We start from the raw sequence: 126,962 nt of genomic DNA, 5'->3' as shown, positions 1-126,962 counted from the left end.
TGCAGTGGCGCGATCTCGGCTCACTGCAAGCTCCGCCTCCCAGGTTCAGGCCATTCTCCTGCCTCAGCCTCCGAGTAGCTGGGACTACAGGCGCCCGCCACCACGCCCGGCTAGTTTTTTGTATTTTTAGTAGAGACGGGGTTTCACCATGTTAGCCAGGATGGTCTCGATCTCCTGACCTCGTGATCCGCCCGCCTCGGCCTCCCAAAGTGCTGGGATTACAGGCTTGAGCCACCGCGCCCGGCCTTTTTTTTTTTTTTTTTTTTTTTTTTTGAGACGGAGTCTCTCAATGTCACCCAGGCTGGAGTGCAGTGGCGCGATCTCGGCTCGCCGCAACCTCCACCTCCTGGGTTCAAGCAATTCTCCTGCCTCAGCCTCCCAAGTAGCTGGGACTACAGGCGCCTGCCACCATGTACACCTAATTTTTTTTTTTCTTTGAGATGGAGTCTTGCTCTGTCACCCAGGCTGGAGTGCAGGGGCGGGATCTCGGCTCACTGCAAGCTCCGCCTCCTGGTTCACGCCATTCTCCTGCCTCAGCCTCCCCAGTAGCTGAGATTACAGGCGCCTGCCACCACACCCGACTAATTTTTTACACTTTTAGTACAGACGGGGTTTCACCGTGTTAGCCAGGATAGTCTTGATCTCCTGACCTCATGATCTGCCCGTCTCAGCCTCCCAAAGTGCTGGGATTACAAGAGTGAACCACCACACCCAGCCTTATAGTATTATATTTTCTTAACTAATAAAATGGGATTATACTCATGAAACATCAATGCTGTTCCTCAGTCAGCATCCTGTATTTGGGAAAGGACCAATTTCTTAGTTCCCTTGGGGTGAAATTCGGGGTTAGGCACATGACAGGCACAATCTCCTCCACAGGGTATTTAAATCCTGAACCAATACTCACAGGGACAGAGGCAGTTGGAGCTGAATCCTAAGTCATTCAGTGGCAGCAGACTGAACAGAAGGTCTGTGAACTTCTGCAGCTGAGATCCCCAAATGAGATCAAAACCTGTTTTCCCATTGTTTTCAGCTTCTAGAAGCTACCAGTATCCTTCTTATATGCATTGTTTTCTTATTTAAGCTAGACAGAATATATATCTGTTGTATGAAGTGAAAGAACCCTGATAGTGTTATAATACCACTACTACTAAAAACATCAGCTAATAATCATGTATTTACTATTCTGAGATTTTTTCTTATCTTATATAATCCTCACAATGATCCTACAAGGTAAATACTACTATGTATTAACCCATTTCAGAACTGAAAAACTGAAGTCCAGGCAGATTAAGCAATGTGCTGCTACTCACAGCTACCGGTTATAGAGCCAGAATTTGAACTCAGGCTGATAGATCCAATAATTTAGTCCTAAATTATAAAACCTTCTATCAAGCTGCTTTATTACCTGATTTCTTCACAATCATCTCCTACATTGGAATATTTAGGTTGTTTCATGCTTTTTATTATCATAAGTGAGGCCATAAAACATGTCACTATCCTTTTAGTTTAATTTGAGGGCATGCCTTAATTTACACATAGATTAAATTTCTGGCATGGATTTGGCAGGTCAAAGGATATGTGATTTTTTTTCAGTCTTCATTCTTGATTATGTATTGCAGAATGAGGGCATTTGTTTTCAAAGCTTGTTAAGAAATAAAAAAGGAAACAAAGTTGGCTTTTTTGTGTGAAGCACTGTTTCTGCCTTCAGGCATTCATGTGTGTTTACGTGCTTAGAATGGAGACAATCTGCTCAGCTAAAGAAGAAAGAAGATCCTGTTTTAAATGTTAATTGATGTAGGATAATAGGATTTCCCAATCAATAACAAATACACTTCAAGCCTAAGGCTTAAGGATTTCTTGAGTTCAGCCTTTTATTACGTCATATTTCCTAAGGCAATCCTAAACTCCATTCACTCCAGTCATAGTTAGTGGTTGTTTTGTTTTGTTTAAAAAAAAAAAAAAAAGGTAAATTATAATCAAGGATAGTTCTCAAACTTTTGAAATTTTTGCTCTGTATTGGGTACTTCAAGATTCAGAGCTTACATTATTTGAGATACCAGTTAAGTTGACAAAATGATGAAATTATTAGTGTGTTTCTTTTGTGAGATCAAGACTATTTCTATTTTCTGAAGGTTATTCCAATGTGATGACTTCTTGGGAAGATCACATTATCTACTTTTATGCTCTGTAAATATTGAAATACTCTCTGAGTACAAAGTAAAATTTCAGACGACCTAACACCATGCTAACCTTGGAGGCAACACCATTTCTTGTAAGCAGGAAGCTCTAGAGAAATGATGGCATAAGAAGTCACCCACTTATAATGGTCAGGTGGAAAGAGCAAGTACCTTAGCAAGAATGTTCTGCCCAGTGTTATGTCCTTGCTGTCATGGACAGCAAAATGGCCTTGTTGACATTTTGGGGGAGACTGTATAACTGAAGGCAGAAAAGAAAGAATATTCTAAGATTCGGCCGGGCGCAGTGGCTCACGCCTGTAATCCCAGCACTTTGGGAGGCCGAGGCGGGCAGATCACAAGGTCAGGAGATCCAGACCATCCTGGCTAACTCGGTGAAACGCCATCTCTACTCAAAATACAAAAAATTAGCCGGGGTGGCGGCGGGCGCCTGTAGTCCCAGCTACTCGGGAGGCTGAGGCATGAGAATGGCGTGAACCCGGGAGGCGGAGCTTGCAGTGAGCCGAGATCGCGCCACTGCACTCCAGCCTGGGCGACAGAGCGAGACTCCGTCTCAAAAAAAATAATAATATTCTAAGATTCTTCATGGACTGAAATTTTAGTATCTAGGAAAAACTAATTCCTCAACTTTTATCTACTCAAACAACATAGGATTTTTAAAAAATATTTTAATCATAAAACTAGTATCAGGACACAGAACAACATACTAGCACAGTCCTTTTGAGTAACTGCAGCAGGGCCTACTGTGCCATCACTGACAATGATTATTTTGCAGGGTCAGATAAGAAAGTTGAAAGGGAAACCACCAGTAAACATTCACTAAACACAGTAAAGAGCAACCCAGTGAAGAAAGAGCTATGAGATACACAAAACTAAGGAACATGAAGATAAAATGAAGCACCCCAGAAAGTTCAGGGCAACAGAAATAACAAACATGATAATTATTATCATTAAACCCATTGGTTGAGGTTTCAACCCTGAGGTCAAAGACCCTCAGGCCCCAACCCCCAAAATGAATCAGGACATGTTACACATTATTCATGCTAACTAGCTCGATTGTCATGTTTCATCTTACTTGGCAATCCCCCAGTCCAACTCAGCTCTTGAAAGGAAGAAGGGACAAAGTCACTGCACACAGTGCAGCGTTTGTCTCTCACAAGAAGCCCTTCCCAGCAAACTCATGAGACTAGAGAGGCTCTTGTTGTTGGTCTCATACAGAGGTACATAGCATTCAAATTTGGTGAGCCCACAGAATTCAGTAAGTTAAGAGTCTCAGGCTACAATGAACTCGTTATACTTTCCTTGAAGATTTAGGAACTCACCTAGGGCATGGCTACAACTCCGACAGGATTCCGTCAAACTGACAATTATTTGCTGCAGATCGGCTCTGGGGGGAGTGGGTGACGGGTTAGGGTTTTTCCAGCCATTACATTTGCAAGACTCCTCGGCCTAAAAAAGGAATAAAGAAACAGATAAAATTATGTAACAGGCAGCCGTGGACTGATGGTTTTACATGAGAACAATGTACACTAGTTATATGACAGCTACCCCCTCACCCCTGACTTTGTCGTCTTCCATATAGACAAGAGAAAAATAGAAAAGCCGCAGATCAAGCAGGTGTCTATCTTTGTGCATGGGTAGTTTTTTTTTTTCTTTTTATTATACTTGGTCAGCTTTGGTACGATAGTGCAGCTTCAGGTGATCTTGAAAATCAAATACTATCCTATACTCCAGCTGCTTAACTTCATTTTATTCTTTAATTTAATGTGTACCTGAAAGCTCCTGGCAATGCTGGAAAATTTTTATCCCAGAAGGGTGGGAGTCAGGGGGGAGGGGAGTCCACTTTTGTCACAATTCATTTTTATTAATAGAAAATAAACACTTATTCCAGTTTAAAAAAAAAAAAGAAAAGCCAAAGGTGGTATTTGATTTGGGTGCTTTGCTTTTTGTTTTCTTTTGTTTTCTGCTGGCTGGAATCTGCATGCTACAGCTCATGCAGCTGACCCACACACTTTGCTCCCATTACCCCCAATGGGTGTCCATGAAGTGGTCAGTTCCAAGAAAGTCCATCTCAAAGATGGACTTTCCAAATCCACAAGCCAGACTCCTGATGTCCCACAAACACAGCTAAGGTCTAGGCTAAGGTTGAGCCTTGCAGGCTCTAAGGCACCAGCTGCATCTCTGCCCCATGGACCAGAAGGGAAACCCACAGGACTGAAGAAGTTAGCAATCTTAGGAAGATGAGACGGGGGCACACCCAGCTGACGACACACTTGCAGGCTCCTCCAAGACTTCTGTGAGCTCCCAGCTTTAGAACTGAAGAGGGCTTCATCATGTAGTCCTGGGTTTCTACTTATACATATATTTCCAGGTTTCCTGTACTAGAACACCATCATTTTAGCAACACTTGATACAAAGCTTCCTTAACTTTGTCCACATACTCTTCACACCTCTCTATGTTTGTAGACAAGAGTGAACACGATGTGGCCTTCTGTAAGTGATTTGATCCATGAAATGGAAGGCAAGCAGGAAAAATTATCAGTTATTCTACCTGGTACCACACTGTGTGCTTCGGCAGGTCTCAAGGTATGAAAGGCTAGCATGCTCGCAATGAATGACCCCAGCCACTTATAAAAATAATTATTCTGCCCCTTCTCTACTACTCTCAGCACTCCACTCTCACCATTTATTTACTGCTTCAAGTCAGCTATGGCTGGGAAACCAGAAAGTACACTGTTAGAATAACATGTAACACAGATGAAGTCACTCTAGGGTAGAGCCATCTGCATATACTATCCAGTATGGAAGCGTCTGGGCACATGTGGCTACTGAGCACTGGAAATCCAGCTAGTTCAAATCAAAGTGCACTGTAGTTGTAAAATATACAGATTTAGAAGGTTAGTGCAAAATATAAAATATACCATTAACAATTTTTACATTATATATTGAAATTATATGTTTAAATGTATTATTTTGGATATATGGGTTAAAGAAAAGGTATTATTAATATTGACTTCTTTTTACTTTTATAATATAGTTATCCAAACTTTTTGGGTTTTTTTTTTTTTTTTTTTTTTTTTTTGAGACAGAGCCTCTCTGTGTTGCCCAAGCTGGAGCGCAGTGGTGCATTCTTGTCTCACTGCAACCTCCACCTCTCAGGTTCGAGTGATTCTTGTGCCTCAGCCTCCTGAGTAGCTGGGATTACTGGCATGCACCACCACACCCAGCTAAGTTTTGTGTTTTTAGTGGAGACAGGGTTTCACCATGTTGCCAAGGCTGGTCTCGAACTCCTGACCTCAGGTGATCCACCCACCTCAGCCTCCCAAAGTGCCGGTATTACAGGCGTGTGCCACCATGCCCAGCAGCATAAGTGTAATTTGAAGAAAATGTTAGAGGCTGCTGCTTTGACCTCATACATAAAATTCTCCAAGATAGAGATCATTTCCAAGCTGTGTATAACAGTATAAGAAAAGAGAATAGTCGGCCGGGCGCGGTGGCTCAAGCCTGTAATCCCAGCACTTTGGAAGGCCAAGACGGGCGGATCACAAGGTCAGGAGATCAAGACCATCCTGGCTAAGACGGTGAAACCCCGTCTCTACTAAAAAATACAAAAAACTAGCCGGGCGAGGTGGCGGGCGCCTGTAATCCCAGCTACTCGGGAGGCTGAGGCAGGAGAATGGCCTAAACCCGGGAGGCAGAGCTTGCAGTGAGCTGAGATCCGGCCACTGCACCCCAGCCTGGGCGACAGAGCGAGACTCTGTCTCAAAAAAAAAAAAAAAAGAAAAGAGAATAAACCATTGGCAAGGTAAGAAGGGTCACAGTAGAAGAAAACTCTGCTTTTGAATGAGTCTTCTTCAGTGGGCCATGTGAATCTGGAACACCTAACCTGATTGCTTTTCCCATTTTGTATTAATGAGGATGGAGAAAGCAGGGCCAGGAGAAGCACCTACATCAGCATCCCCATAGCTACATCCCCCAGTGAGTAGCTCAAGTGACCCTCTTTTGTCTAGGCATCAGGCAGGCCCAACTTTTACCCCCAGCGTTCTCTGTTGCCAGGCTGAACCTGGCCTTGAAATTCTCTGCAATGAGCCATCCACCTCTTCAGAGGCTGCAAAGGTCTCAGAGGCCATGTTCTTGAGGGAAATTGTCATGAGAATTTACAATGAAGACAGTAAATAGCAGAATATGGCAAGCCAAAATACACAGCTTTGGTATAAGGGTTATTAAAATGCAGATACAAGAAAAGCTTGGCCGGGCGCAGTGGCTCACACCTGTAATCCCAGCACTTTGAGAGGCCGAGGCGGGTGGATCGTGAGGTCAGGAGTTCAAGACCAGCCTGGCCAGTCTTGAATGGTGAAACCCCGTCTCTACTAAAAATACAAAAATTAGCAGGGCATGGTAGCAGGTGCCTGTAATCCTAACTACTCGGGAGGCCGAAGCAGGAGAATCACTTGAACCCAGGCAGCAGAGGTTACAGTGAGCTGAGATTACTGTACTCCAGCCTGAGCGAGAGTGAGACTCTGTCTCAAAAAAAAAAAGAAAAAGAAAAGCTCTCTGCCCTCCCGTATATCCCCAAAAGCAGGACATAAATTCTTAAAGGTATCCCTTCTTCCCTCTCTACCAAGAAGGACAGAAGTTGATCATGGAGATAACTCTAGACCTTTATCAGCCCAAAGGTACCAGGGGAATCTACATAACAAACTTGCTAAAACGAGCCCTAATCTACCATTGGTTTCCGCACATACTTGCCTTCCCACAATCTGCTGTCCCTAGCAGCTCAAGGTCCTTTTCCTTTGTCTTCTCACTTCTCTAAAAATGTACTAGTCTGCTGAGATAGCCCATAAGCCCAAGTTCTAACCACCTCTTTGAGGTACTCTTCACTGGGTGCTCCCATGTTCATGCACAATGAATATGTCAATAAACTTGCTTTTGTTTTTCTCTTGTTAATGTATTTTATTAGTCTGACTGACAGGGCCCCAACCGATGCACCTAAAATGGTAAAGGGAAAACAGCTTTCTTCCCCTACAAAAGTATCACTAAGATTTCGTAGGGTCAGAGGAAACCACCCTTATTGCGGACCAACCTCTCTTAGTTGCTGCATAACTACTTCCAGGAACTCCCTAAGCCTCCAGCTTTTCTGAATAGCCTGGTCTGATCCACAGCCCTTTCCCAAAGGATCTTCAGTTTGAGAAAAAAAAAAATGACTAAACAGCCCCCACAAAGCAATTAAGGATGGCAGGCCAAACCTAGAAGCAAAAAACAGTAATAACCAAAAACACCTTGAGTTTGGAGAACTGCATTTCGAGCCCAAGAGTCATGCACATTGACTCATTCTTTCAACAATATTTATTGAGGCCTACTACACGCCAGGTACTATTGACTATGAAACAAAGATTCTGCTCTCCTGGAGATTTCATTAGGGGTGGCCGGGGATGGGGAAAACAAGATTAACACATAAGTAAATTATAGCATATACTGGAGAATGTGATGGTGCTATGGAAAGAAAGATAAAAGGACGAGTACAGGGAACTTAGCAGAGGGTGGGATAAAAGGTATAATTTTAACTAGGACTTTTTGAGATGACCTTAGAGCAAAGACTTGAAAAAAGGAGGGAGTTGGTCATTAGGTATCTGGTATAAGGGAAACACAGCTAGTGCAAAGCCAAGAGAGTGCCTGGCTTGCTCAACAGAAAGCAAAGGCCAATGTGGCTACAGCACAGTGGGTAAAAGACATGTTGAAATTAAACCAGACAGGGTCGAGCACAGTGGCTCACACCTGTAATCCCAGCACTTTGGGAGGCCGAGGCAGGTGGATCACCTGAGGTCAGGAGTTCGAGACCAGCCTGGCCAACATGGTGAAATCCCATCTCCACTAAAAATACAAAAATTACTTGGCATGGTGGTGCACACCTGTAATCCCAGCTACTCAGATGGCTGAGGCAGCAGAATCACTTGAACCCGGGAGGCAGAGGTTGCAGTGAGCCAAGATCATGCCACTGCACTCCAGTGTAGGTGACAGAGTAAGACCCTGCCTCAAAAAAAAAAAAAAGAAAAAGAAAAGAAAAGAAATGAAATTAAGCCAGACAGGACAGGCACAGGTAATCCTAGAACTTTGGGAGGCTAAGGCAGGCAGATCACCTGAGGTCAGGAGTTCGAGACAGGCCTGGCCAACATGGCAAGACCCCCGTCTCTATTAAAAATACAAAAATTAGCCAGGTATGGTGGTGAATGCCTGTAATCCCAGCTACTTGAGAGGCTGAGGCAGGAGAATCGCTTGAACCCGGGAGGCAGAGGTTGCAGAGAACCAAGATCGCGCCACTGCACTCCAGCCTGGGTGACAGAGTGAGACCCTGTCTCAGAGTTTTTTTAAAAATTAAAAAATAAATAAAAGAATTCAAGGATCTAAAACTTTTCTTCCTATGAGCTTGCTTATAAAACTCTGCCTTGCCCTGAGATTCATGCTAACAAGTAACAAGTTTTAAATTCTTGGAGAAGACAATACAGAGTTTTAGAGATGTAGATCTTAACTTCATTGTTGCAACAGACTAAGTTCGGTCAGCCCAGAAAAAAAGTTTATTTATGCCCCTTCTTGTCTTAACATGACAGAGAATAATGGCTGTGTTCACTGGGGGCTCATAAATGGGTGAGTCACAAATCTCATGGCAGGGAGATTTGTAATAATAAGGTCTTATATTCCCCCTACTCAATTAAAAAAAAAAAAAGTTACATCCTAAATATTAACTGCACATGTTGAAACCACTTGTGATAGAGTGCTTAATGAGTTCTACCCCACAATAAACACTGATGCTTAAAAATGTAACTGAATAAAGATCTTTTCTTTCAAAATTGGCTTTTTTTTACCTCCTCCACTGAGTCTTGCGATCCCAGTACAAAGTAGATTTTTATTTCTTTTGTTCATAATGACTGAGACTTTCGAAACAAATTAAAATTCCCTGAAAACTAAGAAGAATGAAGAGAGGGAGACAACATGGGGCGAAACACTGAGAAGTATAAAAGTTTTGTCAGCCCTGCAGCACTCCAACTGTGCTGTCCAAGATGTGGCAGCCAGCCACAAGTGAATACGGAGTCTTTAAAAATTGGCAATAAAAATTGAGATGTGTTATGCGTGTTTGAAAATATACCCTGAATTTCAAAGACTTAGTATTAAAAAAAGAATGTTAAAATATCACATTAAGAACTATTTTATATTGATTACGTATTGTAATAATATTTTGAAATATTCAGTTAAAGTAAACAATAGAATTAATGAAATTTAATTTTTGGCTTTTCTGATTTTTTTTTTTTTTAATCTGGTGCAGTGGGTTGAACAGTGTGTCCCCTAAAGTTCTTGTCCCAGCCAGGTGCAGTGGCTCATGCCTGTAATCCCAGCACTTTGGGATGCCGAGGCTGAGGATCACATGAGGTCAGGAGTTCGAGACCAGCCTGGCCAACATGGTAAAACCCTGTCTCTATTAAAAACACAAAAATTAGCCAGGCATGGTGGCACGCACTTGTAATCCCAGCTATTCAGGAAGCTGAGGCAGGATAATTGCTTGAACCCAGGAGGCCAAAGTTGCAGTAAGCTGAGATGGCACCACTGCACTCCAGCCTAGGTGACAGAGCGAGACTGTCTCAAAAAATAATCATAATAGTAAATAAAGTTCATGTTCCCCTGGAACCTCAGAATGGGATCATATTTGGAAATAGGTTCATTGCAGATGTGATCAGTTAAGGATATGCAGATGAAATTATCCTGACCCCTAAAACCAATGACTGGTGTTTTCCTAAGAGAAAGAAGGAGATTTGGAGACAGACACAGACCAACAGCAAAGAAGGCTAAGTGAAAACAGAAGCAGAGGCTGGATCTCACTATAAGAGAGACCAGGGTCTCACTATAGGCCAAAGAATGCCAAGGACTGCCAAGCACCACCACATGCTAGGAAGAGGCAAGGAAGGATTCTTCCCTACAGCCTTCAAAAGGAGTGTGGCCCAGATGACATCTTGATCTCAGACTTCTAGCCTCCAAAACAGTGAATAAAAAAAAACAAAACTCTATTTGTTGTTTTAAGCCACATATTTTGTGGTTGTTATGACAGGCCTAAGAAACTAATACACAGGACTACTAGAAAATGTTAAATAATATATGTGGCTCCCATATTTCTATTGGATATTAGTGCACTGGACTATAAAGGAACTCTACCCCCAAGCCCCAGGTCTTCACTATGGACCCTAACAGTTGAAGCATAGAATAGTCTCAGCATCCCTAAGTGGTCCTAACTCATTAAAGTTATACCCTATTGATATATCCAAGAATCCCTTGCGTTTTCCTTACCTGTTTCAGTATTTTTTGTAGGATATGAAAACTGGTTCTTGCACGTGTGCATGCTCCATGGGACACCTAACAACCTAAGTGTACAAAATTTTTAATACATATGGGACTCGTTGATTTGCTAAAAAGGACATACTATGTCCTTTAAAAAACAGTCAATGCTCTTATCCTTGACTGCCAGCAAAGCATTTTCTGCCAAGTTTTCTGAGCTACTGCTACCATGCCCTCCACTTTGGCCTTCGTCTCCCCATTGAATGTTCAGGCCTGGCCACTGTTCTTTGAGATAAGAGGTCTCCTTTCAAAACACCTTTCCCATGTCTCTCCTTAATTAGGCATGACAGCTGCTGTCTAAGGGAACTCCCAAGGGAGTTGGCCTTGCAGCTTTAACGAAGTATCAGCTGAAGGACAACCTTTTGGGGAGTGCACTGCCAAGCCAATTACTGTAGCAGCTAGCAACCTGGGCACAGGGAGGGGAAAGCTAACCAGATGACTTCATCTCCCCCAAGAGCAAGTCTCTGCAGACATTGCAGAACCAAGAAGGAAGAAAAGGCCACTGCACTACTTTCAACAGGACTGGGATAATGTTTTCATCCCAATAGGATCCAGGGTTAGAGGTCAAAAGCATGCAACCGATTTTGTCATAGTAGGCAGAAACCAGGATGGATGATGAGAAAGAAGATAAACAGGATAAACAAGTGGTCACAACCCAGATCACAGACAGACAGGGGTGGGGAGCTCACACTTCACTCTGTGTTAATGAGTGAGATGGGTGTGAGGATATTTGAGTGACATCCAGAGGAACAGGAGAAAGACAGCCAGCTGTCTAGTAGGATTCTGTCATGCTTAAAATATTGGAAAGTCACATTTGTTGGAAAACTTAAATTAGTGTCAAAGATGTCCCACAGCAAGAACACGCTGATGGAAAATTTATTCAGTATAACTGTGAATCCAACATTTATTTAGCTCCCAAAATTAAAAATCTACATGTATTCTTATCTCACCTGACATAAGGAAAGTATGAATTATTGCCATTATTAAAAGAGAAAGCTGAGGCTCTAGGTGATAAGAGACTTGCCTGGGGTTACTCATTCTACCCTGCAGGAGCACAAAGTGTGTCCGGGCAGGTAACTGGCACTGTGGTTGTGAGTGAGGAAGGCCTCGCTCTTATTCACTACCTCTCTGCTCCATGTTGAACAAAGGCATAATGTTTAAATGTCAAAGATCAAAACCGTAACTTTACAGCCAATAAGATATCTCTAACCAAATATAGATAGGAGGAGTAAATTCTGGTGTTCTATCGCACAGCAGAGTGACTAGTTTACAATAAGATATTGCATATTACAAAATAGCTACAAGAGAGGATTTTGAATGTTCTCATCACAAAGAAATGACAAGTGATTGAGATGATGAACATGCTAATCACACTGATTTGGCCATTACACAATATATACATGTTTCAAAACACCACACTATGCCCCCATCAATATGTATAATTATTAGGTGTCAATTAAACACAAAATAAATTATTTTTTCAAATGGAGCAGACTAACAAATTATCAGGGATATGAAAAATTGGAATCCTCATACAGTGTTTGTGGGATGTAACAAGGTACAGTCACTTTGGAAAACAGTTTGCTAGCTTCTTATACACTAATGGAACAGAATAGATAGCCCAGAAATAAACCCTCACAGATAATGGTCAAATGATTTTGACAAGTGTGCCAAGACCATTCAATAGAGAAAGGACAGTCTTTTCAACAAATGGGGCTGGAAAAACTAGATATCTGCGTGCACAAGAATGAAGTTGGAGCCTTAGCTAGTAACACACACACAAATGAACTCAAAATAGATGAAAGACTTCAACATAAAACTTAAAACTATGAATCTTGACCAGGCGCGGTAGTTCACTCCTGTAGTCCCAGCACTTTTGGGGGCCGAGACAGTTGGATCACGAGGTCAGGAGTTGGAGACCAGCCTGGCCAACATGGTGAAATCCTGTCTCTACTAAAAATACAAAAATTAGCCAGGCATGCTGCTGCACGTCTGTAATCCCAGCTACTTGGGAGGCTGAGGCAGGAGAATTGCTTGAACCCGGGAGGCAGAGGTTGCAGTGAGCTGAGATTGCGCCACTACACTCCAGCCTGGGCGACAGAGCAACCATCTCAAAAAAAAAAAAAGAAGGGCCTACTCAGAAGCTGCTGTGAGGTAAGATTGCACCACTGCATTCCAGCCTGGGCAACAGGGCGAGATCCCCGTCTCAAAAGAAAAAAAAAAAAAAGAATATCTTAAAAGAAAATACAGAAAAAAACTTCATGATACTAGATTAGGCAAAGGTGTCTTGGATATAACATCAAAAGCACAGGCGGCCAGGTGTGGTGGCTCACGTGTATAATACCAGCACTTTGGGAAGGTCAGGAGTTCAAGACCAGCCTGGGCAACAAACAAGACTCCATCTCTATAAGAATTTTAAAAATTAGCTGGATGTAGTGGTGCATGCTGTAGTCACAGTCACTCAGGACGCTGAGGCGGGCAGATCCCTTAAGCCTAGGAGTTCGAGGCAGCAACAGGCCATGATTGTGCCACTGCACTCCAGCCTGGGCAACAGGGCAAGATCCTGTTTCAAATAACAAAAACACAGGGAACAAAAGAAAAACAGATAAACTGGAATTAGTAAAAACTTTAAATTTCTGTGCACCAAAAGACATACACAACAGAGTGAAGAGGCAACCCAGAGAATGTGAGAAAATATTTGCAAACCATATATTTGATAAGGGGTTAATATTCAGAATATATAAAGAATGCCTACAACTCAACAATAACAACAAAATTTTTAAATGGGCAAAGGACTTGAGCAGACACTTCTCCAAAGAAGTGTCTCTCTCAAGTTTCATTCAAGTTGTGGCACGTGAATGAAACTTGAAACTTGAAAGAAGAAATATAAATGGTCAATAAACACATGAAAAGATGTTCAACATCATTAATAATTACAAAAATGGGCCAGGCACGGTGGCTCACACCTGTAATCCCAATACTTTGAGAGGCTGAGGCGGGTGGATCACCTGAGGTCAGGAGTTCAAGACCAGTCTGGCCAACAAGGTGAAACCCCATCTCTACTAAAAATACAAAATTTGGCTGGGCGTGGCAGTGCATGCCTGTAATCCCAGCTACTCGGGAAGCTGAGGCAGAAGAATCACTTGAACCCGGGAGGCAGACGTTACAGTGAGCTGAGATCATACCACTGCACTCCAGCCTGGGCGACTAAGCAAAACTACATCTAATATATATATATATATAATATTTCATATATATATATATGAAAATGCAAATTAAAACTACAATGAAATACCACCTCACTCCCATTAGCATGGCTACTACAAAAAACAGAAAACAGTGTTAGAGAGGATGTAGAGAAACTGAAAAACCTTGAATGTTCCTGCTGAAAATGTAAAATGGTACGGCTGCTATGGAAAACCGTATGACAGTTCCTCAAAATATTAGAAATGGAATTACCATATGATGCAGCAATTCCGCTTCTGGGTATATACCCAAAAGAATTGAAAGTAGGAAGTCAAAGAAATATTTGGACACCCATGTTCCAGCATCATTATTAAGCACAATAGCAAAAAGGTGCAAGCAACCCCAGCACCCCTTGAGAGATGAATAAATAAGTAAAACGTAGTATATACATTCAAAGGGCTATTACATAACCTTAAAAAGAAAAGCAACTCTGACACGTGCCACAACTTGAATGAAACTTGAGGATGTTATGCTAAGTAAAATAGTCACAAGATGACAAATACTGTATGATTCCACTTAGATAAGGTGTCTATGGTAGCCAAATTCATAGAGATAGGAATGGTGGTTGCCGAGGGGTTGGAGGAAGGAAGAGGGAGTTACTGTTTAATGAACACAGAGTTTCAGTTTTGCAAGCTGAAAAGTGTTCTGTGGATGGATGGTAATGATGATTGCACAATCATGTGAATGTCTTAATACCAATGAACTAGACACTTAAAAATAGTTCAGATGGTAAACTTTGTATCATGTATATTTTACCACAGTTTTGTTGTTGTTTTTGTTGTTTTGAGACAGGGTCTCACTCTGTTGCCCAGGAGTGCGGTGGCATGATCACAGCTTATTACAACCTCAACCTCCTGGGTTCAAGCAATCCTCCAACCTCAGCCTACTGAGTAGACAGGACCACAGACATGTACCACTACAACTGGATAACTTTTTAATTTTATTTTTAATTTTTATTTTTCAGTAGAGACAGGGTCTTCCTATGTGACTCATGCTGGTCTCAAACTCCTGGGCTCAAGTGATCTTCCCACCTCACCTCAGCCTCCCAAAGTACTAAGATTACAGGCATGAGCCACCATGCCCAGCATTACCACAGGGGTTTTATTTATTTATTTATTTATTTATTTATTTATTTTGAGACAGAGTTTCTCTCTTGTTGCCCAGGCTGGAGTGCAATGGCATGATCTCGGCTCACTGCAACCTCCACCTCCTAGGTTTAAGTGATTCTCCTGCCTCAGCCTCCCCAGTAGCTGGGATTACAGGCACGTACCACCACGCCCAGCTAATTTTGTATTTTTAGTAGAGACAGGGTTTCTCCCTGTTGGTCAGGTTGGTCTCAAACTCCCGACCTCAGGTGATCTGCCTGCCTCGGCCTCCCAAAGTACTGAGATTACAGGTGTGAGCCACTGTGCCTGGCCCACAGTTTTTTAAAGAAACAACAATTTTTTCAAAAAGTTAAACATAAATTTACCACATGACCCAGCAAATCCACTCCCAAGTATCTACCCAAGAGAAACAGAAATATATCCATACTAAGACTTGTATGCAGATGCCTCAGCAACATTATTCATGATAGCCAAAAGGCAGAAATAATCTAAATGCCCATCGACTAGTTAACACATAAGCAAAACGTGTTCTAGCCATGTAACAGATTATTACTTGCAATGAAAAATAAAGAAGTGCAGACATATGCTACAACATGGACGTATCTCAAACACAATACACTCAGCATAAGAATCCAGTCATGAAAGGCCACATACTGTATACTTCCATTTACATGACTATCCAGAAAAGGCAAATTTATAGAGACAGAAAGATTAGTGGCCATCTGGGGTTGAGGGTAGGAACAGGGTTAACTGTAAATGGACCCAAGGATCTTTTGGAGGTGATGGAAACCTTCTAAAAGGTAGATTGTGGTGATGATTGCACAACTTGTCAATTTCTTAAAAATCATTGAATTGTACACTTAAAACTAGAGAATATCATGGTACCTAAATTATAACTCAACAAAGTTGTATTTTAAAAGGCAAGAACTGATAGTAACTATCACTTCAAAGATAGGTGTTCTGAAAAGTTTCCCCAAAGTGCATCGCAGAATTGGGGCTTATTTTCTCCTCACAAATTAAGGAAGCTTTAGTAAGACAGATACACTTACAACTTAAAACAAAATTGTTTTAATAGGACCAGCACATGGGGGTCTTCTCTGTCCAAACCCAGTCCTTTTCAGATCTAAAAAAGCAAAAGAAGCTACACTCTTTATATGGTCCTTCCTTCACTGTCAGAATCTGACTTGGCAAAAGATAAATAGCAAAGGACAAGACAAGTGAGTCATTAAGTAGGGTGCCCTGTTTTTGAAATTAATGGAGAGTTTGAAACAATTAAAACTTGCTAATAATAAAGACTGGTGTTGCTGGTATTCATTTTTGGATTCTCTACTTCAGCAAGTAAGTCCAACTTTCTGGTCTTTTCACAAATTCATTAGAGCCAAACTGAAATCGAAATGAATCTTTGGGCTGGGTGGGTGTGGTGGCTCAGGCTTGTAATGCCAACCCTTTGAGAGGCCGGGGTGGGAGAATCACTTGAGGTCAAGAGTTGGAGACCGGCCTGGGAAACACAGCCAGGCCCCATCTCTACAAAAAATAAAAATAAAAATTACCCAGGCATGGTGGCTCACACTTGTAATCCCAGCTATTTAGAAGGCTAAGGCAGAAGAATCACTTGTGCCCAGGAGTTAGAGGCTACAGTGAGCTACAATCCTGCCACTGTACTCCAGCCAGGGTGACAAAGCAGGATCCTGTCTCTAAATTAATTAATTAATTAAAGTGAATTTCTACATAGTTATTCTAGTTCCCTTCTTAAAACTACCATACAGGCTGGATGCGGTGGCTCATGCCTGTAATCCCAGCACTTCGGGAGGCCGAGGCAGGCGGATTTCTTGAGGTCAGGAGTTCGAGACCAGCCTGGTCAACATGGTGAAACCCCATCTCTACTAAAAAATACAAAAAATTACCCAGGCATGGTGGGGCGTACTTGTAATTCCAGCTACTCGGGAAGCTGAGGAACAGAACTGCTTGAACCTGGGAGGTGGAGGTTGCAGTGAGCAGAGATTGTGCCACTGCACTCTAGCCTGGGCAACAGAGCAAGACTCCATCTCAAAAAAAAAAATGAAAAACAAAACTGCCATGTAACATGTAAGACACAGCCTAAGGGTGGGGAAAGGAGACTAAGAGTTTCTGGAAATTGTTATTAAAAGGGAATAAGGAGTGAGACAGACAATGGGGGAGGATTGTGGTGACAGGATTTAAAATCTCAATTTCATTTGCTACCATTGCTAACTGTTTGAGTTTTCCACTTAACTGTGTACATGTATTTGAAAAAGATATTTCTGTTTGGTTTGGTTTGGTTGGGTTTTTTTTGGAGACACAGTCTCTGTCACCCAGGCTGGAGTAGAGTAGCATGATGAGCTCAGCTCCTTGCAACCTCCACCTCCCAGGTTCAAGCAATTCTCCTGCCTCAGCCTCCCGAATAGCTGGGGCTAACTGACACACGCCACCACGCCTGGCTAATTTTTGTATTTTTAGTAGAGAAGGGGTTTCACCATGTTGGCCAGGCTGGTCTCAAACTCCTGACCTCAAGTGATCCACCCACCTCAGCCTCCCAAAGTGCTGGGATTACAAGTGTGAGCCACACACCCAGCAAGACATTTTAATTATATTTTTAAAAAACAACACCTGGGGTCCACTGTAAGCAGCTGGGATCGCCAAAAGTTTTCTCTTTGGAAATGAGCAGTTTGAATTATGCTGATGTAATTTGGAGTACTGCTTCTCAAACTCCAATCTGCTCAGGAATCACCTGGAGATCTCGTCAAAATGAAGATTAAGGCCGGGCACGGTGGCTCAAGCCTGTAATCCCAGCACTTTGGGAGGCTGAGACGGGCGGATCACGAGGTCAGGAGATCGAGACCATCCTGGCTGACACGGTGAAACTCCGTCTCTACTAAAAATACAAAAAAAAAAAAAAAAACTAGCCAGGCGAGGTGGCAGGCGCCTGTAGTCCCAGCTACTCGGGAGGCTGAGGCAGGAGAATGGCGTGAACCCGGGAGGCGGAGCTTGCAGTGAGCTGAGATCCGGCCACTGCACTCCAGCCTGGGCGACAAGGCGAGACTCCATCTCAAAAAAAAAAAAAAAAGGAGAAGATTAAGATTCAGTGGGTGTCGGGTGGAACCTGAGATTCTACATTTCTAAAAGTTCCTGGGTGAACTCCACTCTTTGAGTAGCAAAGATTTGAAGAGATAAGGATGGTTTGACTTCAGAAACACCTTTCTCTTCTCCCTGAACTAACTTTAGCTTTTCATATACAGATTAAATGGTTCAGTAATCCTCCCTGGGACATAAGCCCTTTTTCTTCCTCCACTGTGAGACAATCCTTCCAGTTCACACAGTTGCACATGGAAGGCCAGCAGAAGATTCCATAATGCTATGACTTCAAGCTGGGATTTTTTAACTATGGGAACTTTAAGAATCTGACACAAGTGAAAAGAGGAAAGTGTACCAGGTAGGGGTCGGGGTTCCCTCAGGAGAACAAAATTGCCTGGAACTGAGATAGAAATAGAATTGTAAGGGAGAAAAGATAACTAGTTAAGTAATTCACTATCAGAAGCATCTCCAAAAACTGTTTTTTTTTAGACAGAGTCTCGCTCTGTTGCCCAGGCTGCGGTGCAGTGGTGCAATCTTGACCCACTGCAATGTCTGCCTCCCAGGTTCAATCAGTTCTCCTGCCTCAGCCTCCCGAGTAGCTGGGATTACAAGTACCTGCCAACACGCCCAGCTAATTTTTGTATTTTTAGTAGAGACAGGGTTTCACCATGTTGGCCAGGCTGGTCTTGAACTCCTGACCTCAGGTGATCTGCCTGCCTCGGCCTCCCAAAGTGCTGAGATCAGAGACGTGAGCCACCGCACCTGGCTGAATACCTTAATTTAGAGTGCCATTTTGGTCTGTAAAGCCACAGGGAATCAAAAAAACAAATATTGAAGAGTGGTCAAGGCTACAGAAGGAGAGTGGAAAGCATATCATGAGGAAATGACCCAAGACAAAACAACCCAGGTATAAATAAACACCTCATTCAAATTCTCATCTATGCTCTCCATGGTTCCTCCAAAATCAAATCAACAGAAAATCTTCATGACATCCCTGTCTGGAAGAAATCCTTGTGTTTATGCTGGAGTTGAATAAGAAACTGCCCTCCCTTTGTTAAATATTATAATTAGGCCCCGCTGACAGAAAGGTCTGGAACCCCCTTGGCTGGCTCTCTGAAGATGCTGGAATGGCTCCAGTGGCTACCAAATAGCCTAGGGGTTGGCCAGACCCTTCATTACATCTGAGTGACCTCTCCAGGAGCAAACCTAAGCATGCATCACCCCTGGAAGGGCCTCAGGAGGTCCTGAGTGACACTGGGGCCTAGAAACTAGTACCCTGGAATGCTAAATCCAAGACAATTTCTTTCCATTTAATACACACACACAGAATTTATCAGAAATTATCTGTCAAAATGCCAGAGGAGTCAACTTAGACCTCGACACAGTGGAAAGATCTGTCAAACTGCTTGGCTAACATTGAGCAGTTCAGACAACCAGCTGACTAACAGAATTTTTCACTCTTCCGCCTGTTGTTTTGGCACCAAATCAACCAGGATGAGCAAAATAAATAGTGCCTTATATGTTGTTTCCTTGGATAGCTCACGTTCTCATGGTATCAGTCATTATCTGAGATGACGACTCTCACATCCACATAACCAGCCCAACCTGTAAAGCAGAACTTCCAGCCCTCATTTCTAACTGCCTACATCCAGCATTTCTGCCCAGTAAGTTTTATAAAAAGGCTTGCCCTCCATCCCAATTCTCCCTTTTCAACTACCCTATTCCCTTTGTATTCCCTTTGTTGGCACTGTCCTTCTCCCAGCTCCTAAAGTTAAACTGCACTCAATGCCCTCATCCAGGCCAACTGATTCTTCTTTCAAACTGTCAGATCTATACCTTGTCCATTCTCATTGCCAGGGCCCCAGTTCAGGCCCTTATCAGCCAACTAAAAGAAATACTTCTTCCCCTCTTCCAATACATTCCCACTCCCAACCTTCCTCCTAATACCAGTTCACATCACTCTACTCTAAAATACCACTTAAGAACGTCAAGCATTTGTGTTTGCTACTTTCCAAGGCAATTGCAGCCCAAATCATGTCATGTTCCCCTCCCAACAACCCTGTAGGACAAGTAATTCAATGCTTAGAGAAGGGGTGTGGCTTGCCTGAGTTCACCCAGCTGGCAAAGGACAAGGAGCCAACACCAAAACCTAGAACTCCTCTGTGGCATTCTAAAATACCTTGTGCCTCCTCCTTCTTAAAGGGCAAGGACACTATTACCAAATGGATTCAGTTCAAAATTTTCTACCTGAAATTCAAGACTTTCTATCAACTCATTTCTTCCTAACCTAGCAGACCCTATTTCCCAGTTTCTCTTTGCCCATATTTCTCTTTTCCTCCAAGTTATTTAGCATTGTTTTGATTGTAATAGTAACTGACATCTATGCGGCATTCTGAATGTTCCAGATGCTATACCAAGTTGCTAAATACATTATTTCATTTTATCATCAAAACAGCATTTTTCTATTAACAGACATATCTAATGTATCTCCTCCAACAAAGAACTCTTTATTCTTACCCAAACCTGCTTCTCCTATGGTATTCTCTATCTTGGTAAATGGAACTACATCCATTCAGTTGTTCAGGCCAAAAACCTAGACATTATCCTTCATTTCTGTCTTTTCATCACCCCCTCCCCCATAACAAATTAGGTCCTGTTGCCTCTACCCTCACAATATAGCCCAAACTAATTCTCACCGCTCCATTCCTACTACCCTAGCCCAAGACACCATCTACTCATACCTAGACTACGATAACTTCCAACTGGCCTTCTTTATCCACCGTTTCTCTCATATACTTTATTATTCTCAGAGCAGCCAGAGGGGTCACTTCAAACCGGAAATCTAATTTGAATTCACTGGAAACAGCCCAGATGTCCCTAACAAGTCAACAGATAAACCAACTAGTATGTCCATACATCAGAATACTCCTCAGTAATAAACAGAAATTAACTATCAATGCATCCAACAACATGGATTAATCTCAAAAATATACTGAGTGAAAGAACAGTATGTACTATGTGGTAACATTTATATGAAAAATAGCTAAATTAACTTAAAGTGACACAAATCAGATCAGTGGTTCCTTCCGCGGGAGAGAGATTTGAACAGCAAGGGGCAGGCGGAAATTTTCTAGGGAGATGAAAAGTTCTGTGTCTTGATACATATTTGTTGAAACTTATCAGAATTAAAGATCTTGACATCACTGTGTAAAAATTCTATGTTGGCAATCTGGACCCCATTTATCCCTTCCACCTAATCTCCTACACTCATGCCCCCCACCCCACCCACCTCCATCTAGCCACACAGGTCTCCTGACAGGCCTCACACACACCAAGCCACTTCTGGCCCCAGAGTCTTTGCACGGCACCCTCTTCCTCACTTCTTGACATGCAGGCCTCAGTCCGTGTCCCTTCTGCAGAAGGACTTTCCTGGGCATGTATCTAGAGGAATTCCCCAGGCACTCTCATTTAATTCTCTGTTTTCATTCTCTGCGAGGCACTTACTACTTTCTGTTATTTTCTGGCTTATTGTCTGCTTCTGCTACCAGAAAGCAAGCTCTGCAAGAATAAGGACCCATCTGTCACTGTATCACCAGCATCTAAATCAACACCTGGCACATTAAATAACAATTTGTTGAGTGAACGGAAAAAGTTGACATATATCACTGTCTCCATATTACAGCTGCGAAATCTGAGGCTTGTAAAGCATAAGTAACCTCCCTATGGTCACACATCAGGGTTCAAACCCAGGCAGTCTGGTGCCCAGGTCCATGTTCTAAACTAGTCTCATGTCTGGCTCACATCAGTTTTGCTTCCCTGCTCGGTTTTATGCTATTCCCTCCACCTGGGCTGGGCCTCTCTCCCACCCTTTCACCTGCCCCTAGCTCATGATGGTTTCTCCCTGCATTGACTTCATGCTTGATTATTCATTTTAATTCTTCTTTCACTCCTTATCTGTCTCCTCAACAAGAAAAGGGCTCCTTGTGGCTTTTGCTTCCTTTTGCACATGTAGCAGAGAAGTGGCCACAGGCCCCTAACCGGGGCTCACAGATGTGTTCCTTCAGAGGTGGGATGAGTCAGGTAGTCCTGTGAGTATGTGCAAATCCTGAGTTACATGACTCACTTCGTTATTTCAAAGTATGCTGACCTTGGCGTCTTTGGCATTCTGCCATCTAGTTTCAACACCAGCTTGTCAGAGCTGATGCAAATTGGCACTGCCACCATCAATCACTATGATATTACTCAGGTCTCATCCTCGTACTTCTGGAACCTCCTGCATACCGCACAAACCTCGCAAAAGGCTGCACAAGCCAAGAGTATGCAATGCATGGGGACTGATAGGATGGCACGGAATTTAATGGAAGCAACCCCATACAACCCCATACACTGACAAGATTGCCCTAAGCCTCCTCCTGAGATTAAGTGATGTATTGTTCCAAGTGGATCATTAGAGACATTATTCACACTTTTTTTCCAAAATAAATGCATCCATCTCCTTCACACCTGTAATACCAGCACTTTGGAAGGCCAAAGTGGGTGGATCACGAGGTCAGGAATTCAAGACCAACCTGGCCAAGATGGTAAAACCCCGTCTCTACTAAAGATACAAAAATTAGCCAGGCATGGTGGCGGGCCCCTGTAATCCCAGCTACTCAGGAGGCTGAGGCAGAAAATGGCTTGAACCCGGGAGGCAGAGGTCGCAGTGAGCCAAGATCGCACCACTGCACTCCAGCCTGGGCGACAGAGTGAGACTCCATCTCAAAAAAAACAAAAAACAAAAACAAAAACAAGCCTAAAGCCAGGCACAATGGCTCATGCCTGTAATCCCAGCACTTTGGGAGGCCGAGGCGGGTGGATCACTTGAGGTTAGGAGTTTGAGACCAGCCTGGCCAACACAGCGAGACCCCATCTCTATTAAAAATACAAAAATTAGCTAGGTGTGGTGGTACATGCCTGTAATCTCAGCTACTCAGAAGACTGAGGCAGGAGAATCACTTGAATCTGGAGGTGGAAGTTACAGTGAGCTGAGATCATGCCACTGCACTCCAGCCTGAGCTACAGAGTGAGACTCCGTCTCAAAAAATAAAATAAAATAAAATAAAAAGAAATAAATAATAAGCCTAAACAGTAAAAGAACAAATAAAGAAAGTCTACTGTAGACTTTAAAGTGGGCCACAAAGTAGCAAAAAATATAAATAGTAGTTTAAAGAATGCCTTCATATACAATTGATTTTTTTTAAGTTTACTAATACCGTACAGACTTCTAGACTATATGTTAAAACTTTGTCTCACTTCGTAGCTTTTAACTCACTGATCTCATAACACTCATGATACCTTTGTGAGTTTTTTCATTTTGTCATGTTTTTTTGAGACAGGGTCTCACTCCGTCACTCAGGCTAGAGTGCAGCGTCACACTCATGGCTCACCACAGCCTCGACCTCCTGGACTCAAGTGATCCTCCTGCCTCAGCCTCCCGAATAGCTAAGACTATAGACACGTGCCACCACACCCAGCTAATTTTTGTATTTTTATAGAGATGGGGTCTCATTATGTTGCCCAGGCTGGTCTCAAACCCTTGAGCTCAAGCAATCTGCCCACCTTGGCCACCCAAAAGTAGGATCCCACACCTGTAATAGGCGTGAGCCACCATTCCTGGCCTTGAGAATTTAACTGTAACTTGCAGAAGAGGAAACAGTGGTTGGAGAGGATTAAAATATAGGTGATTCCTCTTTGCTTGATTTGTAGGAGACGTTCACGCCATCAGATAAGTGTTGCTTGTCATCAAGTCTGCCATGAACCAAGGGGAACCACACTTAACTATAAGTAGGTGTTGTTCCAACCCCAGCTGGAGGCTGCCCTGCTGCAGACCACAAAGCTAGCTACTAAACCTCCCTGCACCTTAGTTTCCTCATCTTTCTTTTTTGAAGACAGGGTCTAGCTCTTGTCACCCAGGCTGGAGTGCAGTGGTGCAATCTCAGCTCATCACAACCTCCACCTCCCGGGTTCAAGCAATTCTCCTGCCTCAGCCTCCCAAATAGCTGGGATTACAGGCACCTACCACCGCACCTGGCTAATTTTCATGGTTTTTTTTAGTAGAGATGGGGGTCTTACTATGTTGGCCAGCCTGGTCTCAAACTCCCGACCTCAGGTGATCCAACTGCCTCGGCCTCCCAAAGTGCTGGGATTACAGGCATGAGCCACTGTGCCCAGGCTTTTTTTCTTTTTTTTTTAAGAGACAGGGTCTCTCTCCATAGCCCAGGCTGTATCACCCCCTCAGCCTCCTAAAGTGCTGGGATTACAGGCATGAGCCGCCATGCCTGGCCATCTCTACAACACAGTTTCCTTTCCACCGATCTCACAAAGCCTGTGAATATCAAATTATCAACATATTCAACAAATATTTATCAAGTGCCTACTATGTGCAAGGTATGATCCACCTGGGATATGAATTTAATGGAAAATTTAATGGAATTTAATCCCCATACAACTTGTCACCCCTCATGGGCTGAGGCCTTACGGGCTCCATGAACCCAAATCTCTGCTTCATGGAGCTTCTATTGTCATAAGGCAAACAGACAAGAAACCATTTTTTAAAATACAATTTCCAAGTATTAGTAAGTGCAGTAAAGGAAAACAAAACAAGATAAGATTATGGAGTGATAGATGGGGTGCTGCTAGTTTAGACCGGAGAGTCACGAAGGCTTCTCTGAGAAGCTGGCATTTAAGAACAGACTGGAATAAGGCTTTGAGGACAAGATAAAGAGATACATGGGAGAGAAAAGTGTGCAAAGCGGCAGGTAACCACATGCACAATTAGATGTTAGAGATGAATGTGATTCAAAATTATAAAGGACTCGATTCCATTTCAATTATAACTAGGTGATAAATTATCTTAAGAAGTTTGAACAGGAGGTACCTGAGCAGAAATCTTCCAGAGCAGCCCATGGAATTTAATGTTAAATGAATAAATAAATGGCAATAGAGGTAACACCCCACGTGTCCAAACACACAGTCTTTAAGTAAATTCCCATTTGGTTAAATATATCAATTACGGAAAAGACTAATTTATAAGTGGATGGTTCGAATGAAGCCATTAAATAACAAGCTCATCACATATTCAATCCTACTTTTCAGGGACAGTTGTTATGAAAAATCTTTGTGGAGCTGTAGAGTAATCTTTGCTTCTCACTGCCGTTCCTGGGGAGAGGGTGGCATTTAATGGCCTCAGCAGGTAGTTCTAAAGAACACGGGAACATCTCTATCAACTAAGCCCATATAACAAAGGTGGCACTGCCCACTGGAGCTTTATGCACTGGGCTCTGGTCAACCTTTTAGGAAAGCTGCCATCACTCTCAACATGTATGGTTCTGCATGGCTCACCAACTACAATGTATAACAACTCTAGTCATCTTCCAGAACCAGGGACAGGTGGCAACAGGATTTCACATGAATATTTACCAGTAAGGACTCACCAATACAGACTCCAGGGGAGAAGGAGCCGTGCAGGCTAGACATACCACCAGCAGTGACATCATCAGCCCACATGCACCCATCTCCTCATCATTCTGCCTCTCTTCCTTTCCGTATTCTTTATCTATATCTACGTGGCCAAGTACCCCTCCTTGATTTTTTTTTTTTTTTTTTTTTGAGACAGAGTATCGCTCTGTCACCCAGGCTACAGTACCGTGGTGTGATCTTGGCTGACTGCAACCTCTGCCTCCTGGGTTCAAGTCATTCTCGTGCCTCAGCCTCCAAAGAAGTTGGGACTATAGGTGTGTGCCACCATGCCCAGCTAATTTTTGTATTTTAGTAAACAAGGTTTTGTCATGTTGGCCAGGCTGGTCTTGATCTTCTGGCCTCAAGTGATCTGCCCACCTCAGCCTCTCAAAGTGCTGGGATTATAAGTGTGAGCCACCATGCCCGGCCACCTCCTTGATTTCTTATCCACATTCCTGCCATTCCGGGTTCTTCTGAATTTGACTATCAAATTCCCATCCTTTCTTTCAAAAGCCTAGTTAAAGATTCATCCCATGAGGTTGTCCATGTCCAATGACTTCCATCCTGAAAATTGCTGGCAATGTTTTAATTTTTTAATTTAAAAACATGTGTCTTTACAAACTACTGCTATACACAACAATACAGATGCATCTGACATACATAATGTTGAGTGAAAGAACCCAGACACAAATAATTCATACCATATGATTCAATTTATGGAAAGTTTAAGAACAGACAAAACTAATCACCGGTAATAGAAGTCAGAATAAGGATTACCAGGAGTGGGGAGGAGGCACAAGAAAACCCCCTGAGATGCTGGAAATGTCCTACAGTTTCATCTAGGTGGCAGTTGCATAGATGTATACATATGTAAAAATTAATTGCACTGTAAACATGATTTGAGCCCTTTATGCATAATGCAACTGAAAGATTTTTTTTAATGACTCCTTTTTATCATGCTGAGATACTGTTGCGTGAACAGTCTTATATAAACTGGTTAGGGGACTTCTAATTTTTTTTTTTTTTTTTTGAGACAGGGTCTCACTCCATTGCCCAGGCTAGAGTGCAGTGGTGTGATCTCAGCTCACTGCAACCTCTGCCTCCCGGGCTCAAGCCGTCCTCCCACATCAGCCTTCTGAGTAGCTGGGACTACAGGCGCAAGCTACCATGCCCTGCTAATATTTGTATTTTTAGTAGAGACCAGGTCTCACCGTATTGCCCAGGCTGGTCTCGAACTCCTGAGCTCAAGTGATCTGCCTGCCTCAGCCTCCTGAAATGCTAGGATTACAAGGGGGAGCCACAGTGCCCAGCTGGACTTCTAAACTTTCAAGACAGTCAATTTCTTAACTTTCTGACACATTTGGCACCTTCTATAGCCTGAGTAGGTATCTCTTTCATCTTCCTTCAACAGGGAATTCTACTGGGCCAGCACAGTGACCAGTCTTGATTGTCACCTTTAAAACAATCAAGAGCATGTATATGTCTGTCCTGGGCCAGTAATAAAGAATACTTATTTTGTTTACTTTATGGCCTGCACAGGTTCAATGGACTAGAACATACCTCTCAAATAGAGTACAATAAATTTCAAATGATAGTAGAATGTCTAAAACAAATGTAATCCTCTTCGGAAACCATTTGGAAGAAAAGCGACTCCCTCCACCCCAGGCAAAAGTTTTGGAAGAGGAGGCAAAATGGTGCATAGGAAAGAGGATCTACTTGGTCGGGCGTTTTCCTGAGTAACCACTGTAGCTTGAAGAAGTCACTTAACCTCTTTGGGTCTCAGTTCCCTGCTAGTAAAATGACCTCCCTTACCTTCCACTTACCCCGGGTAGAAGAATCAAATGACGTGAGACATAACACTTTGGCAAACACACAAACTGCTAATACCAATGGAACGTTTTTTACAAATAAAATTAAATAGACATTTGTGGAATGCCTAGGTTCCAAGAACTTTCATATATGCTGAAGTATTTAATCTTCACAATAAGTCAATGAGGTGGCACCTGGACTCCTACTTCACCAAAGAGGAAACTGAAACTAGGCAGTTAAGGTGCTGCCGGGTCGGGCGCGGTGGCTCATGCCTGTAATCCTGGCACTTTGGGAAGCCAAGGTGGGAGGATCACGAGGTCAAGAGAGGAGACCATCCTGGCCAACATAATGAAACCCCGTCTCTACTAAAAATGCAAAAATTAGCCAGGCATGGTGGCGCGCGCCTGTAGTCCCAGCTACTGGGGAGGCTGAGGCAGGAGAGAATCACTTTAACCCGGGAGGCGGGGGTTGCAGTGCATGCCACTGCACTCCAGACTGGCGACAGAGCAAGACTCCGTCTCCAAAAAAAGAAAAGGGGGGCGCTGCCCAAGGGCACCCAGCATAGAGGGAAGGAAGCAAGGATTCCCCTCCTCTCCAAATGTGCAAGTAGCCAGTGTGCCTGTTCTAATTCCCCGTTTGAATCAGATGACCACAGCAGAAAAGTATCACGCAAGAGTAGGCAACTGTTGACAATTTTTCCCAAATAGCCACTTTCCTCTTAACGACAGACTAAATCAGAAGCCACTGAGCCTTGAAAATCCTAATTTTATTGGCACTACACTGAGTATTCAGCTGAGAAGCAGATGTGCTGACTGCTCCCAGGCATCTTACAGGAAAGTGTATATTTCACCCTCCACAGTCACTATGAAGGGTGGGACCCTATGGATTTACTTAACTACCACAGAATTAAATCTGGCTAACACCAAGGCAACTGGGTTTAAATCTGCCGGGTGATTTTTAAAAACAAAACAAAATAAAAACCTTAAACAGTGCTACATCACAAATCGCTATTTGCAAGCACACACTTCCTAAAACAAAACAGTCCTCAGCAGATTTTGCTGTTTTGCCCCGTAAACTACTTTCTCAGTTATATAAAACTACAAATTGCAATCTGAAGGCTTTGCAGGCTTGAATTTCCATCTTTCTTGAAAATTTCTGAGGACACAGAATTAAACTTGGACATCTTTCTCTCAGGCTTTTTGTATTGTGCCTGCCAAATGAAACATTTTTTCCTTTTTATGCTTGGCTTTATGATACTGTATTTTAGAGAAGTCACCACAGGATATAATTGTAGGCAATAAACTTATGTGGCTAAAGATTGATCTTTTAAAACAACATCTTATCCACCTCCCTCCATGTTTTGTATTTTGCTGTGACAATATTGCCTATTGGAATCATTGCCAAAAAGATATTTCTAATTTAGTTTCTGTTTGCAAACCAACAACCAATTTGATACAAAATATCACTTTAAAAAGGCAGTCATGGGCCTTGTGTGGTGGCTCAGGCCTGTAGTCCCAGCACTTGGGAGGCGCAGGCAGGCAGATCACCTGAGGTCAGGAGTCTGAGACCAGCCTGGCCAACATGGTGAAACCCTGTCTCTACTAAAAATACAAAAAAAATTAGCACGGCATGGTGGCACTTGCCTGTAATCCCAGCTACTCGGGAGGCTGAGGCAGGCGAATTGCTTGAACCCAGGAGGCAGAGGTTGCAGTAAACTGAGATCACACCACTGCACTCCACTACAGCCTGGGCGACAGTGTGAGACTCCGTCCCAAAAAAAAAAAAAAAGGTACTCATGGCAAGAGGAAACTCGGGGGATGGAAGAAGTCATAACACTGGGTTGTGGTGATGGATGTACAACTACATACATTAATTCAAAAGCAGCTGACTGCAGTTACAGTGGGCAAGTTTTATGATCTATAAATTATACCGCAATAAAACTGTTTAAAATATGTGCCCATGATTCACAAAGTGAGATTTTTCAGATTTTAAGTGTTAGTCAAATTCACATTAAAAGCATTGGTTTAGGCTAGGCGTGGTGGTTCATGCCTGTAATCCCAGCACTTCGGAAGGCCAAGGCAGGCCAATTGCTTGAGCCCAGCAGTTCAAGACCAGCCTGTTAAACATGGCAAAACCCAGGTTGGCGAAATATCTCTATAAAAACTACAAAACTTAGCCAGGCATGGTGACATGCACCTGTGTCCCAGCTACTTGGGAGACTAGGGTGGAAGAATCACCTGAGCCCACTGCACTCTAGCCTTGGAAACAGAGTAAGACTCTGCCTCAAAAAAGCCTCAAAAAAAAAAAAAAAAAGGCAAAACAAAAAACATTGATTTTTTTTCTTTCTGTGCTGCAAGGGTATTTGTCTAAAACACGCTTTCTCAACTTCTGTTAATTCTATTAATATTCTGGACCAGATAATTCTTTGTTGGGGAGAGCTGTCCTGTGCACTGTGGGATGTATAGCAACATTCCTGACCCACTCACTAGTTGTCAGTTGCATTCCCTCCTCCCAACTGCAAAGATTGAAAATGTCTCCAGACATTGTCAAACGTCCCCTGGGAGGTGAAATAGCTCCTTGGTGAGAGCCACTGCTCTAGATGCTGACAATTGAAAAAGACATTTGCTCTCTGGGGGAGTGATTGACAAATACAAAGGTGTTGGGGGCGCTCTCCAACTGTAAGTCTTGTTCTAGTGCCCCACCCACCAGCCCTTAGCCAACAAAGGATGCTTTTTCTTTTATGGTGGCACATCCACCTATGCTCTCTGTATATGCTACAGCCAGTGCTACTTCTAGATTATAAATCATTATTATTATTATTTTGAGACAAGGTCTACTGCAGTGGCATGATCTCAGCTCACTGTAACTTCTGTCTCCTGGGCTCAAGCCATCCTCCCACCTCAACCTCCTGAGTAGCTGGGGACTACAGGCATGCACCACCATGCCCGGCTAATTTTTGTAGAGACAGGGTTTCACCATGTTGCCCAGGCTGGTCTCGAACTCGGGAGCTCAAGTAATCTGTCTGCCTTGGCCACCCAAACTGCTGGGATTACAGGCATGAGCCACCACGCCCCGGCCCTATTTTTTCAATTAAGACTAATTTTATAGTCCTGTGTCCATGAAACTCCTTAAATGTGGCACCTTGCCCAGAACCTACGCAACTGGGTTCTCCATAAATGCTTTGTGGCCACTGGCTCTGATATATGAGTAAAGCACCAGGTAATTCTGTTTAGCCAGCATTAACCTAGCATCTTTATGTTCTAGGAATTCTGGGGACACTTTTTTCTTTTAACTTTAAGGTTGAAGTCATGATCACCACCTTATACATGCAGTCATTGAGGCTCAGAGAAAAACTAAGTGACTTGTGCCTAAGATCACACAAGTGGCAGAGCTGGGGTGGATTCAGGACTGAGTCTGTTGCTCTTACTCGACTTCCAAGTTAACAGTGTCTCCCCTACCTTCTGAGGGCTTGCCATGGGCAACACACCATGCTGGATGTCTAATACAGCCCATTTTAAAACCTCACTGTTATGCCATGAGGGGGGTAGCATCATTCCTTTACAGACAGGAAAATAAAGGCTTAAATGAAATCCTTATCCAAGGTTGCAGAGCTGGATATCCCAAAATTTGAACTCAGATTAGTCTGAACTCGGAAGCCCATGTTAACCACTACACCCTATTGTCTCCCCTTATGTATTAATATAAATGGCCTGTTCCTTTAGGAAGGGTTAGCCAATGGGTTTTGTTTCTCTTTTGAAGTTAGTAGATGATACACTTTAATTCAAGAAGACTGGGATTTGGCCTACTCATACATTCACTTGAGGTTTCTTTTATAACATTAAAAACCCAATCCCAAGCAGGCATGGTGGTGCAGGCCTGTAGACCCAACTACCCAAGAGGCTGAGGTGGGAGGATCAACTGAGTCAAGGGGTTCAAGGCTGCAGTGAGCTATGATCATGCCAGTGCACCCCAGCCTGGGCAACAGAGCAAGACCCTGTCTCTAAAATAAATAAATAAATACGCCAGGTGTGGTGGCTCACACCTGTAATTCCAGCACTTTGGGAGGTTGAGGCAGGCAGACTGCTTGAGCCCAGGAGTTTGAAACCAGCCTGGCAAACATGGAGAACCCCATCTCTACCAAAAAGTACAAAAATTAGCTGAGTGTGGTGGTGCATGCCTGTGGTCTCAGCTACTCAGGAGGCTAAGGCGGAAGGATCACTTGAGCCTGGGAGATGTAGGTTGCAGTGAACCAAGATCACACCACTGTACTCCTGCCTGGGTGACAGAGCAAGATCCTGTCTCAAGAAATAAATAAATAAATAAATAAATAAATAACCCAATCCTATCAATATCTGTGGGATACCTAGAACTGTCCTATATGACAAATCTCTACTCAGTTGTCAAGAAGTGATTAAGTTATAATTCCACAACTGCTATCATCACAGCTAATCATTTCTTGCACTTTCTCTTCTCTGGTTCATTCGCTTAGTCAATAACCGCATCACTAAGAATCTAAGATTCGAAATGCATATCAAATAATCATACAAATCATAAAAATCATAAGAAAAGCACCAGAAAGAGTACAGATGAATTTGGATAATTTCTAATGGGAAGGCTGCTCAGGAGGGTAAAGGAAAGGCAAGGAATCTGAGTTCTGTAGGAAGGGTTGGGAGCTAATTTTCAAGTGTGGAAAGAAGAGCTTCCAGTCCCAGGGAACAGCATGTGCAAAGCCCCTCACCCCACCTCACCCCTTACTAGGTGAAAGGAAACCATGTGCCTGAAGCCTTGAAAAGGAGCCACAGACAGCAGTAGCCGGGCCATGCAGGGCCTTCTGGACCACAATAAAGAGAAATTATAGGGCCTGAAATTGGGGTATAACATGGTCAGATCTACTTTTTTTTTTTTTTTTTTTTGAGACAGAATCTCGCTCAGTCACCCAGGCTGGAGTACAGTGGCGCAATCACAGCTCACTGCAACCTCTGCCACCACTCCTGGCTAATTTTTTATTTTTTGTAGAGACGAAGTCTCACTATATTACCCAGGCTGGCCTCAAACTCCTGGACTCAAGTGATCCTCCCGCCTCAGCCTCCTAAATTGCTGGGATTACAGGTATGAGCCACTGCGCCTGGCCTAGATCTACATTTTTAATGATCACTCTGGCTGTGCCACACATAAGCAAAATGACTCTGAAGCAACCTTTACCAGGACACAGTTCAAAGATCTGGATCCTGCAAAACAAGTTTGTTTGTTTCTTTTCTTTTTCTTTCTTTCTTTTGTTGTTGTTGTTTTTTTTTTTTTTCCTTTTTCTTTTCTCTGGGGTGTGGCACGTCACCCTGGCTGAGTTAGCTCCCTTCTTTTTTGGTTTTGTTTGTGAAGTTTAAAGGCCAGATTTATATCAGGCCTGGGACCTGTTTTTCTTTCAAAAGCCCCCCAGCAAACTACCTTATCTCTTTCTAGATCCCTCCTCATTCTCTAATCTCTCTAATCTAACTTGCCAAGGGGCCTGTGGCAAAAGTAGAGCAATCTGTCCTTTCGGGCTTGCTCATAAGAAACAAGCCAAGAGAGAACCACAGATTCTGCTCTCTTACCCTCCCTAGTATCCAATCGAGCCCAGTTAATTTTTTTTTTTTTTTAAAAAAGCAAATCTGAGATAGTGTCACTCCCCAGGTTAAGATTCCTGCACTCCTCAGTGCCCTCTTGGCCACGCACCCCTCACCCCCAACCAGGTGGCCCTAGGCAACAAAGGTCTGGCTGGAGTTGGCCCACCTCCAAGCTTCCAGAACTGCTTTCAGTTTCTCCACTACAAGAAGCTTCACCCCACCCCACTCTGCCCTGCCAAGAGTTCTTAGCAGCCACTGACACTTCCTCCAGGAAGGCAATCCCACCCTACCAGTGCCCCAGTCTATGAATTGTCCTGCACTGGGTCCGCAAGTACTCCAAGAAAGTAGTTTTTCTGAACTTCTCTGTAATTCTGGTTCACTGCCCTCCTCCCTAGGCCCCAACACATGCATGCACACACATGCACTTGTGCACACACATAGTAAGTAACTCCTGAAGGACAAATTCTGTGTGTCATAGGCCCAGCACCTAGCACAATGCCTGACACCCAGTTGGTAACCCTCCAAATATTTACTGAATGAATGGACACATAAAAATGAACACTTTCAGCCGGGCATGGTGGCTCATGCCTATAATCCCAGCACTTTGGGAAGCCAAGGCGGGCAAAGTGCTTGGGCTCAGGAGTTCGAGAACAGCCTGGGCAACAAGGTGAAACCCTGTCTCTACAAAGAACACAAAAAATAATAATAATAGTGTACTGGTGCATGCCTGTAGCCCCAGCTAGTCAGGAGGCTGATGTAGGAGGATCACCTGAGCCCAGGGAGATTGAGTCTGCAGTGAGCTACCATCATGCCACTGCACTCCAGCCTGCAGGCAGTGTGAGACCCTGTTTCAAAAAAAAAAAAAAAAAAAAAAAGGCCTTAAAATAAATTTTCTATTTCTCTTGTTTGGTCATGAAAGTGACCAGAAAACACTCAAATCTCAAACTTTGGAAGTGGTGCTACATCTCACCCATGGAAATTTGAAAAGATCAAAAACATCAATGCAGGCCACATATGCTCATGGTTTTAGACAAAACCAAAACTTCAGGAAAGTTTTCAGATATTAAAGCTACAGCAGGCAGCAGGAAGTCTTTAAGAGGTGCTGGTAATGATAACCCAATAAATAAATGTTAAAATAAAGCCAAGACAGAAACACTGAGTTGACACAGTTCCTGCATGAGCCCACTTTGGCTGCAAAACGCCAAGGCCACCAAGTAATTGACCTTGCTCTTTTTTTTTTCATAGGTTTTGGGGGAACAGGTGGTGTTTGATTACATAAATTCTTGAGTGGTGATCTGTGAGATTTTGGTGTATCCATCACCCAAGCAGTATGTTCTGAACCCACGACCTTGTTCTTAATTCTGTACCTAGCTCTCACTTCTGCCTACTACAGTCAGTGGCCTGTTCTCATTCATCTAATGCCCTTCATGATCAACTCCTGGGCTTGCACCTTTCAAAAAGCACACTCCCCACTTCATCTTTTTTGCATTCCTTCTTCAGAAATAACCACACGGCATGATTATTTGTTTCTGTCTTTTCTGCTAAATTCAACGGGGACAAATAATATACTGTCCAGGTCTGAATTGGAATGTGGTCTGTGGACTAGCGTAGTGCCACTTGGGAGTTCGTCAGAAATGCAAACTCTTAGCTTCCACCTCAGACCACCTGATTCAGAATCAGCATTTTAACCAGCTTCCCCAGGAGATTCCTATGCACATGAAAGTTTGAGGAGCACTGGGCTAGATCCCAAATTCACTCAACAAATATTTATCGAACCAGTATAGGATACAGAGGTGCTCAACATAAACATGAGGATACGGTGTGGAAAAAGAGCAAGCACAGACATTCCATTGTGACTAAGAAGCTCCTGTAAGTACTAAGAAGAGTATAACCCAGATGTTCCAGTAGAATAAATAATAGTTATGTCAAAATTCAGAAGTGGCCACTGCAGCTTGGTTGTGGGAATTGGGAATCCGGAATCTGGGAACTTGACCCTCTTTGCAGCAGGCAGGAAGAATACAGGGAGGTGTGTGAGTGTGTGTGAGTGTGTCTCTTCCCTGCCTCTGCCACAGGCCGCAGGAGCTGACAAGGCCAAGTCCCCGCCCCCCTCAGCTGTCACCCTGTCAAAACAAAGCCGCTGCTGACAGCGCAGGGCCAGCCTGCCCCGCGGCCTCGGGCAATCCTCCCACCTCGGGAGCACGGCCCCCACATCTGGATCTGCAGCTGGGATGACAGGGTGCCTAAACTGGCACGGAGAGTGGGTAGCAAGAAATGGGTGTCCTCAAACCAAGCAGTAGCGTCCGCGGCGCTGGGCTGTCACCTTGCCAAATCCTGTTTACACCTCGAGCAGCTGGGACAGCGTTTTAACTAAACAAGTAATAATACAATAATGACAGGGCTGTCACTGCGCGCGGCAGCGCCTCCGCCCCCAGCCGAGGGCGTCAGGCGCCACAAGACCCTCGCCTCGGGCTCTGCCCACCTTCGCACCCCGCGCTTTCCTCCCCTTCGCTTTCCCAAAGCGCCAGGAGTCCGGGAGTCTTCTCCACCCCGACTCCTTGCACCCAGTTCCTCCCAGTGGGACACGGGAAGGGATCGACTGCAGAAGGGACCACTCAGTCCCCCAAAAGATGTTTCCCTGCCCCTGGGTCGCCCACCACATGGAGAGCACCGCTCCACTCCCGCGAAAGTGACTCCAGCGAGCTCCTACAGAGCAACAAAACCCCAGAGTAGCCCGGGAGCTCGGATTCCGAAGCTACTCCTTTCAAGCGGAAGGAATGAAGGGCTCTCCGTCTTAGTGATCCCCTTCTTCAAACCCAGCAGGACTCTTATCCAAGAAGAAGCTAATTGGGCTCGGGCGACAAGAGCACTTCCGCGGTGCAGCGGCCCCAGGCGGGAGGCGAGAGGCAGAAGGCAGAAGGCGGGAGGCGGAGGTGGAAGCGGGAGGGGGAGGGGGGTCCCGCGGGCTGGGCCCCTAGCACCCATCCGCGGTCCGAGAACGGCGAGCGCGTACCTTGCAGGCGGAGTACACTCCGAGTTTCTCCAGTTTCTTGGCCCGCGGAGCGGAGCGTAGTTGCGCCTTCTTCACGGCGATTCGGGCCGAGCCACCGCCTCCCGGTCCTTCGGCCGTGCCCGCTGCAGCCACTGCCGTTGCCGGACCGCAGGCGCCCGAGCCCCCGGCAGCAGCGGCGCAGGGGGAGCCCTGCGGGGGCGCGGGCGGCAGCACCACGGGCTGCGGGGGCAGCGCCCCGGGCCCGGCCCCTGCCCCGGCTCCTGCCCCGCAGCCGCCCGGCCCGGCCCCGCCAGCCTCGGACATGCCGCCCCGGAGCACGGCAGGAGGCGCCGAGTGTCAGGCGCCGCCGCCGCCGCCAGGGTCTCCCTCTCGGGCTCTGGTCGTCGGGAGAGCGAGACCCTCCCCCCACGCCCTCCCGCCCCCTTCGCCCACCCCCCTCCCCGCCCCCGCCCTCCCCCTCGCGCGCCGCTCGCCGGGCTAGCTCCGGCCGGGCCCCGCGGGCTGATGGTGGCGGCGGCGGCGGCGGCGGCGGCAGCTGCTCCCCCAGGAGGGAGGGGACTAGCGGCTCCGCTGCCGCTGCCGCTGCCACCGCCGCCACAGCACACGCCCTCCCTTGGTTATCCTGCCCGGGACTCTGCTCCGCGCCCTGGCTGCGGACATGTTCCTCGGGGCTGCGGACTGGGTGTGCGTGCGGGCGGGTGCCAGCCTCGCAGTGTGTGCCGGGGCCAGGAGGCCCCCCACGGCCTCTTTTCCGCTGCCCGCGGGGTTTGCACCCCCCACCCCAGTGCCTCGACACCTACTGCTCGCCCGCCAGGGGGCGAGGCCAATCCCTGGGTGTGGGTGAGGGTGGGGACGAGGGTGGGGGTAGGGGACTGGAGCCCAGGCACCTGCTGGCCACCTCCCCCCTCCGCGGCCCCCCATCCGATCCCCGCACGCCCGCACCAGTGGGAGGGGGCCGCCTCTCAGTCATTTGTCCTTCCACTCTCTTCCACCCTGTCTCTGAGCAGAGACAACTTCCTCCACCCTAGCGGGAGCCAGAGGAAAAAAAAATATATTTTTGAAAAGTACCCGTCCATGCTAATCCTTTTCTTTGTTGCTAATTCACCAAAATAAAAGCGTGATGTTTTCCCTTTCTCTTTTTAAATACTTTCTGTCAAACTATGTTTTAATATAATTAACACTTTCTTCCTATAGCAATTTGTGGGTCAAATCTGCCAGAGGAGGGGAAAAAAACTTACTATTCCCTGTACTTTTTGTTTGAAAGTGCTGGTTGCTAAAAGAACGATTGTCTAAAAGCATTGTCAAAATAAAAACTATGTGCAGTGGAAAAAGTTTGAATACAAAAAGTTTGTAACAGGATTCGTTTCTGGGTGGTGGTTCTATCACGTTACGTAGTTTTCAAAATTGTACCACCAGCGTGCATATTAACCAGGAAAAAGATATAAGCATCATTCAAAAAAATAAATACCGATTTTGGCCTCAAACTTAAAAAAAAAAAAAAAAAAAAAAAACCTCAGCTCAGTTTTCAACTCTTGTTGAAAACTGTTGTTTTCTCTGTTGATGACTGTGGAGCATACATGTCAGTGCTGCGTTTGAAAGTGGCGTACGGTTGATCGCCTTCTTAAAGCAGGTTTTAAAAGTCCAGGGCTGTTTCTCAGGATCCTTCAGAAGTGCCCTACTTTTTGTTATATGCAATGTGGGTCATAATGTGCTTATTATCAGATTTTATGCATGCTATATAGCTCTCAGGCCAGACGCCTTAAGCGGTGTGCTTTTCGTTGGAAACATTCCCCTTCTCCTTTTTCCAGATTCTCTGTGTTATTTTGACTTGTAATGCAGTGTAATACATAAACATGGGAAGGTGGGGGACTTTGTAGATCTAAACAGTGATATTAGTTTAGACAGGGCAAAAGGCAATATTCTCTCCCAACTTGAGTCCAGTCTTGAGGGGATGAAATGGCAGATTCTTATCAGGTTCCGTTCAGGACAATTAACTTCAGTGCTTCCTTTCTTAGCTTGACGTGCTTCACGTTACCAGTGTTACTCTCTCCTGACTCTGCTGAGATGTTTCTCAGATTTTTGCCATTCTCCTCAAAGCAGGGTGAGAGTCTTAAAGGCTATGCTTCTCTGATCAAACTCTAACATGGATTTAACAAATACTAATAAGAGCTTGGGTTCCACCTTGTAGGCGTTTGTCAAACTGATGGAATGGTCCACTTGAGATTTGTACATTTCACTGGATGTAAATGTTGCCTCAAAATTTTTTTAAAAAAGAAAAGAATTACAAGCATTGAACTTTATTTAATGGTGCTCTTTGTACTTTGAGATGCGTCAAAAATAAGATGTATGGATGCCTCCATGCATGGGTAAAGGGTGGATGAACAGAGATACGATAAAGCAAACAGGGGACCATATAATAGTAGAGTCTAGGTAATGGGCACACTGCGCAATTCTTTCAACTTTTCTGTATGTTTGAAAATTTTCACAGTAACATATTGGGGGAGGGAACCCGGATTTAACAATAAGTCACCTATCACCTCCTCCTCCCAAGCGTCCCTCAGAATTCAGGAGGCAGACAATTTCCAGGATGTTTTGAAGCAGAATTAGCCATTCTCCTTTCAATCCACTCTGAAAACCATCACTGTCTGTGTGGCGAATGGCTTGTGCCATTAACTGAACATTATTTTTCATTATTTCCCTGCTCAGAGTACCCAGATGACATACTGCCTTAGGCTGAAGGCCCGCAGTTTCAAGACCTATTCAAAGTGTGTTATGAGCACCAGGCAAGGAAATTTCAAGGGCAAAGGATTCAGGAGGCTTATTGCTTTTCCATAACTAGGTTGTTGTAAGCATTCAATATGCTCTTTCTGTGCACACAGTACTTTTAAGAAATGACTACCAAGAAAATAAAAGGCAATGTTTTCATTTACAAAGTGTTTACCACTTACTGAGGTAAAGAAGCTACATTCAGGAAATAAAAGCCTGGAGAGTGGGCATAGTAGAGGCAGGCTGACCACTGGAGGTTACTTGTGGTATATTCACACAATAGAATATTTTATAGCTGTTATACAGAATGACCTTTATAAAAATATAATAACATAGATCTCTAAGAAACACTGTTGAATAAATCTCAGTGCAGCGGTTATGTTAAAAACAAACTCACACTGACATATAAGCACAATTTTGTATATGTTCAATAAAGGCATGGGAAATTCAAAAGTAATGAAAAGATTTTAAAAGGTGCATGGCAATAAAATAAAATTTCAACTTCACAACATGATATTATATAACAAGAAGTTGACAGGGTCCACCCCTTCCCATTCTCCCTGGTGCTGCAGTATACTTCAGCAAAACTCAGGAAACGCTTTCCTACCTCAGGGCCTTTGCATTTGCTGTACTATGCGGATACCCTCCACCAAACAGCATGGCTAGCCCTGTTCATCTGGTATTCCTTGCTCCAAGATGCCTTCCTAAGAAAGGCAAGTTTTGTGGTCATCTATTGTTATATCATCTAGCAGAGTTTCTTGCCATATTGCTTCCTACCAAGGCTACACAGCTTCTGTAATGTACCAGTAACCCTGGATCCCACAGATGGATTGAAATTGTCCCCAGTAAAGGCACAGACGCTAAGGGTACAGATCAAGTGGTCAAAAGTCAAAGTGCAGGTTTGACCCAGCACATGGCCCATGAATGACATTCTTCCCAGCCATCTGCTTTTAGAAACAGCAGTTGGATATGAGTGTGAAATAAAGAGACGTGAGGTCAATGTCTCAGTGGGGCCGCTTGGGCCAACCTTCCTCTGAGGGAAGTGGCTATAATTACTGAACATTTATTTTAAATTAAATAAAATAAATCCTCCTAGGAAAAAAGTATTGAAAATAATAATAAAATGAATCCTAGGATGGGGAAACATAAAATCCCCTTCCCTAGTTTTCAAGCATTTATGAATTAAATCATCATTTCCAGTGTGAATCTTAACCACGTCCCAAATACCATTAGTGCTCTTTTTTTTTTTTTTTTTTTTTTTGAGACGTAGTCTCCCTCTTTTGCCCTGGCTGGAGTGCAGTGGCGCTATCTCAGCTCGCTGCAACCTCCACCTCCTGGGTTCAAGTGATTCTCCTGCCTCAGCCTCCCGAGTAGCTGGAATTACAGGTGCCCACCATCACACCCAGATAATTTTTTATATTTTTAGTAGAGACAGGATTTCACCATGTTGGCCAGGCTGGTCTCGAACTCCTGACCTCATGATTCACCCACCTCGGCCTCCCAAAGTGTTGAGAATTCAGGCGTGAGCCACCATGCCCAGCCCCATTAGTGCTATTTTATTCAACTTTGTTTTTTCTTTTTGAGGCAGGGTCTAGCTCTGTCACCCAACCTGAAGTGCTGTGTTATGATCAAGGCACACTGCAGCCTCCACCTCCTGGACTCAAGTAATCCTCCTACCTGAGTTTCACAAGTGGCTGGGACTACAGGCATGTGCCACCACACTCGGCTATTTTGTTTTTCCAATTTTTATTAGAGACAAGGTCTCAATATGTTGCCCAGACTGGTCTCTCACTCCTGGCCTCAGCAATTTTCCTGCCTGGGTCTCCCAAAGTGTTGGGATTACAGCCATGAGCCACTGCACTACCCAACCTTATTTATTTTTGTTGTTAGTTACTCTTAGTAACAATCTTCTATTATTAATATGAATAGACCTAAGTATATTTGGCTAAGCCTTGCCCTTGTAAAGACAGAGGGGTTTTTTTTTATTGCTTTCTGTTTTAAATATTAACACATACTTGTTTCACCAGTTTACTTATCATTTACAATGAAAGTACAATATAAGCAAAAGAAATGAAGTCAGCTTTCTTCTGAATTCAGGCTAAATGACTTTCTACTTTTCAAAAGCAGTACATGAGAATTTATTGTTTCAAGCACCTTGAAAATTATATAAGGAAATCAAATTTCCAAAGAACCAAACTTTGATATGACCTTGATTTTCTGGAATGATAAGAACATCGTAAATTTTATTCCTGTTAGTGCCAGATAATTGTTTAAAATAAACCTGAGGGATTCTAATTCCCTAAATGTATAAAAACATTCATACTTATAGTTTCACAAATTAGGAAAAAAATTCTTTCTCAGAACAGGTTTTCCAATTCAGGGTCCCCTTATAAGGGAAGCCTTTACTGTAAAAGGCATCCATTTATTAATCCTAACTCCTGATTGGCTGAGCACACGGCCACTGACCTTTTAAGTCTAAAATCAAAGCACAGAGCAGTGTGTTCCAATGTATGAAATAGGTGCTCTACATCAGCAAATGCTTTGGGTAAGAAAAACAAAGAAAAATGACAACTGTTTAGTATAGTAACATGATATCCCTTCAAAACCACAACAATGTTATATTGTCATAAAATATTTCAAACCCATTGAAAAATAGAGTGATATATTTGTGTATTCACCAACCAGGTTTTTAATGTTTTCATTTTCCATAAATATATATAATAAATATATAATTAAAGACTGCTCTTTTATACCTCTCTTTATCTCATTTCCCAATTCCCTGCCCACCCCAGAAGTAAATATGGATGGAGGTGTATCTTTGGTCATGTTTTTTGATGTTTGCAAAATAAACCCGTGGAGAAGGATCAAGTGAACTTTCACTGTAAAAGGCTAGACGAAGACATTTGAGGCTTTGTGGGTTGTCATCTCTCATAACTACTCAACTCTGCCAAGGTATCATGTTCTAGGAAAGGACATGTGTTTATCCTACATAGTTAAAAATCAAGCAAGATATTAGTATATAAGTACTCACCAAATGCTCCCATCTTTCTTGTTATTGTCTATACTTTTTTGTCTACATTTTTATGACACAAACCGACTTCTGATTTTACCGCAGTATATAAGTTTGCTAGGGCTTCCATAAGAAAGTACCACAGATTGGGTGGCTTAAACACAGAAGTTTATTTCTTCAGAATTCTGGAGGCTAAAAACCCAAGATCAAGGTGACAGCAAGATTGGTTTCTTCTGAGGCCTCTGTCCTTGGCTTGTGGACGGTGGTTTTCCTCCAGTGTTTTCACGTGATCTTCTCTCTGTGTGTTTCTGTGTTCTCATCTCTTCTTCTAGGGATGCTAGTCATACGGGATGAGGGCCCACCCTCATGACCTCATTTATCCTTAACTACCTCTTTAAAGACAATCTCAAAATACAGTCACATTCTGAAGTAGTAGGGATTAGAACTTCAGTAGATGAATTTTGGAGGGACACAATTCAGCCCAAAACATGCAATCAATAGATCATTAACATTTCCAATACAGTTTGACGATTCCCATGCTCAATATCTCCTTAACTCTACATTGGTTTTTTTTCTTTCTAAACACATCTTTCAGCAGTTCTTTCCGAAAGAATCTAAACCACTACTTAGCTAGTCTTCTACTCAGGGAAGGCCTTAATCTGTAGGAGGTGAAACACCTGCCAACACATGTGTATTATATTTGGCTATGTTGAGTTCAATATTTTTATTAGCTTGTAAAGAAAAATGACATCTACTCCAAATGGCATTTAACATCAATTTTTAAAGATAAGCTTTTATGCATTTTTTTTAACACTGAAAGAAAAATGAAAGAAACAAAAGGAGATAGAGCCCAATATATATGTGTCTTCAGCTGTTTTTGTCTTTCTGTTCTAGAATATTTATTCTATTTTTTCAGCAAGTTTTTTTTTAAGATAATATGAGCCTGGACAATATAGCAAGACCTGGTCTCTGCAAAAAATAAAAAAGCTACCTGAGAACAGGGGCACATACCTGTAGTCCCAGCTACTTGGGGGGTTAGGCAGGAAGATGGCTTGAACCCAAAAGTTCCAGGTTGCAGTGAGCTCTAATGGCACCACTGCTCTCCAGCGTGGGAGGATAGAGTGAAACCTGGTTTCTAAAATAAGCAAATAAATAAAATAAGCGATAATATGCTTTAGTTAAGTACACCAATTTTAATTGTTCAGCTCAGCGAATTTTCATATATGGAAACACTTGATTCCTCACCAGCCAGATCAATATATAGAACATTCCCAACACCAGAACGACTTCCCGGCTGGGCACAGTGGCCCACGCCTGTAATCCAGCACTTTGGGGGGCCAAGGCGGGCAGCTCACTTGAGGTCAGGAGTTTGAGACCAGCACAGCCAAAATGGCAAAACCTGTCTCTACTGAAAACACAAAAAATTAGCTAGGCGTGGTGGCATGCGCCTATAATCCCAGCCACCTGGGAGGCTGAGGCAGGAGACTCGCTTGAAACCAGGAGGCAGATGTTGCAATGAGTTGATATCACGCCACCGCACTCTCACCTGGGCAACAGAGCAAGACTCCGTCTCAAAAAAAAAAAAAAAAAAGACTCCTTTTGCCCACTTCTAATCAACACTCTAAGGCAATTGCTAATAGCTTTATCATCATAGGTTAGTCTTGCCTATTCATAAAATTCATATAAAAATAACACAGCATGGACTCTTGTTGGGCTGCTATTTTAAATTTATTTATTCATTTATTTATTTATTTATTTAGATGGAGTTTTGCTCTTGTTGTCGAGGCTGGAGTACAGTGGCGAAATCTCAGCTCACTGCAACCTCTGCCTCCCGGGTTCAAGCAATTCTCCTGTCTCAGCCTCCCAAGTAGCTGGGATTACAGGTGCCTGCCACCATGCCTGGCTAATTTTTTTGTTTGTTTTGTTTTTTGTTTTTTTAGTAGAGACAGGGTTTCACCATGTTGGCCAGGCTGTTCTTGAACTCCTGACCTCAGGTGATCCACCCACCTCGGCCTCCCAAAGTGCTGGGATTACAGGCATGAGCCACCATGCCCGGCCTCCTTTTTAAAGGTATTATGTTTATGAAGTCCATCCTGCTGTTCCATTTAGCCTTGTCACTTTGTTTGTTTGTTTACTTGTTTGTTAGATTTTGAAACAGCGTCTCACTCTGTCGCTCAGGTTGGATTGCCGAGATTGGAGTGCAGTAGTGCCATCGTGGCTTACTCCACCCTTAACGTCCAGGGCTAAACCAATCCTCCCACCTCAGCCTCCTAAGTAGCTGGGGCTACCTGCAGGCGCTACTACACCTGGCTAATTTTTATTTTTTGTAGAGATAAGGTTTCACCATGTTGACCAGGCTAGTCTTGAACTCTTGTGCTCAAGTGATCTGCCTACCTCGGCCTCCCAAAGTGCTCATCTTATAGGCATGAGCCACTGTGCCTGGCCTCATGTCACTTTTTTAAATTGCCATGTAGTATTCCACTGTATGACTCTACCACAATTTACCCATTTTCTTCATAGACATTTCTAGTTTTTTACTATTATTAATGAAGTTGTTATGACTATTCTTTTTTTTTTTTCTTGTGAGATGGAGTTTCACTCTTGTCCAGGCTGGAGTACAATGGCACAATCTCGGCTCACTGCAACCTCTGCCTCCTGGGTTCAAGCAATTCTCCTGTCTCAGCCTCCCAAGTACCTGGGATTATAGGCACCTGCAACCACATCTGGCTAATTTTTAGTGGAGATGCGGTTTCATCGTATTGGTCAGGCTGGTCTCGAACTCCTGACCTCAGGTGATCCGCCTGCCTCGGCCTCCCAAAGTGCTGGGATTATTGGCATAAGCCACCGTGCCTGGCCCACCATTATGACTATTCTTAAATGCCTTTTTGTCGTCATATGAACTCATTCCTCCAGGACATATACCTAGGGGTATGGTTGCTGAATCATAGCAAAAATGTAGTACAGCTTTAACAGATACTTCCAGTTTTGCTAAGTGATCATACCAGTTTAAACTCCTATCCCCAGTGTATAAAAATGACAGTGTTGACTGGGCATGGTGGCTCACACCTGTAATCCCAGCACTTTGGGAGGCCGAGGCAGACCAGCCTGACCAATATGTTGAAATCACGTCTCTACTAAAAATACAAAAATTAGCTGGGCATGGTGGCATGCACCTGTAATCCCAGTTACTCAGTTAGTCTCTTGAGCCCAGGAGGCAGAGGTTGCAGTGAGCCAAGATTGCGCCACTGTACTCCAGCCTGGGTGACAGAAGGAGACTGTCTCAAAAACAAAAAGAAAGTGGCCGGGCACGGTGGCTCAGTCCTGTAATCCCAGCACTTTGGGAGGCCAAGGCGGGCAGATCACTTGAGGTCAGGAGTTGAAGACCAGCCTGACTAACATGCTGAAACCCCGTCTCTACTAAAAATACAAAAATTAGCCGAGTGCGGTGGCAGGCACCTGTAATCTCAGCTACTCAGGAGGCTGGAGCAGGAGAATTGCTTGAACCCTGGAGGCAGAGGTTTCAGTGAACTGAGATTGCGTCACTGTACTCCAGCCTGGGTGACAGAGCAAGACTCTGTCTCAAAAATAAAAGAAAAAAAGAGAGAGAGAAAGGAAGAAAGACTGGGCAAATCCTCAAATCCTTTGCCATCTTGGCCAGGTTGGTCTTGAACTCCTGACCTGAGGTAATCCACCCACCTCGGCCTCCTAAAGTGCTGGGATTATAGGCATGAGCCATGGCTCCCAGCCAGTATAGCTCAGTTTTTACTGTAAGTTCACTGTAGTGCTTTTTAAGAATACTATTGTATCCCTTTAATGATCGTTTTTTCTTTAACTCTTTTTTTTTTCTTTTGAGACGGGGTCTCAGTCACCCAAGCTGGAGTGCTGTGGCACTATTTTGGCTCACTGCAACCTCTGCCTCCTGGGTTTAAGCAATTCTCCTGCCTCAGCCTCCCGAGTAACTGGGACTACAGGCGCCTGCCACCATGCCAGGCTACTTTTTGTATTTTTGGTAGAGACAAGGGTTCACCATGATGGCCAGGCTAGTCTCGAACTCCTGACCTCAAGTGATCCACACTCCTCCGCCTCACAAAGTGCTGGGATTACAGGCATGAGCCACCGCGCCCAGCCTTTTAACTCTATTTTGTTTGTTTGTTTGTTTGAGACAGAGTCTCACTCTGTTGCCCAGGCTGGAGTGTAGCAGCAGGATCTCAGCTCACTGCAAACTCCACCTTCAGGGTTCAAGCAATTCTCCCGCCTCAGCCTCTTGAGTAGCTGGGATTACGGGTGTGTGCCACCATGACTGCCTAATTTTTTTGTATTTTTGGTAGAGACAAGATTTCATCATGTTGGCCAAGCTGGTCTCAAACCCCTGATCTCAGATGATCCGCCTGTCTCGGCCTCCCAAAGTGCTGGGATTATCGGCCTGAGCCACCCACCACTCCCAGCCTTAACTCTCTTTTTAAAGCTGGATCACTCTTACACTCAGGCGAGAGAAATCCTATGCTGGGTCGCATAGTCTAGAGAGCTCCACGTGTCATAAACACTTAAAAAAAAAAAAAAGGTGTGTGAGGCCAGGTGTGGAGGCTCACGCCTATAATCCCAGCAATTTGGGAGGCCTAGCCGGGTGGATCACTGGAGTTCAAGAGTTCAAGACCAGCCTAACCAACATGGAAAAACCCCGCCTCTACTAAAAATACAAAAAAAGTCAGCTGGGCGTGGTGGTGGGCACCTGTAATCCCAGCTACTCAAGGGGCTGAAGCAGGAGAATCCCTTGAGCCTGAGAGGTGGAGGTTGCAGTGAGCTGAGATCATGCCGGGGAGACAGAGCAAGACTCTGTCTTGAAAAAAAAAAAAAAAAATTGGTGTGTGAGTTATGAGATGGGGGTGGTGGTGTTAGTGTCTGTTGATATGAGTTCTAGACAGGGCGACCTTGTAAACCTAGACATTCACCCTTCTGCCTAACAATCTTCAAGCCCCGGGGAGACACACTTCCAGCATATCCCTTGCCCTAGATCCTCAAAACAAAAGGCACCCGCATTGGAATGCTGAGGAGTTTTTTGGTGAAAGAGGCATGGCTTTGGAGTGCAGAAAGAATTTGAGTGGCAGGAGTACTTAGGTAAGAGAAAAGACAAATTAATTAGCTTGTCAAATCCTCCTTCTTAGCATGAATGCAAAAGATTCTTGCATAACCAAGTATTGTTTCCCAGAGTGCCAAGCAGCTGATTTTTTTGCTTCCCTTTGTATTCCAATTCATGGTTCTGAAGATCCTCATGAATTAGCACAGTGTTCACTAACATTGCACAGAGTGGCTGAGAAACATTTCATAGTATAAATTCATTTTACCCTCACATCTGTATATATAGAGATCTAAATATTACATATGGGAAACATGACATGGATTCTTTGGCAAATAGATGAACATTGAATGCAAAGGCTAAACATTCTTAGAAAACAGCCTTCATGGTGGGGAACGGTGGCTCACGCCTGTAATCTCAGCACTTTGGGAGGCTGAGGCAGACGAATCACCTGAGGTCAGGAGTTTGAGACCAGCCTGATCAACATGGAGAAACCCCGTCTCTACTAAAGATACAAAAAAAAATTAGCTGGGTGTGGTGGAACATGCCTGTAATCCCAGCTACTTGGGAGGCTGAGGCAGGAGAATTGCTTGAACCTGGGAGGCAGAGGTTGCGGTGAGCCAAGATCGTCCCACTGCACTCCAGCCTGGGCAACAAGAGCGAAACTCCTCAAAAACAAAACAAAACAAAACAAAACAATACCTTCATTCAAATTTGTAAAAAACTAATAATATGTTCAGCCTTATTTAAATATCTTTGACTAAAAATCTGAGAGTGATTAACCACAACTTCATTTGCCATTTAGTTTTGATAGATTATTTTGAATATTTTAAAAGAAAGAGAACTTTATGTGAAAAATAATTTTTAGATTTTTTTACATTTACTGTCATTCATATTTTCTGGATAAAAATACATTTAAAATGTGAACAGTTTGGCCGGGCATGGTGGCTCACGCCTGTAATCCCAGCATTTTGGGAGGCCGAGGCGGGCAGATCACTTGAGGTCAGGAGTTCAAGACCAGCCTGACCAACATGGGGAAACCCCGTCTCTACTAAAAACATAAAAATTAGCTGGGCTTGATGGCCTGTGCCTGTAATCCCAGCTACTTGGGAGGCTGAGGCAGGAGAATTGCTCAAACCTGGGAGGTGGAGGTTGCAGTGAGCCAAGATCATGCCAGTGCACTCCAATCTGAGCAACAGAGTGAGACTCTGTCTCAAAAAAAAAAAAAAAAAAAAAATTGAACAATTTGACTACAATTATATTTTAAACCATGCACATGTAATAACATTTTAGCCATGTGCATATATTAATTTGAATTAAAAATTTAAAAAGGAGGAAAAGAAGGTTCATAAGAAAAAAATAAGTGCTTAAAACAATATTTGGCAAATGGTGCATTTTCAGTAAGTATTAGGGGTCCCCTTCTGCCACCCCTACTTTCTCTTTCTTGGGTTTAACCTGACATCAGATTAAACATCATTTCCCTTCCTCTTTCTTTTCCCACTCTCCACCCTCCGAATACAAACATGCATATCCTGTTTGAAATTTGGTTGCTTTATGGAAACAATCCTAAAATTTGGAAGATAACAGAGCCAGAAGATTTGACAGGAGACATTAGAGAAACCTAGTTAAGGTCAAATGGAAAAATTAGAAGTTCAGTTCTTCAAGATGAGGAACATCTTTTAGTAGAATTCTGACATATAGCGTTTGCCAGGCACTTCTTGGCCTAGTGAGAAGTAATGGGCACTAAGAAACGCGGGTGGGACCAAAGGAAATTTAACTCATGCCAACAATTTGACTTACAGGTTGGGTTGCCAGCCCCTGGCAAAAGCAAATGAAAGCGTCAGGAAGTTAGCACTACTAGCCACATCCGTACATCTTAAAATACACACCTGGAATGTTTTAACAGCTGGAATCCAATTTCTAAGGTGATTCTTGAGAAAGTCAAATTTGATATAGCATTCACCAATAATAAAACAAGAAGAGTTGGCCAGGCGTGGTGGCTCATGTCTGTAATCTCAGCACTTTGAGAGGTTGAGGTGGGTGGATCACCTGAGGTCAGGAGTTCAAGACCGGCCTGGCCAACATGGTGAAACTCCGTCCCTACTAAAAATACACAGATTAGCCGGGTGTGGTGATGGGCACCTGTAATCCCAACTATTCTGGAAGCTGAGGCAGGAGTATCAGTTGAATCCAGGAGGCGGAGCTTGCAGTGAGCTGAGATCACGCCACTGCACTCCAGCCTGGGTGACAGAGCGGGACTCTATCTTAAAAACAAACAAACAAACAAACAAAACCAAAAATACAAACAGCAACAACAACAAAAACAAAAAGAGCTAACAGTTTTGGGGAACCTACTGCATGTTAGGTACTGTGATAACCCCTTTTTGCAAAACATGCTATGTAATCCTACCAGGATAGAAAAAGCTATTCTCATTTTATAGATGAGGAACCTGAGGCTCAGAGAAGTTAGATTATTTTCACCAGAGGCTATCCGGCACTTAACACTTTGATTTTCTGCCAATAACAATTGTGACTACCATCTGTTTATTTTTTATTTATTTAATTAATTTATTTTTTGAGACAAAGTCTCGCTTTATTACCCAGGCTGGAGTGCAGTGGCACAATTACAGTTCACTGCAGCCTCAACTTCCCTGGCTCAAGTGATCCTCCCACGTCAGCTGCCTGAGTAGCTTAGACTGCAGGCATGCACCACCATGCCCAGCTAATTTTTTTTTTTTTTTTTTGAGACACAGTCTCACTCTGTTGCCCAGGCTGGAGTGTAGTGGTGTGATCTCAGCTCACTGCAACCTCCACTTCCTGGGTTCTCCTGCCTCAGCCTCCCAAGTAGCTGGGATTACAGGTGCTCCACTATGCTCGGCTAATTTTTTTGGTACTTTTAGTAGAGACAGGGTTTCACCATGTTGGCCAGGCTGGCCTCAAACTCCTGACCTCAAGTGATCCACCCACCTTGGTCTCCCGAAGTTTTGGGATTACAGGCGTGAGCCACTGCACCCGGCCCCAGCTAATTTTTAAAAAATATTTTTGTATAGACAGGGGTCTCACTATGTTGCCCAGGCTGATCTTAAACTTCTGGGCTCAAGTAGTCCTCCCACCTTAGCCTTCCAAAGTGCTGAGATTACAGGCGTGAACCTCCGTGTCCAACTATTTAAAATTAAATTTACTTTTTTTGTTTTTTCATTCACATGATGAGTATTGCAAAATGGCTAACATTTATTGAGAGCTAACTGACGGCCTGAACATGGGTTGTAACTAATTTAATCTTTAGAACAACCCTATATTTGGAAACATTTAGTGGTTTATTTGCAATAAAGCACCTTCAGCTGCAGCACCTACAATTAGATGTGATAGAACAAAAGTAGTAACAGAGACGGGGTCTCCCCCTATCTCCTGATTTGAAAGCAGAGGGGAAAATGGGCTCTCTTCTGTCACCCTGCTGAGAATCCTATGCTCTGTGCAGAAGAGGGTATTTTCTATTCCAGAGCAGCACTCTTCAATACATCTTCCTGTGATAATGGGAATGTTCTCTATTTGCACTATTCAGTGTGGTAGCTACTAGCCATGTGTGAGCGTGAGAAATGTGGTTGATAAGATTTGATAAGCTAAAATTCTAACTAGTTTGAATTTAAATAGTCAATGTGGCTGGTAGCTACCATATTGGACAGCACAGTTCTAAAGGGGTTGACTGCTTGGTGGCTGAATTCTTAGCAGAGTCCAAGAGTTTCTAATGCTTCACTCTCCTTTCTCTTAGCTCTTCTGTTGGCCAGCTTCTGAGGCACGTATCTTCACACTAAGACCTCACTGCTAAGAACTGAGGATGAGGGAAAAACATGGGAATCTTTCTTACTCCCTCTATTAAAAACTAAATATTTAAGAGCTCAAATGCTTACTTTATTTGTTCATTCATTTGTTTAATAAATATTTATGAAACTTTTACTACATAGCAGGCATATTTACTACAAGTCTATGAATTGGCTCTGGGATTAAAAAAGCAAGCAGAATGGGAATGAAGAGACAGACATTGCTTAAATAAACAAGTACATCATTACTAACATTACAAACTTGAACCAGCCGGGTGTGGTGGCTGTAATCCCAACACTTTGGGAGGCTGAAGCAGGCAGATCACTTGAGGTCGGGAGTTCAGACCAGCCCGACGAACATGAAGAAACCCCGTCTCTACTAAAAATACAAAATTAGCCGGACGTGGTGGCTCATGCCTGTAATCCCAGCTACTTGGGAGGCTGAGGCGGGAGAATTGCTTGAACCTGGGAAGCAGAGGTTGTGGTGAGCCGAGATTGAGCCATTGCACTCCAGCCTGGGCAACAAGAGCAAAACTCTGTCTCAAAAAAATAAATAAACAAAAATAAAAAAAGTCTAGGCTCGGTGGCTCACGCCTGTAATACCAACACTTTGGGAGGCCGAGGTGGGCGGATCACCTGAGGTCCGGAGTTCGAGACCAGCCTGACCAACATGGAGAAACCCCGTATCTACTAAAAGTACAAAATTAGCCAGGCATGGTGGCGCATGCCTGTAATCCCAGCTACTCAGGAGGCTGAGGCAGGAGAATCGCTTGAACCCGGGAGGCGGAGGTTGCAGTGAGCTGAGATCGTGCCATTGTACTCCAATCTGGGCAACAGAGCAAGACTCTGTCTCAAATAAGTAAGTAAATAAATAAATAAAATATGATAAAATAAAATAAAAAACTCGAATCAATGCAAAGCATAAGGAGTTGTGGAGGCATTTGACAAAGTGTGGAGGATTCCTGTGAAGCGTCAGGAAACACTTTTCTGATGATGCTGAAGTTCAACTGTGGAAATGAGGTTTTAATTGAGAAATGAGGCATGAGTTAGAATTAACTGAGTGCCAGTGGAGAGAAAAGCCTTTGAGCAGAGGGAATAGCATGTCCAGTCCCGAGGTGGGCAGAGTGTGGATTACGTTTGAGGAATGTTAATGTATGGGAAAGTGGGAAGAGATTAGGCTGAAGAGTCAGGCTTTGGCCAGGCCCTACAGAACTTTGCTCATCATATTAGGACCTTTGACCTTTATTCCAGAAACAGTGGAAAGCTACTGAAAGGTTTTAAGCAGAGGAGTGACATGGTTAGAAAATAAACTTAAAAAAAAAAAAAGCAAAACTTGGCTTTTTACAAGGGCCTCATTGTTCCCTGTTCCTTCCTTCCTTCCTCCTTCAGCAAGCAGGCAGGTGACTTCCCCAGACACAGGGCTGCAGCTGGCCCCAAAAGCAGTTCCTCAGAACAGATTAGAAGTGCTTGGTCCTGGGCCCAGGGGATGAATGGAGCTAAGCTATGTTCTTTCCTCTAATGCTCTGTGTGTTCTCTCTGTGTGTTTCTGCCATTAAATAAATACTGGGGGTATTTATAAGAACTGTCAGCAAACCACCCACTCCTTCTCTGCCGCAGGCCCAGAAGCCCTCAAACAGTAACAGCCTGTACCAGAATCTCAGCGATATCCAAAGAGACAACTCCGAAAGGAATACTAAATATAACTTTCTTCCACACAGTCTGGTGCCTGCTGCCTTGACTTTCACAATCATAGTTGTGGAACATGTAAGAAACTTGAATTTGATGGGCAGTTTCAAGCCAAACAAGGGCTCCCTACTGGAGAGATTGACTTTCATTATTTTCTAATCTGACCACCTTCCCATTAAGCTATATGTATTTGATTGTCCTGCAGTTGGAAGGATGACAAGTCAAATAATTTATTCCGCTGGGCGTGGTGGCTCAAGCTTGTAATCCCAGCACTTTGGGAGTCCGAGACGGGCGGATCACAAGGTCAGGAGATCGAGACCATCCTGGCTAACACGGTGAAACCCCATCTCTACTAAAAAATACAAAAAACTAGCCAGGCCAGGTGGCGGGCGCCTGTAGTCCCAGCTACTCAGGAGGCTAAGGCAGGAGAATGGCGTAAACCCGGGAGGCAGAGCTTGCAGTGAGCTGAGATCTGGCCACTGCACCCAAAAAAAAAAAGAATTTATTCCAGTGAAAGAAAGGAAAGGCAAGAACAGAAGAGTGAGAATCAGATATTGAAATTTGTGAATGTATTTGAAGTTCAACGCTTTCAAATAATGTGAAAGAAACATCTAAGCAAGTGTATCACTGATTGTCCTCTTCTTCCAAAATGAATTGATTTTTACAGCCACTTTGGAAGACAGTTTGGCAGTTTCTGACACAGTGTTTGCAGGCCAACACACCTGGGCTCTGCCATTTATTGCAGCAAAGTTAACTCACTTTCTAGAACTTTAGGGTCCTTGTCTGTAAAGTAGATTATTAGTGCCTGTGTGTGGGGTTGTTGTATGGTTGAGAGACAATGTGGGTGGAATGCTTAGAAAGAGTGCAGCACATGGTCAGCACTGATAATGTTATTATCTAGTAGTGCATCTGTGTGTCTGTCTTCCCCGTGACAGGCACTGAGCTCATCAAGCACAGAGACCTGCTGTTGGCCTGTATGTCTAGTGCCTACCCCTGTAGGTGCTCAATATATAAAATAATTAATTGAAATAGCCATCTTAAAGGAATTCTTCTCTTGCATTGTTATCCTTCCCAAGATAGTGGTCTGTCTTCTAATTTCCTACAACATTCACTGTTTATGTGTATCTGTTTTAGATATGAATTAGGGGGGGAAATTACTAGATGCACTTCCAGAAAGATATTTTCTTAGAATGTCCTACTTACACACACACGCACAAACACACACACCACTTTAATTAATAAATTTTACTTTTGAGTAGTTTTAGGTTTACAAAAAATTTGAGCGGAAAGTACAGACATTTCCAATATACCCTTCACTGCCTCCCACCACTTCTTTCCCTTATTAGCATCTTGCATTAGTGTGGTACATTTGTTAAAGTTGATGAGCCAATATTGATATATCATTATAAACTAAAGTCCACAGTTGACATTAAAGTTCACTTTTTGTGTTGCACATTCTATGGGTTTTGACAAACGTGTCACAAGTATTCACCATTACGTTATCATACAGAATAGTTTTATAGCCCTAAAAATCTCCTGTTCTCCACCTATTCATCCCCTTCTCCTGAACCCCTGGAAACCATTGATCATTTTACTGTCTCCATAGTATTGCCTTTTATAGAATGTCATATAATTGGAATTATATAGTACGTAGCTATTTCCAATTGGCTGGCTGGCTTTCTTTCTTTCTTTCTTTTTTCTTTTTCTTTATCTTTTTCTTTCTTTCTTTATGTTTTTCTTTCTTTCTTTCTTTCTCTTTCTTTTTTCTTTTTCTTTTTCTTTCTTTCTTCTTTTCCTTTCTTCCTTTTTTTTTTTTCAGTCTCACTCTGTCACCCAGGCTGGAATGCAGTGGCACACTCTTGCTTCACTGCAACTTCTGCCTCCCAGGCTCAAGTGATCCTCCCACCTCAGCCTCCCAAGTAGCTGGGACTATAGGCCCGCACCACCACGCCCAGCTAATTTTTGTATTTTTAGTAGAGACAAGGTTTCGTCATGTTGGCCAGACTGATATCGAACTCCTGACCTCAGGTGATCTACCCACCTCAGCCTCCCAAAGTGCTGGGATTACAGGCGTGAGCCACCATGCCCAGCCTCAGTTGGCGTCTTTCACTTAGTGATAGTGATATGCATTTAAGATTCATCCATGTCTTTTGGGAGCTTGACAACTCATTTCTTTCTTTCTTTCTTTTTTTTTTTTTTTTTTTGAGACGGAGTCTTGATCTGTCGCCAGGCTGGAATGCAGTGGCATGATCTCAGCTCACTGCAACCTCCACCTCCCAGGGTTCAAGCGATTCTCCTACCTCAGCCTCCCAAGTAGCTGGGATTACAGGCATGCACCATCACGCCCAGCTAATTTTTATATTTTTAGTAGAGATGGAGTTTCACCATGTTGGTCAGGCAGGTCTCAAACTCCTGACCTCAGGTGATCTGACTGCCTCAGTCTCCCAAAGTTCTGGGATTACAGGCCTGAGTCACCGTGCCTGCTTATTTTTATTTTTATTTATTTATTTATTTTATCACTGAGCAACGTTCCATTGTATGGATGTACCATAGTTTGTCTGTTTACCTACTGAAGGATGTCTTGACTGCTTCCAAGTTTGGCAATTATGAAGAAAGCTGCTATAAACACTTGTTCGTAGGTTTTAGCATGAACATAAATTTTCAACTCATTTGGATAAGTACCAAGAAGTAGCATTGCTAGATCATATGGTTACTCTATGTATAGTTTTGTAAAAAACTGCCAAACTGTCTTTCAAAGTAGCCATACCATTTTGCATTCACACCAGTAATGAATGAGAGTTCCTGTTGCTCCACATCCTCACTAGCCTTTGCTGTAGCTAGTGTTTTGGATTAGCCATTCTAATAGGTGTGTAGTGGTATCTCTTTGTTTTAGTTTGCAATTCTCTAGTGACATACATTATTAGCATCATTGCATATGCTTATTTGCCATCTGCGTGTCTTCTTTTGTGTAGTGCCTATCTAGATTGTATGCCCATTTTAAAATTGAGTTGTGTTTTTTATCGAGTTTTGACAGTTCTTTGCATATTTTGAATACAAGTCCTGTATCAGATGTATGTTTTACAAAATATTTTCTCCCAGTCTGTGGCTTGTCTTTTCATTTTCTCTCTCTCTCTTTTTTTTTTCATTTTGTTTTCTGAGGCGGGGTCTCACTCAGTCGCCCAGGCTGGAGTGCAGTGGTGCAATCATGGCTCACTGCAGCCTTGACCTCCCAGGCCCAAGCTGTCTTCCCAACCTCAGCCTCTTGAGAAGCTGAGACAACGGGTATATGTTACCATGCAAGGCTAATTTTTGTATTTTTATAGAGATGGGGGTCTCACTATGTTCCCCAGACTGAACAGTCTTGAACTTCTGATCTCAAGCCATCTTCCTGCCTTGGACTCCCAAAATGCTGGGATTACAGATGTGAGCCACCATGCCTGGCCTGTCAATTTTTCTTCCATGGAACAGTGCCTGGCGCATAGTACATCCTCAAGAAAGTGTTGTTGAATGAATCTGAAAAATTCAAAATTTACTTATTCACAGACAGAGGAATTCTACTACAGGGAGTTTATCTAATAGATACATGTGCAAATTTTGTTGTTGTTGTTGCAGCAGTGTTTGCAAAAGGCAAATGCTGTTAACAGACTAAATGTCCATCAATAGAGAAAGTATTAGATAACTTTTTGCATACTCACATTGGTAAGTAAAAAAGCAGGTGACAGAATAGTCTCAGCTGGATGCCGTAGCACATGCTGGTAGTCCCAGTTACTCAGGAGACTGAGGCGGGAAGATTGCTTGAGCCAAGGAGTTTGACGCCAGCCTGGGCAACATAGCAAGACCCCATCTCAATTTAAAAAATAAGTTTTTTAAAAAAATCGTTTCTATAGTTTGAGTATATGTGACATATAATAAAACTGCTTTCTGACCCATATTGGAATGTTTCATGTCTTCCAGTGAGTCTATCTTTGGGTGATGAATTGAGGAAGGAGGAAAAGAACACTTTCACATCAGAGCCTGACTTTGCTTAATTTTTTCCACTTTAATAAGAAGCAAGTACATTTTTATGATTTTTTTCCTTTTAAATTGTTTTTTTATTTTTTTATTTTTTTGAAACAGAGTTTCTCTCTTGTTGCCCAGGCTGGAGTGCCAAGGTATGATCTCGACTCACCCAACCTCCACCTCCTGGGTTCAAGAGATTCTCCCGCCTCAGCCTCCTGAGTAGCTGGGATTACAGGCATGCGCCACCATGCCTGACTAATTCTGTTTTTTGTTGTTTTTTTTTTAAGTAGAGATGGGGTTTCTTCATGTGGGTCAGGCTGGTCTCAAACTCCCAACCTGAAGTAATCTGCCCAGCTCAGCCTCCCAAAGTGCTGGGATTACAGGCGTGAGCCACCGCACCTGGCCTAAATTGGTTTATTTTTAAGATTAAAATGTGTAGGCCGGGCGCGGTGACCCATGCCTGTAATCCCAGCATTTTCTGAGGCCAAGGCGGGTGGATCACCTGAGGTCAGGAGTTCCAGACAAGGCTGACCAACATAGCGAAACCACGTCTCTACTTAAAAACAAAAAACAACAAAAAAAAAAACCACACAAATATTAGCCAGGTGTGGTGGTGGGCACCTGTAATCCCAACTACTCAGGAGGCTGAGGCAGGAGAATCACTTGAACCTGGGAGGCAGAGTTTGCAGTGAGCCAAGATCGGGCCACTGTACTCCAGCCTGGGCAAAAAGAGTGAAACTCCATCTCAAAAAATAAAATAAAATAAAATATGTGAAGGAAAAACAAACACACCAACAAAAAATTAGCCTGACACAGTGGCATGTGCCTGTAGTCCCAGCTACTCAGGAGGTTGAAAGTGGGAGGACTGCTTGAGCCCAGGAGATCGAGGCTGCAGTGAGCTGTGATTGTGTCACCACACTCCAGCCTGGGCAATGTGAAGGTTTTTATGTAAAAAAGTGAAAAGGGATATGGATTTATTTGAAAATATATTATTTAAGGAAAATAATACATTCTCATATGTATACATATATGTATATGTATATGTAAGCAAAAAGAAGAAAGTACAAATCTCCTACAAAGATAAAACTAATATTTGTGGTTTGGTAAACATTATTTTAGTTATTTGTTTATGCCCCTATTCAATTTTACATAAATGGGCTCATCATATTTCTTTTTATCTTTTTTTCTTTTTTTTCTTTTTTTTTTTTGAGACAGAGTCTTGCTCTGTCACCCAGGCTGGAATGCAGTGGTGCTGTCTCAGCTCACTGCAACTACCGCCTCCCAGGTTCAAGTGATTCTCCCACCTCAGCCTCCGGAGTAGCTGGAATTACAGGCGCACACCACCACACCCAGCTAATCTTTGTATTTTTAGTAGAGACGGGGTTTCACCATGTTGGCCAGGCTGGTCTCAAACTCCTGACCTCGTGATCCACCTGCCTCGGCCTCCCAAAGTGCTGGGATTATAGGTGTGAGCCACCGCGACCAGCCTGGTCTGCTTTTTTTTCCATGAAAAAATATTCAGTGGATTTCTTTCTAAATAAATAAATATGTATTATTTGAATAGGCTATGTCATATGCCATTGTATTTTTGACTCATTTAGTCAACCAGTCACTTATTTTTGAGCACTATAAACAATGCTGCCTCCTTCATTTAAAAAACAATAGGCACAAAGTAACTTTTAAAATATATCTGTAAAATATAATAACAATTCTGTGACGAATAATGTACCCATCATCTAATCAGCTCTACTTTGAAGGCCTCAATCACATTTCTTTTCCTGGCCTTTCTGACATAAGTGCTATTTTGGATTTTGGTTTATTATTACTTTTTTTTTTTTAATGTTTTATCACACTCATTTGCATCCTAAACAACATATTTAGTTTGCAACTTAATGGACTTCACATGTGTGGAATCTTCCTCTGTAGGTTCAATATTGTCAGTTCTTTTGGTCAATATGTATGTACTTCCTGATATTCTTTAATGTTGTGGGTAGTAGGAGTGCTTCTTTCCTCTGAGGTATGATAATCTATTGTATAAATAATTCTATTTTCTCTGTGAAATGTCTCTCAGGTCTTCTAACTTTTGGGGAGAAGGGACTGTCTGTCTTTCCATTGTTGATTTGCTTGAGTTATTTATATCTTTACATATTTTGGATTTGAATACTTTGTTATTTGTCAATATACATGTTGTAAATAGCTTCTCCCTGTGGATGGTTTGCTTTTCCCCCTTTGATGGTAACTTTATATAATACTGAGGTTTTTTGTTTTGTTTTGTTTTGTTTTGTTTTTGTGAGACAGAGTCTTGCTCTGTCACCCAGGCTGGAGTGCAATGGTGTGATCTCGGCTCATTGCAACCTCCGCCTCCTGGGTTCAAGTGATTCTCCTGTCTCAGCTTCCTGAGTAGCTGGGACTACAGGCACTCGCCACCATACCCAACTAATTTTTGTATTTTTAGTAGAGACAGGGTTTCGCCATGTTGGCCAGGCTGGTCTTGAACTCCTGACCTCAGGTGATCCACCCGCCTCGGCCTCCTAAAGTGCTGGGATTACAGGCATCAGCCACCACGCCCAGCAATACTGAGTTTTCTGATCCAAGGACAAGATGAGTCTTTGCCTTTATTCATATTTTTTTGTTCTTGGTAGAGTTTTATAGCTTTTTTCATATGCATTTTTCACTCAAACTTTTTTTGTTTATTCTTAGTTAAATTATTTTTTATAATATCTAATAGGTTATTTTTGGTTTTATATTTTCAAATTAATTGTTTTGGTTTTTGTACATTGATTATGTGATCCTCTACCTTACTGAGTTACCGTATTTCTTTTCCTTATGAAATATTGTTCCGGAAAAAAAATTTTCATTATTATAGATAAATGGTTAAATAATCCATGTTACATCTTTACATACACTATGGAATATAATACAGTGGTTAAAAAGAATAGGTAGGTTGATAAGTACTGACTTGAAAGATCCCTGTTCCATACTGGTAAGTGAAATAAAACATTTACAGAATAATATTGTAATTATGTTGTGAATTTACTAAAGAAAATACAGAAAACGGCCAGGCGCAGTGGCTCATGCCTGTAACCTCAGCACTTTGGGAGGCCTAGGCGGGTGGATCACGAAGTCAGGAGATTGAGACCATCCTGGCTAACACGGTGAAATCCCATCTCTACTAAACAAAATGCAAAAAATTAGCCAGGTGTGGTGGCAGGCACCTGTAGTCCCAGCTACTCAGAAGGCTGTGCCAGGGGAATAGTGTAAACCTGGGAGGCGAAGCTTGCAGTGAGCCGAGATCGCACCACTGCACTCCAGCCTGGGCAACAGAGCAAGACTCCATATCAACAACAACAAGAAAAGAAAATACAGAAAACGAACAAAACTTAATGGAGTCTACAAGTAAATTCCTATACAAAAATTTTTCAAGTTGTACGTTTAAAAATTGAGCAATGGATTTTATGCAAATTATACCTAAATTTAATAATGGATAGCATGTATGTTTTCATGTGTATATAAAAATACATAAAACTCATAAAACTCATGTATGTTTTCATGTGTATATAAAAATACATAAAAAATTCCTCTGCATACTTCTGTATTATTTGAATATTTTTAAAAGGAGAATGCATTAATTGGATATCTAATAAATAAAAAATACAACATTTTTATTTAACTCAATAAAATAAATAATCGATCAATTAATAAACAAAATTAACACACAACAAATACACTTTGGAAGAAAACAATCTGCTGAGAATCTATGTAGAGATATACTCATCTTCACTCTTGGGAAGCATCTCAGAACTATGCTTTCTCTATTTTTGCCTTTCTAAAGAGAAGCTTACAGTAAGTCACCAGTTAACTTCTGTAAGGGGCCTTTCCACTATCCTTATCACCATCCGGCCTGACAGCTGCATGCGGAAGTGTGATGTGAACACCACAGCCACCCTATGAGATGCCTGACCCCACTCTAGGGAGATGGGGTTTACAGGCACTAGGCACTTGCCTGAAGGAGATGCCTCATTCTCTCCCACATCTACAGTGGCATGGAGATAATGCAGCTGCCATATATATACACAAATATATATATGTTTATATGTGTGTGTGTATATTATATACATTATATATAATATATATAATATACATACACACACACACATATATATATATATATATATATTTTTTTATGAGATGGGGTCTCACTCTGTCACCCAGGCTGGAGTGCAGTGGCACAATCTCACCTCACTGCAAACCTCTGCCTCCCAGGTTCAAGCCATCTTCCCACCTCAGCCTCCCGAGTAGCTTGGACCACAGGCATGCGCCACCACACCCAGCTAATTTTTGTATTTTTGGTAAAGACGTGGTTTTGCCATGTTGCCCCGACTGGTCTCAAACTCCTGAGCTCAAGCAATCTGCCTGCCTCAGCCCCCCGAATTGCTAGGATTACATGCATGAGCCACCGTGCCTGGCCAACTGCTAGATATTAATATGCAGTGCCTGTATGCTCAGTGTGATTTTAAAAAGCAATAAATAAGAAAAATTCAGGTTATAATAATCTAATACCAAACTGGCAACAATTTATCTAATGACTCTACATAATATTGGCATGGGGTGAAGGAGCAGTGCTGACAGATGGAGCTGGAGAAGTTAGCAGACGCCAGTAGAGACAGAGCTTTGTCAAACACATTAGGGAGGTTATCCCAAGGACAAGGGCAAGCTAGTAATGGGCCTCAGTCAGGGCATCACCTCCTCTGACTGCTCTAAGGGGAACGCACTGAGAGGCAACCAGACTGGAAGTGAATTGAGCAGTTAGGAAATCTGGGCAAGATATTTTCACCTCCTAGAACCATGAGATAGCACTGGGGATGGAGACAAGTGGGTGGGTAGAGGGGTATTGAAGAGAGAGATCTGGCTGGGCGCAGTGGCTCACGCCTGTAATCCCAGGACTTTGGGAGGCTGAGGTGGGCAGATCATCAGAGGTCAGGAGTTCGAGACCAGCCTGGCCAACATGGTGAAACCCTGTCTCTACTAAAAATACAAAATCAGCTTGGTGTGATCGCACACACCTGTAATCCCAGCTACTCAGGAGGCTAAGGCAGGAGGTTGCAGTGAGCCGAGATTGCACCACTGCACTCCAGCCTGGCAACAGAGTGAGAATCCATCTCAAAATAAATAAATAAATAAAATAAACAGAGAGAGAGAGAGAGAGATCTGACAGGTCTTGGTGATCAATTTCATATATCCTGGAAAGGACGATGGGGTGATGGCGGTCTCTGTATTACCTAGGGTTCAATCAGTAAAGTAGAACCCTAGGCATTGTGGAAAAAAGGATTTATTGTTAAAATTAGTTTGTGGGAGAAGCTGGTCAACTAAACATCTGGGAAGAGGAGTTGGGGCATCAGGGAAGTCCCCATCCAGTCAGTCTGAGAAGCCAGGGACATCCAGACCAGATGCCCAAACTGGACCATGAAGGAGAAGCTGATAGGGAAGTCTAGAGGAAATGTTTGCTTCTGTGGGCCCACAGACAGGTGCCAGCTAATAGGCCCGGGGCTGCTATTGGTCAGCAAGACCTGGAGCTGGAGGAAACCCTGGAGGTAGAGTAGTGGGGAACAAAGGACAAACAGAAACCTGCTAGGCACTTCGGCATCTGTGGGTGAACTCATTGGATGATGATAGCATTCCAATATAAACCCCTAAGTTTTAAATATTAAGATTCCCTTCTTGGCCAAATTTAACCTGGAACCACACAGGAAAAGGGATTCTCTGAGACGTTCCAGTTAAACTCAGTTGATGATCAAAGAAGATTCTGGAGGAAAGGTTAGTGAGTTCCATTTTGAACACGTTGACTTTGATACCTCTTCAGGGAGATATCTAGTTGACAGTTGGGCTTGTCCAAACTTCTTCAGCATTCAGGCAACCTGCTCTAGGACTCTTGTTCTAACCCAGCCTTGGGGTGAGGGAGTGGCATGCAGCTGTGGATTAAAGATTTAGGAACTAAAAATATTAGCCAGCAGTGAAGGCTAGGGAAATAATTATAAAAGCCAGTCCAGTCAAGATCTACAACTCTCAGGCAGTTACCTGAGACAGCAAGATGGGGTGGGTAGGATCTACAGAGCAGATAGAGGAGGTGTCCTGGACAGATGGCCTGAGGTGCTGTAACACTGGGTGGGAAGACATCCCATCTGTACAGTAAGGATAGTCTCCTAAAATGGCTATTTGAAAGTGCCACAACTTATAAAAACAATTGATAGTCACTCTTCTTACATTTTCATTTCTACTACATAGGCATAAGACAGTTTATTTATTTATTTTAAAGACAGGGTCTTTCTCTGTCACCCAGGCTGGAGCGGAATGGCACAATCATAGTTGACTGCAGCTAACTGCCTCAAACTCCTGGGCTCAAGTGACCCTCCTGCCTCAGTCTCCTGAGTAGCTAGCACTACAGGTGTGTGCAACAATGCTCAGCTAATTTTTCTTTTTCTTTTTTTTTTTTTGTAGCGATGGGGTCTTGATATGTTGCTCAGGCTGGTCTTGAACTCCAGGCCTCAAGCAATCCTCCTGTCTTGGCCTCCCAAAGTGCTGGGATTACAGACGTGAGCCCCTGCATCCAGCAGTAAGACAGTATATGTATATTTATATTTATATGTAGAGACAGAAATGAAAGGCCTCACGTATTTATTACTGAACCCAGCCAACCAGTGCCTTCATAGCACACACAGAGAGAAAAAATATATTCCCAATAAAACATGTCCAACTATCCAGATAGCGGTAACATTTTCAGCTTAACATGGTAAGGTGGTCTTGACTTTCACGCAACATAAATACGTGTGCCATCTCACGCGGAATTCCTTATAGGCCCAGCCTGGTTCTTCTCCAATGTCTCCTTTTGAAGTTCTACCTGATTTTATGACCAGTTTTCATCTCAATCCACTGGGGAGTGGGACGATTTTGCTTTTGTTTCTTGGTCAGGAAACGCTTAATCCTGAAAGTTTTGTGAGAAGACATGGTGAGAAGCAGAGTCAAGCACACACCACGATGGCAGAGAAAGGAAGAGAGAGTAAGTAAGACAGTGTATTTAACAAATGCTCCTTCTTTCAGAAATTCCCAAGTTTACTTCACACAACTTGTAATGTTACTGCTTCACAGTCCTTCTGAATCATAAAGTGAGTTCTGACTGAGGTTCCAGGTGATGTAGTAAACATTCCACACAGGGAGCTCTACCATCAAGTCAGGGGAACGCCCACCACCGCTCTCATCACTATCCCTACTACTTCTGCCACAGCCATCACGTTCACCTCTACCTCCACCATCACTACTCAAGTTGGAGAAATAGAGGGAAAGGGGATAAAGGGAGGGCAAAGGAAGGTAATTCCAAAGGAACATGAGCGCCAATAATGCTTTAAGGTAAACTTTCTTAAATTTTTTTTTTGATAATAAGTATAACCAATGAATAATTATATCTACAGTATTCTTTTCCTCCACATTCTTAGTTATCAGATGAAACCTTGGCTTCCTGTAAACTATGTACATTGAAGAGTGATATATCCCTCTACCTTGTACAAAAGAGGACTCGCGTTCCTCTCTCTGCTCTTATTCTGATGTCTTTATAGTTAATTAATTAATTTATATTTATTTATTTATTTATTTATTTATTTATTTATTTATTTATTTTGAGACAGAGTCTCTGTCTCCCAGGGTGTAGTGCAATGGCACCATCTCGGCTCACTGCAAACTCTGCCTCTCGGGTTCAAGTGATTCTTGCACCTCAGCCTCCCAGGTAGCTAGGATTACAGGCGCCTGCCGCCATGCCTGGGTAATTCTTGTATTTTTAGTAGAGACAGGATTTCACTATGATGGCCAGGCTGGTCTCGAATTCCTGACTTCAAGTGATAGGCCCGCCTCAGCCTCCCAAAGTGCTGGGATTATAGGCATGAGCCACCGTGCCCGGCCTATTTAATTTGTTATTGTGAATGAACGAACATATGAATGATGCAATACATTCTAAGAATGGCCCATGTGTGATAGAGCTGTATTATGGCTGTCCCCGGCATATGGAAAAATGAAGTTCTGATATAAGTAATTGACTTCAGATCAAAATACAGTGTTATTGTGCCTTATATATTGTCCCAATAGTCCATCAAGCCTCATAAAACTACATCCTTTACATGAATATTACCAAAAAATAGCAATTAAAATATTTTCTATATTTTGGCCAAAAGCACTCAAAGGCCTTGACAGACCCGGTTTCTTCCTCTACTTCTCTGCTTACCTGTCCATTTCTTTTGCTGGGTCCTCTTGCTCCTTCTGCCGGCTAAGTGATCATTCCCTTGGATACTGCCTTGGACCCCTTGCTAATAAGTCTCAGCTGTGAGTTTTCCTAGGTCATTTTCTTAGGTCTCATTACACCATTCCTAGCCAGATGAAGGGCTAGGTTCCCGGTTGGGCACAATAATGGGGCATTGTCCTTGGCTCCACCTGACCTGTTTCATTCCTTTATTAATGACCTGGATGAGCATATGGACAGAATTGCAATCTTTTCCTCTCATAGCTTCAAGGGCAGGGTACATCCTCATCCATCTGTGCATCTCAGCACCTTGCACAGTAGCTGGCCTATTGTAGTTATTTTTTATTTTTATTCTTATTTTTTTTTTGAGACAGAGTTTCGCTCTTGTTGCCCAGGCTGGAGTGCAATGGCGCCATCTTGGCTCACCATAACCTCCGCCCTCTGGGTTCAAGCAATTCTCCTGCCTCAGCCTCCCCAGTAGCTGTGATTACAGTCATGCACCACCATGCCCGGCTAATTTTGTATTTTTTTTAGTAGAGATGGGGTTTCTCCATGTCAGTCAGGCTAGTCCCAAACTCCCGACCTCGGGTGATCCGCCCGCCTCGGCCTCCCAAAGTGCTGGCATTACAGGCATGAGCCACCATGCCCGGCCTATTGTAGGTATTGAAGAAGTGATTGGATGCTGATCAAATTTGTTGAGACTGAAGTATTCATGGGTGAGTTGATACAATTTGGAGATTGGCATTACAATACTCCAGCAAAAATTGTGATAAAATTAAATAACATAGGCTGGGTGCAGTGGCTCATACCTGTAAACTAGCACTTTGGGAGGCTGAGGTAGGCAGATCACTTGAGGTCAGGAGTTCGAGACCAGCCTGGCCAACATAGTGAAACCCGTCTCTACTAAAAATACAAAAATCAGCTAAGCATGGTGGCAGGCGCCTGTAGTCCCAGCTACTCGGGAGGCTGAGGCAGAAGAATTGCTTGAACTCGGGAAGCAGATGTCAGTGAGCCGAGATAGCACCACTGCACTCCAGCCTGGGTGACAGAGCAAGACTCCACCTCAAATAAAATAAAATAACATAAAATAAGGTGGATGGGGATATAGATGAAACAGGAATAAAAAAATGTTGATGACAGTCGAAGCTAGTGATGAGTATATGGGGACTTATTATACTCCTATTTTTGTGTAATTTTTAGATTTTCCATTAAAAAAGGAAAAATAATCGTTGGTGAGGGAAAGCCATGAAAACTTCCCAAAATGCAAATAGTTCTAGAAGTATTTATAATGTGGACATTTGTAAATAAAATTTTACTACAGGGGTAAGTAGCTGTATCCAATACAGTCATACACTTCAGGGAATTAAATACAAATAAAGCGGCAAAACATTTCAAATTTATCAGAGTTTTGCTTGCTTCTTTAATTTTTATTTATATTGCCATGTGTAAACCACGTATGAAGGTTGCTAAAGCCCTTTTGCCTATCACATAGTGCACTATTTTGTTTATCATTTATCATAGAAGGTTTTCCTTTCTAGAAGTGATTTTTGAATAATTTACGGGATTCAAATTTTACTGGCTAGCATCTTAAAGATATTTACCTGTTTTCCATGGCCATTACATTATTTTCCATTCATTTTAAATTTACATGTATATTTCTTCTAATTGTTTTATTTAATATAGCTCACATTTTATTTTTAGTTTAATATACTTTTTGTATTTTTTTGAGACAGGGTCTCAGTCTGTCACCCAGGCTAGAGTATTGTGGCACTATCATAGCTCACTGAAACCTCAAAATCCTGGGCTTATGCAATTCTCCCTGCTCAGTCTCCAAGTAGCTGGGACTACAGGTGTGCACCACCATGCCCAGTTAATTTTTAAGTTTTTTGTAGAGAAGGGGTTTCACTATGTTGCCCAGGCTGGTCCCCAACTCCTGACCTCAAGCAATTCTCTTACTTCAGCCTCCCAAAGTGTTGAGACTACAGGCGTGAGCCACTGCACCTGACCAAGTTCATTTTCTCTTAAATCGTGTAACATAGCTGGTAACTAAGTGATGATATAAACAACTTACCACAACATGTTAGTAAATATGCATTACACAGTTCTCAAATACAGGTCGTTAAAACAATCCTCTCCCATTGATCTCCTGATTTTTTCTTAATTAATTTTACGTAGAACACATTTCTCTCTAAGCATTGTAATTTCATGCCTTTATGTAATGTATTTTTATTTGGCATAGTTCTCAGTGTCCTTTTCACTTAGGGCAGAATGAGCAGGCTTTTTTTTTTTTTTTTTTTTTTTTTAGCGTCCCCTAGGTACCAACTATTTCACCATTTACCTCATTTGAGGCTAAAAGCAGATGCTCAGAGAAATTAAAAGACTTGATTGAGGTTATACAGTTAGTAAATGAACATTTGTTGTTGTTGTTGTTGAAGAGACCGCGTCTCCCTCTGTAACCCAAGTGGAATGCAGTGACGCCATCACAGCTCACTGCAGCCTCAACCTCCAGGGCTCCAGCATCCTCCAGTGTCAGCATCCTGAGTAGCTGAGATTACAGGTGTGAGCTACAGCGCCCGCCCAGGGACAATTTTTGTGTTTGCTATAAGACGGAGTTTCGCTTTTGTTGCCTGGGCTGGAGTGCAATGGTGTGATCTCAGCTCCCTGCAACCTCCACCTCCCGGGTTCACGCGATTCTCCTGCCTCAGCCTCCTGAGTAGCTCGGATTACAGCCACACGCCGGGGTAATTTTGTATTTTTAGTAGAGACGGATTTCACCATGTTGGTCAGGCTGGTCTCGAACTCCCGACCTCGTGATCGGCCCTCCTCGGCCTCCCAAAGTGCTGGGATTATAGGCGTGAGCCACCGCGACCAACTTGTTTTTGTTGTTTTTATTCAAAGTCTGAGGCCGTAGGAGAAAGATGGCGGTGGAGTCGCGCATTAGCCAGGAGGAAATTAAGAAGGAGCTTCAGGAGCTGATCACTACAAGACAGGCCCGCGGCCGCCAGTGACAGCCGCCGCCACCGAATGGTCGAGTTCTCCCGGGGGAACGTACCATCCAGCGAGCTGGCGATCTACACTTGGATAGATGCAACCTTGAAAGAACTGAGCTTAGTATAATAAGTCTATCCAGAGGCTAGAAAGCGGGGCACACATTTCAATTTTGCAGTCATTTTTACAGATATTAAAAGATCTGGCTATCGTGTGAAGGAGATTGGCCAGCACCACGTCTGGCAGAAAGGGGACTGGTGACTCCATGACCCCTGCAGTCACAGAAGTTACAACTAGGAGATTATTTGGACATAACGATTACCCCCACTCCTTCAGCGTTCATGAGTCGTATTATATTCTATTTACTATTTCTTTTATTCAGGTTTTTTTGTTTTGTTTTGTTTTGATTTTTTGAGATGGAGTTTCGCTCTTGTTGCCCAGGCTGGAGTGCAATGGCATGATATCAGCTCACCACCACCTCCGCCTCCCAGGTTCAAGCGATTCTCCTGCCTCAGCCTCCCAAGTAGCTGGAATTACAGGCAGGTGCTACCACGCCCGGCTAATTTTGTATTTTTAGTAGAGACAGAGTTTCTCCATGTTGGCCAGGCTGGTCTCGAACTCCTGACCTCAGGTGATCCGACAGCCTCGGCCTCCCTAAGTGCTGGGATTACAGGTGTGACCCACTGCCCCCGGCTTCTACTTACTATTTCTTGAATGTATTTTTCAGTCAGTTATGTAAAGTAAACTTACATGCTTTTTCCTCCCCTGAAAAAAAAAAAATTCCTAAGTCTACATTTTTCACAACAGAGTCAGTCCTCCATATCTGAAGGTTCTGCATCTGTGAATTCAACCAACTTTGGGTAGAAAATATTCCCAAAATACCTCCTAAAATAATAATACTAATAAACCAATACAACAACAAAATAATACAAATAAAAATACAGTATAAGAACTATTTACATAGCATTTACGTTGCATTATGCATATTCTATCAAGAGATGATTTAACGTATACAAGAGGGCCCGGGTGCGGTGGCTTACGCCTGTAATCCTAGCACTTTGGGAGGCAGAGCTGGGCGGATCACTTGAGTCAGGAGTTCAAGACCAGCCTGGGCCAACATGGTGAAACCTCATCTCTATTAAAAATACTATATATATATATCTCTGTGTGTGTGTGTGTGTGTATATATACGTATTAGGTGAGCATCTGTAATCCCAGCTACTTGGGAGGCTGAGGTGAGAGAATTGCTTGAACCCAGGAGGCAGAGGTTGCAGTGAGCCCAGATTGCACCACTGCACTCCAGCCTGGGCGACAGAGCAAGACTCCGTCTCAAATAAGTAAATAAACAAGTATACAGGAGGGCCGACGCAGTAGCTCACACCAGTAATCCTAGTGCTTTGAGAGGCTAAGGCGGGGCGGGTGGATCACATGAGGCCAGCAGTTCGAGACCATACCAGCTTGGCCAACATGGCGAAAACCCATCTCTACTAAAAATACAAAAATTAACCGGGCATCGTGGTGCATGCCTGTAGTTACAGCGACTATGGAGGCAGAGGTGGGAGGATGGCTTGAGCCCAGGAGTTCTAGGCCACTGCACTCCTGAGTGAGGCAACATACAAGGAAGATACAAATACTACGCCATTTTTATCAGGAACCTAAACTTCCTTAGATTTTTGTATCCATGCGTGGAGAGGGTGGTCTTGGAACCAATCCCCCACAGATACCTAGGGACAATGTATATTGTTCTGTTCTTCCATATTCAAACTTCCTGTCCATGACCTAGTATTTACTGAAAATATCAGATTTTAGGATGGCATGTAAAATGGGACCCTACTGGCCTTCAGAAAATATGTCTGTTTGTTTGTTTTTGTTTTTGTTTTTGAAACAGTGTCTCACTCTGTCGCCCAGGCTGGAGGGCAGTGGCATGATCTTGGCTCACTGCAACCTCCACTTTCTGAGTTTAAGTGATTCTCCTGTCTCAGCCTCCCGAGTAGCTGAGATTACAGGCGTGCCATCACGCCCATCTAATTTTTGGGGTACTGTTAGTAGAGACAGGGTTTCACCCTGTTGGCCGGGCCAGTCCCAAACTCCTGACCTCAAGTGATCCACCTGCCTCTGCCTCCCAAAGTGCTGGGATTATGCGTGAGCCACTGCGCAGGGCCAGACAAGATCTTATATACAAATTTACATTTAGAAAGATAGATAACTCAATTACTACTGGGGCTGGGGTTTGTTGCCCAGGCTGGAGTACAATGGCGTGATTGCAGCTCACCGCAACCTCCACCTCCCAGGTTCAAGCGGAGTGTGGGAAGACAAAAACATTCTTTTATTTTCTACTTTGTATCCTTCTGCATTGAACTTAAGAACCTGATGATATATACCTTTTATAACAAAATATATTTCATTATTATTATTATCATATTGTCATTATAATTAAATGGGTCAATTTCTTATCTAACTACCAACTATCTATAGAATATCAATAGATATTCAATTGTTGAATATCTATTATGTATCTGAGATGTTTTAAGTACTTAGAGGCTCCAAGTATTCTTAGTGTCACAGGCTCCATCCCCCATTACTGTAACACATTAAAATGTACCCATCTCAAATACAATTTATATACGAATTGAGTTGAAGTAGACTAGTTTTTGTAATGTCACATTTCATAAATATTTATGGCTGGGCACAGTGGCTAATGCCTGTAATCCCAGCACTTTGGGAGGCTGAGGCAGGTGGGTCACCTGAGGTTGGGAGTTCAAGACGAGCCTGACCAATGTGGAGAAACCCTGTCTCTACTAAAAATACAAAATTAGCAAGGTGTGGTGGTGAATGCCTGTAATCCCAGCTACTTGGGAGGCTGAGGCAGGAGAATTGCTTGAACCCGGGAGGCGGAGGTTGCAGTGAGCCGAGATTGCACCATTGTACTCCAGCCTGGGCAGCAAGAGTGAAACTCCGTCTCTCTCTCTCTCTCTCTCTCTCTCTCTGACTGTCCCTCTCTCTCTCTCTCTCTATATATATATATATATATATATATATATAAAGTTACTTTATTTATTTATTTTTGAGACAGGGTCTCGATCTGTAGCCCAGGCTGGAGTGTGGTGGTACAATCATGGCTCACTGCAGCTTCCACCTCCCAGGCTCAAGCGATCCTCCCACTTCAGCCTCCTGAGTAGCTCGGACTACAGGCATGCATACCATCGCACCTGGCTTTTTTTTTTTTAATTGTTAATAGAGACAAGGCCTCACTATGTTGCACAGGCTGGTCTGAAACTCCTGACCTCAAGTGATTTCCCTACCTTGACCTCCCAAAGTGCTGGGATTACAGGTATAAACCACTGCACCCAGCCAACTTTGATTTTTATCAACTTTTAAAATATTTTGTAACCAAAGCATTTTTTTTTTTTCTGGTCTCTAACTTTTCATAGACCCTTGGAAATATCTCATGCCCTAGAAATTGTGCATGAAATGGATAAAAATGGCCCCAGGTGCTGAGTACAGTGCTAGATGTTTCTGATAGGAAGGGGTATAAAATGATGCCTGCTCTCCAGAAATGTATCATCCAGCTCTACATCTTTTCTTTCCTATCCTCAGCCCATACCTCTTCGTTGTAGTTTTTAAAAAAATTCTGTCCTTACTGTCAGTTCTTTTCCTTATTCTGCTTGGTTTTGGCATAATCCATTCATTTTCTTGTGAACCCTCTAATTAGAACAAAAGTGTTTTAAGGCAGACAAAATGCAGCACAAAAGTAATTACAATCATGCATCACTTAACGATGGGGATACTTTCTGAGAAGTGTATCGATGGCAATTTCATGGCTGTGTGAACGTCACAGAGTGCACTTACACAAACCTAGATGGTGCAGCCCACTAATACCTAGGCTATATGGTATAGCCTATCGCTCCTAGGCTACAAACCTGTACAGCTGTGTTACTGTAGTGAATACCGTAGGCAACTGTAACACATGGAAAGTATTGTGTACCTAAACACAGAAGAGGTACAATAAAGTATTGTACAAAGAGTAAAAAATGCAACATTTTAAAATAGGGCACTTACCATGAATAAAGCTTGCAGGACTGCAAGTCCCTCTGGGTGTCAATGAGTGAGTGGTGAGTGTGAAGGTCTAGCACATTATTGCACGCTACTGCAGACCTTATAAACCTTGTACACTTAGCTTACACTAAACTTAGAAACAATATTTTTTCTTCAATAATAAATTAACCTTAGCTTACAGTAACTTTTTACTTTGTAAACGTTTTAATTTTTAGAACTTTTTGATTCTTTTGTAACATTTGGCTTAAAAGGCAAACACATTGTACAGCTATACAAAAACTACTTGCTTTATTTCCTTATTCTAAGAGCTTTTTTCTGTTTTTAATTTTTTAATTAACATTTTAAATTATTTATTTATTTATCTTTTGAGATGGAGTCTCACTCTGTCACCCAGGCTGGAGTGCAGTGGCACGATCTCTGCTCACTGCAGCCTCTGCCTCCTGCCTCCTGGGTTCAAGCAATTCTCCTGCCTCAGCCTCCCAAGTAGCTGAGATTACAGGCATGAGCCACCACGCTCAGCTAATTTTCTGTATTTTTAGTAGAAACGGGGTTTTGCCATGTTGGCCAGGCTGGTCTCGAACTCCTGACCTCATGTGATCCACCCGCCTCGACCTCCCAAAGTGTTGGGATTACAGGTGTGAGCCATAGTAACCAGCTAAATTTTATTTTTATTAAAAAATTTAACTAAAATTGTTGTTAAATTTTGTTTAAAACGTTTTAACCTTTTTCCAAAAAAAAAAAAAAAAAAAAAAAAAAAAACCTACAATACACACCTTGGCCTACACAGAGTTGGGATTATCACTGTCTTTCCCCTCCACATCTTGTCCCACTGGAAGGTCTTCAGGAGCAACAACACACGGGGTTGTCATCTATGTTAGCAACACCTTCTGGAATACCTCCTGGAGGGCCTGAGGTTGTTTTACAGTTAATTTTTTTCTAATATAAGGAGTTCACTCTAAAATAACGATAAAAAAGTATACTATCATAAACACATAAGCCAGTCACATAGTCATTTATCATTATCAGGTATTATGTTCTGTACATATCTTGTATTTGCTATACTTTTTTTTCTTCTTTTTGAGATGGAGTCTTGCTCTGTCACCCAGGCTGGAGTGCAGTGGCACCATCTCGGCTCACTGTAACCTCTGCCTCCCAGGTTCAAGTGATTCTCCTGCCTCAGCCTCCCAAGTAGCTGGGATTACAGGCACTCACCACCATGCCCAGCTAATTTTTTGTATTTTTAGTAGAGATGGGGTTTCACCATGTTGGTGAGGCTGGTCTTGAACTCCTGACCCCGTGATCCGTCCGCCTTGGCCTCCCAAAGTGCTGGGATTACAGGTGTGAGCCACCAGGACGGCCTAATTTTTGTATTTTTAGTAGAGACGGGGTTTCACCATGTTGGCCAGGCTGGTCTTGAACTCCTGACTGCAAGTGATCCGCCCACTTCGGCCTCCTAAAGTGTTGGAATTACAGGCGTGAGCCACCATGCCTGGCCTTGTATTTGCTATACTTTTATTTGACTGGCAGCATATTAGGTTTGTTGATACCAGCATCAACACAAAAACATAAGTGACATGTAGCACTTTATGTCATTGAGACAACAATAATGTCACTAGGCAATAGGAATTTTTTGGCTCCATTATAATCTTGTGGTACCACCATTGCATATGGTCCATCATTGCCTGAAACATCATTATGCAATACATGACTGTTTGTCCATATTAGAAATCAGAATCGCAGGTCTCAAATATATACTTTCACATGCCTAAGGTAAAATATTGTGCTGATTTCTCTGAGCATTTGCTTAGATGTCTGGCTGACTCTTTGGAATTTTTGCCTAATTTATTTCAGGCAGACACAGGTCAATCACCAATTAATTGAGTACTTACATGTTTTATGAGGAATATGACTCAGAATATTTAATCCTAGGCTTATATAAGATTGTGAGGAGCCAAATCAAATTGTAATGATAAGAGCCTGCTTGAAGAGATTTTCACTGCATCATCCTGGCATGTAAATATCTTTCGTCCTGTTTGCAGGGTGTTTTGGAAATCAAGAGAATGGAACATGAAAACATCAACATTTGATTCATATGTGGATATTTCACTTTTACCCAAAAGAAAACGTTTTAGAAAGAAAAAGCCAAGACCAGTGAGACACACCAAACGCCATGAAGAGGAGCAGGTCTATGAGCAAGCGACCACATTACCCTGTTCCATATGCAAGCACGAAATTGACTTAACTGGTATTTTTCTCCATAAGAAGCAACATGTAGCTCTGGCCACGCTGGGTTTCCAGTGGATGGGTGGAAAGAAACCACAGCCCTCAGTGATTGCTGTTCAGAGACAGTTCATGATTTCTAAACTATTGTCATCTTTTATGTTCACTGAAAAAACCCTACAGAGCATTAATAATGCTTTTGAGCTGCTTTGGAAAAAAAAAATACCAGCATACTATAAGATTTTTGATAACATTGACAGGAGTGTCATATATTCTCAAAAAATACGTCATCTATTAATTAAAGGAGTGGGCATTTGTGAAGACAGGAATTCTACATGGAAAGCTGACATGAATGATAAATTCACTGTAGTGAGTAATTTTGGTAATAAACCTAATGTGTGTTTTTTCGGTTTGTTCGATGGACATCATGGTGCCTCAGCGGCAGAGTTGACATCCATGGAACTCCCAGTTTTACTCCTCCATCAGCTTTCCAAATTTGATCCTTCTTACCAAATGACAACTGATGAGCAACAAATAATCAATTCCTTTTACACTGTGTTTAGAGAAGAATACACAGCAATAGAAGATCTCTTTTCTGCCATAAACAAAACAGAAGCAGTGAGGCGTGAGTATGAGGACATACACAAAGCCTTTGCAAAAGCATTTTGGAGAATGGATAGGCTTTTACGTCTTGGAAGAAAAGAAGTGTCTAGGGTTCAATGGAGTGGCTGCTCTGCAGTTACTTGTATATTGGAAGGCAAACCTAAAAGTCCTTATGCTCATAAGAATTGGAAAAGAAAAACCAACCATGATGGATTGGCAGAGAGCTCCACTTCCCAGGAGATGCCACAAATATTTCCTGGAATATTACATGTTGCAAACACTGGTATGTACATTGAATAGCACCAAATAACACCTTTATGTTTTGGGTTCCTTGCAGCAAAACCCCTCATGCTTCCAGAATTTTTTTATGATTTATTATTTAGCGACTTACTAGTGCCTAGAAATTGCACTGATAATATAAGAAGCAACAAATAACCACAATTTAAGTGCAGATTGCAGGCACAAAAATATTGTAATTATTTTCCAAACAGGCACAGATATGATATAATGTGACAAATATGTTACATTTTCCCAAAGGGGTAGCAATAGAGTTGCTGATAAAGATGAAAAGCAAAGATACTACATATGTTTAAACCTGAACAAAATTAAAAACATTTTGTACACTTCCTCTTTTCAGAAAAATGGAAAGTTGTTTGCTCATTGTTAGTGTAGTTGTTTAAATTGGTCAGTTACTCTGATAAGTGTATTTGCTATAGGTCATTCTCATGCTCACTGGCCAAGTAGCATCTATTTCATCTCAGAGAGAATAATAGTTCATGCCTCAGTTTTATGAGCATGTATTCTCTTCTTAAAGAAGTTACCTGTGTTGTTTAAAAATTATTTCAGGAAGTTAAGGAATTTGCCAAAATGGAAAGCTCAGAGGTAAAACTTTTTAGCAGAATTGACATGAGTTTCACACTGAGTTCTATGAGATACTTAACTACAGTTCTACTACCCTTTTCATAGATAGAATTATAATTAATGATAGTGTCCGCTTACTGAATATTGAATACAGAGTAATTTCCTCTTCTAGTCTTACAATAACTTTGACATCTAGTGATATCTAAGTATTGTTAACCCAACGTTTCAGATGAGAAATTAAAGCTAAAAAATGTGAGATAATTTGTTCAAGGTCTCAGAAGTAACAGGAATTGGAATTGGAAATCAGTCCTGCCATATGATATTACCTCTTAAGGGGATTGTTTCCAAAGCCTGAGGAGGCTGGGCCTCAGCGAGTGGGACTTTGTGGCAGAGACAGTGTTGCAAGGCCAGATAATCACAAAGAATACTACAACGAATGTCAAGGCCCCAGAAAGTCAGCCTGTTTCTGATCTAGCCTGGTTCTGAGCCTGAAATGTCAAGGACTCCAGACTAAACAACACCAAGAAAGCTAAGTGCATGTCCACTGCCTCAGAGTCTTTGTCATTTCTCAGGCTCTATGCTGAGGTTCCAAATAGTTCATAGACATAATCATTACAGATTTAAGGCCAATCTGTGAACTGACCCATATTCTTGGAATTGGGACCCCTATAGAAGTTATCATTAATTATAAGAGTCTTTGTAAAATTAATGTGACAAATTATGACATATTCAATAAGTGGATACTGTCATTAAATGTCTAGACACGGCCGGGGGTGGTGGCTCACACCTGTAATGCCAGCACTTTGGAAGGCCGAGGTGGGTAGATCACCCCAGGTCAGGAGTTTGAGACCAGCCTGGCCAACATGGTGAAACCCCATCTCTACTAAAAATACAAAAATAAAAAATAAAAATAAATAGCTGGACGTGGCAGGCACCTGTAACCCCAGCTACTCGGGAGGCTAAGGCAGGAGAATCGCTTGAGCCTGGGAGGCAGAGGCTGCAGTGAGCTGAGATCACACCACTGCACTCCAGACTGGGCAATGAAGTGAGACTCTGTCTCCAGAAAAAAAAATAAATGGCCAGGCGCAGTGGCTGACTCCTATAACCAGCACTTTGAGAGGCCAAGGCGGGCGGATCATGAGGTCAGGAGATCAAGACCATCCTGGCCAACATGGTGAAACCCTGTCTCTACTAAAAATACAAAAATTAGCTGGGCGTGGTGGCGCATGCCTGTAATCCCAGCTACATCGGGAGACTGTGGCAGGAGAATGGCTTGAATCCAGGAGGCGGAGGTGGCAGTGAGCCGAGATGGCACCACTGCTCTCCAGCCTGGTAACAGAGCAGGAGTCAGGACTCCATCTCAAAAAAAAAAAAAAAAAAAAATCTAGATACACTGCTGATTGATTGGTTCTAATCTCCAGGTCCAACAATGGGATTTAATTTCCAGGCCTATACAATGGTGTTAAACTGTTTGCATGTAGGCATGTTGCATTTTAATAGAAAGACACATGGGTAAAAACAATTCAAATTGTAAAAGAGAGAACCTGAGGTCATGATTTAGCTACAAAAGTACTCCTGTAAGAAAGAACTTTAAATGACTTCCAGCCATAAAAAAATTTTTTTACACAAAATTTTCAAGAATTATTTTGTATTTTATAGAACAGGATTAATTATAGTGAGGGAATTAGGTTTCCTTTTATAAAATTCATAAAATATCAATGTCATAACTCTAGAATTAAAAAAAATTCTTAACTTATAATGAAGTATGAGTTCAATGATGAAGCCACTGAATAAATGTTGAATTTGTGCATGTGGAAAAAGGTACTGCCAGACTCACATTCTTTTAAAAAATGTTTATCTATTTTATTGATACATAATAATTATAAATATTTATGGGGTACATGTGGTATTTTGATATATGCATATAATATGTAATGACCAAATCAGGGTATTTAAAATATTCATCACCTGAAATGTGTATTATTTCTTTGTGTTGGGAACACTTCAACTCTTCTAGCTATTTTAAGATATACAGTTCCCTGTCTCTGACTGAATGTCTGTACCTTTTTTATTTTTTGAGATGGAGTCTCACTCTGTTACCTAGGCTGGAGTGCAGTGGCACCATCTTGGCTCACTGCAACCTCCGCCTCCCGGGTTCAAGCCATTCTCCTGCCTCAGCCTTCTGAGTAGCTGGGATTACAGGTGCACGCCACCACACCTGGCTAATTTTTGTATTTTTAGAAAAGACAGGGTTTCACCATGTTGGCCAGGCTGATCCCGAACTCCTGACCTGAGGTGACCCACCCTCCTCTGCCTCCCAAAGTGCTAGGATTATAGATGTGAGCCACCACGCCCAGCCTAATTTTTGTATTTTTAGTAGAGACAGGGTTTCAACATGTTGGTCAGGCTGGTCTCGAACGCCTGACCTTGTGAACCACCCACCACAGCCTCCCAAAAGTGCTGGGATTACAGGAGTGAGTCACTGCGTCCGGCCTGTTTGTACTTATTAACCAACTTAACTTTATCTCCTCCTGCCCCATCCCCAACCTTTCCCAATCTTTGGTAACCATCATTCTGCTTTACCTCATTGAGATCAACAATTTTTAGGATCCACATATGAAAGAGAACAAGTAATTTTTGTCTTTCTGAGTCTGGCTTATTTCACTTAACATTATGTCCTCAGTTCCATCCATGTTGCTACAAATGACAGAATTTCCTTCTTTTTCATGGCTTAATAGTATTCCATTGTGTACATATACTACATTTTCTTTATCCATTCATCTACTGATGGACATTGTTGACCTTGCATCTTTACTATTGTGAATAGTGCTGCATAAAATGTGGGGGTACAGGTATCTCCTTGATATCCATTGGCTACATACTCAGTAGTGGGATCTGCTCCCCATGACTCAAATATCTGTTAGACCCCATCTCCAACATTGTTGATAAAATTTCAAGATGATGTTTGGGGGGAACAAAAATACATACCATAGCAGGGCCTTTATTATGTTGAGATATGTTTCTTCTATGCCTAATTTGTTGAGAATTTTTATCATGAAGAGAAGCGAATTTTATCAAAAAAGTTTGGGGGGCATTGATTGAGATAATCATATGGTATTTCTCCTTCATTCTTGTGTCATATTTATTTTATTTTTAATGCTGACTGTATTACAAGTCATCACGGTGGGCTATTTATCATACTCAGTAGTGGGATCTGTCCCCATGACTCAGACATGTATCAGAACCCATCTCCAACATTGTTGATAAAATTTCAACATGATGTTTGGAGGGAACAAAAATACATACCATAGCAGGGCCTTTCATATGTTAAGATGTGTTTCTTCTATGCCTAATTTGTTGAGAAGTTTTATCATGAAGAGATGTTAAATTTTATCCAAAAAATTTTTGGCCATCTATTGAGATAATCATATGGTATTTCTCCTTCATTCTGTTGGTAATGTGTCATATTTATCTTATTTTTAATGCTGACTGTATTACAAGTCATCACAGTGGGCTATGGGGAAAAGTTTTCAATTAGCAGTAATTACACCGTGGCTAAACCTCACTGGCTATGATACTGCCTCTGCACGAAGCTTCACATTTATTGATTTCTGTGTGAACCATCCTTGCATCCCTGGAATAAATCCCACTTGATCATGGTGCTTTAAAAAATATATGTGTTTTTTGATTCAGCTTGCTAGTATTTTGTTGAGGATTTTCACATCTACATTCATCAGGGATATTGGCCTATAGTTTTCTTCTTTGTTGTTGTGTCTTATCTGATTTTGGTATTCAGGTAATGCTGGGCTTGTGGAATGAGTTAAAAAGATTTCCTTCCTCTTCAATTTTCTGAAATAGTTTGAGAAGAATTGGTGTTAATTCTTTTTTATGAGTTTGGTAGAATTCGGCAGTGAAGCCATCTGGTCCTGGGCTTTTCATTTGGGGGACTTTTTATTACTGACTCAATCCTGCTACTTGTTATTGGTCTGTTCAGGTTTTCTATTTCCTCCTGGTTCAGTCTTGGTAGGGTTGTATGTGTCCAGGTGTTTATGTTTATCCATTTCCTCTAGGTTTTCTAATTTGTTAGGGTATCATTGTTTGTAACAGTCCCTAGTGATCTTTTGTTTTTCAGTGGCATCTGTTGTAATGTCTCCTTTTTCATTTCTGGTTTTTTTTTTTTTTTTTTTTTTGGGGATTTTCTCTCTTTTTTCTTGTTTAGGCTAGCTAATGGTTTATTGACTTTTAAAATCTTTTCATAAAAATGACCTTTTGTTTAACTGATCCTATGTGTATTTTTTAGTGTCTATCTTGGTTAATTCTGCTCTGATCTTTATTTTTTTCCCTTCTATTGAGTTTGGTTTGTCCTGGCTTTCTAGTTTCTTGCGGTGCATTGTTATGTTGTTTATTTGGAGTTTATTACTATAAATTTCCCTATTAGTATCACTTTTGCTGCATCCCATAGGTTTTGGTATGCTATGTTTTGATTTTCATTTGTTTCAAGAAGTTTTTGGCCGGGCGCGGTGGCTCAAGCCTGTAATCCCAGCACTTTGGGAGGCCGAGACGGGCGGATCACGAGGTCACAAGATCGAGACCATCCTGGCTAACACGGTGAAACCCCGTCTCTACTAAAAAATACAAAAAACTAGCCGGGCGAGGTGGCGGGCGCCTGTAGTCCCAGCTACTCGGGAGGCTGAGGCAGGAGAATGGCGTGAACCCGGGAGGCGGAGCTTGCAGTGAGCTGAGATCCGGCCACTGCACTCCAGCCTGGGTGACAGAGCGAGACTCCGTTTTGATTTCCTTTTTAATTTCTTTATTGACCCTATGATTGTTGAGGAGCATGTTGTTTAATTTCCATGTGTTTGTACAATTCCCAATGTTCCTCTCGCTATTACAGTTCTATTCCATTGTGGTATGAAAAGATACTACTTGCCAGATGCCTGAAGTCAAGGTGTTCACAGGGCCATGCCTCTTCTAGGGTAGAATCCTTCCTTGGGTCTTTCAGCTTATGGTAGCTCCAGGCATTCCCTCACCCACAGCTGCGTAATTCCAGTCCCTGCCTTGATTTTCACATGGCATTTTACTGTTCTGCCTGTGTGTCTCTACTCTGCGTATCTCTTATAAAGACATTTCTCATTGGAATTCGGGCCCACCTGGATAATACAGAATGCTGTCGTTTGAGATCCTTAACTACAACTGCAGAAACTATTTTTTTTTTCCCAATAAGAACACATTGACAGGTTGTGGGTGTTAGGAGTAAATGTGTGTTTTTGGATATATGGTCTTGAGCTTTGTTTTGGGATGAAATTACTTGGAAATAGTTTGATCCTTTTAGATCCTGTTTTTTAAATTTATCAGGCAAGTCCAGGGCAGTGTTGAGTTTGGGTCTAATTATTCTCTGCTACTGAGGCAAAACCTTCCTAAGCATGCTACCTAATGATTCCTGAATTAATATCTTTTCAGTCTGGCTGGTTGGAACAGGAATTATTCTACCAGCCCTATGAGTCCTCAGCAATGCTCCCTCTAATCCTTTTCAAATGTTTCTTTTCCCAGTTTCCACCCACACATGTATTCACCAGTACCCATCTAAACACTTGAGAAAGACCCACTAGAGAAAGACCCTCGAAAGGTATCTGGAATTCTCTAGAATTCCAGATGTAAGCTCTTTTCTCTCTGGTATTCTGTCCTCAGCAAGCTCTAGCTGCATTGGTTTCCCTGGACTCTTGGCTCTGTCTCTTCAAAACAGATGAAAGTGTAAATCCAGTCACTGTTATTGTATCTTGACCAGAAAGATAAGAAATTCCATATAATTTATGTTTTGGGGAATTATGTGAGAGATGTGTCATCCAGAGTACTGCATTTGCTCCTGCCTCGTGTCTGCCTGTTGACACTATCAATATGTACTAAGTGATCCATTTGAGGCTTTCAGTCTACAAATACGTGAAGGTTGGTGGTTTCACATTCTTTGTTTTGTAGAGATGGGGTGTTGTTATGTTGCCCAGGCTGGTCTTGAACTCTTGGACTCAAGTGATCCTCCCATCTTGGCCTCCCAAAGTGCTTTGATGCTTTGATGAGCTTTAATCTTCTCATGTATTAAACATGTGATTATCCTTGCCTCACAGGATTACAGATGTGAGCTACAATGTCAAGCCAGTTCCAAGTTTTTTGTAGCTTCCTTTCTTCCCTCTTTCTCTCTTTGGCATAATCTGAAATAGTCAGTTTTTCTGTAGTCTGTGTGGTGGCAACAGGCATAGGTTTATTTTTGGTTCACTGTTTCAGTGAGGCCATCGTCCTTTGGGGTCCTAGCTTTGTTGTGGTGAGCCATTTAGTCTTCCCCATCTCGGAGAAGCCCTAGGTTTTGTCTCCTGTTTCATAAGCCTGTGATTTTTTTTTTTTTTAAGACAGAGTTGGGTTGGGTGCAGTGGCTCACTCCTGTAATCCCAGCACTTTGGGAGGCCGAGGCGGGTGGATCACAAGGTCAGGAATTCAAGACCAGCCTGGCCAACATGGTGAAACCCCATCTTTACTAAAAAATACAAAAATTAGCCAGGTGTGGTGGTGGGCACCTGTAATCCCAGCTACTTGGGAGGTTGAGGCAAAGAATTGCTCGAACCCAGGAGGCAGAGAGCTGAGATCGTGCCACTGCACTCCAGCCTGGGCGACAGAGTGAGACTCCGTCTCAAAACAAAACAAACAAACAAACAAAACAGTCTTGCTCTGTTATCCAGGCTGGACTGGAGTGGCTCGATCTTGGCTCACTGCAACCTCCACCTCCCGGATTCAGGGTTCAAGCGATTCTCCTGCCTCAGCCTCCCGAGTAGCTAAGACTACAGGCACATGCCACCAAGCCCAGCTAATTTTGTTTTATGTAAAGACAGGGTTTCAACATGTTGGCCAGGCTGGTCTCACATTCCTGACCTTAAGTGATCCACCTGCTTTAGCCTCCCAAAGTGCTGGGATTATAGTTATGAGCCACTGCACCTGGCCACCTTGTGGAAATCTAATGTGGATTTATTCGGCTCAATACATGGTCTTAGGTAAAAGCTAGTTTCTGCTCTTGGTATACCTGAATTTAGTCATTATGCTTCTTGAGTATTTTGTACTTCGGCTATATTAACCAGGATATTTACTTGTTCTCAGTGGAAGGGTCAATCTGAGACCCAGACTGCCTCATTACTGCTCCTTTTTAATATTTGAGTGCTTTGGTGTATCTATTATTCCAATATCTTTATGTCTAGATTGTACATTTGTTAATAATTCCTTTTAATGAGGCCCTGTAAACTTTTATTTCTAGTGTCCTAGCTTTGTGTCTCAAAAGCTCACAGTAAATTCAGAGACCAGGCACAATTTTACCCACTATTTCTCTATTATTCACTTTTTTTTTTTGAGATGAGGTTTTGCTATGTAGCCAGGAGTGCAGTGGTTATTCTTAGGCTCAATCAGAGGATACTGCAGCCTGGAACCCCTAGCCTCAAGCGGTCCTCCTGCCTCAGCCTCCCAAGTAGCTAGGCCTACAGCCTACGCCACCACACCCGGCTATCACAATTTTTAAATTAGTGGTCACCTGAATCCCCCTTCCCTTCTCAAGACTGCCACATCACTCCTTCATCTGATCTTCAAAATCTGTGAGGAAAGGATAATCACATTTTTAATACATGAGAAGACTAAAGCTCATCAAAGCATTATACAAGGTTATATAACCAGTGAGTGAGCCAGGACTCCAGTCTTTCAGGCTTGAAGTCTGGTTACTTCAAATGAACAGTACTAGCTCTCTCCTGTTTTTAGGGTGTCTTCATTTTTATGTGGACTTTTCTGTCTTCATTAATCGCTAATGCTGTATTTGCAGACCTCAGTTGCCTTTCTTCTCTAGATGCGTTTCCATGGGTGTGAAAATGTGTTCATTCGGGCTAGTTTAGTAAGTTGCTTTTAAAATTATCTCCACCCCTACCATTTTCCCCTAAAGTCTAATTCAACTCCAGAATCTCCTTCAATTTTGTGCAGGAAAAAAGCCAAATTCTTAACACTGACATTTTATATACCTTCCCTTCCCCTTCTCACTTTTTTTGATGGTGGTGCTAAGGAACTCTCACATGTTTACAAACCTGATTCTGAGAACACATTCAACAAATATTTCATAAATAGTTGAGACTCGTGCATAATCTAGTTAGGCTTGAGGGGTACAATGGTGAGCAATGAACAATGGACATGAGTTTCATGATCATATGTCTATAAAACAAAAGGATATTTTGAACATCCAATGAAAGCTAGTTCAACATGAGTGAGGCTCTTAAGATAACCATTCTTAGGAAGTCACAAAGCTGCTGTCCATGCATAAAATTAAACAAATTCAGCCTCTTTTGCTGAAACTAGAGCATTGAAGAAAAACTGGATATAGACTGTTTCCCCTAATCTTATTTACATGCAATTCTAATTTACTTATGCTCCTTTATAATTGTAATTTTTCCTTTCCCCAGTAACTGTTTCAATTTTTCCCAAGTTCCAAGTTACCACTGCCTATCTTAAGCCTGTAATTCTACTTTGTATTTTCTTATAGTTCTTTTAGAAATGGGTCTGAAATGAAACATTTGTCGTTTCCCCTCTCTTTTGAATAGCCTCTCTACCTGCTTTTCTCTTCTTAGAACACCAACCTTTAAGTGTCTACCTCTTAAATTAGCTTATTGAGTCTCACAGTAACTTTGACAAATAACACTGCAGGTAAAGAACTGTTACTTAGTGAAATAAAGTGATCTAATGAAGGCCACACAGACAAAAGTTTGGGATTCAAGTCTGACTGTGTCAGGCTCCTAAATCCTTCCACTCCCCATACTGTTTTTCTACACCAAACTGTCCTTATTACTCCTGGGCAACGCTGTGCATCCTAGGTGTGTTTTTATTTTTCCTGCTTCATCCATCATGTATATAGGTATGTTTTTTTCTGATCACCACATAAACTTCCTTTTCCTCTTCTCTCACTCCTTCTTAAAACGTTCCTGCTCTAATCAACACTAAGTCACCTTTCTGGCTTTATCTGAGACAAATCTTGATATTGCCTACTCAGCTCTAGAATTCCCTGGTTGGGATTCCAGAGTTCATCCTAAGTTTACTGGACTTTTCCTTCTCACAAAAGTTGGTGATAACCCAGTAATTGCAGGAGGCAGCCACATCATTACCCTCTGCATAAGAAACACTTTACCTGACTATGCCACTTTAAAAAGGCTTGAGCATCATCTCAAAGCGGCTCTTTTTAATCCCCAAGATTATTGTTCCTAAACACGTTGCTCTTCCAGTAATCCTGTTCCATTTTTATTCTGGTAACATTTTCTGAAGAGCGCAATCTCTCCAAATACTGAAAGTTGTTACCTTTGTCTAGGACTTGAATTCATTTATGCTTAGATTAAAATTGTGTAGTGGTTTCCAACACAGTTCATTGCTTGGTTAGCTGTTCGCATTTCCTCCAAACAGATGTTACCAAGAAACTTTTTAAAAAGCCAAATTGTCCTTTCTCTTAAGCTATCAAAGGCTGCTTCCTCTCCACTTCTCCAGACTACGTGGACATAAGTGATATTTAATAATCTTCCTCTAATTTCTCATCTTCATGGAAACCTTTCGTTCATTATCATGTTCAAGCTTTCAGTTTAATATAGCACTTGACTTCAAACACCCTGTTTGTAGCTGACAGCATATGCCGCTCATTGTTACAAAATGAAACTGTTGACTCTGCATATCTAATTTTTTAGTTCGTTCCATTAGTAGTCTTCCTGATGAATCTTATTTACCCTCTACTTCCTGGGTTATATACACAAATAGTTAAGAAACGCTGGCTACTTCTCCTTCACTTTTCCTTTCCTTCATGCACCATTCATACAGGTAAAGAATGCGATGCCAGGTGCAGTGACTAGCGCCTATAATCCCAGCATTTTGGGAGACCAAAGCAGGAGGATCGCTTGAACCCAGGAGTTTGAGCCCAGCCTGGGCAACATAGCGAAAGCCTGTTTCTACGAAAAAATGCAGAAATTAGCCGGGTGTGGTGGAACATGCCTTTAGTCCCAGCTCTCCGGAGGCGGAGGTGGGAGGATCACCTGAGCCCAGGGAGGCCAACACTGCAGTAAGCCGTAATCATACCACTGCACTCCAGCCTGGGTGACAGAGTGAAACCCTGTCTCCAAAAGGAAAAAAAAAAAAAAAGGCATTATCTCCCTTTTTAACAGGTAGAGCAAGAACTGCAACCAGGATTTAATGTCCTTTCTCTTAAAATATTTTATTGTGCTGAACCCAAAGGATGTTCACAAGTAATAAAATGGGCCAACATGGTATGTCCTACTCTGTAGCACAGGAAAAAAAAAAAAAAAAAAAAAGGCAAATAGTGCATAAGGCTACACTTGTCAAGCTCTCTGTAGAGGTAACTAAAATAAAAATAACCTGTTTACCATCCTTTCATTGTAAGTACTATTCCTTTTAAATTCTTTTCAAATCACATACTAGGAAAATAATGCTTTTTCTTTTTGCTAAATGGCCTTTTGGCTTGCCACATGCAAATAAACATTTACAAAGTCAATGGATTTGACTATTCTGAGCCAAATTATGTCCCTTTTGTTTTCAGAGCTATGGCCACACAATTCACGTGTATGTACACACGTACAAATTTTTCTTTTTCTTTTTTTTTTTTTTTTTTTTGAGACGGAGTCCGGCTCTGTCGCCCAGGCTGGAGTGCTGTGGCCGGATCTCAGCTCACTGCAAGCTCCGCCTCCCGGGTTTACGCCATTCTCCTGCCTCAGCCTCCGGAGTAGCTGGGACTACAGGCGCCCGCCACCTCGCCCGGCTAGTTTTTTGTATTTTTTAGTAGAGACGAGGTTTCACCGTGTTAGCCAGGATGGTCTCGATCTCCTGACCTCGTGATCCGCCCGTCTCGGCCTCCCAAAGTGCTGGGATTACAAGCTTGAGCCACCGCGCCCGGCCACGTACAAATTTTTCTAATTTAAGAGGTACTGAACCATATGTACTCCTAATAATTCCATTTACTCAGTTGGCACGTTAAGTGCCACTTCATGTTGCCTAGCTGATTCAGTAATAATTTATAATTCAGCAAAAGTCATTATTTTACTGACTTATGTTCTGCAAAATCTAAGTCGAATAATCAACAGTAAGACAAGTTAATACACAATATTAATAACCACACTATAAAGAAATGAGGGGCCATATGGCCTTTAAGAACTACTATTTATGTAGTTTCCAAAATATTTTTCACAAACATCATCTTTTAGTCCCAATCCAGTAGCTCAGCTATTAAAAATTCCTATTATATAAATGAGACAATAGTTTCTGTCTATATCTGACACTAATGCTTTTACCAATTTAGGCTATTTTTGAGTCTCACTCTATTGCACAGACTGAAGTGCAGTGGTGCAATCTCGACTCACTGCAACCTCTGCCTCCCAGGTTCAAGCAATTCTTGTGCCTCAGCCTCCTGAGTAGCTGGGATTACAGGCATGCACCATCATGCCCGGCTAATTTTTGCATTTAGTAGAGACAGAGTTTCGCCATGCTGGCCAGTCTGGTCAAGTGATCCTCCTGCCTCAGCCTCCCAGAGTGCTGGAATTACAGGCATGAGCCACCACACTGGCCACCAATTTAGGCTTTCCAACTATAGTACTATACTAGTTGCATGGACCTCAACTTTTTTTTTTTTTTTTTTGAGAGAGTCTTGCTCTGTCACCTAGGCTGGAGTGCAGTGGTGTGACTTCAGCTTACTGCAACCTCCACCTCCTGTGTAGAGGCGGTTCTTGTGCCTCAGCCTCCCAAGTAACTGGGATTACAGGCGTGCATGCACCACCATGCCCGGCTAATTTTTTTGTATTTTTAGTAGAGATGGGGCTTTGCCATGTTGCCCCAGCTGGTCTCAAACTTCTGGCTTCAAGTGATTTGCCTGCCTCAGCCTCCCAAAGAGTGGCGTTTACAGCTGTAAGCCACCACACCTGGCCTTGGACCTCAACCTTCTAAGTCTAAATTCTTTTAGCTATAAAACTGTGGGCCTAGAATTGAACTCCTCCTGCAAGCAACTAAATGATCCCAGGTACAGGATCATATTTAAAACCAGAATATTCTATGTAAATTTGGCATTCTATTCCAGAAATTTTAAATCTCAAAGATGGTATAATAATCAAATATTATTAACCCCATCTCAGAACAGTTTAATAACTTTCTATAAATCACAAATGATTTCATACCAAGAAAAACAATATGTAATTATATGTAATTTTAAAAACATAAAATTATATTCCTAAAAACTTGGGGAAAATCAATTTTTCCTAACTAAAAAAATTCAGTTGTTCTTAAAAAATACTCCACAAAAAGTTACAGTAATATATAATCTCCCGCCAGTCTGTTCAGATCCTGTTTAAACTGTAAGATTTCAATGAAGCACACCATCATGGATTCATTTGAACCATGAACAAACTACAACCAACTTTTAAGATTTCAGTTTCCAACCAAAGGGTTTAATGTTGGCTGCCTATTATTCATGTAATACATTAATAATGTATTTCTTCACAGGAATGATTGACTTAATTTTTAAAAACTACACATTATAGCAACCTAACATTAATAGTGACATTCTAATGTTTTCATCACCCATGACCTAAGCACATTCAAGTTTTAACTTGTACTGGTTACACAACTGTCATTCTGTTTTTTTTTTAAAAAATCAAAGTTTGTGTTTTAAATTGAAGAAGCATTTATCTTAAAACATTTAAAAATCTGCTAGATGGAATATATGTTGGCTATAAAAAAGTTCAACTCATGACTCTCCAATATAAGTAATATTAAGTCATTTCATTTAAAAATTTAGAAGTTACTTTGCATTATCTGTAATGTTAACACTAAATGTAAGTAATTTTAAACACTAAAAGTTGCTTAACAATGAGGTATAAAATGTTGTTTGAATCTGTATTTACTATAAATCATTCAGTAGTGATATATTACACATATTTAAACAGTACTTTTACATAGCCTGCTTTCTGTTTAGCATTGAAACACAGAATTTACTAAAGTTAGCAGATTTTGAATACAATTGGTTATCTCTAGGATAAAAATTTCTTCTTTTAAAAAATAATCTTTTAGGTAATGTGCAAGCAGTCTTGTGCAGAAATGGGAAAGGTTTTTGCCTAACCAAAGAACATACTACACGAAACACAAACGAAAGAAGAAGAATACTTCAGAATGGAACAGTCATTAGTTCAAATGAACCATACGGGCTTGTAGAAGGGCAAGTAAAAACTACACGAGGACTTGGATTTCATGGAAATCTCAAGCTGAAAAAGTCCATTATCCCAGCACCTCAAACTATTTCTGTCCCTATAGATGACCTATGTCAATTCCTTATTTTAGCTACTAATGGACTTTGGGAAGTTTTGGATAAAGAGGAAGTCACTGCCCTGGCAATGACAACATTTCACATGTATAAAGAAACATACTGTTCTATCATACCTAAAAAATCTTCACCATCCAAAGGGCCTCTGCTTTTTTCAACCATTGAACCAAACCTTACTAAATCACAAAGTAATATCCACGTATTGTTTCAGTATAAATCTGTATCTGAAGGATGTGTGTCAACTACAAATTCCGAAGAAAATTTGTCCGATTCAAACTATTCTAAATACTGCATTTATAACCCTGAGAATGTAGAAACATTTCCAGCAGAAACGACTCACCATAAACCTTGCAGTGAAAAAGTAACTGACAGACCAACTAGTGTCAATGGTGTGGCAACAAATGAAAAAGAATCAGGCACTAAGAGTTTCTATGAAGGTGCAGCTGAGTACGTTAGCCGTGAACTTGTAAATGCTGCTTTACTGGCTGGCTCCAGAGACAACATTACAGTTATGGTAATATTTCTCAATGGAAGTGAGTATCAGCTTCTGACATAAAAAATGAAAGTTCCAATTATCCAGAGCACCAAAATATAATACCATAAAGCAATTCTTCAATGATCCAGATATTAGGACGATTCATCAATAACATGCAAACAATTTTATGAACACAGTAAAGAAAATATAAAAGCGGATATTAGGTCATATAATATTTATATATGTTCACTGTTTTATGCCAAAAAAAAAAAAAAAGAAAGAAAAACCAATACTTGCTTTTTATACCACTTTATTCCAACCTGAGCACCTCAATATAAAACTAAACACTGGTGAACCGTTTTCCTAATTCTGCATTATTGTAAATGTACAAGTTCTCCTAGCAGTCCAACACTTAAATAGACTAAATCATCTCTGACACATGGTAGCTTTCATATAATGAAAATACCTAAAATAATTAGTGCAATATACTGAACTGATCAAAATAAAATGAACTTTGGAAAAGAAGGCTGCAAGATTGTTACTAACATATTGCAATACTTTATGTTACAAATTACGGGTACATTGTTTATTATGGTTCTAGCCATGGAGGAACAACTGAAGCCCCTTCTTGTCCAAGGGGGAGAGAGAAATAATTAGCTATTTTAGTAACTGTACATTTTGTATACTTTTAAGCAACTCTTAAATATTACAGAAAAGTAATACAGATATGGAGACTACAATGCAGTACCCTATTTACAGTACAGCTGAAGATCGAATTTAAAATAATCAAGTTTGAATATACATAATTGTTAGTGCATTGACTATATTATGTCAAAAGGGAACAAAAGCCCCCTCCCTGCCCCAAACAACAAAACCTATGTAATGGCCAGCAGTGATTAATCGGAAATCAGACACCTGGTTTATTTCATTTTTGTTAAAGAACTCACATGTTTGAAAGGAACACTATCCATTAAGGTGCATTTATTAGTTCTCAAATTCTTAAAACAAGATGGGATTGCATTTGATTTTTACCCCATTTAAAAAAAAAATGGGACTGGCTATAATTAAGATACCATTAATACTCTTCCCCACCCCCCGACCTTGTATATGTGGGATTATTTTCTTGTGGCTAATTTATTAAAATGTGGAATGTACATTTTAAATACAGATACCAGGAGAAATGAACATTTGCCTGAATACTACGGCTAAGCATCATAAATAACTTTAGAATCTCCTTCTAAAAAAAGGATGTTTTTGAAAAGCCCAAATTAGTAAGTTCCAAATTTTTTTTCACAGGTGACTACTGTACCAGTGTGGAGAAATGGGCTGGTTAACTGTGTGGGTCCAGACAGTCATCTGTCTATATTCCTAGTGATGAGAAATTATTCCTCCTAACCTTCCAATGAAACAAGTGTCCACATAGTTCTCATTTTTTCCCTATTGTTGAAACATTAGTGAGAAGGACCCATGCATGTTATTAAAAATTAAGTTCAAAACACTTAAAATAATTCTGTATTAGAAACTTGACTCTATCATAAGTCTCTTCTTTTGGAAGTCATACTGGGCTGGTTAAATGCTCCAATTCCATTGTTATTAACATTTAGGAAGCAGAAGACTATTCCAGCTAGTTCAAACTAGAGGTTTAGTTACTACAACACTGACTCCTGGTTGGTTGTGTGGGTTCGGTGAGGTCTACTCCTCTTCCTCTGGCAGAATTTGCTCCTGGATTTTGTGGTTCATTCTTTGGCAATTTTTTAGCTGAAAGAAAATGATCAAATAAATGGAATATTTGAATACTCATATTAGTATCAGTTTCACCTGCTATTTATAATTTTTCTTTCCAGTTAGGTTACCCCCAAAGTATTATATAACCACATGTTCATTCTTTTCAAATGTTTACTATCTATTAAATGCCAAAACATTGGTTGCTGTCTTAGGGAGTTTGATTTCTGGGGTAACTGTGTTGGGGGAAGGGTAGATGGGGACTGGCTGTAGACACAATTAAAACTTAAGCCTGACTAGTGCTTTATGTAATTCTCTACACAGATTCACTCAGTAATACCAGAAAAGTTGTATTTTATTTTATACTCATTATTACTTCTTCTTCTTCTTCTTTTTTTTTGAGATGGAGGCTCGCTCTGTCACCCAGGCTCACCTAGGCTGGAGTGCAATGGCGTGATCTCAGCTCACTGCAACCTCCACCTCCTGGGTTCAAGCGATTCTTGTGCCATGGCCTCCTGAGTAGCTGGGATTATAGGCATGCCCCACCACGACCAACTAATTTTTGTTTTTTAGTAGAGACGGGGTTTCACCATGTTGCCCAGGCTGATCTTGAACTGCTGACCTCAGGCGATCCACCTGCTTCGGCCTCCCAAAGTGCCGGGATTATAGGCATGAGCCATGGTGCCTGGCCTCATTATTACTTCTATTTTTAAAAAAATCTAAGTTAATAAACATGATGGCCAGCCAGTAAGCTTATCAGTAAGTTTATAAAGAAGCTCAGCTCATATCAGCATTCTCCAGGCTGCCACAAACGCTTTTTAGAACAAGTCAGGATAGAAACAAATACCATTGTAATCATCACCTCAACAAAACTTGTCCTCTATTGTGCAACTAATTATCACCCCGAATTATGATAGATCATATCTACTATTTCCTTCCTGGCTTCCACAGCCTTTGGCCTTAAAACATCTATATACATTTTCTCTCTCACACTCTCTTTTTTTTTAAGAGACAGGTCTCACTCTGTCACCCAGGATGAAGCGCAGTGGTGTGAGCAGCCCTGAGTTCCAAAGTGAGATGGGGTCTCACTTTGTTGCCTAGGCTGGTCTGGAACTCTTGGGCTCAAGCAATCCTTCCGCCTCAGACTTTCACGTGCTGAGACTGCAAGTATGAGCCACCATGCTCGACCTCTTAGTTTTTAAAAGAGAAACTTACACCTTGCAGAGTAACCATCAGCTGCCTTGAAATAAAGGGGAAATAGGTAAGAGTTGGATTTTTGAGAATGAACAATTACAATCTATGCTTTGGGCAAAGGACAGATAAGACCCAAGTTAGATGCCTGCATGTGTCAAAACTTAGCATACTGGAGGAAATATACGAACACACAAACATACCTTAGCATGCTAGTGGAAATACACTTAGACACAAACATAACCACATACATTCAGACATACTCAACACTTTGTTGTGATCTTACTTTGAATGTAGCCTGCAGCCATACTTCTTTTCATTTTGGAGACAAGGTCTCCCTCTGTAGCCCAAGCTGGAGTGTGGTGCAACAATCATAGCTCACTGAAACCTTGAACTCCTGGGCTCAAAAGATCCTCCCACCTCAGCCTCCCAAGTAGCTAAGACTACAGGGTATGCACCACCATGCCTGGCTTTTTTTTTGTTTGTTTGTTTGTTTGTTTGTTTTGTAGAGACTGGGTCTTGCTCTGTTGCCCAGGCTGGTCTAGAACTCCTGGCCTTGAAGATCATTCCACCGTGGCCTCTCAAAGTACTGGGATTACAGGAGTGAGCCACTGCAACCAACCTCATTTTCTCCTTTTATAGGCTGATGAATCCTAATCTGACTGACCAGTAGCCATACCTAATCCAAATAGAATTATCCTGAAGACCTCATCTCCAAAACCTATTTCCTAACTTTATTTGAGTCAGAGGAGTCTGGCTTGTCAGATTCAGACAACACACTCAACCAGCAGTTACGACTTTACCTCTGCCAAGCTCTATACAGCGAGTGGTTGTTCTCTGGAGTGTTCCCACTGATTAAAAAAAGTACCTGCTGGATATACAGATGCTCCTTGACTTACGATGGGGCTACATCCTGATATATCCATCCTAATTTGTATGTTTTTGATTTATGATTTTTTTTTTTTTGAGGCAGAGTCTCACTCTATCACCCAGGCTGGAGTGCAGTGGCATGAGTGGCATGATCTCAGCTCACTACAACCTCTGCCTCCTGGGTTCAAGCAATTCTCCTGCCTCAGCTTCCCAAGTAGCTAGGACTACAGGCGCATACCACCACGCCCTGCTAATTTTTCTATTTTTAGTAGAGACGGGGGTTTCGAAATGTTGGCCAGGCTCATTTCCTAACCAACTCCTGACCTTAAGTGATCTGCCCGCCTTGGCCTCCCAAAGTGCTGGGACTACAGGCATGAGCCACCGCACCCGACCTCATGTATGGTATTTGAAATTTATGATGGGTTTCTCTATGTAACCTCATAGTAAGCTGAGAATGTACTAAATGCATGTCACTTCACACCATCAGTAAGTTATAAAATTGTAAGTCAAACCACTGTAAAGTTGGAGATTGCTGTAGTTTGTTTTAATCCGTAAGACCCTTAATGTGCTAAATTCATTTTTTGAGGGGAAGCAGAATATTAAACATGTCTAAGAGTACTGATTTTAAGAGTGGCTGCACACACTGATCTCTATCAATCTTGGGGACAGACTACTATGGTAAGACTCTAACTTTACCATAGCTTTGACTCAGGTTACTCAGAAATTGAATATACTCTGCTTTGAGATCTGATTGCCTAGTTGCATTGTGGACCTTTTATACTTTATTTGTTCTACACATTCCATTCTACATCAGCATCAATCATTTTTAGAATCCTAGATGCTGGGTTGTGCAATGCATTTGGGAGCCAGGAGCACTGAAGCTCGGAAAGAAAGACTTCCATTGGGCCACTTCTCTGGGACTGGCTCTAGGCTGGTAGCATAAATGGTATTATAATGGTATATCTCCAGTAAAATGTATTTACAAGCAAAGCCCCAGAGATGCTGAACGCTGGTACCTAGGACACAAAACAGCATTATATACTGTATATAATAACAACTTAGGTTCTGGATTGAGCAATCCATCATGTCTCCCTATTTAGCATGGTTCCCTAAGTGTTTAAATCAGATGTGAGTGAGATTAGGAGGCTGAAAGAAGTAAACCAGAATGAGAAACTTTTTAGTCCCTGCATTGATTACAGTTGTTATGAGTGCACTGTGTGATTTAAGTCACTAATCAAAGTATTCCTTCATAACAAAAAAATAATATAGAAGAAAAAAATTACTAATCTAGTGAAGGAAATGGAAAGGCCATAATTCCATTTACACATAGGTTTTAAGAAGGGAAACATTCTAATTTCAGAAAAAAACAAAAAGCTAAAATATGTAGGCTGCTTTCTAACTCGAAAAATGACTTTATTCGCATGTTTGAATAAAAAGGTACAAACTGAAGTCCATCTGGTAGAGTTTAAATACTGTGAGAAAGGTTTAAAAGTGCAGGCTGATTTGAAAGACCTATTATCTCATTGTTTCCTCTAACTTTTCAGATGTGATCCTGGGTGTAATCTGTCACATTTGTAAAATGAGTATATTATCACACAACCCTTCGCAACTGTGCCAGTATTTCCCTAGCAAACTGCAAACTTGAGTTTTTCAGGAAAACATTTTACATGAGAAACAGGCAAGTTTTTTCCCATTTCAAATGAAGTACCATTAAACTCTGTCACCTAGTGAAAAACAATAAAAATACTTGCAACTTTTACTGGGTTTTCATTATTCTCTGATTCAGCTATTAACTGTTTATTTATATGAGTTCAATTTAAGAGTATTTCTTACTTGGAGTGTGTAAGTAAGGACTGTGAACACCCCGGTTAAGAATCAGTGCTGTAAAATAAAAGGTGTTGTGGGATGAGAAGAGTGCAGGGCACATGAAAACCACAGATGGCAAACTTTGAGAACCACCAAAACATACCCTTCAGGTAGAATCTATACATTAAAACCATTGAAAAGAGGAAAGGCTTAAAAAAATAAAATAAAATAAAATCTAAAACCAAAAAACTAAACCAACCTTTATTTTTGTTATAGAAAAGAGGCTTATAATACTACTCCAACTTCGTTACCTATAATCAAAAACTGAAACGGCAATTACCATCGGTTAAAAGCACCTCAGGGCTAAGCGCGGGGGCTCAAGCCTGTAATCTCAGCACTCTGGGAGGCCGAGGTGGGTGGATCACAAGGTCAGGAGATCGAGACCATCCTGGCTAACACGGTGAAACCCCATCTCTACTAAAAATACAAAAAAATCAGCCAGACATGGTGGCGGGCATCTGTAGTCCCAGCTACTCGGGAGGCTGAGGCAGGAGAATGGCGTGAATCCGGGAGGTGGGGCTTGCAGTGAACAAAGATCGCGCCACTGCACTCTAGCCTGGGCGACAGAGTGAGACTCTGTCTCCGGAAAAAAAAAACCTTAAAGCAATGACAAGAACACTGTGTAAGATCAAATATAAAGTATGGATGTTGTTTTGTTTTCTTTTTTTTCTCCTTATGCCTCTATGCTCTGAAATCGTCTTCCTTATAATGTTTACATTAAAATAATTTGTCAATCTGTATACTTATGTGTCATGTTCTTCTGAGTTATACTTACCAATAATTTGACTTTTAAAATGTATAACCTAATAAAAAAACATATTTATCCAAATCTCCCAGCGAAAGCTTTGCAAAATTTATCTATTTGAACTATCAGGTTGAGGTTAAGGCTTAACTCACCTGGAAGAAGCTTGCCTAAACTGACAGTATTACAACCTAATAGGTAATTATCTTTCAAATTTAACAATATTACCAACAAAGTATTGCTTTGTGGAAGGGACTTAGAAAAGTGGTATAATATCTCTCTCTCTCTCTCACACACACACACACAAACATACACACACACTCACCCCCAATACTTTTTTAAAAAAGAGACAGTCAAATCAAATATGCTTCATGCTTGTTTTGCTTATACTGATCATTTTAAAAGAGATATTAATCTTACCTATTGCCATGAATATTTCATTTACATTCATTGATGTTTTAGCTGATGTCTCCATGAATAATAAACTATTGTCATCTGCATAGGACTGTGCTTCCTGTTTATAGAACAAAAAATGAGATATATCTCTTGGAAATATGCTGTATCTGCTTTAAACTTGTTATAGAAAAGGAGACTTACTTATTACTGCTCCAACCTGATTCCTATAATCATCTATAATCAACAACTATGTAATAGCTACAACAGAGGTAAGAGTACTGTGCAAGAAAATTTTATAAAGGACTATTTCCTTTTTTGTCTGAAATTCTTGCATTATCCCACCTTGATTAATCTGTTCTTACATTAAATCTGCTTTCAAATACTGAGTTCCAGAGTTGGGGGAGAATTATCTTATTCTAAATAAAACTCTCTTTGATCTCAATGGCAATTTTTATTTACACTTATTATCTGCAATGAAGACAAAGGGAAACCAAATATCTAACACTGGCTTCAACTACTAAATGACACCCTCATATTTAATTTTCAGTGACCTGTACAGTAACATTATAGTCTTGAATATATCATGAATCATTCCTTTGAAAATTACATTACTGCCCTACATTTTTGTCATGCTTTTACATTTTACATATATTATTACTTTTCATCCTCATAGCTGTTATGAGGGGTAACCAATGATCTTTCCCATTGGACAAAGAAACAACTGAGGCTCCTTTGAACTGTTATGTGACAGGGCCACTTTTGACTGTAACTTAAGTATTTTCTCTGCCACTCTAGTGCTGGGGAGGCAACAATTTTGGAAACAGTAATGGATGATACTACATCTCACATCATTTTCCTAAGAATTAAATAAAATTACAAGTGTAACATGCCCAGCTTAATACCTAATGGTGGAAGAATACATGTATTCCATCTACAGTCATCAAAACAGAAAACTATTCCATCACTGATATATACATAATAGCCTCAACCACCCTTCTAGTAGAGAAGCCAAAGAGCAAGAGAACAGGCAGTTTTAAAAAGAATGTCGAAGTAGAGGACCTGCTTTGTTTTTAAGTGATTGCACTTGCTCTATTTTGCAGCAGCAAACATTCTGAATTAGCAACCGTAAGACACAAACTGGATTTTTTTTAGCCTTAAAATTTTTTTAAAATTATTAGTTTTTAGCTTATTATTTTCCAACTCTGGATACCGACTGGCAGAGCCTTTATTTTTGAATGCCGCTTTAAGAACAACCACATGAGTGTTTGCGTATGGACATATGTGGGTACACACACGTGCTGACACATACTTGCAGATAAGTAGAAGACGGTTAGGACATAAAGTATGTGTGGGATGGAGGAATTAGGGCAGGGTACAATCACTTTGTGCACTGTGAACAATGACTACTTTTACTGTTTCTCTCTTTTTTTTGAGACGGAGATTCGCTCTTGTTGCCCAGGTTGGAGTGCAATGGTGTGATCTCAGCTCACCACAACCTCCGCCTCCCAGGTTCAAGCAATTCTTCTGCCTCAGCCTCCCAAGAAGCTGGGATTACAGGCATGCACCACCACACCTGTCTACTTTTGTATTTTTAGTAGAGACAGGGTTTCTCCAAGTTGGTCAGGTTGGTCTCGAACTCCCAACTTCAGGTGATCCACCTGCCTTGGCCTCCCAAAGTGCTATGATCACAGGCGTGAGCCACTGCACCCGGCTTTTATTGTTTAAGTCTACAAAATCTTTTGATCAGTTTATATATTCCAGTAATCTATTTGAAAATTTAGGTTTATCAGAAACATTTTATTATATGTAGTATTTTGTATTTGTTTTAAAAATCAGTCTTTTCTATTACTTGCATGGTTTTAACATTATAACTAACTCAAGTGTTGACACAAAATAAAAACTTACAGGAAAAAAAGGGACTTTCAAGTGAAAGTTAAATTCAACATACCTGGAAATCTACTGCTCTTTTATTTGCTAGGTCGGCCTTGTTTCCTGATAAAGCTATTACAATGTTAGGACTTGCTTGCCTCTGAAGTTCTTTAACCCAATTTTTTGCTCTTGCAAAGGACTCCTGTTAAACAAAGAAACAGCTATTGGGCATAGGCTCAAAAAATGGTTAGGAAGCATCTTTGTGATACAAGGCTTTTTTTAAAAGACTGTCCACAGTGAGTGTGGGAAAGAAATTCTTAGGACTACTGTATTATGAGACATTTTCATTTTTTTTTTTTTTTAAACCAGATTTTCTAATTCACAAAAGCTTCAGCAGAAAGGTCAAGATTGACTATCAAAAAAAGATTTTCCAAAATATTTAATCAAAATTCTGAATACCAAAAGTGGGTACTCAAATTAATTTCACTGTGCAATGCATCCATACTTACCTCATTTGTGATATCATATACAACTATGGCTGCTTGTGCTCCTCTGTAGTACATTGGCGCTAGGCTATGGTATCGTTCTTGACCAGCTGTATCCCATATTTCAAACTTTACTGTAGTGTCATCAAGACATACAGTTTGGGTTAGAAAAGCAGCTGAAAGAAAAGGACTGCAATAAGTTAATCATTTTTCTCCAAATGTTTTCATAATATAGAAAACACCTGCTTGTATACATGTATCAAAATGTTACACCGAACCCCATACATATGTACACCTATTATGTGTCAGTTAAAAGCAATAAATGAGGGTTAAAAAAAAAAAAAAAAGGAAACACCTAGAAACTTGACAGATTGCATACCCACAATTGATAACAGCTTTTAAATACTGGCAAAGCTGTGCTTTTAAGCTATTTACATATATGCTTACATATAGGGCCTTTGTAGTGAAATCACAGATTGAAAAATTTCTGCATCTTAGAAAAGCTTGTTATAATACTAAATAAGCTTAAGACTACATTTCTTTTCCTTCTTTTTTTTTTTTGAGACAAGACTCTCATTCTGTCACTCAGGCTACAGTGCAGGGGCGTGATCTCAACTCACTGTAACCTCCGCCTCCAGGTTCAACCAATTCTCCTGCCTCAGCCTCCTGAGTAGCTGGGACTACAGGCACGTACCACCACACCTGGCTAATTTTTGTACTTTTAGTAGAGACGGGGTTTCACCATGTTGGCCAGGCTGGTCTCGAACTCCTGATCTCAGGTGATCCGCCCACCTTGGTCTTCCAAAGTGCTGGGATGACAGGCGTGAGCCACCGAGCCCAGCGAAGACTACATTTCAAAACTGCTCTACAATTAAAGAAATGCAATGATAGTCTCAAAAAATGGAAGTCGCAGGAAACCCAGTGTGCTTAAAAGTACCATCTACATTGCCAACACCACGTCCTGTTCCATTTTACTAGATTTTATTGGCACACTCTGGCAATTTAGTCCCAGTCCATTACCACCAAGTTAGTATTTCTTGTTATATATGTTTTTTTTTTTTCCCTGAGACACAGTCTCACTCTATCGCCCAGACTGCAGTGCCTCCCAAAAGTGATGAGATTACAGGTATGAGCCACTGTACCCGGCCTTTTGTTATATTATTTTTTAAAACATTGTGACACTTTAATTATGGTAGTCATTATTACCTTAACCTAGATTTAATTTGTTCAGTTGATTCAATATTTGCTCCTACCTTTCATTCCCTGCCATAAGAATTTTTCGGATCTGTACTTTTCCTGATTCTAATTTTAACACTAAGAAAGCAGCATCACAAGCTGGGCATGGTGGCTCATGCCAGTAATTCCAGCACTTTGGGAGGCTGACATGGGCGGATCACGAGGTCAGGAGATCAAGACTATTCTGGCCAACATGGTGAACCCTTGTCTCTACTAAAAATACAAAAATTAGCTCGACATGGTGGTGCCTGCCTGTGGTTCCAGTTACTCGGGAGGCTGAGGCAGAAGAGTCGCTTGAACCCACGAGGCGGAGGTTGCAGTGAGCTGATACTGCGCCACTGCACTCCAGCCTGGCAACAGAGACTCTGTCTCAAAAAAAAAAGAACGTAGCATTATAAAATGATACAATATTGTTAAAATTAAAAGACCCACACACAGCCATTAGACCGCCCGCTGCTGCTGCTCTATCATTCACTGTAAATTGGTATGCTCCTCCCTTCCTTCCACGTTTAGCTCAAGGTGTGATATTCAAACCCTATTTCCAAATTGGTATGCACTTGAATTACACCTTTCTAAATATTATGCAAAGGAATTATGATACATTTCTCTAAATTACAGCAGTTTATCTAGTGATGTCGATAGAGATGTACTAACCAGTATCAAATGTGCTAAAGAAACCAAGTCTAACGAGATGTATCTCTTTTATGTTAGCCATAACTTTTTTTTTATGCTCTTTTAGGTTAACTGGTTGCTGGCTTTAGTATCAACAACTAAAATCTTCTGAATTTTGCAAACAATACTGTAAACATCTTCATTTTGACTTAAGATTCTAATTGATAGTTTTATGAATTCTCACTCATCATATTGTAAAATATATTCTAATCCAGTTCAAACTTTTTTTTTAAACCAACAATTAGCAGGATTATCCATTTTCTAAAATGCTGTATTTATGGTAAAGGATATCCAGAGAGCACTAGGTCACTTTTTCAAGGTCATGAGAGGTTCTCCTGTAGGATCAAAACATGTTTTTAAACTAAAATTAACTCCCTAAGACAGTACTCTTATCAAAAAGGAAAAGAGGAAAATAAATCACAATACACAAGCCTTTTTCCAAGTATAGTTTGATGCAGACTTGCAAAAAAAAAAAAAAAAAAAGGATTAAAATGTGCATAGACTGTTTTATTTTTTAGACATACTATGATTCACAAAGTATACTAGTAGTAAAAACATTCATTTATACATCCATAAGCAAACTTCAGGCTCAGGGAAATAACTAGAGTCGTCCCTCAGTATCTGTGGAGGACTGTTTCCAGAACTTTCCCATCTATCATGAAGGACTGGTCTCTAGAATCCCCAACGGGTAACCAAATCTGAGGATGCTCAAGTCCCTGATATAAAATTGCAAAGTATGTGCATATAACCTAAGAACAGCCTCCTGTGTACTTTAAAGCATCTCTAGATTACTTTACTTTGTACTTTAAAGCATCTCTAGATTACATTGTATTAGGTAATACAATGCCTGCGCATCACGTCATCCACTAGATTCAACACAGTATTAAGTGTGTGGCAAATTTAATTTTTGCTTTTTGGAGCTAAGTGAATTTTTTCCCCCTTAATATTTTCAAGCTGCAGTTGGTTGCATTTATAAATGCGGAACTCACAGATTCAGAGGGCCAAGTGTATTAGAGATATTGCCTTAGAGAAAATACGATCCAATTCTCAAGCCAGTTAAAGATACCACAAGAGGCCACCATACATGTACAAAAATGCCTAATACAAAGAAATTGCAACAAATACATTAAGACAAAGGCCCATGACCAAGTACATTCTTTCAGAAATACAAAACCATTACAATAACAGGTTAATGAAGAAAATCCTTTTAAACAAATTACAAAAAGGCATTTGAGTCAATATCCATTCCTAATAAACACGTTAAGATTCTTCCTTATAGCAATTATTTCTATACTAGGGCATTATTTCTAAATCTAGGAACAAAACCAGGGGAAACCATGCTGGAACAGGAATGGATCCCACTCAGATTAACAAAGATAATCAATTCATTCCTCAACTCTGCTTAGAAACCTTCCTTCATTCCACCCTAGTTAATATCTCCTACATCTGTGCTCCCAGATTTCTCTGTGTAATAACATTTCACATCTTTTATAATCATTGGTTTATATCTTTTCTTCTTGATTGAGAGTTACTTGGGCAATGACCACAGGTTAAGTATCCCTTACATGAAATGCTTGGAACCAGAAGTGTTTTGGATTTTTAAAGATTTTGTAGTATTTGCATAATGAGACATTTTTGGGAAGGGATCCAAGTCAAAACATGAAATTCATTTGTTTCACATAAAGCTTGTACACACAGCCTGAAGCTAAAATAATTTTGTGCATTAAACCAAGTTTATGTACACTGACTCATCAGAAAGCAAAGGTGTTAAGTGTGAAACTGTTCACTTGTGACATCATATTGATGCTCGAAGAGCTGGGGAGCATTTCAGACTTCAGATTAGGGATGCTCAACCTGTAGCAGTTCTTCTCTGTACCAGCATCTAATATAAATCCTTGTTCATACAGCTGTTCAAAAATGTCTACCAAAAGAAGGAAGTTCAAAAAGATACATGGAACCATTTAAAGGGTACTTCAGATAACATTTGAATGTAGACAGAGGCAGCTCCCAAATGTGAAAAAACAGACATTCCACAAGGTCTCTCTACTCAAGTTGTAACACAACCTCAAAAACATCATCAAGATATTTTTCACTTGATAACACTGTACTGGGCCGGGTGCGGTGGCTTCTGCCTGTAATCCCAGCACTTTGGGATGCCAAGGCAGGTGGACCACCTGAGGTCAGGAGTTTGGGACCAGCCTGACCAATAAGGCAAAACCTTGTCTCTACTAAAAACACAAAAAAATTAGCCAGGCATGGTGCCACATGCCTGTAAACCCAGCCACCTGGAAGGCTAAGGCAGGAGAATCACTTGAACTCGGAAGGCAGAGGTTGCAGTGAGCCGAGATTGTGCCATTGTACTCCAGCCTGGGCAACGAGAGTGTAACTCCGTCTCAAAACAACCACCGCCACCACCATCACTGTACTATTGTTTATGTGGTATGATAAAGCATAATTTTGGGGGAGAAAAAGACCAACATTAGAGGCCAGGGAAAATCAGTTTTATAATATACTTAAAAAAATGAAAAGTGCTGCAGTACTACATGAACAGAAATATTACTGGAATAGTGTAGGCCAGTATAACAAACTCTTGATATACATAATACACCCCAAGACGTTCATGATTTCCTAAAGTCCTAACATTTTAAAATACTACTATAGTGTTGTTTTTTTCTGAGACGGAGTTTTGCTCTTGTCGGCCAGGCTGGAGTGCAATGGCGCGATCTCGGCTCACTGAAACCTCTGCTTCCTGGGTTGGAGTGATTCTCCTGCCTCAGCCTTCCAAGTAGCTGGGATTACAGGCGGCCGCCACCACGCCCGGCTAATTTTTGTATTTTTAGTAGAGATGGGGGTTTCACCATGTTGGCCAGACTGGTCTCAAACCCCTGACCTCCGGTGATGCACCCACCTTGGCCTCCCAAAGTGCTGGGATTACAGGCATGAGCCACCACACCTGGCCAAATTCCACTACAGTGTTTAATTTCCCCTGTAAAACTCGGTGAAGTGTAACTGACATTTAGGTAACATCTTCAAATCCTTAGTGCTCCTAAAAATACATTACTAGTAATTTATAAAGTTATGTAAACGAATTCTGCCACTGAAAAGATAAACTACTACATCAATACAGTAGCAACATTAACCAACCACAAACTTACCTGAATCTGTAAAACCACTTTAATTTATCCAAAACGTCTATTTTCTGGCTAAGAACCATCACTCTTAGACCGCTTCATTTTCTCTTCACTTCCATCACCAGCACTAGTAGTTGGTTTTCTTTTCGGGCCCATATTTCACAAAGAAACAGCTTTTATCACTTCGAGAGTTACTGTGTACGCGATGACAAGTAGAGAAAAACAAAGCTGCGTTGAGATGTGGGTGCTGGCCTGTCTGATAGGCTCCCTCTGAGCTACGTGATCAGTTCCTATTTGCAAGCCTGGCAGCAAGCAAGTAACATTTCAGCCTCAGCAAAACTACAAATTACTTTATCACAGACCTTGGAATCAGGTGAGAATAGCTGAAGCTTTAAATGTCAAATCTGCAAATACCAAAGGCCTATAATAATATGCAAGACTCAAACAGTAAGCCAGGAGAAGACATTACAACACACTGGGCGAGGGAATGGATATCCAAATTGATGGCATTAAACCAAAGATTAATAATTAAAAAACAAAGTGGCCAGCTGGGCATGGTGGCTCATGCCTGTAATCCCAGCACTTTGCGAGGCTGAGGCGGGTGGATCACATAGTAAGGAGTTCAAGGCCAGCCTGACCAACATGGTGGCATGCGCCTGTAATCCCAGCTACTCAGGAGGCTGAGGCAGGAGAATTGCTTGAACCCAGGAGGCAGAGGTTGCAGTGAGCCAAGATCACACCCCTGCACTCCAGCCGGGGTGACAGAGTGAGACACCATCTCAAGAAAAAAAAGAAAAACAAAGTAACCCCCACCTCATAACTAAAATGATTCTACATGAATTAAACAGAAAGGGGAAAAAATACAAAAACTGAGAAACCATACAACTTCAAGCCCAAACTTATTATTTATCAAAACTGACAGGAAAGAATTGCTTTATTAAAATTGACCAAAATTCTATATAAGACTACAGATTTGATTACACAAAAATATGAGACTTCAGGTTTGCAAAACTTGTGTCATAACATCCATGACAAAGGGGCAAACCTAATGAGAAAAATTTCTACAATGGATGCTAAGGGATTAGTATTTTCAATCTGTAGAAAGTTATTATAAATGTTCAGAAAATTTTTAGAACCTCAAGAATAAATATGTAAAGACAATTCACAAAAGAATGGAAAAGGAGACCAGTAGTCAACAAAATCATCCACATAGTAAAAACAATTTTTATCTCCTAAATTAGCATAATGAAAAAATATAAATAGGGTAGGCACTGTGGCTCACACATCTGTAATCCCAGCACTTTGGGAGGCCAAGGCAGGTGGATCACTTGAGGTCAGGAGTTCAAGACAGTAGGTAGAACAAACTTTTATGCTCAAAGAATTTAAAACTATTTAATAATTAAAAACAACCTTGTTAGTGAAACGAAATCCGTCATCAAGAATTGGAAGTAAGGCTGGGCGCAGCACACTGTGGGAGGCTGAGGCAGGAGGATCACTTGAGGCCAGGAGTTTGAGACCAGTCTGGCCAAAACAGTGAAACCCTGGCTATTAAAAATACAAAAATTAGCTAGGCATGGTGGCACGTGCCTGTAGTACCACCTACTCAGGAGGCTGGGGCATGAGAATATCTCAAATCCTGGAGGCAGAGGTTGCACTGAGCTGAGATTGTGCCACTGCACTCCAGCCTGGGTGACAGAGACAGGCTGTCTCAAAAGAAAGAATCACAAGTAAAGTAACTTGTGGGGAAACAATGTAAAGAAAACACTGGGTAGTTTGGCTACAGCATAATAAATCAGATTTTCTGGTTTTCAAAGATTTGAATTGCAGTAAGGAAATTTCGATATGCTGTTTTTTTCAATTTTCGGTAGTAAATAAATGTGTATAGAGAAACAATAATATAGGTTGTCATATTTGAGTACCTTTTAAAAAAAATCCAAATGTGTAAGTGAAAAAAAAATACTAGTAACTAAATACGTAGTAAATATTAAGTAGCAATTAAAACTAAAAGGAAAGGATGCAGTGACTAGAGAGGGGAAAGGGTCTTGTTCAAATTTTCAGAAATAGAATGTGGCTTTGTGATTAAAAAAAAATTCAAATTAGAGATTGTTAGAATCAGGTACTAAAGTTATCAGTGAAGACAGAAATTGGTTCACTGGGAAAATGAGTACTAATAGCAGTAATCCAACATAACAGATTTTCTCAGATAAGCACTAACTTCAGATGATAAAATTACACATAGAGAAGAATACATAGCTGAAAACGGGGGGAAAAAAAACTGAGGCCATTTTTATTTCCTACAAAAGTGTGTGTATACAGGAAGCACCCAATGAATGCATTGCAGAAGCCACAGTCGTGAGTGTAGTTAGGGAAGAGTTACATTTCAATTAATGTGAGGAAAAGAAAGAAATAAAAGTAGAATCGGGCAAAGTATTACTCAGCACCCGGGGGGAAATAAATAGGGCACAGTAATGCATATACACTGTGAGTAAACGCAAAAAGAAAATATTCCAAAAGCCTAACAACAAAATAAGAAATTATTATGTAGATAACATATAGAAAGAGAGCAATCTTCCCAAAATTAATCCATCTTAAGAGGTGATCTATAAATACTAATTTATCTAGAATTCATTCTTAAAAATCAATGAGCATCTGATAAGGGATTGAAAGCTAGAATATATTAATATAAGGAACTCCTACAATTCAGCAACAACAAAAAACCTGATTAGAAAACGGACAAAGGGCCGAGCGCAATGGCTCATGCCTGTAATCTCAGCACTTTGGGAGACTGAAGCGGGTGGATCACCTGAGGTCAGAAGTTCAAGATTACCCTGGCCAAAATGATGAAACCCTGTCTCTATTAAAAATACAAAAATCAGCCGGACGTGGTGGTGGTTGCCTGTAATCCCAGCTACTCGGGAGGCTGAGGCAGAAGAATTCCTTGTGCCCAGGAGATGGAGGTTGCAGCAAGTCAAGATGGTGCCATGGCACACCAGCCTGGGCGGCAGACTGAAACTCCATCTCAAAAGACGAAAATGGACAAAGGACTAGAATAGACAGTTATCCAATGAATATACACAAATGACCAATAAGAGATGGGCACAGTGGCTCACAACTGTAACCCCAGGACTTTGGAAGGCCAAGATAATAGAACTGCTTAAGCAGGAGTTCAAGATCTGCCTGAGCAATATAGTGAGACTCTGTCTCTGTAAAACATTTAAAAATGAGCCAGGCGCGAGGGTATGCGCCAGACTACTTGGGAGGTACAGGTGGAAGAATCACCTGAGCTCATGTGCTGCAGTGTGCTGTGATCATGCTACTGCACTCCAGCCTGGGTGACAGAGTGAGACCCTGTTTCAAAAAACCAAAATAAATAAATAAATAAGTCTAATAAGCACATGAAAAGATGTTCAATATCACCAATCATTAGAGATATGCAAGTCAAAACCACAAATTACCACCTCACTGCCATTAGAATGGCTATGATCAAAGCAAGAGAAAAAGGTAAAGTGTGGGTGATCACGTGGAAAAACTGGAACTGCTTTGCAGCTGGTGTGGAAAACTGTATAGATATTTCTCAAAAATATTAGACAGAATCACCATATGATCCGGCAATTCCACTTATGGGAATATATCCAAAAGTAGTGAAAGCAGGAACTTAAAACAGTATTTGTACACCAATGTTCACAGCAACATTATTCGTAATAGCTAAAGATGAAAGCAACCTAAGTGTCCAATGATGGACAAACAAGACAAAGTATATACATACAATGGAATATTATCCAGCCTAAGAAGTTTTAGGAAGGAAATTCTGGCACATGCTTTACAATATGGATGAAATGTTGAGGACATTATGCTAAATGAAATAAGGAAGTCACGAAAGTACAAATACTGTACAATTCTACTTATGTGAGGTAGCTAGAGTCAGAAAGAAAAGGTGAATGGTGGTTGCCAGACACGGGAGGAAGGGGTAGTTATTGTTTAATGGGTGCTGAGTTTCAGTTAGGGAAGATAGTTTTGGATAGTTACACAACAATGCTAAAAGTACCTAATACCACTCAACTGTATACTAAAAAATAGTTAAAATTGTAAATTTTGTGTTACGGATATTTTACCACAATTTAAAAAAGAAATCTGGGTAAGGCGCAGTGGTTCACACCTGTAGTCCCAGCAATTTGGGAGGACCAGGCGGGCACATCGCTTGAGCCCGGGAATTCGAGACCAGCCTGGACAACATGGAGAAATCGTCTCTACTAACAAAAATACAAAAACAGGTGTGGTGGCGTGCACCTGTAGTCCCAGTTACTGGGCGGGGGGTACGGGGTAAGAGGTCTGCAACTCAGGCAGGAGGATCACCTGAGCCTGGGTGACACTGAGACCCTGTCGTCCCATCCCCACCCCCGCCCCCGCCCCAAAATATAAATAAATAAAGGAAGGAAACAAATATAAATATCTATGAGCAACATCTAAAGGTAATAGTTGCGAAATGATTTAAAATCCTGAAGAATATTAATGATACACAGGGAAGATCCTGCATTAAGTCAAGAGTGAGGTAAAGAATAAAAATCAGTATTTCTCCAACACTGTCTAGGGTAAAGGATATTGAGAAGTCAATGCTTTTTACTATCACAACTTGACAGCAACCCTTACGGGACACCCAACTCTAAGGGAGTCCACTAACCAGTACATAAGACAGTCAGCCACATGTCACCAGCTGAACATCGTCGCCCTAGGAATTTTTCTTTCTTTCTTTCTTTTAACACAGGGTCTCCCACTGTCATCCAGGTTGGGGCAGCGGTGCTATCACAGTTCAGTGTGCCGTTGAACTCCTGGCCTCAAGCAATCCTCCCAAGTCAGCCTCCGGAGTAGGTGGGACTACGGGCACGCACCACCACACCCAGCTAACACTAGGTATTTCTAACATACTGATGCACGTTGTTTGAAAATTAATCTTTGGGCCAGGCACATTGGCTCACACCTGTAATCCCAGCACTCTGGGAGGCCAAGGCAGGTGGATCACTTGATGTCAGGAGTTTGAGACTAGCCTGGCCAACATGGTGAAACCCGTCTCTACTAAAAATACAAAAATTAGTCGGGTGTGGCAGCATGCACCTGTAATCCCAGCTACCTGGGAGGCGGAGACAGGCGAACACAGGAGGCAGATGTTGCAGTGAGCAGAGATTACACCACTGCACTCCAGCCTAGGGGACACAGCGAGACTCCGTCTCAAATAAATAAACAAACAAATAAATAAATAAATAAAGTAAGTAAGTAAGTAAGTAAGTAGGTAATAAGTAAGTTAATCTTAGGAGTTTTGGCTAGGCATGGTAGCTCCCGTCTGTGTAATTCCAGCATTTTAGGAGGCCAACGTGGGATCTGAGGTAGTTCAAGACCAGCCTGGCCAACATGGTGAAACCTTGTCTCTACTAAAAATAGAAAAATTCGCCAGACGTGGTGACATGCGCCTGTAGTCACGGCTACTCAGGAGGCCGAGGCACAAGAATCGTTTGAACCAGAGAGGCAGAGGTTGCAGTGAGCCAAGATCACGCCACTGCACTCTGCCCATGCCAGCCTGGGCGACTCTGTCTCAAAAAAATAAGTAAAATAAAATTAATCTTAGGAGTTTGTTAGTATTAAGTTAGTGCCCCAAACCTGATCACCCTAGAATAAACTGATAAAGTCAGTGTGAGCGCCTTCAGGGCTAAGACCCTGTGATTACCTCACCAAGTGGCATAACCCTAAGAACATCTCTGCTCACCAGATTAGATTTATGTAACAGGAACGTACCAGAACTGCTGAATTGGGAAGAATGAAAGAACACATTACAAAGACAAAAGGTATTTTTAAAAAAATGATAGGGTACAGGTTGTTACGAGTTATTAACTAGAATCAGATAAAGGCTACCAAACAAATATCAACAGAGAAAAGGTTAAGAAAATTAGCTTAGCTTTAAGGGAGATATAGACATGTAGATATCTATAGGTAGGTAGGTAGATATATAAGTATCTACAAAAGACATGTTATCTATAGACAACAGATACTTTACTCAACAAAAGTATGTCACTAAACTTGTCAAATGTGCAAGGATAGTGCCCAAGCTATTTTGCATACCAGGATTCCTTCCCTTTTCTCCTAGTTCAAGAACCTAGCACATAATCCTTCCTAGCCCTCAAGAGAATTTTCCAGACTTTTAAAACATTACTGGCCTTCAAAGTGATTTTTTCATGCTTGGCAGTAAGCTTATATATTAAATGAATTTAAAAGTTCTAATATTTGGCTGAGCACAGTGGCTCACACCTATAATCCCATCACTTTGGGATTCCTGTCTCAGGAAGATCGCTTGAGGCCAGGAGTTCAAGACCAACCTGGGCAACATAGCAAGACTCCATCTTAAAAATAAATTCGCCAGGCATGGTGGCACATGCACATGTAGTACCATCTACTTGGGAGGCTGAGGTGGGAGGATCATTTCAGCCCAGGGGGTGGAGGCTGCAGTGAGCCATAATCATGCCACTGCACTTCAGCCTGGGTGACAGAGGAAGACCTTGTCTCTCAAAACAAAAACAAAAGTTCTGATATCTGAGAATTTTACAACATAATAGAAAAAAAGACTAAAGGAGAGAGAACTGAGAGGGAAAACTTTAAACTCCTATTAACAGAGGAAATCTGTAATCCTAGGATATAATTATCTAGGCCAACTCTCAAAAAAATTGGGTGTATCTCTAAGGGTTAAAAAAGTGATGAAGACTAGAATTCTTTTGATCCTACAAAACAATTTTATTAGGATAAAATTCCTTTGGGTTCAGTAATAATCACCTCTAGAAATTGATCTTACAAAAGTAAGTCGGCGGGGCGGGTGAAATTCTAAGATATCCCCTCTATTAGGTGATTACCTAAAACAGCAAACAAAAAAGCAAACATTAAATGCCCAACAATGGAACAGTTATAAAATAAAAAGAGGAGATTGCCAGATACTAAAATGTGACAATATAGATGTACTGAGAAATATTACCATTAATAAATCAAATGGAATGCAGTAGTGTGACTATTACAAAGAAATCTATACAGAAATAACATGAGGTTATGAATAGTTCACAGAAAAACGAAACACAGCCTGGGCATGGTGGCTCGCGCCTTTAATCCCAACACTTCGGGAGGTGAAGGTAGGAGGATGGCTTGAGGCCAGGAGTTTGAGATTACCCTGGGCAACATAATGAGAACCCTTTTCTACAAAAATTTAAAAATCAGCCAAGTGTGTTGGTTCATACCTGTAGTCCCAGCTACTTGGGAGGCTGAAGTGGGAATATCATTTGAGCCCAGGAGTTCAAGGCTGCAGCAAGCTGTGATAGCATCACTGAACACCAGCCTGGGCAAGTGATACCCCGATTCAAAAAAAAAAAAAAGAGAAAGTAAACACAATGGGCTCTAAAAATATATACTCCAGATATTCTCAGAATATGTGAGAAATTACTGCTGTTATTTAGCACAGTACTATTACAGCCAAAGATATAACAATGTACATATCTAAAACTAGAGAACTGTTATTACAAATATGACACAGGCAAGGGAATACTGTTACAGCCAAGAAAAATGCGGATGTTCTTTTGATATAGATAGGTCTTATGGTAGATAGTTTTTTTTTTTTTTTTTTTTTGAGATGGATTCTTGCTCTGTTGCCCAGGCTGGAGTGCAGTAGCGCAATCTTGGCTCACCACAACCTCCGCCTTCCAGGTTCAAGCCATTCTCCTGCCTCAGCCTCCCGAGTAGCTGGGACTACAGGCATGCACCACTATGCCCGGCTAATTTTTGTATTTTTAGTAGAGAAGTGGTTTCACTATGTTAGCCAGGCTGGTCTCAAACTCCTGTCCTCGTGATCCGCCCACCTCAGCTTCCCAAAGTGCTGGGATTACAGGTGTGAGCCACCCGGCCCAGCCAGTAGATTGTATTTTCTAAGGTAGCTGCAACAAGACACTCCATACCACATTCTTCTTACAATGTGATGTTGACACTCTTCCCTTGAATCTGTACAGGCCTGTGGCTAGAATAGAACTGATGCTATCTTTCTATGTGACTTCTGGAGCAACGTCATAAAAGGCTACTACATGTAGGTGTGTTCTAACTAACAGCTCCATCTGAGGTCCCAACCAACAGCCAGCACCAACTGCCAGATGTGTTGAGATGATTGTTGCCCCATAATGAACTGCAAAAGCAGGGGAAAGATCAGAGTGAGAAACACCTACTAAGCCCACTCACTAGAACCATGGAGATGATAAAATAATTTTAAGTCTCTACATTTGGAGTCATTTGCGTCTCAGCAATAGATAACTAGACCAGCATTAAAGTGAAAAATAAAAAGTGTATTATAGTAGGTCTGACATATTTCAAATTTTGTAAAAAGGGAAACACGAATATATAGATTTGAGTATAGCAGCAACTTTGCAAGGATATATAACAAAGTAACATCATCTTTGGGGAAAAGAACTGAGTGGGCTTGATAGAAGATGAGGGGGAGATTTTTCACTGTAAACCTTATAAACCTCTTGAATTTTGATTCACATGAACAAATTAATGTATTTGATTAAAGTCAGTTAAAATATAGCGTGTGATACATGATAATGACATAAAAATGAAAATGGTGATGATAATTTAGGAATATGGACAATTTAAATTATCATCTTATATTCTTTTGTTTTCAAAATACTTTCACATTATTTTCCTTAAGTGATATATAGCAAGAAAGCCCCTACCTGTCAAAAACTACATGTTATTTAACAGTCTGAGAGGTTCTTGCAAGGAGAAACACACACATACACAGTACATTCCAGAACATGAATGGCATTTCAGAAAGATGTCTTTAATCCCAGCTGTCACCTAGTTGCAAAACTTCAAGCATATACTTAACTTTTATTGCTTCAGTTTCCTTGTCTATAAAATTAGTACCTCCCCATATAGCCATGACAAGGTACAGATGAAACCTGCGAAAAAGCTGTTTAAGTTCTAGGAATGTATCACATAACAAGTAATTATTTTAAGTATCCTATCTTTAAATTATCCTTTATTTCCTAGAAGTCACACATTTCTAAAATTCACAAATTACATATGAATGCAATAGAGGAGAAAATTCTATTCATGTTATACCTCAAATAAAAATGATAGTAACTAAGTGGAACACATTCTGGCTCTAGTTTAATGCAAAGATAAAGAACAGTTTTTTGACTGAGAAAAGCTGAAGGTGTCTGATAATTATGCAGTGACTAGTCACGTATCAAGATTACCCACTTCTTATTTGGAACCCAAAGAATATCCAACTACTACTACTGTAAACACTTAAGGCTTAAAAAACCGTGAATAACTAACTGGTTCTTCATCCTGCTTCTACCTTTCCTCGAAAGAAGGATGAATGCTGTTTAGCAACACTTACTTCAGATATTCTGATTTGTAGTGCATTCTTATTTTCAAAGTCTAACATATGACTTCAGTTAACACTTAACTTTTTCATCTTGAAGAATTTAGTAACTAAGTAACTAAAGTTTACATATACATCAAGGTAACCAATGAATGAAAAAACAAAAAACGAGGCCTGGCACAAGTGCCTTACGCCTGTACTCCCAGCACTTTGCGACGCTAATGCAGGTTGATTGTTTGACCTCAGGAGTTCGAGACCAGCCTGGGAAACACAGAGACTAGCCATCTCTACCAAAAACACAAAAATAATTAGCTGGGGGCAGGAGCACACACGCCTGTGGTCTCAGCTACTCAGGAGGCTGAGGTGGGAGGATGGCTGGAGCCCAGAAGTTGAGGCTGCAGTGAGCCACGATCATGCCACTGCACTCCAGTCTGGGTAACAGAGCAAGACCCTGTCTCAAAAACAAACAAACAAAAACCTTTAGAAGTACTCTTGTTGCTTTTCTTACTCTTACACATCTTTATTCTCCTTCACAAAGAGGTTTGCTGAAAAGGCTCTTGATGTAACTCCAAATGATATTATCCTATCATAAATTTACTCAGCATACTTCATAAACAAGATTATGTATATGCAATGTCAGGTTATTATGGTATATAACCTAAAAAAGGGAGAAACAGTTTGCCAAAATTTCCCATGTTTCTATCAAGTAAGAATTATTTATTCTATTCTAAATGCAAAATTGCCTCCACCAATTATTATTCAAAACCAAGTGTCTTTCATGTGCCTCTCAGTGTGTCTCTGAAAAGATCAATTATCTAGAAACCTTATATATTCAGAATGCAGCCTGGCGCGGTGGCTCACGCCTATAATCCCAGCACTTTGGGAGGCCAAGGCAGGAGGATCACTTGAGGTCAGGAGTTTTAAGACCTGCTTGGGCAACACAGCAAGACCTCGTCTCTACAAAAACTTCAACATTAGCCAGGCATGGTGGTGCACACCTATAGTCCCAGCTACTTGGGAGGCTAAGGTGAGAAGACTGCTTGACCCAAGAGGCTGAGGCTGCAGTGAGCCATGATCATGTCACTGCACTTCACCCTGGGCAACAGAGCAAGACCCTGTCTCAAAAAATCAGAACACAACCAGAGAGGTAGCAAAAATAGACTAAATGCAGCCAGAATAAATCTCACAAAGTCCATGCACTAAAGCTTATGCAAATTTACAGATTTCCTCAGAATGGAACTGAGACTACTTTCTATGTATATCCTCTTTTGGAGATATTTATATATAATATAAATCAGTACATTAACAGAAAGATCAGTTGGAGATTTAGGCTTAATTTTTAAAAAGTGGCATATAATATCACTTTCAAAAACCTTTAATATATAGCACCAGATTACAATGTTTACTCAATTTGTCTCCCAAACTATACCAAGAAGTCGTCCCTGATTTCTAGTTTTAGAATCATCAGAGATGATTTCCGGTTTTATTTTGGTTTGCTTTAGACAACCTAATATTTCCCATATATAACAAATAAAAGCAGCAAATTAGTGAATCAGTAAGAGCAGTTCACTAAGAGCTATTTGGCAAAATCATTCTACCAAACAGCTTGAATATTTCCAAACCACCAGAGAGCATCAACACACTAAGCATGGCAAGGCAGAAACTGATGCTCATGATTCCAAATCTTAAAATACATTTTAAGAAAACAAAAGTTAAATTGTATTGACTATACTGTTTAATGAGAAGAGTATACAGTTTATAAGAACATCTGCTCTACAAGAATCCTTTTTTTTTTTTTTTTTTTTGAGATGCAGTCTCGCTCTGTCACCCAGGTTGTAGCACAGTGGTGCAATCTCTGCTCACTGCAACCTCTGCCTCCCAGGTTGAGGCAATTCTCATGTCTCAGCCTCCCATGCCTCAGCACTCTGTCACCCAGGCTGAAGTGCAGTGGTGTGATCTCAGCTCACTGCAACCTCTGCCTCCCAGGTTCAAGCAATTATCATGCCTCAGTAGCTGGGATTACAGGCATATGACACCACGCCCTACTAATTTTTGTATTTTTAGTAGAGACAGTGTTTTGCCATGTTGGTCAGACTGGTTTCGAACTCCTGACCTCAGGTGATATGCCTGCCTCGGCCTTCCAAAGTGTTGGGATTACAGGCGTGAGCCACCACACCTGGCCTACAAGAATCCTGACCTAGTTCAATACTCTCGTGTTACAAATGTATAAACAGAGTTCACATAAATGCTTATGAAAGCATGTGAGGATGAGAACCATGCATACCGACTCCCAGCTCACAGGAATGTTAAAAGTAGCCACATATGATAATATTTTAAACCAAGAAGTTAGGGAATAGTTAAGACTACTGAAAGACTTTTTTAGGTTGTGACATAAACGGATATGAAATATCAAATCTCTATCAACTTCTCTAGGTAATAACCTCTCAAATTCTGAATATGTACTTTTTAGAAGAAAATATGCATAAAGATAATAATATTTCACTTGAAACCAAATGATTAACTTCCACAAATTTTAACTATCAATGTATCAGAAAGTAGAATGAATATTTGAAACACACATTTTTTCTCATGAATCAAAAACCACATGCTGGTGGTTTGGTCTCCAGGTCTTCTATTCTTTCTCAAAAGTACTTTTAACAATGTGCACATGCAAAAAGATAAAAGCACAGATTATAATTATACAAACAAGCCATTCTGAAGGCTAACAAGTGAAGGGCAACAGTAGAAAGCTTTCTGCTACTGGAAAAACATAAGTTATTTGGATTTAAATTTTCTAGCTAGCTTTTGTGTTTAGGAAGTAACTTTATTTTCCCCAGCTTTATTAAGGTATTGTTGAAAATAAAAATCGTATGTATTTACAATATATACTTATGATATATAATACGTTTTGATATATGTACACATTGTGAGGTGACTAAATCAAGGTAATTCAATACTGTATCACCTCACCTACTTACCTTTTTTTTTTTTTTTTTAGACAGAGTCTCACTCTGTTGCTCAGGCTGGAGTGCAGTGGCGCTATCTCGGCTCACTGCAACCTCCGTGGCAGAGTCTCACTCTGTTGCTCAGGCTGCAGTGCAGTGGCGCTATCTGAGCTCACTGCAACCTCTGCCTCCCAAGTTCAAGCAATACTCATGCCACAGGCGTGCACGACCACGCCCAGCTACTTTTTGCTTTTTTTTTTTTTGGTAGGGATGGGGTTTGGCCATGTTGGCCAGGCTGGTCTCGAGCGACCTGCCCACTTTGACCTACCAAAGTGTTGGGATTACAGGCATGAGCCATGCGCCTGGCACTTACTATTTTTTAATGGTGAGGACATTTAACAATTTAGCAATTTTCAGGTACACATTATTAAGTAGTTACTGGAAGAAACTTTAACATATACATACATGTAGTACTTTAGCCCTGTAATTTCTCCCTCTGAGAAACTTCCACAAATAACACAGTTGGGCTGGGCACAGTGGCTTACACCTATAATCCCAGCACCTTGGGAGGCTGAGGACTGCTGTAGCCCAGGAGTTTGAGACCAACTTAGGCACCAACAGTGAGACCTGTCTCTACAAAAAAATAAAAAATTAGCCAAGTGTGGGGTGCATGCCTACAGTCAGTTCCCAGCTACTTGGGAAGACCACTTGAGCCCACATCAAGGCTGCAGTGAGCTTTGATGCTACCACTGCACACCAGCCTGGGCAACAGAGCAGGCTGTTAAAAAAAAAAAAAGGAAAACACAAAGTTTTTCAAATCTTCAAATTTTCTAAATCAAATGCTATGCACTAGGTGTAACAGCTACCATCTCAAGATAATACTATATCATGACAATACAACAAAAATATCAACAGTGATAAAATGACTCAGCCAAAAGTAACAGTGGTGATGGTAACTGTAATAGCTATAATTTAATAAACCTTTTACTCTGTGCCAGGCATTGTGGTAAAAACTTTAATCTGGATACAGTCTTCTTTCTTAACCACAATGGTTTATTCTTGAGAATTACTTGGCCATGAATTGTTAGGTAAAATAGTATGTTAATAATAAGTTTGAAACAAGCCTTGTTTTTCTTCATTTTAACAGTAACTTTTATTCCTGTTAGATGTTGTTTTAGAATAAAAACAACTAGTTTGCCATGCTAACCAATTTAGATGGGTGTTAAAAATATAAGTAGAAACAGTACTTCACTTAGAGTTAATAACTGCAATAAATTTCTTTCTTCTTTTTTTTTTGAGATGGAGTCTCGCCCTGTCGCCCAGGCTGGAGTGCAATGGCGCGATCTCGGCTCACTGCAACCTCCGCCTCCTGGATTATGTTTCTCCTGCCTCAGTCTCCTGAGTAACTGGGGTTACAGGCACCCACTGCCACGCCCAGCTAATTTTTGTATTTTTAGTAGAGATGAAGTTTCACCATGTTGGCCAGGCTGATCTCAAACTCCTGACCTCGTGATCTGCCAGCCTCACCCTCCCAAAGTGCTGGGATTACAGGCATGAGCCACCGCACCCGGTCAACAATGTTTTTAAAATTCCGACAAACACCGCACCTCAAAAAAACCCCACAATTATTCTGTGTATGGGAGAATCAATGTTAGTATCAATGTAAAATCAACTACTCAGAACACATAAAGCAGTGGTTCTCAAATTTAGCATGCCATCAGAATCATCTGGAAAACTTATTAAAACCTAAATTGTTGGTCCCACCCAAATGCTTTGATTGAGATTCTGCATTTTAACAAGTTCCTAGTTAATGCAGCTGCTTCTGGAAGTGGGAATGCTCTTTGAGGACCACTGTTCTAAGCTAATGTTCAAAAATCACAGAACCAGCAAGAGGAATGTTAATGTTTTCATGTACAGTTCCATTACCTAAACTTTAGAGTCTATAAGACATTTTTGATTAGTGCAAACAAAATTGTAACTGTGGTATGAAGCACTTTTCTCAGAAGAGAAAAAAAGGACTGTCTGCTTGTTATTTCACCGCATATTCTAACCACTGAGGATTAATTTGTTTATAAATATCACATAAATGTCTTCTTAAAAATAAATATTTCTTGAGAAGAGAAACTCACTAGGAATCTTTAAAGTTTTTTCAGGTATTCAAGGTGCTAAATGAAAGATGGCTAGCCCTCATTCAACAAGTATTTACTGAAGAGCTACTGAGCCTAGAGATGCAGTGCCAAGCAAAGAAGGAAGACAACTCTCTGAGCCTACTGCTCCTTGTTAACTTCTCGGCTAACTTCAGACAAACAATAAAAACATAAATGTCATGCAAACTTTAAACCCCTACAAACAAGCTAGAACTCTCTAAATTGCGAAATCTGCTGCATGCAATTTCATCAAGAGTGCTATAGGGGTAAGATGCATGAAGTATGGTGAGGCAACAAGGACTCTTTTTTTTTTGGTTGAAACAGGGTTCTCACTCTGTCACCTAGGCTGGAGTGTGGGGGTGTAGTCTCGGCTCACTGTAACCTCCGCCTCTTGAGTTCAAGCAATCCTCCCACCTCAGCCTTCTGAGTAGCTGGGACTACAGGTGTGTGCCACCACGCCTGGCCAATTTTCGTATTTTTTGTACAGATGGGGTTTCGCTATGTTGGCCAGGCTGGTCTCAAATTCCCGGACTCAAGTGATCTGCCCACCTCAGCTTCCCAAAGTGCTGGGATTACAGATGTGAGCCATCATGCCCAGCGCAACAGGAATTTTTAAATCAAGTTATTATATTTAGGAAGAACCACACAAATTACAGAAGAAATCTTGATATTCTTTCTTTGTGGATCCAGAATCCACAAAGAAATGTAACATATGATATCCACCTTTGAACACAATCAAATAGAGATGAAAATTTTAAGTGAGTGCTTCAGAACAATAACTCAAGTCAGGAGATATAAACAGTAAAGTGAAAATTAAACAGTTGAGGCCAGGCATGGTAGTTCACGCCTATAATTCCAGCACTTTGGGAGGCCGAGGCAGGTGGATCACTTGAGGTTAGGAGTCTGAGACCAGTTTGGCCAAGATGGCAAAACCCTGTCTCTACTAAAAATACAAAAGTTCGTTGGGAGTGGTGGTGTGGGCCTGTAATCCCAGCTACTAAGGAGGCTGAGGCAGGAGAATTGCTTGAACCTGGGAAGTGGATGTTGCAGTCAGCCTAGATCATACCACTGCACTCCAACCTGGGCCACGTAGTGAAACTCTGTCTCAAAAAGAAAAAAAAAAACCCAACAGCTGAAATGCAAAAGAGTTGGTTGGCTTCATTTTTCAGGTAACTTCTACTACCTGTCAGTCAAAACAAAAACACGTATTACCTGCAAGTTATAGACGTTTTGAGTTGATCATGAAATAGCTCAAACCTTAAAATTCTTAAATGTTTTACATCTACTCTAGCTCCTAAAGGTGAAGAGCTATGAGTACAGAGCATAAAAGAACAGTGTCCACAGCTATAATCATAATGGTACTGTCATACCTCCTGAATAGTATTCACATGGGGTCAGCACAGTGAAAAAGTATCCAACAGAGATTAACAGAAAGTTAGGCCACGGGCAGTGGCTCATGCCTGTAATCTCAGCACTTGGAGAGCCGGAGGCGGGCGGATCACTTGAGGCCAGGAGTTCAAGACCAACCTGGCCGACATGGTGAAACCCCATCTCTACTAAAAATACCAAAATTAGCCAGGGGTGGTGGCTTGCGCCTATAGTCCCAGCTACTTGGCGGGCTGAGGCATGAGAATCGCTCAATCCTGGGAAGCGGAGGTCGCAGTGAGCCAGGGCGGAGCCACTGCACTCTAGCCTGGGCGACACAGACCCTGTCTCAAAAAAAAAAAAAAGGATTAATAGAAATTTGGATGCAAATTCATTTTTGTTTTTAAATAGGAAGCTCTACAAATAGAAATGAAAATCTTTACGAAAAATTCATTAATGAAATCAAGACAATCTAACTGGTGTTACATGGAGATTATATGGAGACACACACGTATCAGAGATATGTTTATGATACACAGGATATGAGTTACATTTTTCTTTTAAACACCCTTCTTGAGCTATCATTAGGAAAAAATAAACTTAGAAGTGGATTACCCAAAACAAGATAAAAATTCTAACCTTAAGCTCTTGCAAAGCTCCCCAGGATTTAAGTTCTATACTACAGTACTTCAGATTTTTTATTATTTTAATAAAATAATAAAGAGAGGAGAAAAGAGTAGCATATAGTAACTCCCAAACGTGTTTGGCCCAGGTATTTAACCCAGAATGCATATATACTTTGGGAAATGCTGCCATTAACAGTAAAGTAAGTGGGTGTACATGATCTAGCATTCTTTAACCTTTTCCTACTGGACTAACAGTTAGCTTTAGATTAAATTGCTTCTGGAGGAAGCGAAACCTTCTAGAGAAGCAGTATTTCATTATTAAAATGGATATAGTGTATTAACAACAACAACAAAATCACATGTGGATGTACCTTCAAGGAAAAAAAAGATCACAAAGGATGTCTAATATATTGTGTATTAATATTTTTTAAAATGTCAAGACTTCTGACTCAAAAGCTCCATGATGCTTTCTGATGCTCAGCAATTAGAAAAAACATAAAACATTCTAATATAACATTGTAACAAGATATACAAAGGCCAGGAGGTAGTAGAGTTCTGTAACTTATCTTACTAGAATGGGTCTAAGATTATGAATAACATTCTCAAGCATATTTGCTGAAGAACACTCACTAAATGCACAGTATGAAGTTCTGCTTCTGAAAGACAGATTCCAAGAAGTTGCCACATGCCAGCTGGTATCTACCTGTCTTATTTCCACAGTTTGACTTTAATTTTACAGGATGGGGTTAAAACATATATACAAATACCTCAGAAAAGAGCATTGCTTAATTATGTATCACTTGCAAAATACCATGAATCTCAAACTGTGTCATTCTTCCCACATTTCATCTAATTGAAAAGCATCATTTCACAGATTAAAAGCATCATTTCACAGATTAAACAGCGGCCCAAAAGAGGCTCTCTTGTCCCACAGCTATGTAATTATAGGTTTCTTTGATTAAAGTCAATTTTTTTTTGTTTTTTTTTTTTTTTAAAGAGATGGGTTCTCATTGTGTTGCCCAGGCTAGACTTGAACTCCTAGGCTAAAATAATCCTGCCTCAGCCTCCAAATACCTGGGACTACAGGAATGCAGCACCATGCCCAGCTAAAATTCAATTTTCCCACTTCATGTCCTCTCTTGACAATATCGTACTGTTCGCTGTCTCCTTTTCACCCTGCATCTTACCTTCCCCTCATCTCTGTCGCACCATGACCACCTTGTCAGTGCCTATTCTTTCCCTTCTCATTTCATCTTTTTCTTCAGGTTCCATTTTCCTGTCATGTCCCTTTCCATTAATCACTTTTTCTCTTCCCTCAGCTTAGGAGCATTCTTACATGTACATCTTAGCAGGGAGCACCTATAATCACAGCTACCTGGGAGGTTGAGAATGGAGGCTTACTTGAGGCCAGGAGTTCAAGACCAACCTGGAAACACAGCGAGACTCTGACTCTTTAAAAAAAAAAAAAAAAACTTGCCTGGCATGGTGGCAAGCACCCTTAGGCCCAACTACTTAGTGGGAGGCTAAGGCAGGATGATCATTTGAGCTGAGAGTTCCAGGCTGCAGTCTGCAGTGAGTTATGATCCGGACACTGCACTCCAGCCTAGGCAAGATTCCATCTCTTAAATAACAACAAAAAAAGTACATCTAGCAGTATTTAATTATATTTAATTAATTTTACAAATAAGTATAATGATTTACAAATAGTTCAGTTATATAGATCAGAATTTAAGGTTACTTTTTTTTACTATTCATTTTAAACCAATATAATTGAGCACAAACATGTACTGTATTAATTTGAAGAAGCTTCTACTTGTTAGCTAGAAATAGGTATCAGGCCAAGTCATATTACTTGAGACAATGATTCTACTCATGTTTTTATCTGTATTTTAGCGACAATATAACCAGAAGGGATTAACCAAACAATCAAATGTAAAAACACATCATTTTAACAAAAATAAAGGCAAGTCTTAAAGCTTAAGGTTAGCTGAACAGCTCTTTTCTTCACTCTATGACTTAGCTATTCATAATCACACAATTGGAACATCAAAATACTTTGTCAACGTATGATTCGATTAAATGAAGCAGGGAAAAAAGAAAATCTCACCCCCAATGGTACTCTCTTGAAATTCATGAAATTGGCCTTTCACAAAACGAAGCACTAGGCTTGATTTGCCAACAGCAGACTCTCCCAGAAGTACTAGTTTGAACTGGCATATTTTATTTCCAGTATTTGGCCCGTTGGGTCTTGTTGCGCCTCGATTAGCCATGTCCAAATTTGAAATAAGTCCTTAATTTCAGATTCTTCAATGAACTTCCAGAATTCAAGGGGTCAATATTCTTCTTTCTGGAGGTAAAGAACTGTAAAGAAACAATTATGAATTAAATATACAAATCAGTAAAGCAAATTTACTATTAATCACTTTAAATTTTGCCTATAGCACGATTATCTTAAGCTCTACTAGACCTTCAATCTTCCTTTAAAAGATACTAGACCTATCTTTTAAAGGAAATTTAAAGGTATAGGATTTGAGCCCAAAATCATTTTTTCTTTTTTTTTTTTAAAGGCTAACCTCAAAGCTTCAACTTTGCGCCAGGCAGTACTTTAAGTACTTAACTTCTCAACAATCCTATAAAATGAGATATTATTACAATCCTTATAAATGAGGAAACAAGCACAGAGATGTTAAGAAGCTTAATTGAGGTCACATAGTTACTGTCACAGAAGTGACACACAGCTGAGTTTCAAACCCAGGCAACCTGAGAGATGACTTGAGTTCAAGTTTTGTAGCCAGGCTACTTGGGTTAACATTGTTTTGAGAAAAATTATGTTATTAATAAATGGGAAGCTTTTAGAACAGATCCTAGAGTTTAGTATTATTTGAAGTCTTCTGTTAAACGACGCATTTTTCATTTAATTAACGGTAATTTTGGACAACAAATATTTTCAGTATCCCAGGTTTGTGTGCCTAATGGCAGACAGACTTAAAACTGTTTCTTCATCTGCTCAAGAATACCATACACAGAAATGCTAACAGTTGTTCTCTATGTGGTGGGATTATTACTGACTTATTTACTTACACTAATTGTAACTTTTTTGCAGTTTTTAGACGAAAAATATGCATGACTTTTTTTTTTATTAATTTTTTTGAGAAAGGGTTTTGCTCTCTCACCCAGGCTGGAGTGCAGTGGCGTGGTCATAGCTCACTGTAACCTACACCTCCTGGGCTCAAGCAATCCTGCCACAACCTCCTGAGTAGCTGGGACTACAGGCGCTCAGAACCATGCCAGGCCACTTTTTTGGTAGAGACACTGTCCTGCTATGTTGCCCAGCATGATCTTGAATTCCCTGGCTCAAGCAATCCTCCTGCCTCAGCCTCGCAAAAGGCTGGGATTACAGGTGTGAGCCACCACACCCAGCCTGCAGGCCATTATTTTTTATTTAAACAACACATTAAAAAATCTAGCCTGAATGGCAACTTCTGTGCTAATTTTTAATCTCTAAGGAATTAGTGAATATTTGAAGAACCTTTTTCAATCCACTCACAAACCAATCTTAACAGTTTCCTTCTATCTTTAATCAAAATCCGAATATATGCTAATATATTAAACCTGATGATTCCCTCTCTAAAAACCCTGCTATATTTCACTTAGCTACCTCATGTAAGAAATATGTCTTTCACACTGGACACAGTGGCTTATACTGGTAAATTCCAACACTTGGCGGTTGAGGAAGAAGGACTGCTTGAGACCAGCCTGGGCAACAGTGAGGCCCTGTCTCTATATTAAAAACAAAAGAAAGAAATACGCCTTTCCCATAAAATCAGTTTATAATATGCTCTTGATACTGAATTCCCTAACATGTCCACGAGATCTTAGTTCTTAAGGCAATAAAACTACCTCCCTGCCTTAACTAAACACCAGCTTTCTGGAGTCCTTATCTTTTACCATTACATTCTGAAATATGTACAGATTAATTGAGGTAATATCTGAATTGCTTCTAAATAACGACGTATAAATACAAATGCCCCCTCCCCACAAACATACCAGACTTGGGGGTCTAATCCTGGCTATACCAATTTCCGCCTGGGCAAATTCTTTAATTTCCAAGTCTCTATTCCTATAATATCTAACTTGCATAGCTGCTGTGACAATTAAATGAAATAATACATGTAAACAATCTCTAATAAACATAGTAGGGATTGAAATTGTCAATAACGTGGTCCTTTGATAATATCTAGAGAACATCATATGTACTGAAAATGCACCAATACATCTTCAGATATTACCCAAGCAGTATCAATTAAAACATTTTCCATTTGTCTTTTTATCTACAAAAACACGAAATTACTTATCAAGGACAACATGCTCCAAATTTCTACGGTACTTTCAAAATTTCAGGCAAAACACCAGATTCCCATAAAAAAAAAAAAATCAAACAAGATTCTGATTTCACTTTGACTTTTAAGGTTTAAAGTTACTTAACTGTGGCTACTCCCCTTGAGGATCTCAAACAGGAAATAACTGGAGTTAATAGTAAATACACACTTAGCATAACAGGAAGGTTAAAAATTACGTGTATTCATTTGTATTCACTGCTTACTGAAACTTGTTTTGCAAAACAAGAATTTTGCATAATATACATTTGTAATCTTTTGAAAATAACTGTTATTCATTCTATAGTTAAAATCCTTCTAAGTGTTCTTTGATCAAAAAATTGGGCACTTATTTTGTGCCAGGCACTGTTTCATGTACTTTGCTTACACAAATGCTGAGTTATCATTTCCATTTTACTTTAGGAATAAAGTTTATGAGCAGTCTTGAGTATTCCCAGAGATGTGCAAGTGTTTTTTTTCTTATTATGTAAAAGGCAACTGATTGAACGCTTTGATTCCACTTAAGCAAGACAAAAACCAAGTATGTGAACTATGACGTTCAGAACTTAAAAGTTTGAAAGTCTCAGAGGTAAACAGCTTCCAGGAAAGATAACACCAGAACAAGTTTCATGGTCTCTACCCAGTGAAGGAGTTCAGCGGTCCTGTTATCTCGAATTTATTTAACGCTGTAGTTCACTACCTTCCATACATAAGACAAGAGTCTCTAGACGGCCCATTTTGACGAGTCTCCCACCCACCGACACTACACGTCTTTGGAAGTTGCAGGTAGGCGGAGCTCCCCACATTCACACCTGCAGTAGGCCCGGGTTCCTGCTTGGAGAGCACCTGAGTAGCTTATAGCCAACTCCAGATCGCCTGGATAAGCACCACTCGCCAGGTCCCTTAGCCTTTCCAACCTCCTCCCCCAAACCTGGCTGGCTTTGACCGAGACCCCCAGGACTGCCAGCACAGGGACCAGGCGGAACCGCGGCCTCCAGTACACTTCCACGGCGCCATCTTGAGAAGGGAAAGGGTGACACCCGTCGCTCCCTCAGTCAGTCCCCAAATCCCGGTCTCCAGAGCCCCTTGAGGATGAGTCACCAGGGCTGGCAGAACAAGACGCCGGGTTCGATAGTTCTCTGGTCCAGGCTACTGCTGCGCATGAGGGAGAAGGGGCGGGGGTCTTAGTACCCGCAGGGCCGCGGACAGGCTGGGGATCGCGGATAACCTGGGGTCCAGACCCCCACTGCGCAGGGGGAGAGGCGGTTCGGTTACCTGAGACCGCAGCAAGTCGGGCTGCGGGGCCGAAGCTTCCTGGCACCAAGGCCCAGGCGTGGCCCGTAGGATGAGTGTGTGTCTATGGCGGTGGTGGTGGCGGCGGCGGCGCCGTCTGCTCTTCGCGTCGCTCCCCTCACACTGGACTGTGCGGGGCTCTTGCCGTGGTGCCGCCCCTGTCGGGCTCCGTCTCCGCCTCTCGCCGCTCCGCCTTCCTCTTTCCTTTCCCCTCCTCCGCCGCCGCCGCCGCCGGCGCTGGAGTTCCCACGAAGTCTTCCTCCTCCTCCTCCCTCTGCCTCCTCCCCTAAGGCCAGCCGCCGGCTCCTTCACGAACCAAAACACAAACACTCAAGTCCCACCGCCGGAGCCACTTCCGCTGTCCGGTGTCGGCCCCGCCGCCACGTCGCCGCACGCAGCGAACTACGCCCCTTCGTCACTTCCCGTCATCGCCAGTACCCCCGCTCCATCCGCTTCCCCGCCCCTTCCCGAATCCCTCCCCGCCCAGGTCTGTTCGCGGGGCGGGGCGAGGCAAGATGTCACGTGACCCTGCGAGTGGCTCTGACCGGAGCTGGCCGCCTTTCTCCCCTTCCCCCACCCCAGGTACGCGCGGCCACGCCCTCTCCAGCGCCATTGTTATTTGGGCTGGGGGGGGGTCTCTGGGCTCCCGGCGGCCGGGTTCGGGGGAAACACTTTTACTATGCTTTGGGGGAAGACCAAAATATCTTATTTTTTTGTTTGTTTTTTGTGCCCAGCCCTTGTGGGAGCGGCAAGGTTTCCTCACCCCAATCCTGGCACCTCGTCGAAGGGGCTTTATTAGAGGGAACTTGTCTAGCACTAGAGAACCTCCCCCCAAAAAATGTCCCTGGGGTTGGGTGGGTCGGTAAAGGCTGGTAAAACGCATTTACCCCAAGTAGGAAGAGAGGACCCTTCCTATCCTAAAAGCCGCCTTTAGGCGCCTGACAAAAGTCGCTTCTATTAAGAGTTTACGTGGTTTTGGTAGGGGGCGGGGAGGGCCAAATCCTAAAATAGCATCTACCTTTTATTCAGAATTTCCCTTCGCTCTTTACTGCACTAAATGCTTTACAGGAATTATCCAATTGAATTCTTACGCTAGGAGTCTTTCATTCTGAAACTAACTTGTTAATCGTTTGTTCCCTACATTCGAATTTTAGTTCCCCTTGGTTGTCCTCACCGCTGTAAATCTGTGTTCAGCCCAGTGCCTGGCAGCCAAGTTTTCAGTTCTAGTTGTAGATGTTTTACAGGTAAATAATTTGAGACACAAGAGATTGAGTAACTTGTCCGAGATCACTGCTGTGTGGTGCCTAAGCTGGATTCTGATCTGCGGGTTGGCTCCAGAACGTGAGTTGTTGAACACAATTCTGGTGAAAGACTACCCGAGACGTTCGTTACCCTCCTCAGGGGGCCTACTGAAGTTGTGAATCCCACACCATAGTCAGTCTCTGGAAAGGCTTCTGCCACCAACCCCTCCCCAGCCTCCACCAGAAACATT

At 41.6% G+C, this 126,962-nt stretch overlaps 3 protein-coding genes, 1 non-coding gene and 2 pseudogenes across 6 annotated transcripts in view; 2 read left to right on the top strand and 4 right to left on the bottom strand.

The window, feature by feature from the left end:
* KAT2B (lysine acetyltransferase 2B) overlaps nucleotides 1-36,693 on the bottom strand; it is a 117,331-nt gene extending 80,638 nt beyond the window's left edge. Inside the window, exons 1-2 of the mRNA XM_025376472.1 lie at nucleotides 35,936-36,693; nucleotides 3,521-3,647 (exon numbers count right to left, since the gene is read on the bottom strand). Of these exons, the coding sequence (XP_025232257.1) occupies nucleotides 3,521-3,647; nucleotides 35,936-36,238 (430 nt within the window). The 5' untranslated portion in view covers nucleotides 36,239-36,693. The remainder of the gene's footprint in view (nucleotides 1-3,520; nucleotides 3,648-35,935) is intronic.
* Nucleotides 36,694-63,134: 26,441 nt separating this feature from the next.
* On the bottom strand, nucleotides 63,135-63,290 carry LOC112619706 (annotated as a pseudogene).
* A 131-nt stretch (nucleotides 63,291-63,421) lies between these two features.
* Nucleotides 63,422-94,677, top strand: PP2D1 (protein phosphatase 2C like domain containing 1). 2 transcript variants are annotated; one of them, XR_003118171.1, is made up of 4 exons: nucleotides 63,422-63,689; nucleotides 73,653-74,719; nucleotides 90,304-90,406; nucleotides 94,463-94,677. XR_003118171.1 is itself a non-coding variant. In XM_025376913.1 (3 exons), the coding sequence occupies exons 1-3, from the start codon at nucleotides 63,667-63,669 to the stop codon at nucleotides 89,214-89,216; spliced, it is 1,896 nt and encodes a 631-aa protein (XP_025232698.1). In that variant the 5' UTR covers nucleotides 63,422-63,666; the 3' UTR covers nucleotides 89,217-89,279. The 2 variants fall into 2 exon arrangements, 1 of the variants encoding a protein (XP_025232698.1); XM_025376913.1 differs by lacking the exons at nucleotides 90,304-90,406; nucleotides 94,463-94,677 and adding an exon at nucleotides 88,411-89,279.
* Nucleotides 67,479-73,490, top strand: LOC112618377 (annotated as a pseudogene).
* Nucleotides 78,753-78,892, bottom strand: LOC112619794. The gene has a single exon (XR_003118299.1). It is a non-coding gene; the product is annotated as a U4 spliceosomal RNA (small nuclear RNA).
* On the bottom strand, nucleotides 89,429-125,579 carry RAB5A (RAB5A, member RAS oncogene family). Of its 2 annotated transcripts, XM_025376915.1 has the most exons (7): nucleotides 125,453-125,579; nucleotides 123,048-123,050; nucleotides 121,909-122,162; nucleotides 98,301-98,452; nucleotides 97,871-97,993; nucleotides 95,947-96,040; nucleotides 89,429-90,893 (listed from the first exon to the last, which is right to left on the bottom strand). In XM_025376915.1, the coding sequence occupies exons 3-7, from the start codon at nucleotides 122,069-122,071 to the stop codon at nucleotides 90,778-90,780; spliced, it is 648 nt and encodes a 215-aa protein (XP_025232700.1). In that variant the 5' UTR covers nucleotides 122,072-122,162; nucleotides 123,048-123,050; nucleotides 125,453-125,579; the 3' UTR covers nucleotides 89,429-90,777. The 2 variants fall into 2 exon arrangements, with proteins under 2 accessions (XP_025232700.1, XP_025232699.1); XM_025376914.1 differs by lacking the exon at nucleotides 123,048-123,050 and having other exon boundaries at nucleotides 125,453-125,521.
* Between the last annotated feature and the right edge of the window lie 1,383 nt (nucleotides 125,580-126,962).

Source organism: Theropithecus gelada, chromosome 2 (assembly GCF_003255815.1).
Source record: "Theropithecus gelada isolate Dixy chromosome 2, Tgel_1.0, whole genome shotgun sequence".
Taxonomy (NCBI): Eukaryota; Metazoa; Chordata; class Mammalia; order Primates; family Cercopithecidae; genus Theropithecus; species Theropithecus gelada.
Note: the sequence above shows the minus strand (reverse complement) of the source record. Positions and strands in the feature narration are given on the sequence as shown.

Bases quoted from the DNA above. Each gene is read 5' to 3' on its own strand.
- PP2D1 (XM_025376913.1), top strand. From the start codon at position 63,667: ATGAGCGCCAATAATGCTTTAAG. The intron at 63,690-73,652 runs GTAAACTTTCTT...TCCTGTTTGCAG, and splicing joins AGCGCCAATAATGCTTTAAG to GGTGTTTTGGAAATCAAGAG. The intron at 74,720-88,410 runs GTATGTACATTG...ATAATCTTTTAG, and splicing joins ATTACATGTTGCAAACACTG to GTAATGTGCAAGCAGTCTTG.
- RAB5A (XM_025376915.1), bottom strand. From the start codon at position 122,071: ATGGCTAATCGAGGCGCAACAAGACCCAACGGGCCAAATACTGGAAAT. The intron at 96,041-97,870 runs GTATGTTGAATT...TTCTATAAACAG, and splicing joins AAAGAGCAGTAGATTTCCAG to GAAGCACAGTCCTATGCAGA. The intron at 90,894-95,946 runs GTAAGATTAATA...ATTTTCTTTCAG, and splicing joins TGAAATATTCATGGCAATAG to CTAAAAAATTGCCAAAGAAT.